The 144179-nt window shown below is 45.4% G+C and overlaps 3 protein-coding genes and 1 non-coding gene across 8 annotated transcripts; 1 reads left to right on the top strand and 3 right to left on the bottom strand.

Moving 5' to 3' along the window:
- The first annotated feature begins 882 nt into the window (after positions 1 to 882).
- On the top strand, positions 883 to 12587 carry LOC140723920 (NACHT, LRR and PYD domains-containing protein 3-like). Its single transcript, XM_073038461.1, has 8 exons — positions 883 to 982; positions 1170 to 1336; positions 2051 to 2222; positions 2322 to 2372; positions 8560 to 10297; positions 11311 to 11397; positions 11553 to 11720; positions 11885 to 12587. Exons 1-8 carry the CDS (start codon positions 883 to 885, stop codon positions 11970 to 11972), a joined length of 2571 nt encoding a protein of 856 aa, XP_072894562.1. The 3' UTR covers positions 11973 to 12587.
- A 38295-nt stretch (positions 12588 to 50882) lies between these two features.
- Positions 50883 to 61360, bottom strand: LOC140723925 (NLR family member X1-like). Its single transcript, XM_073038469.1, has 4 exons — positions 60987 to 61360; positions 52136 to 52222; positions 51813 to 51980; positions 50883 to 51648 (listed from the first exon to the last, which is right to left on the bottom strand). The coding sequence occupies exons 1-4, from the start codon at positions 61358 to 61360 to the stop codon at positions 51561 to 51563; spliced, it is 717 nt and encodes a 238-aa protein (XP_072894570.1). The 3' UTR covers positions 50883 to 51560.
- A 37-nt stretch (positions 61361 to 61397) lies between these two features.
- Positions 61398 to 99353, bottom strand: LOC140723924 (NACHT, LRR and PYD domains-containing protein 3-like). 5 transcript variants are annotated; one of them, XM_073038465.1, is made up of 8 exons: positions 89508 to 89620; positions 84824 to 84991; positions 75861 to 75939; positions 73459 to 73551; positions 69490 to 69656; positions 66167 to 66338; positions 66002 to 66067; positions 61398 to 62746 (listed from the first exon to the last, which is right to left on the bottom strand). In XM_073038465.1, exons 4-8 carry the CDS (start codon positions 73517 to 73519, stop codon positions 61398 to 61400), a joined length of 1815 nt encoding a protein of 604 aa, XP_072894566.1. In that variant the 5' UTR covers positions 73520 to 73551; positions 75861 to 75939; positions 84824 to 84991; positions 89508 to 89620. The 5 variants fall into 5 exon arrangements, with proteins under 5 accessions (XP_072894566.1, XP_072894568.1, XP_072894565.1 ...); XM_073038467.1 differs by lacking the exons at positions 75861 to 75939; positions 89508 to 89620 and adding an exon at positions 99240 to 99353; XM_073038464.1 differs by lacking the exon at positions 75861 to 75939.
- Positions 99354 to 100838: 1485 nt separating this feature from the next.
- Positions 100839 to 100930, bottom strand: trnar-ucg (transfer RNA arginine (anticodon UCG)). Its single transcript is given in 2 exon segments — positions 100839 to 100874; positions 100894 to 100930. It is a non-coding gene; the product is annotated as a tRNA-Arg (tRNA).
- Between the last annotated feature and the right edge of the window lie 43249 nt (positions 100931 to 144179).

Genomic DNA, 144179 nt, shown 5'->3' with positions numbered 1-144179 from the left:
GTCCAGTGTACAATCCATGGAGAGATCGGAAATGGACATTGTGTGACTGTGGGTGGATGGGCACAGGTGGTTCAGGCCATGTCAAGGCATCAGTGGATCGGCCCAAGATGTTTGGAAGTGTTTTCCTCCGTTTAAAAACAAAACAGTATTCTCCTTTAATTAATGACTGATCTTCCTGTTGTTGTTTTGTTTTGTTACAGAGCAGCAAAAACTGATCACACCTGTCCCCAAAATGCGTCAAGGTTCAAGCAGTGGAGGAGCTCCAGTGACGTCAACATCAGGAAAGGACACGGGTATGATGGCAAATTATTTTAATAAATACTCTGCTGATTCTGCGTCTGAGTTTAATGCAATATCGGCAATTCACAAAATATTTGTGAAAACTGAGCAGGGAGATGAGAGCGAGAGTTGACATCTCTGGGGAAACACAGTCACACGTGGAAGGAGTACATTTACCGTCTGCTCCTGCTCCTCTTACACATTGTGATGCACATTAAAGTAGCGAGTTACTCCAGAAGACAAGACATTCTGCAGATGATGACGGTTTTGGGAAACACAAAGACACACAAAATATTGGCAGAACTCAGCAGGTCAGGCAGCATCCATGGAGAGGAATAAACAGTCGACATTTCAGATCAGAACAACAAGGAATAGAAAGTAATGTGGAAATATATGGAATTTCTGTCCCCTCATTTCCAGTCCGATGAAGGGCCTTGGCTTGAAACGTTGATTGTTTATTCTCCTCCATAGATGCTGCCTGACCTGCTGAGTACCTCCAGCATTTTGTGAGATATTCCAGAGATTTGCTGAGGAAAGGGTTGACCAGGCAGGCAGACAGTAACCCAGAGCAAAGCGGTGGTGATGGGCAGCACCAGGAGAGCGATGGTGATGGGTTACTATATTCTCAGCAATAAGCAGAGTCCTTTCCAAACAGAGAGGTATATTCTCAGGGTCAAGAAAGAGCAGCCTTCAACAGATGGAGGTGTACCCCTACTACACCCCTGGTGCCCCCCAACCTCCAGTCCAAGCCCGTTCCTTCTCACTCAACCCCCCCCCCCCATATATATATATATTTCGGTCTGTGTTTGTTGATCATTAGGTTCCAGAGAGAAAGTTACTGCCCAATATGGGTCAGTAATTTATTTAATTTTCACTATTTTCCTTCACAGATCTGAGCTCAGCGATCACCGCGCTCTTGGCAAGCTGGGATGATTTCCAGCTGCTGCAGTTGACGGACTTCTACTGGGACAGGCTGGAGCAGGCGATGGAAGGAGGGGTGCACGGAGTGAGCCTGGCGTTAACGGCCGAGAATCAGTTCAGTGGAGAGGAACATCGGGTGAGCGTGAGGGAGAATGGATTTGAATTTTCACACTTCACCGAAATATGGTAGGAATTTTCATTTTGAAAAGACCGTGAAGTGTGATGGCAGGATGTCAGTGAGAGCCGGGGCATTATTACTGGATGCCACAGGAGCTCGAGTGTGTTCTGTTCTGGGTGGAGATGATTGCGTTACAATCTGTATTTGCAAAAAGTGTGGATCGGGGAATACTGCCGTGTTGTAATGTGTAATCACTGAATAAACCTCCACTGGAAAAGGCAAAGGAAAGGCATCAGGTGTCAGCCGGTAATCCGCTGTCATGTTGGACACTGGCGGACTGAGGAGATGAATCACATCATCTTTCTGCAACTTCTCCGAGACTGTTCACTCTGTTATAAAAACCCTCCTGACTTCTTTCTTCATCTGTGATCGTTATTTTTTGATTTTGTTTTACACGGTCAAATCCGGTGAGGAATTATTTATGGATTTGGAGCCACGTCAATGAAGCGGTCACAGACCAGCCAGGATCTCATTGACTGGTGGGCCAGGTTCACGGTGAATGTCCCTCTGTGTGTTCTGCACTCAGAATGTACAGTCCATGTCCAGACAGGATCAGCACCCGTCCGGGTGACTGCTCAGTGTGATCCCGTTACAGAGCACATCACATCATTTACTTATCATTCTCTGTGTGAATCTGTCAGTCCCCAATATGTTCACCGTTACTCTCCACAGAAAATCTCTGATCTCGCTGATAAGGGAGAGCGGGCGGACAGTTCTAAACTCCTCCTGAGCCTGGTGATGGAGAAAGGGTCCCGCGCCCGGAGGGTGATGTGGGAAACCTTTGTCAAAATGAGGATTGGTGTCCCAAAGTTTGACAAAATACTGAAAGAAATACAGGAACATGGTGAGATAGTATCAGAGATTAATTTAATTTTCGAATGAAACATTACGCACTTATAATTTGAGGAACTGAAACGTGTCAAATTATTTTAAATCTGAACAGGTTGTGTTCCGGTCTATCGACCAGTACTGGAGATTCCCAGGGGGCTGAAAGGTAAGTAAAGAAACCGCTGTTTCCACCAAAGGTTGATATTATGTAGGGCCATGTCGTTGTTGAGTCACGGGGATTTGGTCAGGTAAATGTTCCACCGTGACACACGCACAGTGAGACACACAGAAACATGTTTGCTGGAGGGAGAGTTTTCACAGGACATTATGAGGAAGCACGCAGAGAGTTGGTGAGTTTGCTGAAAGGGATCACTCCTCTTTGGCCAAAGATGTTAATTTTCAAAAGGTAACAAAAGGAATTTTTCAAACTGCTCATGTTTCTGCAACCTATGTTACTGCTTTTCCAGTCCACATTCAGACAATAAAACCCTTCCAATTCCCAGCACTAAGGATTTGGTAATTCTCGAAAATTTCCCTGCAAACTTGTTCTTCACTGTTCTTCATGCTGTTTGCCAAGGGAACAGTCACGGCAGTGACATTCCCACATTTATTTCTGAATACAGAACAGACTCTCTCCCTGATTATTGAGGAAAATTGTTTCTCCCACTGTCACATTTTCTAAAGTAAACATTTCAACAATCAATGTTTTCCTACGCTCCCCGTTTCACCCGAATACGTTGGCTGGAGAGCCCATACACTCCCTGACAGGTTCCTGACACATTGTGAGACCCCTCACAGCGCTGGCAGGTTCCTAACACACACTGAGACCCCACACACACCGGCAGGGTCCTGACACACTGAGACCCCAAACACTTCTGGCATGGTCCTGACACACTGTGAGACCCCACACACCATAGAACATAGAACCATACAACACTACAGCACAGTACAGGCCCTTCAGCCCTCCCTGTTGTGCTGACCCATATATCCTTAAAAAAAGTATTAAACCCACACTACCCTGTAACCTTCCATTAATCTTTCATCCATGTGCCTGTACAAGAGGCTCTTAAATACCCCTAATGTTTTAGCCTCCACCACTGACACTGACACACTATGAGGCCACACACACATCTGACTGACTCCTGACACACTGTGAAACCCCATACAACCCTGACAGGGTCGTGACAAACAGTGAGCCCGCACACACCACGCACCTATGACACGGTCCTGAAAAACTGTGAGATTTCACAAACATCTCAAAGGTTCCAGACACAGTGTCAGACACTACACAGCCCTGACAGGATCCTGACAATCTGTGAGATCCCACAGACTGACGGGTTACCGATGCACTGTGAGACCCCACACACCCCTGACAGGGTCCTGACACACTACGAGACTCTACACACCCCTGACATCGTCCTGACACACTGTGAGATCCCACACACGCCTGGCAGGGTCCTAAAAACACTGTGAGACCCTACACACCCCTGACAGGTTCCTGACACACTACGAGACTCTACACACCCCTGACATCGTCATGACACACAGTGAGACCCCACACAACCCTGACAGGGTCCTGACACACTGTGAGACCCCACACACACCTGACGGGTTCCTGATACACTGTCAGACATGACACTCCCCTGACAGGGTCCTGATAGACAATGACATCTGACACACACCTGATAGGGTCCTGATACACTGTGAGACCCCACATACCCCTGACAGGGTCCTGATACACTGTGAGACCCCACACACCCCTGACAGGGTCCTGATACACTGTCAGACGTGACACTCCCCTGACAGATTCCTGATACACAATGAGATGCCACACACACCTGATAGGGTCCTGATACACTGGAATTTAGATGAATGCGAGGGGATCTGATTGAAATATATAAGGTTTTTAAGGGATTGTACATGCTAGAGGCAGGAAATGTGGTCCTGATGTTGGAGGAGTCCAGAACAAGAGGCCACAGCTGACAATAAGGGGTAGGTCATTTAGAACGGAGTTCAGGAAAAACTTCATCACCCAGAGAGTTGTGGATCTATGGAATGCTCCGCTTCAGAAGGCAGTGGAGGCCAATTCTCTGGATGCTTTCAAGGAAGAGTTAGATAGAGCTCCTAAAGATTGCGGAGTCAACGGAAATGGGGAGAAGGCAGGAAAGGGGTACTCATTGAGGAATATGTGCTCAGAACCCACACACACCTGGCATGGTCCTGACAGGATGTGAGGCCCCACACTCCTAACTGGATACTGACACCTGCTGAGACCCCTCACACTCCTAAACAGGTTCCTGACACATTACGAGACTCCACACATTCCTAACAGGGTACTGACGTACTGTGATACCCAACACACCCCTGGCAGGGTCCTGATACACTGTGAGACCCAACACAGCTCCGTAGGGTCCTGACACACTGTGAGACCACACACACCGCTGACAGGGTCCTGACACACTGTGAGACCGCACACACCCCTGACAGGGTCCTGACACACTGTGAGACACCACACACGCCTGAGAGGGTCCTGACACACTGTGAGATCCCAAACACCCCTGACAGGGTCCAGACACACTGTGAGACACCACACAGCCCTGTAGGGTCCCGATATACTGTGAGACCCCACACATCCTTACGGGATCCTGACACACTATGAGACTCCACACACCCCTGACATCGTCCTGACACACTGTGAGATGCCACATAACCCTGACAGGTTCCTGATACACAATGACATCCGACACACACCTGATAGGTTCCTGATACACTGGAATTTAGAAGGATGCGAGGGGATCTGATTGGAATATATAAGATTTTTAAGGGATTGGACACGCTAGAGACAGGAAACGTTCCCGATGTTGAGGGAGTCCAGAACAAGAGGCCACAGCTAACAATAAGGGGTAGGTCATTTAGAACAGAGTTGAGGAAAAACTTCTTCATCCAGAGAGTTTGGATCTATGGAATGCTCTGCTTCAGAAGGCAGTGGAGACCAATTCTCTGGATGCTTTCAAGAAAGAGTTAGATAGAGCTCTTAAGGATAGCGGAGACGAGGGATATGGGGAGAAGGCAGGAACGGGGTACTGATTGTGGCTGATCAGCCATGATTACATTGAATGGCAGTGCTGGCTCAAAAGGCTGAATTGCCTACACCTGCACCTATTGTCTATTATCAATTGACAAACCCTGAGACCCCACACACGCCTGACATAGTTCCGACACACTTTGAGACCCCACACACCACTGCAAGGGTCCCGCCACACTGCGAGACACCAGATAACCCTGACCGGTTCTTGATACACCATGAGATCCCACACCCACCTGATAGGGTCCTGATACACTGTGAGACCCCACATACCCCTGACAGGGTCCTGATACACTGTGAGACCCCACACACCCCTGACAGGGTCCTGATACACTGTCAGACGTGACACTCCCCTGACAGATTCCTGATACACAATGAGATGCCACACACACCTGATAGGGTCCTGATACACTGGAATTTAGATGAATGCGAGGGGATCTGATTGAAATATATAAGGTTTTTAAGGGATTGTACATGCTAGAGGCAGGAAATGTGGTCCTGATGTTGGAGGAGTCCAGAACAAGAGGCCACAGCTGACAATAAGGGGTAGGTCATTTAGAACGGAGTTCAGGAAAAACTTCATCACCCAGAGAGTTGTGGATCTATGGAATGCTCCGCTTCAGAAGGCAGTGGAGGCCAATTCTCTGGATGCTTTCAAGGAAGAGTTAGATAGAGCTCCTAAAGATTGCGGAGTCAACGGAAATGGGGAGAAGGCAGGAAAGGGGTACTCATTGAGGAATATGTGCTCAGAACCCACACACACCTGGCATGGTCCTGACAGGATGTGAGGCCCCACACTCCTAACTGGATACTGACACCTGCTGAGACCCCTCACACTCCTAAACAGGTTCCTGACACATTACGAGACTCCACACATTCCTAACAGGGTACTGACGTACTGTGATACCCAACACACCCCTGGCAGGGTCCTGATACACTGTGAGACCCAACACAGCTCCGTAGGGTCCTGACACACTGTGAGACCACACACACCGCTGACAGGGTCCTGACACACTGTGAGACCGCACACACCCCTGACAGGGTCCTGACACACTGTGAGACACCACACACGCCTGAGAGGGTCCTGACACACTGTGAGATCCCAAACACCCCTGACAGGGTCCAGACACACTGTGAGACACCACACAGCCCTGTAGGGTCCCGATATACTGTGAGACCCCACACATCCTTACGGGATCCTGACACACTATGAGACTCCACACACCCCTGACATCGTCCTGACACACTGTGAGATGCCACATAACCCTGACAGGTTCCTGATACACAATGACATCCGACACACACCTGATAGGTTCCTGATACACTGGAATTTAGAAGGATGCGAGGGGATCTGATTGGAATATATAAGATTTTTAAGGGATTGGACACGCTAGAGACAGGAAACGTTCCCGATGTTGAGGGAGTCCAGAACAAGAGGCCACAGCTAACAATAAGGGGTAGGTCATTTAGAACAGAGTTGAGGAAAAACTTCTTCATCCAGAGAGTTTGGATCTATGGAATGCTCTGCTTCAGAAGGCAGTGGAGACCAATTCTCTGGATGCTTTCAAGAAAGAGTTAGATAGAGCTCTTAAGGATAGCGGAGACGAGGGATATGGGGAGAAGGCAGGAACGGGGTACTGATTGTGGCTGATCAGCCATGATTACATTGAATGGCAGTGCTGGCTCAAAAGGCTGAATTGCCTACACCTGCACCTATTGTCTATTATCAATTGACAAACCCTGAGACCCCACACACGCCTGACATAGTTCCGACACACTTTGAGACCCCACACACCACTGCAAGGGTCCCGCCACACTGCGAGACACCAGATAACCCTGACCGGTTCTTGATACACCATGAGATCCCACACCCACCTGATAGGGTCCTGATACACTGGAATTTAGAAGAATGTGAGGTGATCTGATTGAAACATGTAAGATTTTTAAGGGATTAGACACACTAGATACAGGAAACATGTTCCCGAGTCCAGAACCTGAGGCCACAGTTTAACAGTAAGGGGTAGGTCATTTAGAACGGAGTTCAGGAAAAGCATTTTCACCCAGAGAGTTTGGATCTATGGAATGCTCTGCTTCAGAAGGCAGTGGAGACCAATTCTCTGGATGCTTTCAAGAAAGAGTTAGATAGAGCTCTTAAAGATTGCGGAGTCAAGGGATATGGGGAGAAGGCAGGAACGGGGTACTGATTGTGGATGATCAGCCATGATCACATTGAATGGCGGTGCTGGCTGAAAAGGCTGAATTGCCTACACCTGCACCTATTGTCTATTATCAATTGACAAACCATGAGACCCCATACAAGCCTGGCAGGATCCTGACAAACTGTGAGACACCACAGACAGCTGGCATGGTCCTGAAACACTGAGACCCCACACACACTTGGAACGGTCCTGACACACTGTGGGACCCCATATGCCCCTGACAGGATACCGACACACTGTTAGACCCCACACAAACCTGGCAGGGTCATGACACACTGTGAGACCCCACACACACCTGACAGGGTCCTGACACACTGTGAGACCCCACACACCTCACATGTTCCTGACACACTGTGAGACCTCACACACACAGGGTCCTGACACACTGTGAGACCCCACACACACCTGACAGGGTCCTGACACACTGTGAGACCCCACACACCTGACATGTTCCTGACACACTGTGTCCTCCCCATACATCCCTGGAAGAGGCTGGACACAGTGCATAACCCCACACGCCCCTGACAGGTTTCGAACACACTTTGAGATCCCACGCACCCCACCCACCCACCCACAGTGCATGTTCTGATCAGCAAAGCTGCTTCCTTGTATTTTGATTCAGTGATGGTGAGAGGGGAGGGGGAGCTGTGATTCCCCGACCTGTTCCTTAGACAGAATGCCCACCACCCTCTTCTCTATCTGCATACGCCACATCAACACTAGGGATTAAAAGATTCTTCCTCAGGAGCAATGATATCTGTGGCAGTAGTGAGATGTTGTCCAGTACGGGACAGTCGGGGGTCAGTAAACTACCAGGGAAATACTCACCTTCACAGCATAGTTAATGTGGAAATGTGATGATCTGGTGTTTACCTGGACCAGGCCTCTCTGTCCAGTCAGCGGTCTGTTAATTGAATTTACTTTACTGTACAAACGTCCATTGATAAATCCAATTAATGCAACAGCTTTGAGCTAACTCCTGTGTACTTAAATACTGAGTTCTGAGTTGAGGCATCTAACAGTTTGTCCACTGTCTGTTCCCATGGAAGATGTTCAACAGAAACACAAGGAGACTCTGCGGGCACAAACTGAAACACTGAGAGTGAACACGATCCTGATGAGGGAGAAGGTGAAGATTTTCCAGCTGGTTGATCGATACGCTGAGCTCACGGTCATTTCTACTGTTCGAGATCGGAGACTGGTGGAACATGAGCTGCTGGCAAGAGGCAGAGACCACGAGGAGTGGAGAGAGAAACATCTCCACAGAAAGCTGGAAAAAATCCGGACTGATCAGTTATTCCAGAGCAGCTTTTCCCGGAGTAAATCCAAATCTGGGAGTTCGGCAACAGTGGCTGGAGTCCCGGGGATCGGAAAAACAACAATGGTACAAAAGATTGTTTACGACTGGGCCACGGGGAAAATATACCAACAGTTCCAGTTTGTCTTCAGTTTCAAATTCCGGGATTTAAACTCCATGAACTGCCGAATAAACCTGAGGGAACTCATTCTAGATCAGTATCCTTACTTTGGGAATATCCTGACAGAGGTCTGGAAGAACCCAGAGGGATTGCTGCTTATATTCGATGGGTTGGATGAATTCAAACACAGAATCGATTTTGCTGACAGTCGGAGAGATACAGAACCCAAGCACCAGTGCCCAGATCCCGAGTTGAGGTGTGAAGTGTCGGACATTGTGTACAGTTTAATCCAGGGCAAGCTGCTCCCAGGGTGTTCAGTGCTGGTGACCACCCGCCCCACTGCGTTACGTTTATTGGAAAAAGCAGAGATCAGTGTCTGGGCTGAAATCCTCGGATTTGGCGGAGAGGAACGGAAGGAATATTTCATCAGGTATTTTGAAGATCAGACGGTGGCGGAAGCTGTTTTCAAACACGTGAAGGAGAATGAGATCCTGTACACCATGAGCTACAACCCCTCCTACTGCTGGATCCTTGCTCTGGTACTGGGCCCCTTCTTCACACAAAGAGTCAGGGACACGCAGCGAGTTCCCAAGACCATCACCCAACTGTACTCCTACTATATTTACAACATCCTGAAAAACCACGGCCGTGAGATTGAGAACCCCCGTGATGTGTTACTCAGGGTTGGTCAGATGGCCTTCAGAGGAGTGTCCGATAAGAAGATTGTGTTTTCAGATGGAGATTTGATCAACTACAATCTGCAGCCTTCCCAGTTCCTGTCCGGGTTCCTGATGGAGCTTTTGGAGAGAGACGATTCTGCCAGGTGTGTGGTGTACACATTTCCACACCTCACCATCCAAGAGTTTGTAGCTGCAATCGCACAATTCCTGACTATACATCCCGGGCATATACTGAAATTCCTCACTGAAGCCCACAACACGATAGATGGGCGATTTGAGATATTTCTCCGTTTTGTTGCTGGTCTCTCCTCCCCAATGACAGCTCGGGGCCTGGAGGAGTTTCTGGGTCCATTTCCTCATGAAACAACCTGCCGGGTGATTGACTGGGTGAAGGAGGAGGTTAAACGTCAGAGTGGAAACACAGAGAGTGAAGATGGTAAAAGGAGCCTCCTGAACACATTGCACTACCTGTTTGAATCTCAGAATCGTGGACTGGCTCAGGCCGCACTGGGATCTGTGGAAACACTTTCATTCCGTGGAATGACACTGACCCCAATTGACTGCGCGGTCCTGGCTCATGTGATCGGACTCTGTGATACAATAAACCACCTCGACCTGGAGAACTGCCACATTCAGTGTGAAGGAATCCAGCGGCTGGGACCCGGGCTGCACAAGTGCCAGGAGTTGGGGTAACTTGATTTATCGCTCACTCTGAACTGTGAAACTGTTCCATTGTGTTGCTTCAATGTAAAGGAATTTGGGTAAAACTGTAGTAAATGAGATTGTGAAGAATTGTGACAAATGCCCAGGGGATCGGTCAGTAATTCCCCAAGGACGGGAGTGTTCTGTGGTTCCTTGTGAAGTGATGTTGGAGACTTCATCAGATCAGTGAACAACGACCATTGGTTTAATGGTAGTAAATCACAGGAATGGCCGTGTTTCTCGCTGCCTGTGACACGTCCATTGACAATGTTCCTTCTCACTGTTACTGACACCCAGATCGACACTGACTGCAGTAGGTGGGTCAGATATTCACACCCCCTTCCCGGTGAGGAACAAGAGACCGTCAGCAGACTGTCCCAGTGAGAAGGAAAGAAATACCATTGTGAGTTTGTCCTCCCCTGCCCTTCCCCGTGTGTGACTGTCACCATCAGTCCACCTGTGTGACTTTGCTCACTACCAGATACCCAGAACCCATGGGCGCATCTCCTCTCCCCATTCTGCTTCATCCTGTGGGATCTCTCTTCCCAATCCCCTTCTTCCTGTGGGATCTCTGTTCCCCATCACCTTTCCTCTTGTGGGATCTCTCTTCTCCATCCTCCTTCCGTTTCTGTCTTTCCATTCTTTTCCCCAGGTGGTGTCATTTCCATTCGACATTTCCCCATTCACAAATCCTCCTCAATGTGAAACATTCTCCCCTTCAACACTGCCCCTCCCGAAACTCCCACATCAGGAACATTTCTCTCGCCATCGGGGATTGATCCAGAATATGTGCAGTTTACAGGGTCACACCGACAGACTAAATTACCGACATTCGGTGAATACCCTGGAGCTGGTCAGTGAGGGACATTGACAGTGATGGGAACTCCGATCAGTGATTTACTGAAGGGTTTAATGTTTGCTGAAATATCCGAGTGAGAGAAATCCCCTCAGACCCACGGTTTGACTCACTTTGGTCATCAATCTCTCTGTTTGCGTTTAGCCTTGGGTGGAATGAACTGGGAGATTCAGGAGTGAAACTGGTGTCTGCGGCTCTGAGGAACCCGGAGTGTAAAACACAGAAACTAGTGTAAGTACCAGACTGTGGGAGATTGTGTTTCCAGTCACTGGGTGTCTGACACTGAACATTAATGTGATCAGTAATTGTGTTACTGATAAACACAGGGGATTTGTACTGTCTCCTGTCTTTCTGTGTCCTTCACCCTCACTCTCTCTCATCTCCAGACTCAGGAAGGTTGGTCTCACAGATTCTGGTGCCGAGGATCTCGCCTCCGCTCTCAGTACAACCCCATCACTGGCGGATCTGAACATGGCAGTAAACTCGCTGACAGACCGATCTGTCCCCGCTCTCCGCCGCCTCATACTTGCCCTCCCAGATCTGGAGCTGATCCGGTGAGTGCTTGTGTTAATGTTCAATGTGATAAAATATCAGCGGATCCGCGGGTTTTCTGGTGATATTTGTCTGTGAGTGTTGTTGAAACATTAACCCCGGTACCCTGTTACTGACACTGTTGTGTGATCTGTTTATTTCATCTTTATTCTCCCATCTGTTTCAGGCTGGGGGAGAATCAGTTCAGTGAGACCGGGGAGAAGGAACTGAGATCTCTGCAGGAACCCAGACCCGGACTGAGAGTGTGGATCTGAACATCTGAATGTGGGAACATCCCTGCAGGCAGGATGGCGACATTTTGGTCGATTCCCCCGCCCCTCTCGCCTTTAACTCCCGCCCTTACCTTTAATGGCCGCGCGCCGGTGTAATTCCCAATGGTTTTAACGGAACTGGTTCCAGTCTCGCGCTCTGTGACATCGGAAGCAGTCCTGTAGTGACGTATTTCCAGCTGTTGTCCAGTTGATCAGCTTCCGCCGGATGTGCGTGTCCGAGACACCCACCCCCACGTGAGATCCCGGGGAATTACACAGATAGGAAGAGACAGGGATGAGATCCTTTTGCTCCCTTTGCTGAGGACGGAGCATTCTCCAGTCTGGCTGATATAATGATGTTAAATGGACAAATCCCTCGGCAGTGACCCTGGATCTGTAGCGATCCCAGACACGGCCCTGAAGTGTGATTTTATAATCATCGGTTCCCCGATGCAGAGTGACGGTGAGAAACGGGACTGATTATTCAACCGGTCACTCGTTGTCGCCGGTCAGTTAATTGTGTGTGACTGTGAGAGAGTCGGGACCAGCTTATTTATTCCCGCACGTCAGCAGCTCACACATTGTTTGATTTACAGTTGTCATGATGAAATCAATAAACCGTTGTAACTTCCTGTCCTGGTGTCGGACTCGAGTTTTATTTGAGGTTTCTGCTGCCCCCCGCACCCTGTGCACTGCAACAGTGGGTCGGAGCTCCTCACACTGACACAGTAGCGTCTCAGCTCCAGGCTGAGGGAGGTCGGACTGGCAGAGTCTGGATGCCCAGTATCTCGTCTCCACCCAACCCCCTTCCTGGCTAACTGACCCCCTCCTACCCTGCAGACAGTTAAAATCGTCGTGAGTCCACTGAGGTCCTCAGTGCGAGAGGGATGGGGATAGAAAACCGGCGTTAGCACGCAGGAAAGCTGCCTACACCGTCCCATTACACACTCCCGGGGTCAGACACAGAGTGAAGCTCCCTCCATACCGACACATCACACACTTCCGGTTGAGAATCATATTTGACTTCTACCGTTAAGAAGTAGCCCAGGATGAGATTGAAGATGAGGATAATGTTGCAAAACCGAGACCGCACCCCTTGCCGGTCTCTCTCACCGTCCGCACTCCTAACAGGATGTCGTACCTTCCCATCCACTCGCACAGGCCTCGCTCTCAAAGGCCACCTTTTCTCATTCATTCCCTCCATCCGCATTCCCAACGGGACATGCCACTACCCATTCACTCCCATCGTCTAATCACTGTCTGCGCTCCCAATAGACCCCACCCCTTCCCATTCACTGCACCCATCTGCATTCGTAACGGGACACACCCCCATCCATTCGCTCTCATCGCCTGACATCCCAATGGACCTCACCCCTTCCCATACTCCCAATGGGACCCAGCCCTTCCCATTCACTCCCAATGGACTCCAAACATTCCCATTCACTCCCAATGGACCCCAAAATTTACCATTCATTCCCAATGGACCCATCCCTTCCCAATCACTCCCAATGGACCCAGCCCTTCCCATTTACTCCCAATGGGACCCACCCTTTCCCATTCACTCTGAAAGGGACCCAGTCCTTTCCGATCACTCCCAATAGGACCCACCCTTTCCCATTCACTCTGAAAGGGACCCAGTCCTTTCTGATCACTCCCAATGCGATTCACCCCTTCCCATTCACTCCCAATGGACTCCAACCATTCCCATTCATTCCCAATGGACCCAGCCCTTCCCATTCACTCCGAATGGGACCCATCCCTTCCCAATTACTCCCAATGGGACCCACCCTTTCCCATTCACTCTGAAAGGGACCCAGTCCTTTCCGATCACTCCCAATGCGATTCACCCTTCCCATTCACCCCCAATGGGACCCATACCTTCATGTTCACTTCCAATAGGACTCAACCGTTCCCATTCATTTCCAATCGACCCACCCCTTTCCATTCTCACCCAATGGGCCCCACCCCTTCCCATTCACTATGTCCATCTGCCTCCCAATGGGACGCCTTCCAGTTCATTTCCTATCGGTCTGTTAACCTGGAAATTGCCGGGACGCCTGAATTCCGAGCTTGACAGAACTCAGGGCTGGGTTTAGGAAATTTGACGAGAACGCCGATGGTTTATTAGTTACAAGGAAAGTCGAGGGTCGTGAGGATGTTGACGAGTTTGTAAAACTGATGAGGTTCTAACTTTTGGTGGAGACGGTGGATACGATCGGACGGAAGGACCTTCGACACGCCTTCCTGAAGATGGCGGGGCTGGGAGTGCGTGTGAGAGAGGTTTATAGTTTCCGTGTCCCCACGCCGGGAGATTCATTGAGCGTTATCACTCCGAGTGTCGTAGAGAGAGGAGGATTCAGAAACCAGGAAACGTGTGCGGTAATATTCCCGGTGTCGATGCAGAGACCCGACACCGTGCGCGGTAAAACTCTCGGTGTGGAGACAAAGATCGGGAACCGTGGCTGGGAAAATTCGCAATTTGGGATTTGGAGACCGAGAACCGTGCCCTCGGTCTCCAAATCTCCGGAGATGAGGATGTCGGATCGGTCTCTATTGTTTGTGATAAACAGTCTACGCAATCAAGTGGAGGGTGGTCGAGAGAGTGTCCTGCGAGGGGCTCCTGATTGAAAATGGTGAATAGGGAGGGAACGACAGAAGGATTTAGAATGGTCACTGGGGAGGGAGTGAAAGGTTGACTGAAAATGGTCTCCAGGGAGAAAGTGATGGGCTGAGTCGAAATGGACGCCAGGGAGGGGGCGATGGGCGGAATTAAGATGGCCGTGGTCACCTTGTTTCTCATGGCCGGCAGGGAGGGAGTGATACACTGACAAGAGAGTGGGAGTGACAGGCGGAGTTAAAATGACCAACAGGGTAGTAGTGATTGTGTACTTACTGAAAATTTCCACGGGTGGGGGGGGTGATGGGAGTTATGTGCTGATTAATTTTGTTGAGAAAAAGGGGAAGATGTGGTGACGGAAGGAGACCCCGTTCGGCCGGGTTGAACCGGGACCAAGGAGCGAGCGACGCCTCGGTTAAAGTGAGCGGCAGAGAAGGAGTGAAGGACACGTTGACTTCAAATGGCCGACGCTTCACTTGAAATGGCCGCTGGGGAGGGAGTGACGGCTTTGGTAGAAGTGAGCACAAGAGAGGGAGGGACGCGCTGATTTAAAATGGGCGAATCCTTGGTTAATGTGGCCGCCAGGGATGGAGTGAGACACTGGCTTACAATGGCCACTGTCGCACTCAGAATCTACGGCGAAGGAACATGCGGTGCCCATGGATGTAATCCCGGGATCGAGTACGTTATTGACTATTTTAATATGTGTTTTACATAGCCTTGCGTACTATATATAGTTTTAATTTTAATAATGTTGAATAAACTAATATATATATCTTAGATATCCACACATACGCATATACATGTGGGTTTTTGGTTGCAGGGGAGGGGTATGGGAAGAAGAGGAGTGATGGGACGAGGAGTGGACTGATGAGACGGTGTACGTGGCGAAGTCACTGACTCAGTAGTGGACGGAAAGGGGAGGGGCGGAACTTCCTGTCACCAACTGGTGCCCGACATAGAGAAGATAAAGACGGGGTGAGGAGGTGTGAAACGACAGGAAGGGAGCGAGAATAATGGGACGGGAAGGGAGGAGTGATGGGACGGGGAGGGAGCGGGAATGATGGGACGGGAAGGAATGGTCTGATTGGACAGGGTGAGGAGGAACAGGATGGGGAGGTTGGGGGGAGTGACTTTTTCTACAGTGGAGGAAGGATGGGTGCTGACAATTCCTTCACAAATAAAACAAGCTGCAAGAAAGAGAGGTGTGTTCGGGGTAAAGGGGAACAAGTGTTCGGGACGTGGTCAGAGCTGATGGGAGGGAGAGTAGAGTGTCACACCGGAGAGAAAGGGGAGCGACTCACTCAACGACGGAGGGACGGGAAGGGATTGGGTGGAGGAGCGAAATTTCCCATCAGAAAATGTTCACCACGCAGGATGCGGTGGATGACAGTAGAACGGACAAGGGGACAGAGAGGGGATAGATGTGTCAGGAGTGACCGGGTGAGTAGGCGAGTGATGCTGGGAGAGCGGTTGTCAATGGTAAACATCACAAAATGGCCGCCAGCCAGGGTGAGATGGGCGGTGATAGAGGGGAGAGCGAGGGAACAGAGAGCGGAGTGTTTCAGGAGCGACAGGATGCCAGGGCTGGGACAAGAAGACTCGTAACAAGGGAGCTGGAACAGTGAGGGGTACCCATGGGGAGGAATGTAGTTCCGGTTAGAGCTTGGCGCCGTTACCACCCCCTCCCATCTCCAAAATACCACCTTGATTTTTCTCCCTCCCCTCCTCAGGTCGCTCGGCCCGAATCCGTCAAAGGCAGGAGTGGCGCGTGCTTGCTGGAGAAGATGAAGGCGATCTGTCGGTGCGGGCTGGTTAGCAGGGGGCGGTGTGAGAGGGAGGGATCAGGTTGAGGAGGGGAGGGGAGAAAGAAAAGGTGAGGAGACGAGACGAGTAAAACCATCATCGCCTCTGCGTCGTCCATTACCCACTCCCTCAGCCTCTCTCTCTCTCTTCCCCTTCTGTCCCATTTGCCCTCTCCATCTATTCCCCCACCTCTCTCTCCCCCATCCTGTCCTCCAGCCCCTCTCACCACCCTTTATTTCCTTTCTCCCCCTGTCCCCATCTCTCTCTCTCTACCCCTCACGCGCTCTTGCTCCTTCCCTCTTTTACACTCTCGGCACCCAGTCTCATGTACCCTTCTCCCCGTCTCTATGTCCCCGGTCTCATCCCAAATCTCCCCCTCATCCCGGCTGCTCTCTCATCTACGATTTCTCTCCCTCTCCACCTTGTCTATTTTCAGGCTTGGTCTCTCCCTCTCTCTCACTGGCCTTTCACCCCGTCTCACACTCCTGGCTCCCCATTCGCTCTCTCTCCACCCTTCCAGATTCTCTCTCTCCGACAGTCTCTTTCATAGGTAAAAGCAAATTTATTATGAAAGTACATCTCTGTCACCGTATACAGCTCTGAAATTCAGTTTAGAAACAGAAAACCTAGCACAATACAGGCCCTTCGGACGACAAAGTTGGGCCGAACATGACATTTTCTTGCAGACATACACAAGAAACAACATAAAATAATAACCACAATACAATCAATGAAATATAAAAGCTGGTGGTAATTAAGCAGTGTTTCCTTCCTCCAGGGTCCTTCTCCAAACTCTCCTCACCCCTGTATATCTACCTCAGACTCGCAGTCCCTCTCCAGACTCACTATCCCGGAGCTCTTTCTCTCCCGTCTCTCTCTCTGACGTCTCCCTCTCTTCCCCCATCACCTCAACGGAGACGTTGAGTGTGAGAAGTGTGGTGGAAGTAAATGTCTCTCTCTTTCACTCTCTCTTTCCCCCGCCCCCTTTCTCCCTAATGCCACAGTCCCTTTCTCTCAATCCCAAACCACAGATTCTCACACGGGAGGAAGTGCGCGAAGAGTGAGAAGGATTGTTATAGAGAAAGATTTAGAAGCAGTGAGAATTTTAAAAAAAAACACGAGAGGAACAGTTAGACAGACAGACAAATACAGGAAAGAGACAGAAAGAAAACAGAAAGCAAACCCAAGGGGGTGAGTGAGTAAGTCCCAGAGAGAAATGAGTAAAACCGAGAGAGTGAGAGTGAGAGTGAGAGAGAGAGAGAGAGAGAGAGAGAGAGAGAGAGAGAGAGAGAGAGAGAGAGAGAGAGAGAGAGAGAGAGAGAGAGAGAGAGAGAGAGAGAGAGAGAGAGAATGAGAGTTAAAAATGTGTGATAGTTAATGAGAGAGCGGGGGAGAGAGACAGCGAATGGAGGGAGAGATACAGAGAGAGACAGTGAGTGTCAGGATGAGTGTCAATCGGAGACGAGATGTAGACGGAACAGCGACGCGTGAAAGGCTCCATTCAGAGCAGCAGAAACTCGCACCGCAGCTCGGGAACAGGAGGAACTGGCGAACGGAGCGAGAATGGGAAACCTCAGACCCTCCCCTTGTGCTGCCTTGGTTACTGTGTTTGGGTCAGAGAGAATGGAACTTCCCAATCCCCTGTCTGAGTGTGTGTAGCTCCCTCACCATCTTCTCTCCCCTGTCCACACGGCTCACCTCCTCCATCCCCCCATCCTCCTCACCCGTCACCACCCTCACACAGCAGTATGTCAGTAAATCTCCAGAAAAGCTCAATACTGACCACCATTAGAATAGTCGGAAAGTTCTGAGCAATTGAGAAATGAGTGTGTCCGGACCTCTGGTTTTATCAGCTTGAGCCTAGAAAAGCAATATAATACATATTGACATGTATAGCAGATATATCGCATAATATCCCGGTCTGAACCAGATCTGAAAAAAGACTTACAAAGGAAAATGTGGACTGAAATGAGGAATTTTAGAAATTTCCATGTACACTCGAACCCATTTACATTAACTCCACCTGGGAAAGAAGAATGAACAGAATAAGACATAAATACTTTACACAACTGTCAGATAAAACTTCTCAGGATATATTTTCATCAACGGAAACATGATTAACCACTCCAACGAACATATACTATTATGTTAAGAAGTACACGGAACTGAAATTAAATGAAAGCACAAGGATGAAAAATGAAGGAAGTATCAAGACAGTAGACACTGTTAACCAAGGGAAGAGCATAAAACATAGAACATAGAATAGTACAGCACATTACAGGCCCTTCGGCCCAGAATGTTGTGCCGACCCTCAAACCCTGCCTCCCTTATAACCCCCCACCTTAAATTCCTCCATATACCTGTCTAGTAGTCTCTTAAACTTCACTAGTGTATCTGCCTTCTCTACTGACGCAGACAGTGCATTCCACGCACCAACCACTCTCTAAGTGAAAAACCTTCCTCTAATATCCCCCTTGAACTTCCCTCCCGTTACCTTAAGCTCGAACTCGAGAAACCATGAACTCGAGACCCGGCAATATCATTGTAAATTTCCTCAAAAATGCATCATACAGCGTTACATCCCATCTCCTGTACTTAACTTTTTGAGACATGAAGACCAATGTACCCAAAGCTTTCTTTATAACCCTATCTACCTGTGACGCCACTTTCAACAGATTATGGACCTGTATTCCCAGCTCCCATTGTTCTACCGCACTCCTCATTGCCTGGTTACTTCTGCCGAAGAGCAACACCTCTTTGTATGCATGAAATTCCATCAGCCATTTACAGCTCATTTTCCCAGCTGGTGCGGATCCCGCTGTAAGTCATTACTGCCTTCCTCGCTGTCCACTACACCTCCAATCAGGTTGTCATCCGCAGATTTCCAGTAAACCACAATATCATTCAGATGGTTGATAGAGATGAGAAACAAAAACGTACCCGGCACTGCTCCCTGCGGCACTGTAGGAGTCACAGGCCTCCAGTCAGAGATGCAACAATCACCCTCCACTCTCTGGCTTCCACTACAAAGCCGAAGTCTGATCCAATTTACTACCTCATCGTGAATACCGAGCGACTGAACCTTCGTGACCAGCCTCCCGTGCGGGAGCTTATCATCTGGTTACTGACACAGACACAATCACGGGGCAAATAATCATATCATATAATCATATAACAATCACAGCACGGAAACAGGCCATTCCGGCCCTCCTAGTCCGTGCCGAAACTCTTAATCTCACCTAGTCCCACCTACCCGCACTCAGCCCATAACCCTCTACTCCTTTCCTATCCATATACCTATCCAATTTTACCTTAAATGACACAACTGATCTGGCCTCTACTACTTCTACAGGAAGCTCATTCCACACAGCTATCACTCTCTGAGTAAAGAAATACCCCCTCGTGTTTCCCTTAAACTTTTGCCCCCTAACTCTCAAATCATGTCCTCTCGTTTGAATCTCCCCTACTCTCAATGGAAACAGCCTATTCACGTCAACTCTATCTATCCCTCTCAACATTTTAAATACCTCGATCAAATCCCCCCTCAACCTTCTACGCTCCAATGAATAGAGACCTAACTTGTTCAACCTTTCTCTGTAACTTAAGTGCTGAAACCCTGGTAACATCCTAGTAAATCGTCTCTGCACTCTCTCTAATTTATTGATATCTTTCCTATAATTCGGTGACCAGAACTGTACACAATATTCCAAATTTGGCCTTACCAATGCCTTGTACAATTTTAACATTACATCCCAACTTCTGTACTCAATGCTCTGATTTATAAAGGCCAGCGTTCCAAAAGCCTTCTTCACCACCCTATCTACATGAGACTCCACCTTCAGGGAACTATGCACTGTTATTCCTAGATCTCTCTGTTCCACTGCATTCCTCAATGCCCAAAATGTTCACCAAAATGTTGCTTTAAACGGCAAACTCATAAAAGGTGCCATACATTACTATAAATACAATCCGCGTCCTGTTTTAGAGTCAGAGGTCTACAATAACATGACGAGCGATCCATTATTACGGGTAGAGTAGAGGTGAGAATACGTGTGGAATTCAGAGATAGGTAGGCGAGTAAAAAAAAAATAATACCCGATGAATTCCTCCCAAATATTGCCCAGAACTGCCGAAGTGCCACCGATGAAGATTGGGTCAAATGTGCTTTGTGCCTTCGGCGCCGCTTTGAGAGATGAAATGAAGTTTATACTGAAAGACAGACTGTTGCACTCGATCACTTGTGAGGGAACGAGACGGGTCAAGCGGCTTCTGTGTCAGTGGAGAACTCGTTTGGGACGAATGACCATCATCCTACTCGTTTCCAGGTTGTTAGAGAGAAAACAGACGCTTCAATCAATAACCTATGAGGGGTGATTGATAAGTACGTGGCCTAAGGTAAAAGGAGTCAATTTTAGAAAACCTAGCACATTTAATTTTCAACATTGTCCCCTCCTACATTTACACACTTAGTCCAGTGGTCGTGGAGCATACAGATCCCTTCTTTGTATAAGTCAGCGTCTTGGACCTCCAGAAGTGGTCCACAGCATGGGGTGATTGATAAGTTCGTGGCCTACGGTTGAAGGAGATGAGTTGTTAACTTCCAACTTTCTGCATTTTTACTCAAAGAGTTGGCCTGCACGTGCATGTAACGAGAGCTGTATATCTCCTTCTAGCTTAGGCCACGAACTTAATAATCACTGCTGTGGCCCACCTGCAGGTCCAAGACGCTCTGTTACATGCACGTGCAGTTCAACTCTTTGGGTGAAAATGCAGAGAGTTTGAAGGGAATAACTCATCCCCTTCTTCCGTAGGCCACGAACTTATCAATCACCCCTGCTGTGGACCACTTATACAACGAAGGGATCCGTATGCTCCACCACGCTGGACTATGTGCGTACGTGTAGGAGGGAACTATGTTGAAAAATAAATATGCTAGGTTTTCTAAAATTGACTCCCTCTACCTTAGGTAACGATCCTATCAATCACCATCGTAAATGGTGTGAACCGTGCTTTCTGTGGCACAAGGAAGGAATAATGGGATCATCATGCACGAAACAGCGCCCCCTAACGCCTTCACCAGTGGTTTGGGAATTGTCAACCAGGCCAGTCTGAAAAAATCACTAAGCAATTACCATCAACATATCACTTGCAGTACCAGAGGAAACAACACACTGGACCATTGCTACACCACCGCCAAGAATGCGAACTGTCCTATTCCACGCCCTCACTTCGGGAAGTCTGATCACCTGGCTGTACTTCTACCCCCAAGTATAGGCAGAGACCGAAGACTACAGCAAGAGAAGTGAGGACCAAGAAGGTTTGGACAAGGGAAGCACAGGAGCGACTACAGAACTGCCTTGAATCGGTGGACTGGACTGTATTCAGGGATTCATCTTCGAATCTGGATGAGTATGATGTAGTTGTTACGGAATTCAATAAAACGGTGTGGATGAGAGTGTGCCTACAAAGAATTACTGTACAATCCCAAACCAAAGGCCACGGCTGAACCAGTTGGTACGTTGTCTGCTGAAGTCTAGATCTGTGGCATTTACATTTGGCGACCAGTGTCTGTACCAGAAAAACAGGTATGATTTGGGGAGGGTGAAGTGACAATTTCCAACGAGGTTGGAGGCGACATCGGATGTACGACAACTCTGGCAGGGTTTGCAAGGCATTACGTCCTACAAAGCGAAACCCAATGGCATGAATGGCAGCGATGCGCCAATATAACTACAGCTGTGAAGATCCCTGCTGGACGCGGTGACTCTGTGATCTTCGTCTCAGAGGCCGATGTTAGGCTGTCTTTAAAGTGAGTGAACCCTCACAAGGTGAAAGGTTTGATGGAATTCCTGGTAAGGCTCTGAAAACCTGTCACCTAAATGGTGGGAGTATTCAAGGACATTTTCAACCTCTCACTGCTCCGGGCAGAATTTCCCACTGCTTCAAATAAAGCTACAATTGTACCAGTGCCTAAAAAGATTAATGTGAGCTGCCTTAATGACTATCGCCCGGTAGCACTCACATCCACAGTGATGAAATGCTTTGAGAGGGTGTTCATAACTGGAGTGAAGTCCTGCCTCAGCAAACATCTAGACCCACTGCAATTTGCCTATCGCCACAACAGGTCAACGTCAGAAGCATTCGTAATGGCTCTTCATACGGCTTTAGCCACCTGGACAATACAAACACCTGTGCAGGATGCTGTTTGGTGACAATAGCTCAGCATTCACACCATCATTCCGGAATCGTGATTAAGAAGTTACAGAACCTGGCCTTCTGTGCCTCCGTCTGCAATTGGATCCTCGACTTCCTAACTGGAAAACGAAAATCTATGCGGATTCGGGAAAATATCTCCTCCACGCTGACGATCAACTTTGGTGCACCTCAGGGCTGTGTGCTTAGCCCACTGCTCTACTCTCTGTACACCCATGACTGTGTGGTTAGACATGGCTCAGAGACCTTCTATAAATTTACTGATGATACAACCATTGTTGGAGGAATATGAGATGGAGATGAGAGGGCGCACAGGAACGAGATATACCAACTAGTGGAGTGGTGTCTCAGCAACAACCTGGCACTCAACGTCAGTAAGACGAAAGAGCTGATTGTGGACTTCAGGAACGGCAAGACAAAGGATCAGATACCGATCCACACAGAGGGATCAGAGGTGGAGAGAGGAGTAGTTTCAAGTTCCTGGGTGTCTGTTTATCTGAGGACCTAACCTGGTCCCAACACATCGATGCAGCTACAAAGACGGCAAGTGAGCGACTATACTTCATTTTTTAGTTTGAAGAGAGGTATGTGAACAAAATAAACTCAAAAACTTCTATAGACGGGAGAGCATTCTGACAGGCTGGGTCACTGTCTGGGATGGAGGGTTGTTGGGGGGGGGGGGGGGTAGGTGCGGTGCTACTGCACAGGACCGAAAGAAGCTGTAGAGGGTCGTAAATTTAGGCAGCTCCATCTTGGATACTAGCCTGTAAAGTTCCCAGGGCGTCATCTTGGAGCGGTGTCAGCGTCCATTATTCAGGACCCCGATCACCCAGGGCATACGCTTTTCTCATTGCTACCATCAGGGGGGGAGGCACAGGAGCCTGAAGGCACACACTCAGCGATTCAGGAATAGGTTCTTCCCCTCTGCCATCCGATTCCTAAATGGACATTGAACCCGCGCTTACTATCTCACATTTTTATCATATATTATTTCTGTTTTGCACGATTTTTAAAATTCACTATACACCCGATGTATTTACTTTACTTATTTATCTACTTTTTCTATGTTAAGTATTGCATTGACCTGCTGCTGCTCAGTTAACAAATATCACGGCACATGCCGGTGATATTAAACGTGATTTTGATCATGAGAATATCTGTTTGCATTCGGTACTGCAACGCTCCGGGGAGAGCGAAGGGCATGTCAAGGCACAGATGAACTCACGGTTCTTCACTGGAACCAAGGAAGAGGTCAGTTTGTGCCACTAGACGCGGACTCCTGAGGTCAAAAGAGTGGAACTGTCCCAATGCAAAAGGTTCTGTAATTCAGAAACTCTCCCCCACATGTTTCATGGACAATTCTACTGTATCATGATGTGAAAATTGGCCATGAAACACGTAAAAAGGAACAGAAAGACAGAGGGCAAAGAATAATAATGCTCTCCTCTCTCTCTCTATCTGTCTGTCTGTCTCTCTCTGTGACTGTCTCTCTCTCACTCTCCCCTCTCTCCCCTCCCTCTCTCTGTCAGTCTCTCTCTATCTCTGACAGTCTCTCTCTCTCACTCTCCCCTCTCTCCTTCTCTCCCTCCCTCTGTCAGTCTCTCTCTCTGTCTCTGACTTCTCTCTCTCACTCTCCCCCTCTCCTTCTCTCCCTCCTTCCTTCAGTCTCTCTCTGTCTCTCTCAGTCTCTCCCCTCTCTCCCTCTCTCTGTCAGTCTCTCTCTCTCTCTCTCTCTCTCCTCTCCCGTCTCTCTCGCTTCTCTCCCTCTCTCGCTCTCACTCTCTCTCTCCTTAAGCCAAATACTCATGCCACCCTGCTTTTCAATCACAATATTCAAAAGTAAGCTTTTGAAACATATACCGCTTTTCTTTAAAAGAGCTTAATGATAGAATCTGCACGTTTTATTCTAACATCTTCGAATTTTACTCAGTTTTTTGCGAAATCTACTGAATATTTTATCAATAAATTATGAACATATAGAACTTCATACATCGATATTATTTGACACCTCCCCACACCTGCTCCTCAGCTGCTACGCAAAAAGGGTTAACTGCACGTGTCATTTCATTAACTGCCGATATCGTCATTTCCACGGAGGGTTTCAGCGTCACAAGGGAGTTTCCCTCTCCTATTCATAAGCATCTGAATCACTGAGCTCTCACTGAACAGCCGCTCCGGCACTCACAGTGAATCGCCGATCCACACAGCGGGACAGAGAGAGCACGCTGCAGAAGGAAGGTTTGCTGGTTCTGTAATGGATCAGAGTCCGGGAACAGCAGCGTGGAGTGTGACAGAAATTCCGAAGAATGTCTTCTGGGCTGCTCAGTTTGTCTTTGCTAATTATGAATGGATGACCTTAGATCTTCGAATTACGCATGCGTTAATAACAATTCAAATGATTTTCTTTCCCGTCCTCGCTATCATTGCTCTTCCTGGTAAGTCTCTCTCCAAAGCTCAACCATGCAACAATATTTAACTGTTTTCTAATGTTTATCGTCCATTTGAAATCATTGCTGCTGTCGCACACTCCGTATAAGACATTTTGAAAGCTTCAAATTCTGCAGCGATGCTGTTCCCTGTGACTCCTGGCACTGCGCAGGTCGGTGATGTAACCGGTAAACTCTGTCCAGCCGTTGCACACATCATGACATGACCGGGGCTTTGATATTTTGCCCCTGGAAACGTTGCTTCCTTTCTGTCGCTTCATCTCCCCTCGAGAACATCAGCTGCCGAATAAAGTTGCTTCCAGACCTTGTGTTTACAATGCAAATTAATTTTCCAAATCCAAATATTTGGAAATATAATCCAAATCCGCAATATTCTCGCAGACAACTGCCCTGTCGACTAAGCGACAGCCACAAATCTACACACTAGCCACAAATCAGACAAATTCTTAACAGATAACCCTTCCTGATGTGTGTCACTTGAATATTTTTTTTCTCCTCCTCGCAGTGAACCTGGTGACGATTTTAATCCTGTCCAGAGGAAACTGCGGCCTCTCCAGAGTTGTCACTCGCTACCTGGTTGCCATGGCAGCGGCGGATCTTATGGTCGTTGTCCTGGACCTGATATTGAAAAAGATTCCGTACACTTACGTGCCAATGGAACTTCTCATCTGGGCTTGGGATACACCAGTGTGTAAAATCCACGCCGTCCTGCTTTACGCCGCCACCGATTGTTCGGTATGGTTCACCGTCACTTTCACCTTTGACCGGTTTGTGGCCATTTGTTGCCAGAAGCTGAAAACAAAATACTGCACCGGGAAAACTGCGGCTGTGATTCTGGGAACAATGACATTGATCAGCTGCTTAAGGAACATTTACTGGTATTTTCTGCTCTCAGGGCATTATACAGGGATAATTGCTCCTTTTATTTGTATAGAAACCGTGTATTATTTCTCCTTTTCTGTCGCAATGCCAATGGATTTATTTCATTACCTTCTCACCCCTGTAATCCCATTCCTGCTGCTTCTCCTGACAAATGCATTAACCGTCCGGCATGTTTTACTCACCAGCAGAGGGCGCAGGAGACTCCGGTGTGCTGACAAGGGACAGGGTGCCGGGGACCCGGAGATGGAGAGCTGCCGGAAATCCCTCGTTTTACTGCTGATCATTTCTGGTAATTTCGTCCTGCTGTGGGCACCGTTCACTGTGTATTCTGCGTGGAACCGGCTGTCTGCTTCCTCTGCGGTGACGCTTCCTCCTGATTCTCTGCGAGAACTGGGCTCGATGCTGCAGCTTCTGAGCTGCTGCACAAACATGGCTCTTTACGCCGTCACCCAGACCAAGTTCAGGGAGGAACTGAAGGACGCGATAAAACATCCCCTGGCTCTCATTGCTGCGAGGATGTCATGAATTAGTGATGTTTCCCTGCCTGGCTCAACTAATTCACCACTCATTGCAGGCAAACTCTGCACCAGTGGAGCCCGGCGTTCTCCCTGTTCGTCTCATTCCTCGCCAGCTTTACCATCGCGCATGATTCCTCACTCCGGCTCACTGACGATCATTTTAATCGTTTTTTCCTGCATTCACCGGTTTCTATCCCCTCTCTTCCCTAGTTCGCAGGTCATACTGGAAATTAGCTCTTGACCGAGGTATCGATTTGATACATTCAAGGACTCCAAAAACATCTTGCAAAAAAATCGATGTCAGTGTTGAGGAAATGCGAGTGCCAATCCGCAACGTGAGGTGTAGTTTCTCTCCGTTTTATTAACGGCCGTCGAGGACAGACATGTCGTGGGATTTGCATGGGATTTGCAGTCTCGCCCGACAGGGCTATTGCAAGGCCTGGAGATGGGTAAAGGAACAGGTGCTGTACCCCATTTCCAGAAAAGTTGGGATATTTTCCAAAATGCAATAAAAACAAAAATCTGTGATATGTTAATTCACGTGAACCTTTATTTAAATGACAAAGTACAAAGAAAAGATTTTCAATAGTTTTACTGACCAACTTGATTGTATTTTGTAAATATGCACAAATTTAGAATTTGATGGCTGCAACACACTCAACAAAAGTTGGGACAGAGTTGAAATAAGATTAAAAAGTGCACAGAATATTCAAGTAACACCGGTTTGGAAGACTCCACATTAAGCAGGCTAATTGGTAGCAGATGAGGTATCATGACTGGGTATAAAAGTAGCGTCCATCAAAGGCTCAGACTTTGCAAGCAAGGATGGGTCGTGGCTCACCCCTTTGTGCCAAAATTCGTGAGAGAATTGTTAGTCAGTTCAAAAAGAACATTTCCCAACGCAGGTTTGCAGAGAAATTAGGTCTTTCAACATCTACAGTATATAATGTTGTGAAAAGATTCAGAGAATTCAGAGACATCTCAGTGCGTAAAGGGCAAGGTCTGAAACCACTGTTGAATGCGCGTGATCTTCGAGCCCTCAGGCGGCACTGCCTGAGAAACCGTCATGCTACTGTGACAATTATAGCCACCTGGGCTCCCGAGTACTTCGGAAAACCATTGTCACTTAACAAAGTCCGTCGCTGCATCCAGAAATGCAACTTGAAACTGTATTACGCGAGGAGGAAGCCATACATCAACTCTATGCAGAAACGCCGGCGCGTTCTCTGGGCCCAAGCTCATCTCAGATGGACCGAAAGACTGTGGAACCGTGTGCTGTGGTCAGATGAGTCCACATTTCAGCTAGTTTTCCATGCCAAAGATGAAAACGACCACCCTGATTGTTATCAGCGAAAGGTGCAAAAGCCAGCATCACTGCCCACGGCATGGGTGAGTTGCATATATGTGAAGCTACCATTGACTCTGAGGCGTAAATTAGGATTTTAGAAAGACATATGTTGCCATCAAGGCGACGTCTCTTCCCGGGATGTCCATGCTTATTTCAGCAGGACAATGCCAGACCATATTCTGCATGGGCTACAACAGCGTGGCTTTGCAGACACAGAGTGCGTGTGCTTGCCTGGCCTGCTGCCAGTCCAGATCTATCTCCTATTGAAAATGTATGGCGCATCATGAAGAGGAGAATCAGACAACGGAGACCACGGACTGTTGAGCAGCTGAAGTCTTATATCAAGCAAGAGTGGACAAAACTTCCAATTGTAAATCTACTACAATTAATATCCTCAGTTACAAAATGATTAAAAAGTGTTATTAAAAGGAAAGGTGATGTAACACAATGGTAAACATGCCTCTGTCCCAACTTTTGTTGAGTGTGTTGCAGCCATCAAATTCTAAATTTGTTTATATTTACAACATACAATCAAGTTGGTCAGTAAAACTATTGAAAATCTTTTCTTTGTACTTTTGGCAGTTAAATAAAAGTTCACGTGAATTAACATATCACAGATTTTTGTTTTTATTGCATTTTGGAAAATATCCCAACTTTTCTGGAAATGGGGTTTGTAGAAGATCATCAGCACACAATTAAAAACGCATTATGTCCACGTTTAGTTACTCTGATCCGATCAACAACCAACTCACCAAATGGAGACTGCAAGCACGGTCTCTAAATTGATGCCTCCATTCCTGGGACCACATGATAGGAACAAGGGTTGTATCTTTCTTTATGTCCACTGCCCTTGCCGGTTAGAGTTCCTGTGGGCAACGTGTGTTAATGTCTATTCGTCAGTCTGTCTGCCTGTCTTCCTGTCTGTCTGCCTGTCTCCCACCTGCTGCTCTGTTATACATTGCGACCTTGATTCAACAGATTCCAGAATGCGATGGAACTCCTTTGTTCTCAATCTTGATTAAACGGTGGAGAAGAGTCGATGGGCAAATGGCCTAATTCTGCTCCAATGTCTCATGGTCTTCTGTCCTAAGATGTATGTGCTCTAAGATGAGTACAAAGTGAGTTTACCAATCATAGGATATTTCTAGGGGATTTGCAAAGGCCGACTGGATTTTATGATCCATTACCCGACGAATCAGCAGACTGCAATCTCTTACCTGCTCTCCCAATTTTTGTCTGCTTTGATGATATATTGCTAGGCAGACATGGACTAGAAAACATAAGTGAAGGCTGACGAGAACTAGCTGAGTATAGAGAGAAGAAAATCAACTCAGATCAAATTCTCAGCCCGAAAATGGTGTCGCTGACATGCAACGAAATGATGTAAAAAACGTATGATTCTAGACGGGATAAAGATTAACATCAAGTGCACTGCACTGCACAACGAGGGAAGCGCTCCACAAGATCATAAGGCTTCTATATCACATGACTACAAGATCCCAGTAACGTTCGTCCTACCATTGAGATAATATTTACTCTCGCTCGCGCGCGCGCGCGCACACACACACACACACACGGAAGTTGAAGTGGAATCCATTTCTGTTTTAATTCTTGAAATTGATATTTTTGCATATTTAATAACAATTTTACTTGTCAATTCTTTGTTTCGTTAACAGAATCCAGACATAATGCAGAAGTATTTCACTTACAACGGATATGGTCTGCAAATTCAGTTTGCTATCCCGATATATCTCTATCTACAATAAGAAAGGTCCCATCGACAGTAAAACTTCACCTATCGTAAAGAAAATTAGATGTTATTATCTCGCACTGACAGACTATCTCCTTTCCTAAACATGATTGTTTTCTTACTGACCTTCAGCGTGTTCAGTAAAACTATTGCAATTACTTTTCTTCATCGCTGTGACAGTTCGACCAATGCACAGTGAATCCTGTGAAATGTGCAGGTGGTTGCGAAAGGAAACCACATAACACTTGCTTATGGAAATACTGTTGATGAATGGGTACTATTAGCATCTCTGCCTTTCGGGCTAACAGTGGTCTGATAAAGATGAAATTAGGTGCGGAAGAGATTTGTACGATTGACCATGGAGAACATCACTGTAATTCATAGGGAGGATATCGCCTTGTAGGGAACGACCAATTGGGATTTCGGATCAATTTAAACCGAAATGATCACATTCAAAGTTCTGAGTAAATTTATTATCGAAGTAGCTATATGTCACCTTATAGGCAAAACACTGCGATTGACGTTCCTGCGCGTATAACCAATAACTCCAATCCATAATCATTGACTAGATGTCGACACGGAAGCCTGGCTTGCAGTTGTAGACCTCTTCCAAAAACAGAGCGGTTCCTTGTTGCAATATCGGAACAGGTGTTTAAAGTTAAATATTAATAACTTACATAAAGAAAGATTAACAAATTCAAGGATATGCCACAAGAAACCGAAGGCAATTCAACACATTATATGATCCTTCATCAGTCTAACTCAATGTGATTACTTATCCAGGCACGATGAAGATACAAACAGCATTCACCAAAGCATTCGTTAAACTATAAAATCATAGAAAAGCTATTCCTTACTACAAATATAATGCTGCTCCAGTATTAGTGCCAGCGTGTCCTGGAAATTACATTACGAACGATCAATCATTATAGATGTATTCATACATAATAATCCCCCGGATATAATATTACATAATTAACAAGCTGAAACAATATGTGTAACAGATATAGCCTTCCCAAACCCATCTCATTCTTGAAGCTGGAGCTTCGGGGTGGGGGTGGGGGGGGGGGGGGTTGTGGTTAATGGCGCCTATCGGCGACTCCTGTGCATGCACCTTCGGAAACAGCTCTATTTACATCTTTATTATCTCTATTTTTTCCCATTCAGGGTTCTTCTGAATACCCTGACCTGGTGTTACACGTTGACTGCGGTTCTTTGCGGGTATGGGACCCGCTCTTGGTGTTCGGCTCGCTTTTGGAGGCTTCCGATCTCGGGGCTCTGGAAAAGGGCAGGTCGAAGGTCGGTGTCACGGCAGGAGATCCGCGTGTCGTCGGGGGAGTCAGAAGATCTACGGTTGTGTGCCCGGAGAACAGAGAGTTTTGGGATATTCTGGCAGAGAGCTCGAATAAAGTGACGTAACGGACTTCTAACATCGAAAACCAGCGAGATGTTTGTTACGTCTTTCCCCTCGCTGTGAAACGGAGGCGCCTCTTTCTCCCGTATTAGGAACAGAGAGATCCTGTGGTATGCCGAATACCAGGTGAACTAGTAGTCTTTGGATTACTGCGTCTGTGTCTTTGCTCACGCTTGAGTATTCGGTGGGTGATGCCGATGTTTTTTTTTGGCCACTGGGGCGAGGGGGAATTGTTGCTTTTGCTGCCGCTTACGCGCGAGAGAGATCGGTGTTGGGGGGGGGGGTGTAGGGACTTCTGGATTCTAACATTCAACTGTCGTTCATTTGTTGGGGCACTTCTCTGTTTTCGTGGATGGCTGCGAAGGGAAGGCACCTCAGTACGTATATTGTATACATTTCTCTGGCAGTAAATGTACCTTTGAAACTTTTGAAACCTTTGATATAACATGCAGAATTCAATAGGTGAAAAATACCGGAGACATGATAAAGTAAAAGAAGGAACTGAAAGACAATGGAACAGTAACAAGGCATACAATGTCCCAATAGTAATATCCACAACTGATATCATCCCAACTGCACTACAGAGTAGCATTAAACAATTAGGGCTACACATCAATATCTACGCAAATCTACACTAAACACCACTAGAATAATGCGAAAGTTCCAGCAACTGAGAAGCGATTGCGCTTGACTATGGCCGTGTACCTCGGGTGTATGAAAAATATAATGATAAATGAGTGATAAATATCAAGGGCATGAGACCACAGAGTCCTTGAAAGTGAATGCAGTGTCTCCGGGAATAGTGCAGAGGTGGGGAGAGGGAAGTTGACTGAAGTTATCCCCACCAGTTCAAAGGCCTAATCTTTGTGTAATGCCTGCTCCGGGGCCTGTTGGTGTGGGCCCTGAGGATCCTCTACTTTCTTCCCGATGGAGACACCAAGAGCAGAGAATGACATTGATGGTGTGGGCCTTTGATGATGGAAGCTGCTTTCCTGCGACAACTCTCTCTGTAGCTGTAACTAGTGGTTGGGGAGGCTTTACCTGTTCTGGGTAAGACCTATTCCTCAATTTTATGTAGCATTTTACGTTCAAGGTAATTTTCTACCATTCAGCAACCCTCTATTGAACTTTGTAAATGTTTTATGTGTAACGCGATTCTTCGCCAGCTTCTAAGGCAGTAGACCAGGTGCCATGCTGAACCAAGGACAGAGCCTCTGAAATGGTAATAGCAGTGGTATACAGTGATAGGTTGTTATTGTGGCACTGCTCAGACAAACTTTCAGTCTCCCTCCTATTTGTTGATTTGTCAATGCATTATATTCGGCAACCGACAGGGATGTTGGCAAGAAAATGAAATATGGAATTTGAGCCGTACTTAAGGACTCTCAGTGAGTCTCAGTGTACTCTTCTCTGTAGGCTTCCTCATTATTATTTGAGATCAGGCCAATCAGTGTAGCGTACTCTGCAAATTTAATTAGCAGATTAGATCTGTCAGTGGCGACACAGTCGAGGGCATTCAGAGAGTAAAGGGGGGGCTTAGTACAAAGCCCGGAGGGGCTCCTGTGTTAAGGATCAAATGGACAGAGGTGAGGGAGCCCATTCACTTGCCGGCGATCTGACAGGAAGTCTAGGATCCAGCTGCACAAGGCAGGGTCTAGGCCGAGGTGTTTTAGCTTCTTGTCTAGCCTGGTGGGAATTATGGTGTTGAATGCTGAACTGTAATCCAAGAACAGTGTTCTCATATAAGCATCCCTCTTCTCCGTATTTTAAGGATGGTGTGCAGAGCAGAGGCTATTGCGTCATCTGTCGATCGGTTGTGTCGGTAGGCGAATTGTAGAGGATCCAGTCTGGGTAGCAGCAAGCTGCAGATATAGTCCTTGACTGGCCTCTTAAAGCATTTGCTTATTGTTACATCTAATATGAAGGGAGTAGGTTCAGTAGGTGTGCTTTTGCTAATTTAGCGTGAGTTGTTTACATTCCTCGTCTCATTCTGATGAAAGGAAATGGCATAACGGCTTCGATGCATTTGTGCCGACCTTGGCTACTGTACTGTCAGTGTTCACAATGATGTGCCCACTACATAAAGAAAAAACAGATGTGCGTGTTTTCACTGTTCCCTGCTTCATCGCACTATAATGCTTAACCCACTGAAATTCTAAGTTCTTTTTTCTGTCTGCAGCCTCCGCCACTGCCATCGTGAGGCTGCACTTAAATTTGAGGACCGGCATCTCATCTTCCAGCTCGACACCTTACAAGGATCGGGAATGCGCTGCAATTTGTTGTTCTTCCACCGGTTAAACTGACCTCTCGCTCTTTCCATGCTAATGCCAAGGTCCCTTTATCGCTCCGATACGATACGATAAAACCCTAAACAACCGCCAATATTTCACGCTCTATGTTCTAATTTATCTTTCACGGCCCCACAATCTTCCTGTTGTAACTTGGCACAATTACTCTTGACCCAGTCCCGAGGGTGAGTGTTGAGTAGTTTTGCTGACTACAGTGTATTTTTCAGTAGTTGGGGTTTATCAGTCATTGTTTCTCTTTCAGAGCTTGGAACAGCATCCGTCTCGAGATTCACGCTGGAAAAAACAAAGAATGGGTCATAACTGATATATCTTCAACCTGCCGCTCCGGCAGTGTGTGATGCTCAATTGCTTCAAGCAAGCTTGAATCATAGGTGCCAAAGTAGAAGACGGTAAACTGTCAAAATATTATCGCCCAGTCGCACTTACATCCACAGTGATGAAGAGTTTTGAGAGGCTGGTGTTGAAGCATATCAGTTCTTGTTATTTGAGTGGCGACGTATCCGCTCCAATTCGCCTGCCGTAGCAACAGGTCTACAGCAGTTGCCAGCTCGTCGTCTCCTCATACAACCCTGGAACATCTGGACACCAAGGAGCCATACATCATGATGCTCCTTGTCGAATACAGCTCGGAATTTAACACCATTATCTCCTCAAGACTGATCAGCAACTGAAGGATCTGGGTCTCAATACTCGCTTGGGCAAATGGATCATGGATTTCCTCATTTATAGAACATAGTTAGTCCGGATTTGCAAAAGGATTACCGCCACGATCTCCATCAGGAGACGAGAACCGCCCCGATGTGTAATTATCCCCCTTCCCTACTCGCTTTACAATTATGACTGTGGCTAAGCACAGCTCCTACAGCATATTCAAGTTTGCCGATGACTCCACTGTCGTGGTCCGTATCATAGGGAGTGATGAATCAGCACACAGGAAGGAAATTGAAATCTTAGCTGAGTGGTATGATAGCAACATCTCTCATTGAAAGTCAGTAAGAGCAAGGAACTGATTCTAGACCAGCCGTTTGCGCAGTTTGATTGCAGTTTACAGTTCTTGAGATTTATAGTTTACAGATCCTGTTTACGGTTACTGATCTATAGAGTTTCTGAGTATGCCCGCAGAAGGAGAATCTCCTTGTTGTATGTGGTGACATGTATGTACTCTGATAATAAATTGTACTTTGAATTCTGTACTTTGAACTTTAAGACCCATTCAGCTAATTATTGTCTGCCGCATTCATTCATGGAAAGTATGTACTTAAAGGGGTTGTGCTGAGAAATCAGTGCTTAATCGTAAGAGATCAATATCTAGTATCACAATTTGTGATTTAGCCTTTCGATTGGGTTTTGTCATCTTGTTTAAATGGAGCCTGGGTCTGAGTTCATTCTCGAACTTACCCCGCACTTGGCGTCACCACCATCCACTGTTCTCTCGATACATTCACAACAGCATCAGGGTCCAACAATATTTCTCCGAATCACGAGATCCTTGTGTCGTTTATCCTGAAACCGACACAATATTTGTCTAGGAAGTGGAGGACTTTTGAATGGAGCTCGACCAGCAATCTGATTCGTGGACGGGAACGAACCAACCTTGACTGACCCACCGCAAGTCTTTTGAACTTTGAAGAAAAGTGGAACGTAAGTGGGTAACAGAGAATGTGGCACGTCGAACATGCTACACGGGAAAGATCGCGCTTAAATTCTAATATGATCGCTGAAACAATGTGGTCGTATTTTTACACGCTGAGACACCCCGTCACCATTGGCAATCACCTTGACGGCTCTTGTTAACTCACACACACACACACACACACAAACACACACACACACACACACACACACACACACACACACACACACACACACACACACACACACACACACATTCAGTAGATGAAATTGAATCGATTTCTGCTTGAATAGTTGAATCTGAATGTAGTTGCTTATTTAGCTACAATTCGTGGATCAAATACATGCTTACAGAGCCCAAAGGTAATACACTGGGAATTCACTTCCAGTCAGGTACCTCTATCGATTCCGTTTTCTACTCCAATGCAGTTCAACGGAGAGTGAAAAAAGCATTTCCCGCGTCTAACGTGATTGAAAAATGTATTTATTATAATCTTGTTTCAATTACAAAGTCAATTTTTACTGAGAACGTGCTTTTTGTAGAGTGTATTGTTAAGCAAAGTTATGTTGTCCAATTGTCTTTCCGAAACATTTTTGAACTTACTGAACTTCAGCGGGTTTAGTTTAAAACTGCGAACATTATTTTCTTCATCCCTGAGAGAGTTTGACCAACAAATTATTTTAAATATGCATGTGGTAACGAATGCTAACGATTATGGAAACTTGGTTATGGACATGTGGCCGATGGATGGGTCGATTGACATCTCCAGCTTCCTGGCTATGAATGCACTGAAAATGAGGACATTAGGTGAGAGAAAGGTCTGTACCATTGAGTATGGATAACATTACCGTAGTTCATAGGGAGGATATCGACTTGGAGAGAACAACGAACTGGCATTCTCGAAGAGATGTAAACCGGAATGATCACATTCTGAGTAAATTTATTATCCAAGTAACTGTATGGCACCTTATACGTACAAAAGTGGGATTCCTTTTCTTAAGTTTATGAACAATAAATTCAGTAAAGCTAATCAACGTCTAGACTTCAGCATGGAAGCGTCGAAATTCTAGTTCCGAAATGTAAATGCAGATATGAAATATTATTAGAAAAACATACTAAAGGCCAACAGATTAAAGATGGTAAATGCCGAAAATCCCAAAGGAAACCAGAAACAATTCACTGCATTCCATCCTCCTGGAGCAGTCTAATTCAATTTGATTACTTACAGACAAAATGAACTTACAAACATCACTCATTCGTTCCGAACGACTTCTCCACTACCACATAAGCCAGCTGTACAGTATTCTTCTCTCAAACGAAATTGATTGCAACCATTTGATTTTCAGTATCATTATTATTCCTGGAGGTACTTCACATATTCTACCCATCTAAATAGATGGGTATTAGGCAGTTCCAAGCGTTATTTTGGAGGGGAAATTCACCCTTTTACACCCTATTATTGCTTGCACACGTATTTCTGAATTCGCCACATATTTCAATCTCTAACTCTTGCAAACGGTCCTGTTCTGTTATCCTATCATTATGATCATATCTTTTGTATTTCTAAGTTTCTCCAGAGAACGTCGCTGGTTGTTCCTTCCTTTGTGACATGCGTACTTCCTACGAACTACACTGATTTTCTCCCCAGACAATACTACTTCTTTCCTCTATTCCATCTCTATAAAAGCAGCAATGCCCCATAGGGCTGGTCTGCTATTCCTACTATCGATTAGCCATGTTCAGCCATTTTCAGCATAATCTCTCAGCTGGTCCAGATCCCGCTGCATTTTCCGATAACCTCCCTCGCTATTCACTGCGATCCCGCACAAATGCAGAAGTTACTGCCGGAAAACAATGCAAGTTGTAGAGGGAGATTGGGAAGAGAACAGTGAAAGGAGGAAGGGAAAAGGAGGTGAATGTGAAGCACTAAAGACATTCTGTATCGATCAATAAGCTAATTCTTTGTAACCAAATGTCTTCTCCTAAAGTCACAGGGCTCGTTGGACTGACACCTGCGCTACCCCTCTCCCTCGCCCATGGCCGCCCTTTCCTGCCCTCTGCCCTCCAGTGGTGCTCTCGATATTCTTTGTCCCCGACAGATTTACAAAGACACAACATACTGTAGCTGTCCTCGAGCTATGTACACCGTGTGCTGGAGGAGCTCAGCATTTCAGGCAACATCTATGGATGTGAATAAACAGTCGATGCTTCGGGTCTAGACCCTTCATCAGGACTGGAAATGCAGAGGGAATTACTGAAAATAAAGATTTCCAAACTCTCTCCTCTCCACCTTGACAAATGGACTGTGCAAATGTCTCAGGCAGTGTACCTGTACTTCAGGGAGCGCGAAGCGCAGAGACAAATATTGTTTGGTGACAATAAAGTATAAAGTCTACTTGCAGTTCCTATAAAAAGTATCCATCCCCCTCCCGGAGAAGTTTGCATGTTTTATCGGTTTACAATAAATCACCATGGATTTAATTCGGCTTTATTGACACTGATCAATAGAAAAAGACTATTTCGTGTCAAAGTGAAAACAAATCTCCACAAAATGATCTAATATTATAATAAAAATAAAACACAAAATAATTGATTGAATAGTATTCACCCCCTTTAATATGACACACCAAATCATCACTGGTGCAGCCAAATGGTTTCAGAAGTCACGTTATTAGTTAAATGGCGATCACCTGTGCTGACAAGGTGTTTCAATTGATTGTAGTAAAAGGTCCGACTGCTGGTTGGGCAGTATCCAGTGTGTTTATGGCCTTATCCCACACGATTTGACCGTCTACATTAACCATTAGACATTAGCCCAAAGCCGTCTAAAGTGCCTTTCGCCGACTCCTACCATGTTGCATTCATTAAACTTCTTTGTTACGTCCTAAAGCATGCACACAGGGAAATGTGGAAGAAAGGCTCCTTCGCAACGCATTCATGAAGCTACCCTTAGAAATGGACTTTTTCACACGGTAATTGGACCTTCAACCGATATTCACCGTATAGCAGAAGGCATCACAAATTTCATACCAAGTCACTGGATGCAGATACAGTCAGAGTTGACGTTAGGATCGCGGTGAACGGGAAGTTGTCTGCTCACACCGTGTTAAAGGACGTGGCGGCATTACATGCAATCATGAAATCACTTTGCGGCGCTGAGTGGGACCAACCCCGATCTGCTCTCCCGGCGCTTCGTGCGAATTTCGCCTCTTTACATGTAACGGCAATATTATCGCTTGATGTACCGATTCCTCTCCGTTATGGAGAAGCAACGATTTTATAGGTCACTTGACTGATGAGCATTTACGGTGGGGTGCGTGATTCATTATGGAAATGCCCGTGTCCGTGACGAAGGCGGAGATATGGTGCAAACAATGTAAAAAGTCAAAGGAAAGTTGACTGTAGTAATTGGTAGGAGTTGGCGGTCACGTACTCTATCCCTCTCAAGTTCGAAACCAATTATATTCTCACCGCTGCCACGTGCTCCGATGACCGCCATTCTTAGCGTTATGATAGGATAAACTGTGACCACCTCTGAAAAGAGCTTAAATATTTTGTTCATTCATCAGTTGAATAATTAACCTGAACGGATATTTCGCTGCGCTGATGAACTGCTCTCTGAACTTAGACTGAGTTACCCCATAAATAAACGTATTCGTGCAGCAACTTAATATCATCACCATGTATCCGGAGTGTTCAAGTATGTATTCCGAATCATTGTAATTATTTTGGTCCACTCCGGCAATTGTGTAGTAAAGGAATTCGGCAACATTAACTGACCACAGGATGATGAAGCTTCCGGAGATGGTGAGAAGTAAGATCACAGACCTCCTCCTGCTCTCCATCTCCGGGTCACTGCGGTTCTCCGCCTTGCTCTGACCCCTCAGCCCCTTACGGACGCGACTTGTTACTAAAATGTGTCTGACTGTCAGAGCGTTGAATAGTAGTATTAACACGAACGGGAGTAATCGCGTAAAAACGGTAGAAAGCACGTCATACCCCACCCACCCGGGATCCGTATAGTGGTCTGCCTTGGAAATACAGTCCCAGGGTATATTGTCAATTACTTTCGCAGGACGAAATCGAAAGCAGTAGGGCACGTTTTTAAAACATATCAGAACGGCAGTTGTTGTCAGAACCACAGCCGCAGTTTTCCCTGTGCAATATTTTGTTTTCAGCTTCTGACAGCAGATGGCGACAAACCGATCAAACGTAAAAGTGACGGTGAACCAGACAGAACAGTCTGTGGCTGCAACACCCAGTGCAGAGATCACACTGCATACGGGGGTGATGTCCAGGAAAGTCCCTGGGAAGTAATAATAACTGACCCGCCAGAGTAAGACATCAAAGATAATGGTCAGCAGATCGGCCGTTGCCATGGCCACCAGGTAGCGAGTGGTGCAGGTGGAGAGGCCGCACTTTCCCCGGGACAGGATCACAATCGCCACTAAATTCACTGGAGAAAAGCAAAAAGAATGAATGTATTTCTGCGTCGCCGCTCCGTGGGTCCTAGTGTAGAGATAAGCTGGAAATAGAGAAGAATCAAACTTTACATACAACTAATTTCTCGAGGTTTAAAAGGTGTAAAGCGGGTTCTTAGATATTTCTACGCTGGGCGAACGGTAACGGTACTCTGTACTGGGAGGGGAACGGGGATTGTAATGAGGCACTTCGATCTGATCGCCGAGGGCCATTTGGTTTTCAACTGATGTGTAAACCCTGGGTACAGCGGCAACTTTCTCAGGGATGGTAATCGCCGCGTTCCCGTCACCTATGTTCTGTCACTTTTCGCATACAATTCGTGAATCCCCGGTTCTCACGCCTTTGTCCACTTAAAAAGTTAAAACCGAATTCCTTTCTCCGGTTCGCATGTCTCGGCCGCCTCCTCGATTCGCGTTTCTCACCCGCCCACCGGGTTAGTTCGCTTCTTTTAAAGACTACATCTACTCCTCCCGGGGCTCCGTCACACTATGTTAAGGTATCCGATCAGAAATCTCCAATTTTCGCTTTTAAAAGTTTCGCCTGACCCGCTGAACATTTCAGATATTTGGCATGTTAGTGCTTAAACCATAGGATATGGTTCCTATCCATAGGAAAGAATATAGATACTTCAAAACAGCTGCCTCTGTTAGAGGTTGCTCTAATATGTTCTGAATGCTCTGATGCTCATTCTTCCAGAGCAGAATATCGCCTCTACTTTACCCCGTATGCCCTCTCACGGACGCGTGGCTCTTAACTGCCTCTTCACTTCACGGATAATCGGGCATGGAAACATTTCTCGGTACACTAAAACGTACACCGATATTTGCTTGATTTTTCCAAACTCCCAAAGGTTCGGAGTCTAACTTAAACGTGATGTCTACCTTTCTCTCTTGAATCTCACTGGGGATCTTCTTCCTGCGATTCCACCAAACTTGCAGCAATTTATAAAAACACGGCGCCCTACTTTTAAATATGAATTTGAAGCACGTTGCGCGATTGATCCAGAAGGAAAGCACCAAGTACCCGTAAAGGTGCAGAGCGCACTGTTTTATCGGAGTTTAGTTTGACAGTGAGTTTGCGTTGGTAAATCCAAGCTGCCTGCCGTGGATCAACAAAATGAATCCATCTCCCCGATCCTCCACTCTACAGCTGTTCCAACTGCCGGTTTATCTTCAGCCGAGGCCACGGGTTAAACTGCAAGGGAAGTTCTGAACGAACACAGAGTTTGTCACAATGTCTGCACCGCACTCACTGATACACCGGCATCACAACGCTGTCGGTAACAGAACGAGTCCAAAGACCGCGCACACAGAACAAGTGTGAGTTCGCCTGTATTCTTACCATGGACACCTATGATGAAAATTATCATGTAATATATCTTTCTCACACGGTAAAGTGTTTCAATCATGCTGTGTGAGATTCAGCCTGTCTTCCAGCTGCCCGCGATCTCGCTGAAGAAACTCTGAGCTGATGAATCTCCACGGTCATTCATTTATACTCGCTCCAGCATACTGAATATTCAATACTACGCAAGGCTGACGTGTCTTCCAACAGCTGGGGTAAAAATAAACATGATATCATTCAAGTAAATTCCCAATTGTGATGAGCTGTGGATAGCTTGACAAGGAATTGCAAAATCTCAGTAATGAAGAAGTGACGATTCGAGAAGTCAGTGAATGTCATTGCGAAACAGTCACATCAGTCGGTTTCGTGAGTGCTCTTATTAATTTTGCCCATTGTAGATTTTATAGGCTTTCATAGCACAGATCAATAGTATGATGTTACAGAACTGAGCTGTTTCACTCCTGGAATTGTCTCGGTTACAGATCTTGCCATAGGAATATGCTGTCTGTACGTTTCTGTAATATAAATTAATACAGAACACAGCAAACCATTAATCAATTTAATTGCAGCACACACAGAATGCTACAAGAATTCAGCAGGTCAGGCAGCGACTGTGCGAATATATAAAAGGATGATCTTTCTGTCGGAGACCTTCTGACTTTCTCCAGCTCTTTGTCTTAACCTCTTATCACTTTCTAGTCGTTTATTTCATCCCCTGCAGGCACCCACCCGCAATTCTGCGTCAGACCTTGTGACAATTAATTTCACACGACGCACGCCGGGAAACATAACTGGACATAAATTGGCAAATGTCAATAGGCAACGCAGGCGCATCTGTGGAAGAGATGAAAGTGGAGGCATTAGTTGACGTGGTGTAGCGCCAAAGGAGACACATCAAAATATGCGAAAGTTCGAGAATGAAAGGAACATGGTCGAAAGCAGCCGTGCTATAAATGTAGAGTAAATTTCTATGTGCACACACGGTAAGTTGCCCGTATCCTCCACTAACGGTCAAAAGACAGGAATATTACACCCGGGAGAAGGAGCCCTCGCTGGCCAGGCGTTCGACTTGATTGTCTTCTATTTTCCAACACAGTTCATCCCCCTCTGGGACGGTTGGTCTCAACTGTCTGTAATTAGGAAATACTTTATTTGCGTTATTTTCCTCATCGAATCAATTTAAGTTTTTGTCACGACCTCCGATCAAAAGAACTCTGTGCTTTTGCTGCTGAGTTTTTTTTTATTCGCCGCGTTTTTCTGGCCGAGTTATCACGAGTTATCCAAGAACTGTTTTGTTTTGTTAATCAGATTCCTAATTTTGCTTAACCCTTCTCATTCTCTGCGTGATTCTGATGCTGGGCCTGAGAATGAAGTGTGAAAGTACACCGAGCTAACTTTGGATCGATTCGGGGCACGGCTGTGACGGTCCCGAAGATACCTTTTAATGCCAGGACGTCTGAGATACATGGGACCTCGTTATTGGTCTGGAGCGATGAGGAACTAGCCTGCCTGCCACCTGTGGACTCAGGCTTCGTCCGTAATTATTTAGGTCTGTGGGAGGCAGCAGAAAGGAAACTATAGACCTGTTAGCCTGATATCAGTGGTTGGGAAATTGTTGAAATCGATTGTTAGGTATAAGATTACGGAGATAGGCAAAAAAACAAAAAAACAGCATCGTTTCCTGAAAGGAACATCAGGCCTGACTAACCCACTGTAATTATCTGAGAAATTACAAGCAGGACAGACAAAGAGGATGTATTAGATGTGGTGTACTTAGATTTTTAGAAGGCCTTTGATAAGGTGAGGCCGCTTAGCAAGATAAGAGCCCATGGAATTAGAGGGAAGTTACTGGCATGTGTGGAGCATTGGCTGAGCGGCAAAGAACAGGCAGTGGGAATAAAGGGATCCTATTAAACTGGCTTCCGGTTACCAGTGGAGTTCCACAGGGGTTGGTGATGGGACCCCGGATTATTACGATGTATGTCAATGATTTGGACTATGGGATGAATGGATTTGTGGCTAGATTTGCTGGTGACAGAAAGATGGATGGAAGACTGGGTGGTATTGAGGAAACAGAGAGTCTGCAGAGAGACTTAGTTTAGGAGAATGGGCAAAGAAGTGGCAAATGAAATGCAAAGTTGGAAAGTTTATGGTCATGCACTTTGGTGGAAAGAAATAAACGGGCAGTCTATTATTTTGAATGGGAGATAATTTAACATGCAGAGATGAATAGCGACTTGGGAGTCGTTGTGCAGGATACTCTAAATTTTAACCTCCATGTTCAGTCGGTTGGAATGTTGGCATTCGTTTCTGGAGGTACAGCGTAAAAGAGCGCAGGGATGTGGTGTTGAGGCTCTATAATGCGCTCGTGAGGCCACACGGATTATTGTGTGCAGTTCTGTGCTCTTTATCTTCGAAATGATATACTGACATTGGAGAGGGTTCAAGAAAATTCACGAGAATGATTCCAGGAATGGAAGGGTTACTGTATGTGGAACATCTGGCAGCTCTTGGGCTGTATTCCCTGGAGTTCAGGAGAATTGGGGGGGGGGGGGTTCTCATAGAAACATTCCAAATGTTAAAAAGGCCTGATCAGATTAGATATGGCAAAGTTATTTCACATTGTAGGGGATTCTAGGACAAGAGGACATGAATTCCGGTTCGAATGACATCCATTAAGAACAGAGATGAGCAGGAATTGCTTTAGTCAGAAGGTGGTAAATTTGTGGAATTTGTTGCTCCGAGCGGCCTTAGGGGGTCATGTCATTGGATGTATTTAAGGCAGAGCTAGATACGTTCTTGATTAGCCAGGGCATCAAAAGGCATGGGAAGAAGGCAGGGGAGTGGGAATGACTGCAAGTATTGGATCAGCACAGGATGGAATGGCGGAGTCAGGGCCACCATCACCAGACATTATAGACATTAGTGAATCGCTGTAGTTTGTAACCTTGCTTGGTAATAATTGAAAATTGTGGGCGCAGAGTCACTGTATCTGGGGACTGAAGAGAAAGTGGGACCTTCCCATTGTCACTGAGAGGACGGGGTCTCCGACAGAGGGCAGTGTTCGGGGAGGGTCACTGTTTCCGGTGATTGCAGGATGATGTCATTCACCCCACTCATTGACCTGGGGAATGAGAATTCCGTCACCGATGGGAGATGGATATTCAGCGTCACGTTCCCAGACGTGCGATCGAAGGAGAGTAACAACGCTTACTGTATGGACATCGCAGCTTAACGGTCCGTCGATATTCAGCCAGCTGCGCCACCTGGGGGAAGACAGGGTAGAAGTCGGGAAAAGCGGGGCTGACTGTGAGCAGGTTTGTGCTTCGTTAGGGGGTTGCTCTGTTAATGAACCGGAGTACTGAAATGAACGGATATTTCACCGCGCTTTTCACCTGCTCTCGGAATCTGGACTGAGTGGCGGCGTAAATGAATGTGTTCGTGGAGCAGCTGAAATTCCTTAGCAAATATCCGGCATAGGCGTGAATAATTTCCGAGTCATTCCCCTGTGTCCCTATCCCGGTGATGCGATAGTAGATAAATTCTGCAACATTCGTCATCCACAGGAGGATGAAGCTGCCGGAGAGGGTGAAGAGTAAATCCACAGACCTCTTCCGGCTCTCCATCTCTGTGTCACTGCTGTTTCCCCCCTTGCTCTGACCCCTCAGCCCCCTACGGACCCGACTGGCCACTAAAATGTGTCTGACTGTCAGAGCATTGTGCCGCAGAATTACACCAAATGGGAGGAACGGAGTCAAAACGATGTCGAACCAGTCATAAGCCACCCACGCCGGTTTAGTGAAATAATTTGGCTTCGGATAACAGAACCATGGTACATTGTTAATGATCTCTCTGTCAGTGAAGCAGAGTTGGCCGTTTTTCAGACAGAACAGACCGCTAGATGGCGCTAGAACCACGGCCGCCGTTCTCTCCGTGCAGTAATTTGTTTTCAGTTTCTGACAGCAAATGGCAACAAACCGATCGAAGGTGAAAGTGACGGTTAACCAGACGGAACAGTTCACGGCAATGCGGGACAGGACACGGGGAACAGTGCACACAGAGGTGACGTTCAGGAAACAAAAGGTAAAATAACGATAATTGAGTTGATACAATACGTCCTCAGTGATAATGACCAGTAGATCCGCCGCTGCCATGCCAACCAGGTACCGCGTGGTGCAGAAGGAGAGGCCGCACTTTCCCCGGGACAGGATGACTGTCGCCACTAAATTCACTGGAGAAAGAGAACGGAACGGCATAAAATATATGATTCGCAATACACCAACTGCGGGCTCTGTCGTGGGCAAAGTACTGGAGAGTTTAACATCGGTAGCTGAGCGAAGGGCGCTGAGTAGGCTACGGTCAATTATGGAAAACTCTGAACATCCTCTACACAGCACCATCCAGAGACAGAGAAGCAGTTTCAGTGACAGGTTGCTATCGATGCAATGCTCCTCAGACAGGATGAAGAGGTCAATACTCCCCAATGCCATTAGGCTTTACAATTCAACCGCCAGGACTTAAGAACTTTTCAAAAGCTATTATTAATGCTTTTTGAGAAAATGATTTAGATGCATATCATATTTTTTACTGAGTTAAGTATTGTATGTAATTAGTTTTGCTACAACAAGTGTATGGGACATTGGAAAAAAGTTGAATTTCCCCATGGGGATGAATAAAGTATCTATCTATCTATCTATCTATCTATCTATCTATCTATCTACCTAACTTAATCGCCCTCCACTATCCATCAAGCGTAAGGTTGAGTTACGGTTAACCTCAGTTTCACTGCTATCGGATTCCATTGATTCCCCAGTCACGAGCGTTAAAGAATTTCATCTGATATCCGTCGTGAGCAGTGCATTCATTCTTCTGAAATTTTGCCTCCTCGGCCTCGACTGCACAGTACAGGAGACATATTCCCTGCGCCCAGACTGTCAAATCATAGAATCATAGAAATCAGCGCATTACAGGCCCTTCGGCCCACAATGTTGTGCCGACCATGTGAATTCAGATGGAGATTATCTGCAACATTTGCAAATCATTCATCTTGCTCAGTGTGAATGAATGCACAGGTCATTGTTTGAATGAAGCAGCTTCGTGACAGAGCGTCCAGTCCACGTAATCCAATCCCCATCACAGTACAGCCACGTCAGAAGCCAAGACGGTGAACATTCTTCTATTGCGAGTCAGTATTTCTTAAGCAAGGAGCACAGGCTGCACGCGATACAACAATTTTTGCCTCATAATGTCCAGACAAAGTTGGAGTAGGAAACAATGACTCTGACAGTGGGATAAAAGTTACTTACTGAGAATATCAACTGACCATCTCTGAATCTGACTGGTTGCCCTATTTACACGTGAATAGTGAACAGTGTTCCAGGTGACCTGAGAATTGGCATGCGACAAGTTTTCAATATGTTATGCAAATCGCTATTTTGGTAGCACTTCGCTTTACATTTATCCACTTTATTTATTTAATTACCATGAATTTTCGCACACATCGAGATTCACTAAATGCCACTGGATCATCCCGGCATCCTCATAATTCTCCACATCGCCCAATTTCACATCGCCAGGAATGCCAGAAAGTATATTTTTGTATTCTGTTCTCATAATTCCCCACATCGCCAGGAACGCCAGTAAAAATAAAACCCGCCCTCATAATTCTTCACATCACCTAATTTCATCTCGCCGGGAACAACAGAAAAAATACATCCCCCGTCCCGACTTAATCGACATGAACGATACAGTCTATATCATGACAGATGGGGTTCCATTCTGTACGGTACCGCACATGAGATTGCCTGCTACCCTAAAAAAGGAATAATTTATTGCCAACATCTGTATTTTTCGTCTGACAATGATGTTCAAGTGCAAACTCGCACATCACTGCCTTTTCCTCGGGGGAATTTATCGGAGATAATACTTATAATTTCATACTTTATAGGGAATTAGAGAATCGTTCCTGTTATTGCTGATGGACTAGACAGCTCAGAGAGATGGGGCAGAAAAAGAAAAAACAGGTGAGGAGAGAGGGGTGGGGGAAGAGATGGAGAGAGAAGAGGGGACATGGAGGGAGAGAAGCGACTGAGGGAGAGAGAGAGAGACTGAGTGTGGGCATGGGAATCATCTTCTCACCTCTTTCTCCCACCCCCCTCCTCAATATGACCCCTCCCTCTCCCCAAACCTGCAGAAAGTGGTGGTGATCCACGCCAACCAGCCCGCACCGCCAGACCTCGCCTCCATCTTCTCCGGCAAGCCGGCGCCCACTCCTGCCTTTGACGGGCCCCAGTGACACGTCCCCCTACTCCACGGGACAGCCTGAAGGATTCGGGCCGAACGACCTGAGGCTCGGCCCGAAAGAAAAAATCAAGGCGGAATTTTGGAGACGGAAGGGGGAAGGATGGTAACGGTGCCAGTCACATTCCTCCCCGTGGGAAGCCCCTAGTTCCAGCTCCCACGTTACGAGTCACCCTTTTCCATCCTCGGCTCCCGTCACTCCTGAAAGACTCCGAGCTCTGCCCCCTTGCTCTCCCCTCTATCATGGCCCATCTTATCCTGGCTGGCGGCCATTTTCCGATGGTTACCATTGACAACCGCTCTCCCCGCATCACAGAATGGGGCAAACTCTTTTCCTCACGTTCCACTCATTTCCCTCCCTGTTTATTCAATCTCAACTCTTCATCTCACCTCTCCTTCTCCTTGGTGCCCGCTCTCCCAACTCTCCATTTAACCTTCTGCCGACAGCCATTTTGTGACAGTGTGAGACCCTGCCTCCCACTTCCCCCCACCACAAAGTGTCACTCCCGCACACTCATCACATTGTCACACTCCTTCCCATCCAATCACTCGCAAGCCCCTACCCGCCTTCCCCTCGCTCTCCTCTCCCCACCACTTCGATGCTCTTCATCGTATGCTGGTTGGCTGCCATTCTGTGATGCCAATTTTTGCATCTTCTCATCGCCTTCTCTCTCTCTCTGTTACCCAGTGTCACTCCCCTACTAACCCCGTCAGCCCTGACACCCTCCCATCTCTGACCGCTTGCCCTTCCTCCCGCCATCCACCACATCCTGGAAGGTGAACATTTCCTAATGGAAAATTTCGCTCCCCTATCCCATCCCTTCCCTCCGTCTTTGAATGAGTCGCTCCCCTTTCCCTCCGTTGCGACACTCAACTCTCCGGCCCGTCGGTCCTGACCGCGTCCCGCCCCCTTGCTCCCATTTCTTCCGTTCACGCCCCACTTTCTTGCAACTCGTCTTACTTGCGAAAGAAATGTCACCACCCATCCTTCCTACACTATTGAATAAGTCACTCCCCTCACTCCTCATCCTGTTCCTCCCCATCCTGTCCAATCAGACCACTCCCTCCCGTCCCAAGACATCCGCACCCTTCCCATCCCATCACTTCCCCTCCCTCCCCATCCCATCACGCCCCTCCCTCCCCATCCCATCACACCCGCTCCCTTCCTGTCTTTTCACTCCTCCTCAACCATGTCGGCCACCAGTTTGTGACAGGAGCTTTCACCCCTCCCTTTTCCGGCCCCTATTGAGTCAGTGACTTCGCCACACTCACCGACTCATCAATCCATTCCTCGTCCCGTCACTCCTCTTCCTCCCAAACCCCTCACCCTTCCTCCCCAAAACCCACATGTATATGTGTATGTGTGAATATCTGAGATATATGCATTAGTTTATTCAATAACATTATTAGAATTAGAACATATATACAATACGCAAGACTCTATAAAACACAAATTAAAATACTGTTATTACAATTAATAACACACTCGATCCCGGGATTGTATCCATGGACACCGCATGATCCTTCGCCATAGATTCTGTGTGTGACAGTGGCCATTGTAAGTCAGTGTCTCACTCCACCCCTGGCGGCCACATTAACCAAGGATTCGCCCATTTTAAATCAGCGCGTCCCTCCCTCTCTTGTGCTCACTTCTACCAAAGCCGCCACTCCCTCCCCAGCGGCCATTCCCAGTGAAGCGTCGGACATCCCACCACTCCCGGAAGTTCCAGGAGTCTCCAGCATATTGATAGCGGCTCCCTGACGCCCGCAAATTATAACAATATCCCGAGGCAGGGGGGAGGAGAGAGAGAGAGAGAGAGAGAGAGAGAGAGAGAGAGAGAGAGAGAGAGAGAGAGAGAGAGAGAGAGAGAGAGAGAGAGAGAGAGAGAGAGAGGAGAGAGAGAGAGAGAGAGAGAGAGAGAGAGAGAGAGAGAGAGAGAGAGAGAGAGAGAGAGAGAGGAGAGAGAGAGAGAGAGAGGAGAGAGAGAGAGAGAGAGAGAGAGAGAGAGAGAGAGAGAGAGAGAGAGAGAGAGAGAGAGAGAGAGAGAGAGAGAGAGAGAAGAGGAGAAAGAGAGAGAGAGAGGGAGAGAGTGCCATGGCAGAGTATTCCAAAAAAATAAAATATAAAACGTACTTCACCCCAGACTACACTAAAGTCTACCCCTGCCTAATAGGGGTCAGGAATAATGACAATGTTGCTCGCTGCACTGTCTGCAACATTGTGTTTTCTATTGCCCATGGGGGGGGGGGGGAGTTAAATCATTGTTGAGGTGAGTTTAACGGGTGTCATTCGTTCATTAGCATAGCTAACGCTATTTAAACTAGCTGGCTGGCCGCTAAGGAGCTACTCTATTGCAGACATCCCACCTCTCCCGGGAGTTCCGGGAGTCTCCCGCAAATTGATGGTGCCTGCTTCCCTGAAATGAGATTTTGCAGGGTGGGATTAATTGAGTGATGGAATGGTGCAGACGGAGCTTCACTGTGTGTTTGGCATTGCAAGTGTGTGATGGGACCGTATGGAGGGAAATTCACTCTGTGTCTGACCCCGGGAGTGGGTGATGGGACGGTGTGGAGGAAGCTTCTCTCTGTGTCTGCCCCAGGGAGTGTGTGATGGGACCGTGTGGAGGGAGATTCACTCTGTGTCTGACCCCGGGAGTGGGTGATGGGACGGTGTGGAGGAAGCTTCTCTCTGTGTCTGACCCCGGGAGTGTATAATGGCATACGGTGGAGGGAGCTTCACTCGGTGCGTAACGTCGGTATTCCATCCCCCATCCGTCTCGTGTGTTTGTCATTGCAAGTGTGTGATGGGTCGGTGTGGAGGGATATTCACTCTGTGTCTGACCACGGGAGTGTGTGATGGGACGGTGTGGAGGGTGATTCACTTTGTGTCTGACCCCGGGATTGTGTGATGGGACAGCGTGGAGGGAAATCCATTGTGTCTGACCCCGGGAGTGTGTGATGGGGCCGTGTGGAGGGAAATTCACTCTGTGTCTGACGCCGGGAGTGGGTGATGGGACGGTGTGGAGGAAGCTTCTCTCTGTGTCTGACCCCGGGAGTGTATAATGGCATACGGTGGAGGGAGCTTCACTCTGTGTTTGGTCCCGGCAGTGTGTGATGGGACGGTGTGGAGGGAGATTCACTCTGTTTCTGAACCCGGTAGTGTATGATGTGACAGTGTGGCGGGAGATTCACTCTGTGTCTGACCCGGGGAGTGTGTGATTGGACGGTGTGGAGGGAGATACACTCTGTGTCTGACCCCGGGAATGTGTGATGGGACGGTGTAGAGGGAAATTCACTCTGTGTCTGACCCCGGGAGTGTTTGATGGGAACGTGTGGAGGGAGATTCACTCTGTGTCTGACGCCGGGAGTGTGTGATGGGGCGGTGTAGAGGGAAATTCACTCTGTGTCTGGTCCCGGCAGTGTGTGATGGGACGGTGTGGAGGGAGATTCACTCTGTGTCTGACTCCGGGAGTGTGCGATGTGACAGTGCGGAGGGTGATTCACTCTGTGTCTGACCCTGGGAGTGTATAATGTGGAGTATACGGTGGAGGGAGCTTCACTCCGTGTGTAACGTCGGTATTCCATCCCCCATCCGTCTCGTACTCGGGACCACAGTGGTCTCACGTGTGATATTATCGTCAATTTTATCTGTCAGCGGGGATCAGTTAACCAGAAAAGGGTTGGGTGGAGATGAGATCCTGGGCATCCAGACTCTGCCAGTCCGACCTCCCTCAGCCTGGAGCTGAGACGCTACTGTGTCAGTGTGAGGAGCTCCGACCCACTGTTGCAGGGCACAGGGTGCGGGGGGCAGCAGAAACCTCAAATAAAACTCGAGTCCGGCACCAAGACAGGAAGTTACAGCGGTTTATTGATTTCATCATGACAAATGTAAATTAAACAATGTGTGAGCTGCTGACGTGCGGGAATAAATAAGCTGCTCCCGACTCACTCACAGTCACACACAATTAACTGACCGGCGACAACGAGTGACCGGTTGAATAATCAGTCCCGTTTCTCACCGTCACTCTGCATCAGGGAACCGATGATCATAAAATCACACTTCAGGGCCGGGTCCGGAATCGATGCAGATCCAGGGGCACTGCCGAGGGATTTGTCAATTTAACATCATTATACCGGCCAGGCTGCCAAATGCACCGTCCTCAGCAAAGGGAGCAAAAGGATTCTCTCCCGGGATAATCCCACCCCGGGATACCGGTGTCCCAGACTGAGCCCCGGCCCCCGAGCTCTTCTTGTCTGGGTAATTCTCCGGGGTGCCACGTGGGTGTCTCGAAAACGCACATCCGCCGGAACCTGCCCCGCCGGACAACAGGCGGAAACACGTCACTGCGGGACCGTTCCAAGCTCCGAGCGACAGACAGCGCGAGACCTGAGCTGGTACCGTTTAAACCGTTGGGAATCACCCCCGGCGCGCAGCCATTAAAGATAAGGGCGGGAGTTAAAGGGGAGGGCGGGGAATCGGCCAAGATGCCCCAATCCCGTAGGCGGGGATGTTCACACATTCAGATGTTCACACGGTCACTGTCAGTCCGGGTCTGGGTTCCTGCAGAGATCTCAGTTCCTTCTCCCCGGTCCGACTGAACAGATTCCCCACCAGCCTGAAACAGATGGGAGAATAAAGATGAAATAAACAGATTACACAACAGTGTCAGTAACAGGGGACTGGGGTTAATGTTTCAACAACACTCACAGACAAACATCACCAGAAAACCCGCGGATCCGCTGATATTTTATCACATTGAACATTAACACAAACGCTCACCCGATCCACTCCAGACTCGGGAGGGTCAGTATGAGGCGGCGGAGAGCGGGGCCAGATCGGTCTGTCAGCGAGTTTGATCTCAGGTCCAGCCCCGTCAGTGATGTGTTTGTACTGAGAGCGGAGACGAGATCCTTCGCACCAGAATCTGTGAGACCGACTTTCCACAGCCTGCAGATGAGAGCGAGTGAGGGTGAAGGACACAGAGAGACAGGAGACGGAACAAATCCCTGGTGTTTATCGGTAACACAATAACTCATCACATTAATGTTCAGTGTCAGACACCCAGTGACTGTAAACACAATCTCCTACAATCTGGTACTTACCCCAGTTTCTCTATTTTACACTCCGGGTTCTTCAGAGCCGCAGACACCGGTTTCACTCCTGAATCTCCCAGGTCATTCCACCCAAGTCTAAACACAAACAGACAGATTGATGAACAAAGTGATTCAAACCGTGGGTTTGGAGGAATTTCTCTCACTCGGATATTTCAGGTGTTACGTATTCAGGCAACAATAAATATAGATGAGCTAGGCAAGGGTTTAACAACAAATAACATGTTTATTAAACACTGAAACAAACCCCCTCAAAAGTAAACAAACCCAAACGTAATCGGAACTCAGCTGCTGGGCAGCTGCTCAAACAGTTCTTAATAGCTTTGCAGTCCCAAACAGTCTTTAAAGCGGTATTGAAAAAAAAAAACAGTTCTTTAAAACGGTATGCCGAAAGTTCAAAAGCTCACAGTCCTTTTAAAAGGAGAGACTTTTTAACGCGATTTAAATTCTCTTCCACGTCGTTGTCCTTCGATTCCCCGGCGTCGAAATTTCCCACGAAGAATTTTATAAAATATAACGGCTTAAAGGTACTGACCTTTCTTCCCACACTATTCTCAATCCTTTCTGGTCAACCCAGGGATTAACAGCGAGAATAGTCAACGAAATCCTTCCGAATGAGGATCAAACAAGGTCGAACTTTTCCACCTTCGAAAATCGGTTCTCCTCGATTTCTACCTTCCAAACTTTTCTTCACTCTCCACGGCAAAGAAACCGTTAGCAATGACCTTTTAAACTTTAGGCATTATATAGAACTTCATTTTTAACTAAACTGCGTCATCACATTAAATCACGCAGGGACATGAAGTCATCTTGGCAAGAACTGCCCCACCTGACAGGGTGGGTCTTCCTTTTATACCCTGTAAAAAAAACCTGTCACATGACCTCTACTGGCGGGAAAATGACATCACTCCACCATCACAAAACCATTACCTCATGTCCAGTATAACTTCAACCCCAGTCACGTGACAAGGGTACCACTGTCACGTGTCACGGGTACGTAACACCTCCCTCCAAAAAAAACATTTTTGGTCTGACAAGAACAAAAATTTTAACAATCACTTACAAGAAAAACAAATGTATAAATTATATAACATACACAATATACAATACAGTAGGAGTGTTACAACAAAAAAACCCACTCCAAATAAAAAAATATTACATTGTACATTCAACATCGAGATAGACAATCAGCAACCACATTATCTTTACCTTTAATATGAGTTATCACAATATTGTACTCTTGTAACATCAAACTCCAATTTAACAATCTTCTGTTTTTGTTTTTCATCTTACTCAGAAAAACTAACGGATTATGATCAGTGTAAACAATAAGTGGTTTTTGAGTTGTACCAACATATACCTCAAAATATTCCAAAGCCAAAACAAGAGATAACAATTCTTTCTCTATTGTTGAATAGTTTCTTTGTTGCTTATTAAATTTCTTAGAAAAGTAAGCTACTGGATGATCAACCTCATCACCCTCATTCCTTTGCATCAATACTGCTCCCGAGGCTTCATCACTAGCATCTACAGCTAATGAAAAAGGTTTTTCAATTTCAGGTGCCTTAAGCACAGGTTGTTGACATATCATTGTTTTCAATTTTTCAAATGCTTCCTGACAAAACACTGTCCACACAAACTTCACATTCTTCTGCAGAAGATTAGTTAATGGAAGGGCAGCATTAGCAAAATTCTAACAAAATTTTCGATAATATCCTACCATTCCCAAAAATCTTCTGAGAGTTTTTTTCCCCCCGTCGGAGTGGGAATCTCTAAAATTGCCTGAACTTTTGCCTGAACAGGAGCTACCTTACCTTGACCTACAACATAACCAAGGTAAGTCACAGTGGCATGTCCAAATTCACTCTTGGCTAAATTAATAGTCAAGTTAGCTTTTGAAAGCTTTTCAAACAATTTCTCCACCGCAATTATGTGTGCTTCCCAAGTATCATTTCCTGTCACTAAATCATCAATATAAGCATCAGTATCTTTCAATCCCTGAATCACAGAATTAATCATCCTCTGGAAAGTACCTGGGGCATTCTTCATCCCAAATGGAAGAACATTATACTCATATAACCCAGATGGAGTTACAAATGCAGAAATCTCTCTACCTCTGTCCGTTAATGGAACACACCAATACCCTTTCAATAAATCAATCTTTGTAAGGAACTTTGCTTTCCCAACTTTATCTACACAATCATCTACTCTAGGAATTGGATATGCATCTGTTTTCGTTACAGCATTCACCTTCCTATAGTCCGTACAAAACCGAATACTACCATCAGGTTTTGGCAGCAAAACACATGGCGAACTCCAATTCGAGTTAGAATGTCTAATAATATCATTCTCTAACATGTATTCAATTTCTTTCTCAGCAAGTTCACATTTTTCCATGTTCATCCTATATGGATGTTGTTTAATAGGTTTGGCATCTCCAACATCTACATCATGTGAAGCTATAGTAGTCCTTCTCGGAACATCTGGAAACAAATCCTTATACTTAAAAATCAATTCCTTCATCTGTTGTTTCTGCTCTAGCTGTAAATGTGCTAATTTCTCATCCATATTTTCCAAAATGGTCGAATTCGGTAACCTAACAGAAACAATGTTAGATTTAGAATGAAAGTCAGATGAATCATCTATCATGTTCCCAGTTAAATCAAACTCATTCTCACTAACCACAACAGTCACAGTATCAAATTGTTTCTCAAAATATGGTTTAATCATATTTATGTGGCAAAGTTGTGTTGACCTTCTACGATCTGGAGTTTTTATTACGTAATCCACATCATTGATTCTAGACTCAATTTCATAAGGTCCATGAAATCTAGCTTGTAAAGGATTTGTCTGCACTGGGAAAAGAACCAACACCTTATCTCCAGGCTCAAACATCCTCATCCTAGCTTCCTTATCATACCAAGTTTTCATTTTCTCCTGAGCCAACTTTAAATTTTCCTTGGCTAAACTACAAGCTTTATGTAACCTGTCCTTAAATTTCAAAACATAGTCCAACAAATTAGTATGCACTTCCTTACTAATCCACTGTTCCTTCAATAAAACTAAAGGTCCTCTAACTCTATGCCCAAACACAAGTTCAAATGGACTAAAACCCTAAAGATTCCTGTACCGATTCCCTTACTGCAAATAAAAGTAAGTTTATACTCTCATCCCAGTCACTTTCATTTTCCACACAATATGTCCTAATCATATTCTTGAGAGTAGAATGAAACCTCTCCAAGGCACCTTGCGATTCTGGATGGTATGCAGACGAAGTGATTTGCTTAGCTCCCAATTTATAAACTATCTGTTGAAACAATCCAGACATAAAATTACTACCTTGATCAGTTTGTATTTCCTTAGGCAATCCAAAATAAGTAAAGAATTTTATAAGAGCCTTCGTCACAGTTTTAGCTTTTATATTCCTAAGTGGTACTGCCTCTGGAAACCTAGACGAAGTACACATGATAGTCAACAAATACTGATAACCAGTTTTTGTCTTTGGTAATGGACCAACACAATCTATAATAACTTTAGAAAACGGTTCACCGAATGCTGGAATAGGTTGTAATGGAGCTACTGGTGTAACCTGATTTGGTTTACCCACAATTTGACAAGTATGGCACGTCTTACAAAACATCGCCACATCTTTTCTTAAACCAGGCCAGTAAAAATGTTTTAAAATCTTGTCCACAGTTTTCCTTACCCCTTGATGTCCACCTAAAGGCACACTATGAGCTAAAGTCAAAATCTCATTCCGATAAACTTTAGGAACAACTACCTGATAAACAACATTCCATTCCTCATTTGCAGGAATTGTAGGCGACCTCCACTTCCTCATCAACACTCCTTTTTCCAAGTAATATCCTACTGACACCTTCTCAATTTCACTACCTAGTAAAGCTTGTTCCCTTAATTTTATAATCTCAGGATCTCTATTCTGCTCTGTTATCATCTCCTTCCGAGACAAAGATAAATCTTCATAGTCAGACTTACTCCCAGAACCTTGTTCAAACAACGAAGGTAAGAAAGTTTCTGACACATCCTCAAAACTCAAATCCTGAGTTGAACAGTCATGAGTAACAACCTCATTCTGCACATCAATTTTTTTAGCCATAGCTCTAGTCACAACACAGGAAGAATCTGTGTTAGAATTCACCTCTGGTTCCTCTGATTCCATTGTCAAATGCACTTCAGGAAAAACTTGTCCACCTGCCAAGTCATTACCTAACAATAAAGAAATACCCTTCACAGGTAAGCTATGCTGTAGTCCTACTTTAACAAATCCTGTAACTAACCCTGACTTTAAATTTACTTCATGTAAATGTACAGGCATAAAATCACTTCCAACACCTCTTATGTAATTTACCTCACCAGTATCACTCTCTTCATTAAACTTCAACACACTATCTAACATCAGTGATTGAGAAGCTCCAGTATCCCTAAGAATTTTTATTGGCACCAGAGTAGATCCTTCTTTCAAGGATACAAACCCTTCAGTTATAAAATGATCATATCCCTTTCTAACTTTGTCAGACTCTAACAAATCCTCATTTGTGTTTACCAAACCCTGTAACTTTACAGGTGCTTCAGTATGTTGCACACAAGCATCTGGAACTGCTTCCTTCTCTTTCTTTTTCAATTTGAAACAGTTAGCTATTACATGGCCAGGCTTCTTACAATAGTTACAAATAAAACCAAACTGTCTTTCCTTCACAGGTTTTCCTTCCTCCTTACCTCTCTCATTAACCTCTGATTTAATTTCTAATTTACCTGGAGTCTCCATATTATTTTTCCTCTTGAAAATTCTACCCTGAGGAAATTTATTCTTATGGATTAAAACATACTCATCAGCTAATCTAGCACAGTCCTGCAATTTATCAGTATCCCTTTCATTTAAGTAGGTCCTTACTTCAACATGAATGCTTCTTTTAAATTCCTCCATTAAAATCAGCTCTCTCAATGTATCATAGTCCCCATTTACATTTTTAGAAGAAACCCATCTCTCAAAACACATAGCTTTATCATAGGCAAATTCCACATAAGTCTTTTCCACAGACTTTTTCAAACTCCTGAATCTTTCCCTATACGCTTCTGGGACCAATTCGTATGCTTTGAGATATTTGTTTTCACAATATCATAATCTAATGCTTGCGCAGCAGTTAAAGCTGTATAAACTTGTTGTGCCTTGCCTTTAATCACACTCTGTAACAACACTGACCATTTATCTTTCGGCCACTCTGACATCCGAGCAATAGTTTCAAAATGTTGAAAATATCTTTCCACTTCTGTTTCACTAAATGGCGGGACCAATTTAATTTCTTGGCTAGCAACAAACGGTTTTCTAGAATCAGAAGACTGATTCTCAGACCTTAAATTCTCCATTGCAGATTCAAACTCTCTTTTTTTCTGGTCAGATTCCAATTTATAACGCTCCAACTCTGCTTTACTTTGTTCCAAACTCATTTGTTCAATTTGCAACTGCATCTCCAGATTACTTATTGGAAACGATTCTAAAGTCGATTCATCAAAATCACCCGAAGCCACAAAATGTGATGCGATCTTTCTCTGTATTACAGCTTTTGATGTAGTCGCCAAAATACCTTTAAGTTGCAATCTCTTAGCAATCTCAGATACTTCAGTTTTTTTCGCCTTCGCTAACAAATCCGCGTCAGGCGAATCCAGAAACTCATCAATATTCATCGTTGCCGAATACCACTCACAAGCCAATCAAACAAAAAAAAACCGAGCAATCCCCCCGTTACCAAAACACCGATTCAAAATTCAAAAAACATTTTAAACTCAAACGATTCAATTCCGGACGCAGCCCCCATAATTAATGTTACGTATTCACGCAACAATAAATATAGATGAGCTAGGCAAGGGTTTAACAACAAATAACATGTTTATTAAACACTGAAACAAACCCCCTCAAAAGTAAACAAACCCAAAAGTAATCGGAACTCAGCTGCTGGGCAGCTGCTCAAACAGTTCTTAATAGCTTTGCAGTCCCAAACAGTCTTTAAAGCGGTATTGAAAAAAAAAAACAGTTCTTTAAAACGGTATGCCGAAAGTTCAAAAGCTCACAGTCCTTTTAAAAGGAGAGACTTTTTAAGGCGATTTAAATTCTCTTCCACGTCGTTGTCCTTCGATTCCCCGGCGTCGAACTTTCCCACGAAGAATTTTATAAAATATAACGGCTTAAAGGTACTGACCTTTCTTCCCACACTATTCTCAATCCTTTCTGGTCAACCCAGGGATTAACAGCGAGAATAGTCAACGAAATCCTTCCGAATGAGGATCAAACAAGGTCGAACATTTCCACCTTCGAAAATCGGTTCTCCTCGATTTCTACCTTCCAAACTTTTCTTCACTCTCCACGGCAAAGAAACCGTTAGCAATGACCTTTTAAACTTTAGGCATTATATAGAACTTCATTTTTAACTAAACTGCGTCATCACATTAAATCACGCAGGGACATGAAGTCATCTTGGCAAATTCCGCCACGAACTGCCCCACCTGACAGGGTGGGTCTTCCTTTTATACCCTGTAAAAAAAACCTGTCACATGACCTCTACTGGCGGGAAAATGACATCACTCCACCATCACAAAACCATTACCTCATGTCCAGTATAACTTCAACCCCAGTCACGTGACAAGGGTACCACTGTCACGTGTCACGGGTACGTAACACAGGAAATATTAAACTCTTCAGTAAATCACTGATCGGAGTTCCCATCACTGTCAATGTCCCTCACTGCCCAGCTCCAGAGTATTCTCCGAATGTCAGTAATTTCGTCTGTCAGTGTGACCCTGTAAACGCCACATATTCTGTCTCAATCCCCGATGGAGAGAAAAGTGTTCCTGACTGAAATGCAGAAATGTCAAAGGAACACAGTGAAAAAGACCCACCCGAGCTAAAGGGATGGGGAAGAGAGATACCACAGGAGGAAGGGGGATAGGGAAGAGAGATCCCACAGGAGGAAGGGGGAAGGGGAAGGGAAATCCACCAGGAAGAAAGGGGGTCTGGAAGATAAATCCCACAGGTGGAAGGAGCATGGGGAAGAGAGATCCGACAGGAAGAGGAGGGATGGGGAAGTGAGATCATACAGGAGGATGGGGGATGAATAGGAGAAATACCTCAGGAGGACTGGAGATGGGAAAGAGCGATCCCACACGAAGAGGGGGCATGGGAACAGAGGGCCCACAGGAGGCAGGGGGATGGGGAAGACAGATCCCACAGGCGGAAGTCGGATGGACGAGTGATCCCAAGGGAGGAAGGGGGTTGGGGAAGAGAGATCCCACAGGAGGAAGGGGGATCGGGGAGAGAGATCTCACAGGAGGAAGGGGGATGGGGGAGAGAGATCCCACAGGAGGAAGGGGGATGGGGGAGAGAGACCCCACAGGAGGAAAGAGCATGGGGAAGAGAGATCCGACAGGAAGAGGGGCATGGGAAAAGAAGATCCACAGGAGGAAGGGGGATGGGGAAGACAGCGCCAACATGAGGAGGTCGGATACACGAGCGATCCCAGAGGAAGAAGTTGAATGGGCAAGAGATATCCCGCGGAGGAAGGGGGATAGATAAGAGTGATTCCACATGAGGAAGGGGGATGAGGAAGAGTGATCAAACAGCAGGAAGTTGATGGGGAGAAGAGAGCCCACAGCAGGAAGGGGATGGGGAATAGAAATTCCACAGAAGGAAGGGGGATGGGGAAGAGAAATCTCACAGGTGGAAGCGGGTTGAGGAAGAGAAAGTCCACAGGACAATGGGGGGTGGGGAAGAGAGAACCCACAGGACGAAGGGATCCCACAGGAAGAAGGGGATGGGAAAGGGAGATCCCACAGCAGGAAGGGGGAAGGTGTTGAGAGATCGGCCAGGAGGAGGAGGGATGGGGAAGAGAGATCCCACAGGAGGATGTGGGATTGGGAAGAAAAATCTCACAGGAGAAAGTCGGTTGGGGAAGAGAAATTCCACAGGACAATGGGGCATGCCAAAGAGAGATCCGACAGGAAGAAGTCGATGGGGGAGAGAGATCTCACAGGAGGAAGGGGGATGGGGAAGAGCGATCTCACAGGAAGGGGGGTGGGGAAGAGATCCCACAGGAGGAAGGGAGATGGGGAAGAGAGATCTCACAGGAAGGGGGGGTTATGTGGAAAAGACATCCCACAGGATGATGAGGAAAGAGTAATAGAGAGCCCACATGAGGAATGGGGATGTCGGCGAGATTCCAAAGAATGGAAGGGGGATTGGGATGAGAGGTCCCACAGGAGGTTTCCAAGGGTAAACGATAATCCTACAAGACGAGAGGATGCAGAAATTTTTTGTACGTGTGTGTTGGGTCTGAACAGAGGCCCAGAGGAGATGCGCCCTCGCTCTTTGCGTATCTGGAAGTGAGCAAAGTCACACACGGGGAGGGCAATCTCACAATGGTATTTCTTTCCTTCTCACTGGGACAGTCTGCTGACGGTCTCTTGTCCCTCACCGGGAAGGAGGTGTGAATCTCTGACCCACCTGCTGCAGTCAGTGTCGGTCTGGGTGTCAGTAACAGTGAGAAGGAACATTGTCAATGGACGTGTCACAGGCAGCGAGAAACACGGCCATTTCTGTGATTTACTACCATTAAACCAATGGAGGTTGTTCACTGATCTGATGAAGTCTCCAACATCCCTTCACAAGGAACCACAGAACCCTCCCATCCTTGGGGAATTACTGACTGACCCTGTGGGTATTTGTCACAATTCTTCACAATCAGATTCACTACAAATTTATCGGAATTCTTTTACATTGAAACAACACAATGAGACAGTTTCACAGTTCAGAGTGAGAGATAAATCAAGTTACCTCAGCTCCCGGCACTTGTGCAGCCCGGGTCCCAGCCGCTGGATTCCTTCATACTGAATGTGGCAGCCCTGCAGGTCGAGGTGTTTTATTGTATCACAGAGTCCGATGACATTAGACAGGACCGCAAAGTCAATTGGGGTCAGTGTCATTCCACTGAATGTAAGTCTTTCCACAGATTCCAGTGCGGCCTGAGCCAGCCCACGATTCTGAGACTCAAACAGGTAGTGCAATGTGTTCAGGAGGCTCCTTTTACCAGCTTCACTCTCTGTGTTTCCACTCCGACGTTTAACCTCCTCCTTCACCCAGTCAATCACTCGGCAGGTTATTTCATGAGGAAATGTACCCAGAAACTTCTCCAGGCCCGGAGCTGTCATTGGGGAGGAGAGACCAGCAACAAAACGGAGAAATACCTCAAATCGCCCATCTGTCGTGCTGTGGGGCTTTTGTGAGGAATTTCAGGATATCCCCGGGATGTGGATTCAGGAATTGTGCGACTGCAGCTACAAACTCTTGGATGGTGAGGTGTGGGAATGTGTACACCACGCTCCGGGCAGAATCCTCTCTTTCCAAAAGCTCCATTAGGAACCCGGACAGGAACTGGGAAGGATGCAGATTGTAGTTGATCAAATCTCCATCTGTAAACACAATCTTCCTCTCGGACACTCCTCTGAAGGCCATCTGTCCAACCCTGAGTAACACATCACGGGGGTTCTCAATCTCACGGCCGTGGTTTTTCAGGATGTTGTAAATATAGTAGGAGTACAGTTGGGTGATGGTCTTGGGAATTCGCTGCGGGTCCCTGACTCTTTGTGTGAAGAAGGGACCCATTGCCAGAGCGAGGATCCAGCAGTAGGAGGGGTTGTAGCTCATGGTGTACAGGATCTCGTTCTCCTTCACGAGTTTGAAAACAGCTGCTGCCACCGTCTGATCTTCAAAATGCCTATTGAAATATTCCTTCCGTTCATCACCAACAAATCCCAGGATTTCAGCCCAGACACTGATCTCTGCCTTTTCCAATAAATGTAATGCAGTGGGGCGGGTGGTCACCAGCACTGAACACCCTGGGACCAGCTTGCCCTGGAATAAACTGTACACAATGTCAGACACCTTGCACTTGAATTCAGGATCTGTGCATGTGGACTCGGGATCTGGGCACTGGTGCTTGGGTTCTGTGTCTCTCCGACTGTCAGAAAAATCAATTTTGTCACTGAATTCATCCAAACCATCAAATATAAACAACAATCCCTCTGGGTTCTTCCAGACCTCTCTCAGGAAATTCCCAAAGTAAGGATACTGATCCAGAATCAGTTCCCTCAGGTTTATTCTGCAGTTAATGGAGTTTAAATCCCGGAATTTAAAACTGAAGACAAACTGGAATTGTTGGTATATTTTCCCCGTGGCCCAGTCATAGACAATCTTTTGTACCATTGTTGTTTTCCCGATCCCCGGGACTCCGGCCACTGCTGCCGAACTCCCAGATTTGGATTTACTTCGGGAAAAGCTGCTCTGGAACAAATGATCCGTCCGGAGTTTTTCCAGGTGTCCACGGAGATGTTTCTGTCTCCACTCCTCGTGGTCTCTGCCTCTTGCCAGCAGCTCATGTTCCACCAGTGTCCGATCTCGAACAGTAGAAATGACCGTGAGCTCAGCGTATCGATCAACCAGCTGGAAAACCTTCACCTTCTCCCTCATCAGTATCGTGTTCACTCTCAGTGTTTCAGTTTGTGCCCGCAGAGTCTCCTTGTGTTTCTGTTGAACATCTTCCAAGGGAACAGACAGTGGACAAACTGTTAGATGCCTCAACGTTGAATTCAGTATTTAAGTACACAAGAGTTAGGTCAAATCTATTGCATTGATTGGATTCATCAATGGATGTTCGTACAGTAAAGTAAATTCAATTAACAGACCGCTGACTGGACAGAGAGGCCTGGTCCAGATAAACACCAGATCATCACATTCCCACATTAATTGTCCTGTGAAGGTCAGTATTTCCCTGGTAGTTTACTGACCCCCGACTGTCCTGTACAGGACAATCTCCCACTACTGTCACAACTGTCATTTTTTCATCTGGAAGAAACTTTTCATCCCCAGTGTTGATGTGGCGTATGGAGATAGAGAAGCGGGTAGTGGGAATTCTGTCAAAGGAACAGGTAGGGGATTCACAGCTCCCCTTCCCACCCACCATCACTGATTTAAAATACAAACAAGTAACTTTGTGTATCAGCACGTGCACTGTGGGTGGCTGGTTGGTGTGTGAGGCATCTCAAAGTGTCTTTGAATCCTGTCTGGGGTGTGTGGGGCCTCACAGTGTGTCAGGACCCGAATAGGTGTCTGTGGGGTCTCACAGTGTGTCAGGACCATGCTGGGGTATTTGGGGTTTGACAGTGTGTCGGGACCCTGCCGGGTGTGTGTGGGGCTCACTGTGTGAGAGGACCGTGCAGGGTTGTCTGGCCTCTCACAATGTGTCAGGACACTGTCAGGAGCATATGGGATCTCATAGTCGGTTACGAACCTGCCAGGGGTCTGCGGGGTCTCAGAGTGGGTCCGGACACTACGAGAGGTGGGTGGGGTCTCACTGTGTGTCAAGGCCTTGCCAAGGGAGTGTTAGGTTCCATAGTCTATCAGGGCCCTTTCAAGAGTGAGTGTGGTCTTACAGTGTGTCAGCAGCCTAACAGGGGTATGTCGGGACTCACTGTGTGTCAGGACACTGTCAGAGGATGTGTGGGGTCTTAATTTTTGACAGGACCCTTTTAGAAGTGTGTGTGGTCTCTCAGTGTGCCAGGTCCCTGTCATGTGTGTGTGGAGTCTCACAATGTGTCAACACCCTGTCAGGGGTGTGTGGGGTCTCTGAGTGTCTGGAACATGACAGGTATGTTTAGGGTTTCAGTGTGTCAGGACACTGCCATGGTTCTGTGGGGACTCTCATCCTGTGAGGACCCATTCAGGGTTGGGTGGGGCTCGTGGTGTTAGTGGTGTGTGGTGTCACACAGTGTGTCAGGAACCTGTCAGGGGTGTGTGTGCACTCACAGTGTGTCAGGACACTGCCAGGAGTGTGTGGGGTCCCTCATCCTGTGAGGACCCTGGTAAGTATTTCTGCGGTCCCACAGTGTGTCAGGACGCTGTCAGGGGTCTGTGCGGTCTTACAGTGTGTCAGGAACCTGTCAGGGGCGTGTGGGGTCTCACAGAGTGTCAGGAATCTGCCAGGGGTGTGTTAGATCTCATAGTCCATCAGGACCCTGTCAAGGGTGTGTCGGGTCTCACAGTGTGTCAGGACCATGCTGGGGAGTGTGGGATGTGATAGTGTGTCGGGACCATGTCCGGGGTGTGTGGGGTCTCACAAATTGTCAGGACCCTGTCAGGGGTGTGTGGGGTCTCACTGTGTATTAGGACGCTATCAGGGTGCCATTGGGTCTCACAGTGTGTCAGGACGCTGTCAGGGTGGCATGGGGTCTCACAGTCTATCAGGACCCTGCAGGGGTGCATGGGATCTGAAAGTGTGCCGGGACACTGCCAGGGGTGTGTGACGTCTCACTGTGTGTCAGGACCCTGTCATGTGTGTATGGCATCTCAAAGTCTGTCGGGAGCCTGCCAGGGGTCTGCGGGGTCTCAGAGTGTGTCCGGACACTGCCAGGTGTGTACGTGGTCTCACAGTGTGTCAGTAATCTGTCAGGGGTGTGTGGGGTCTCACAGTGTGTCAGGACCTGTCAGGGGTGTATGGGGTCTCACAGTGTGTCAGGATGCTGTCAGGGCTGTGTGGGACCTCACAGCGTGTCAGGACCCTGTCAGGGGTGTCTGGGGTGTCACAGTGTGTCAGAAAACTACCGGAGGACTGTCTGGTCTCACAGTGTGTCAGGACCCTGTCAGGGGTGTGTGTGGTCTCACAGTGTGTCCGGCACCTGTCAGGGGCGTGAGGTGTCTCACTGTCTGTCAGGATCTTCTCAGTGAGTTGGAGATCTCACAGTGTGTTTGGAGCCGGTCAGGGGTGTGTGGTGTCTCACACTTCACTGGATGCCCAAGCTAAGAAAAGATCATCTGCAGGAATTGGGGTAGTTGAGAAAATAGTTGAGGCTGTTCAGGAGGGGGCAGTGGCTAGCAAGAGAAGGTTTTGACTCTTTGGTGTGAAGAAATAATAAGTTCTTTTCCATTCTGCAGATCGCCCCTTCTCTACTGACTCCGGTGGGGATCTGTAGTTGCAGGCCCCAGAGCGGTGTGACCACTTTCCTCAAACTCGCCAGCTCTCTGACTCTTTCCTCAAAATGTCCTTTGTAAACTCTCCCTCTAGCAAACACGTTTCCCTGTGTCTCACTGTGTTCTCTGTCTCAGTTCCAATATTTACCTGGTCAGATCCTGGTGGCTCAACAACTGAACCGCCCGACGCAAATTACAACCGTTGGTAGAAACAGAGGTCAAGTTTCAACTTGATGAACTCTGCTTCAGCCTCATCTGTGCCATTGCGTACCGTTCCGATCGCCCCACTACCGGAGGGATGTTGAGGCTTTAGAGAGGGAGCAGAAGAGGTTTACCAGGATGCTGCCTGGTTCAGAGGGCATGTCCTATCATGAGAGGCTGGATAAATTTGGATTGTTCTCTCTCGATCATCAGAGATTGAGGGAGCTCTGACAACTATCCAAAATTATGAGACTTCGATAGAGTGGGCAGAGAGAATCAATCTCCTGGGTTTGAAATATCTGTTACTAGAGGGCGTGCAGTGAAGGTGAGCGGGGTTTAGATTAAGGGGGATGTGAGTGGTAGTTTTTCTTTACATCGGAGAGTCGTGGCTGCCTGGAACGCACTGCCTGGTAAGGTGGTCGAGGCAAATTATTAGAAGCTTTTAAGGGACTTTTGGACAGGCACATGGATGTAAGGAAGATGGAGGCATGTGGACATGGTGAAGGAAGGAGAGACTGCAATTCAGGTTTGTTTGATTTATTTCATTGCTGTTTCGGCACAATATTATTTCCCTAATGGCTTATTCCTCTGTTATACTCTGCAATGTTCAATGAATGTTCACTTACCTTTCAGCTCACTGAGAATCTTTAGTAAAAGTTGATCGGGAATTGGACGATGGGAAGAATCACAACCTGTTTGAATTTAAACAAATTGAGGAAATCATTTTTGTAAAATTTTAAAGTGTGCTGTGTTGCGATAAAAATTTAAATTAATCTCTGATATTATCTCACCATATATCTGTAATTCCTTCAGTATTTTGTCCAACATTGGAGCATCATTCCGCATTTTCAAAAAGGTTTCCCACATCACCCTCCGGGCGCGGGAGCCTTTCTCCATCACCAGGCTCAGGAGGAGTTTAGAACTGTCCGCCCACTCTCCCTTATCAGCGAGATCAGAGATTTTCTGTGAAGAGTAACAGTGAACATATTGGGGACTGACAGATTCCACAGAGAATGAGAAGTAAATGATGTGCTCTGTAACGGGATCACACTGAGCAGTCATCCGGACGGATGCTGATCCTGTCTGGAGATGGACTGTACATTCTGAGTGCAGAGCACACAGAGGGACATTCACCGTGAACCTGGTCCACCAGTCAATGAGATCCTGGCTGGTCTGTGACCGCTTCATTGACATGGCTCCAAATCCATAAATAATTCCTCACCGGATTTGACGATGTAAAACCGTCAGGTCAGAAAATATTGATCACAGATGAAGAAAGAAGTCAGAAAGGTTTTTATTACAGCGTGAACAGTCTCAGAGAAGTTGCAGAAACTACTGAACGGAAGGTTAGTTAGGAAGGATCAATCTTTAGGTATTAATATTAAAGTAGTAAAATGGATTCAACAGTGGCTGGATGGGTGATGCCAGAGAGTAGTGGTGGATAACTGTTTGTCAGGTTGGAGTCCAGTGACTAGTGGTGTGCCGCAGGGATCTATACTGGGTCCAATGTTGTTTGTCATATACATTACTGATTTGGATGATGGGGTGGTAAATTGGATTAGTAAGTATGCAGATGATACTAAGGTAGTTGGCGTTGTGGATAATGAAGTAGGTTTGCAAAGCTTGCAGAGAAATTTAGGCCAGTTAGAAGAGTGGGCTGAACGATGGCAGATGGAGTTTAATGCTTATAAGTGTGAGGCGGTACATTTTGGTAGGAATTATCCAAATTGGACATACATGTTAAATGGTAGGGCATTGAAGAATGCAGTGGAACAAAGTGATCTAGGAATAATGGTGCATAGTTCCTTGAAGATGGAATCTCATGGGGATAGGGTGGTGAAGAAAGCTTTTGGTATGCTGGCCTTTATAAATTAGAGCATTGAGTATAGGAGTTGGGATGTAATGTTAAAATTGTACAAGGCATTGGTAAGGCCGAATTTGGAGTATTGTGTACAGTTCTGGTCACTGAATTATAGGAAAGATGTTTAAAAAATAGAGAGAGTACAGAAAAGATTTACTGGAATATTACGTGGGTTTCAGCACATAAGTTACAGGGAAAGGTTGAACAAGTTAGGTCTTTATTCTTTGGAGCGTAGAAGGTTGAGGGGGGACTTGATAGAGGTATTTAAAATTATGAGGGGGATAGATCGAGTTGATGTGGATGGACTTTTTCCATTGAGAGTAGGGGAGATTCAAACAAGAGGACATGATTTGAGAGTTAAGGGGAAAAAGTTTAAGGGTTACACGAGGGGGAATGTCTTTACTCTGAGAGTGGTAGCTGTGTGGAATGATCTTCCAGTAGAAGTGGTGGAGGCAGGTTCGATATTGTCATTTAAAGTAAAATTGGATAGATATATGGACAGGAAAGGAATGGAGGGTTATGGGATGAGTGCGGGCCACTGAGACTAGGTGAGAGTAAGCGTTCGGCACGGACTAGAAGGACCGAGATGGTCTGTTTCCGTGCTGTAATTGTTATAGGTTATATGGAAAAGATGATGTGATTCATCTTCTCAGTCCGCCAGTGTCCAACATGACAGTGGACATCTGATGCCTTTCCTTTGCCTTTTCCAGAGGAGATTTATTCAATGATTACACATTACAACATGGCAGTATTTCCCTATTCACACTTCTTGCATTGAAACATGGAAAACCTACAGCACAATACACGCCCTTCGTCCCACAAAGTTGTGCCAAACATGTCCCTAACTATAGCCCTCTATATTACTGAGCTGCATGTACCTATCTAAAAGTCTCTTAAAAGACCCTATCGTATCCGCCTCCACTACCGTTGCTGGCAGCCCATTCCACGCACTCACCACTCTCCGAGTAAGAAACACTCCTGACATCTCTTCTATACTTACCCCTCAGCTCATTAAACCTGTGTCCTTTTGTGGCAACCATTTCAGCCCTGGGAAAAAAGCCTCTGACTATCCACACGATCAATGCCTCTCATCATCTTATACAGCTCTATCAGGCCATTTCTCATCCTCTGTCTCTCTAAGGAGAAAAAACCGAGTTCTCTCAACCTATTCTCATAAGGCATGCTCCACAATCCAGGCAACATCCTTGTAAATCTCCTCTGCACCCTTTCTATGGTTTCCACATCTTTCCTGTAGTGAGTCGACCAGAAATGAGCACAGTTCTCAAAGTGGGGTCTGACAATGGTCCTATATAGTTGCGACATTACCTGTCAGCTCCTAAATTCAATTATTCAATTATTGAAGGACAATGCACCATACGCCTTCTTAACCACAGGATCAGCCTGCGCAGCTGCTTTGAGCGTCCAGTGGTCTCGGACCCAAAGATCCCGCCGATCCTCTACACTGTCATGTGTCTTACCATTAATACTATATTCTGGCATCATATTTGACCTACCAGACAGAACCTCTTCACACTTATCTGGGTTGAACTCAATCTGCAACTTCTCAGCCCAGTTTTGCAATCTTTCAATGTCCCGCTGTAACCTCTGACAGCCCTCCACATTATCCACAACACCCCCAACCTTTGTGTCATCAGCAAACGTTCTAACCCATCCCTCCACCTCCTCAGCAAGGTCATTTATAAAAATCACGAACAGTAAGGGTCCCAGAACATATCCCTGAGGCACTCCACTGGTGACAGACCTCCATGCAGAATATGATGACCCGTCTATACCACTCTTTGCCTTCTGTGGGCAAGCTAGTTCTGGATCCACAAATCAACGTCCCCTTGTATCCCATTCATCCGTTCTTTCTCAATAAGCCTTGCAAATACAGATTCTAACAATATCATCTTCACCCAGAACAGAACACACTAAAGCTCCTGTGGCGTCCATTAATAATGCCCCAGTTCTCACTGACATCCTGCCGTCACACTCTACAGGCTTCGTGAAATAAAAATTCCGGCTGTATTTCCATTTAACCTCTTTGATTGCAACATCATAGAACTGTTGCCTACTCCCCTCGCTCTGAACATTAAACTCTTTCAATCATTGCTTGAGATTCACATTTTTATGAATTATATATACTTTTTTTGTGATTTGCTTTTATGCTTTGATATCCCGATGAATCAGAGTTTCGACACCCATCAGTCCTGTGATGTGTGAAAATTCAAACCCATTCTCCCTCACACTCACCCGATGTTCCTCTCCGCTGAACTGATTCTCGGCCGTTAACGTCAGGCTCACTCCGTGCACCCCTCCTTCCATCGCCTGCTCCAGCCTGTCCCGGTAGAAGTCCGTCAATTGCAGCAGCTGGAAATCATTCCGGCTTGCCAGGAGCTCTGTGATCACTGAGCTCGGACCTGTGAAGGAACATGGGGAAAATTTAAGACATTATCGAACACCTATTGGACTGAAAATATCTCTCTGGAGCCTAAAGACGGGGATTCTGTGCAGCAGGTGACCGAACAAAATCCGAAATAGACACACTAATGTGTTACAATTTGGAAGGGCAGATCAGAGAAGGAATTTCACAGCGAAGGACAGAGCAGTGAGTAGTGCTCTGAGGAACCTGGATACGACCCCAAGGATTTTAATTGATTCAAAGTCGTGTCACGTAGAGTTAAGGGTGTAAAGAAATATTTGATACGTTGAATTTTATAAATCCAACCATGAGTAGAGACATACATAAGCTGCTGTAAGATTTCAACAGTTCAGGCAGCAACTATGGAAATGTGTAATACAGTCTAGGTTACGGGCCGAGATCCTTCAAAAAATGTTGATCCTTTACTCCCAAAGCTGATATCTGGCCCGCTGAGTTGCTCAAGCATTTTGTGTTTGATGCTTAGAATTCCCGATTCTACAGATTTTTTCGGCTCACAGTGTATCACGACCCTCTCAGGGGTGTGTGTGGTCTCACAGTGTGTCAGGACCCTGTCAGGGGTGTGTGGGGCCTCACAGTGTGTCTGGACCCTGTCAGGGGTGTGTGGGGTCTCACAGTATGTCAGGACCCTGTCAGGGGGGTGTGGGGCCTCACAGTGTGTCAGGACCCTGTCAGGGGGGTGTGGGGTCTCACAGTATGTCAGGACCCTGTCAGGGGTGTGTGGGGCCTCACAGTGTATCACGACCCTGTCAGGGGTGTGTGTGGTCTCACAGTGTGTCAGGACCCTGTCAGGGGTGTGTGGGGTTTCACAGTGTGTCAGGACCCTGTCTGGGGTGTGTGGAATCTCACAGGTTATCAGGACCCTGTCAAGTACACGTGTGGGATCTCCATTCAATGTATTCGGTTGTGATAGGGAGCGTAGGAAAACACTGATTGTGGACATATTAACTTTAGAGAATGTAATGGTGGTAGAAATGATGCTCTTCAATAATCAGGGAGTATTTCTGTTTCATATTCAGAAATGGGTGTGAGAATTTCACTGTTGTGGCTGTTCCCTCGGCAAACAACATGAGGAATAGTGACGAACAAGCCTGCAGCGGATTTACCAAACCCTTGGTGCAGGGAAACTAAAGGGTTTCATTGATAGGATGTGGAGAGGAACAACATTAACAGAGGTGACAGAGACGTGTGTAGTTTGTAAACTTCCTGATTGGTCTATCTCTGGTACCAAATTTAAATCATTATCTTTGGGATTTGCTCTTGTAAATGAGAGACTCTGAACCAAGGTTTTGGCCGAGATTTCTTATACTTCTGTTAAGAGCTTTGAATAATCAGATAAAACATGGGTTGATGGAATATTATTAGGTTGTGTGATATTTGTCTTTCCTACGCTCGCTCCTGTGTTAAATGTGCAGTTGAGTGATCCAACTCAGACTGCGATGATGAAGCCTTACAATCTCTTGAGCCCATGTACTGCCCCGGGCTCCATTTTCACAGACATGATGGGCTTATGGATGTAGTGAGCTTCCCATCCAGACGGTCACAGTTTAACTAATTGCAATATTATTTATTGATATTTTCAGTCCTTTCCACCTTCCTTGCCGCGATCCCACAGCCCTCGGTTTCCCTGTCCTAAATCCCATCTCTCACCCTTCCATAGTGTCCATCACACAACACCGGCAGACAGGAATTTCAGCTTCTGTGGACTGAGCTGAGGAATATGTCCCCCAGTCTCACCCTCTCTAACACTGTTGCTGTGCTTGCACTAGGGAGTGTAGATGTGAACACAGTGGGGTTCATCTGCTGCTCTGTGGTTGAACAGACCAGTTGGGATTTTACCTGCTTTTCTAATTAAAGTGATGCTATTATTACTATTCTGTGACTGGAACTTCAGTGGATGCCCAACTCTAAGAAAAGATAATCTGCAGGAACTGCGGGACTTTAGAAGGATGAGGGTGTTCAGGAGGGGGCAGTGGCTGGCAAGAGAAGGTTTTGACTTTTTTTGTGTGAAGAAATATGTTTTTTTTTCTATTCTCCAGATCGCCCCCTTCTCCACTCAGACTCCGGTGGGGATCCGCAAACTCAGCAGCTCTCTTCCACTTTCTCAAAATTTCTTTCACTTCCACTTTCTTCCACTTTCTTTGAAAGCTCTTCCTCTAGTAAACACGTTTCCCTGTGTCTCACTGTGATCTCTGTCACAGTGCCAGTATTTACCTGGTCAGATCCTGGTGGCTCAACAACTGAACCGCCCGACGCAAATTACAACCGTTGGTGGAAACAGAGGTCAAGTTTCAACTTGATGAACTCTGCTTCAGCCTCATCTGGGCCATTGCGTACCGTTCCGATCGCCCCACTACCGGAGAGATGTTGAGGCTTTAGAGAGGGAGCAGAAGAGGTTTACCAGGATGCTGCCTGGTTTAGTGGGCAGAGAGAATCAGTCTTCTATGATTGAAATATCTATTCCTAGAGGGCGTGAACTGAAGGAGAGAGGGTGTTGGATTAAGAGGATGTGAGGGGTATTTTTTTTTTCAAATCAGAGAGTTGTAGATGCCTGTTAAGGTGGTAGAGGCAAATTGTTAGCGACTTCTAAGAGACGTTTTGACAGGCACATGGATGTAAGGAAGATGGAGGCATGTGGACTTGTTGTAGGAAGGAGTGATTAGTGTTTGGTTTTGTTTGATTTATTTCTTAGCTGTTTCGGCACAATATTATATGCTTAATTGCTTATTCCTGTGTTATACCCCGGGCGCGGGATCCTTTCTTCATCAACAGGCTCAGGAGGAGGTCAGAACTGTTCGCCCGCTCTCCCTTATCAGCGAGATCAGAGATTTTCTGTGAAGAGTAACGGTGAACATATTGGGGTGATAGCCAATCCCTGTTTCCCAGGGCACGAATAGCAAACACCAGAGGGCATATGTACAAAGTTAAGGGAGGGAAGTTTAGGGAAGACATCAGAGGTAAGTTTTTTACACAGAGGGTTGTGAGTGCCTGGAATGACTTACCAGGGATGGTGGTGGAGGCTAAAACATTAGGGGTATTTAAGAGCCTCTTGGACAGGCACATGGATGAAACAAAAATAAAGGGTTACGGGGTAGTGTGGGTTTAGTAATTTTTTAAGGATTATATGGGTCGACACAACATCGAGGGCCGAAGGGCCTGTACTGTGCTGCAGTGTACTATGGTTCTATGGTTCTCTCTGTCTGGAAAGTACTCTGCTTATTCCTGAAAATACAGTATCGTAACCCATCACCATCACTCTCCTGGTACTGCCCATCACCACCGTTTTGTTCTGGGTTACTGTCTGCCTGCCTGGTCAACCCCTTCCTCAGCAAATCTCTGGGATATCGCACAAAATTCTGGACGTGCTCAGCAGGTCAGGTGGCATCTATGGAGGAGAATAAACGATCGACGTTTCAGGCCAAGGCCCATCATCGGACTGGAAAGGGAGTGGACAGAAATTCTATATATTGTCACATTATTTTCTATTCCTTGTGGTCCTGATCCGAAAGGTTAATTGTTTATTCCTCTCCATGAATGCTAGCTGACCTGCTGAGTTCTGCCACTATTCTGTGTGTCATTTGCAGAAAGTCTTGTGTTCTGGAGCAACTCGCTATTTTAATGTACATCACAATCTGTTAGAGGAGACAAAAATTTTACTCCTTACACATGTGACTGTTTCCCCGAGAGATATTCACAATATTTTTGTGAATTGCCAGTACTGAGTAAAATCCAGACACGCAGTCAGCACAATATTTATTAATTAAAATAATTCACCAACATACCCGTGACTTTTCCTGATGTTGTCGTCACTGTAACTCCTCCGCTGCCCACCCGCTGAGCCATCTTGAGTGCTGTTATGTTCAGATTTTGCTGCTCTGAAACAAACAAAATTGACAGCAGGGTTAGACATTAATTGATGTGTAAAGAAGAGCACTGTTTTGTTTATTTAAACTGAGGCAAACACTTCTGACCACCTTGAGCCTGTCCACTGAAGTCTTGACAAGGCCGGATTCAGCTGCACCCATCCACCCAAAGTCACGCAATACCCTTTCCGCGCTCTCCCTGGATTGTACACTGAGCCAGGATTCTTCAGGGCATCTGCTCGCTATATTGCGGGCAATTCCGTTTGAGGAACCTATCAATGGAATGGTTAGGCAGGTTGAGCGGACAGTGCCGTTTGCTTTGGTCCTCCTAACATTGGTGACGCTATGGCGAGTAATGGACAACTATTACAGCAGTGTGGGTTGAAAGATTTCTGCTGACCAATGGGACATCTCCTCCTCTCGTCACCGAGTTACGCATATTTCTCAGTCATTCCTGATTCTCACCGTCTCCTTTCAGTTTAACATCCCTTGGCATTGACACATTTAGCAATATATTGTTTGAGTCTATAGAAACACTCTGACATCCCGAAAAATGTAATGTCACCCAAAAGATCGTGACATCGTGTCCTGAACCACTATGGTTTCTCCGGCAGTACTTTAAGACAGTCATTATCACCTAAACTCCGGTCAAGATTTCTTTGAGCTTATCACCTGGCTGTTATCAGACACTTACATTGCCCCCTGTTAAACACAATGTAGACCCCCCCATACATCCAAAACAGCAAATTGACAAAAGTCTTTGATATAAATAAAACAACCTACTGGAATTATTCAACAAGACAGTCAATATGTTAATATTTCATGTGGAAGACCCTGCATCAGAGATAAGCCTTTGTGTTTGAGCCATGTAGCTGTTCTCCATCTGCATTGTATTTTGCGATGCGTATTTATGATGTTTTTATGGTACCTAGTCGCATCAGTGAGGGCGTGGTAAACGCAAAGGGAACCAGTTAGACATTTGTGCTTTGTTCCATGCGGTACACAGCTGTGGACAGGCGGATGTCAGATCTTTTATTATTATCCATTCAAATACATTGAACTAACACTTGGCTACACTTCAGTTTCATTGCTTCACGATTGTATGCTTGTTAATTGCTAATAAAGAATGGAATGCACATCACTGACTTTTGTAACAATCAGCATCGGAGATGAGGGAACGCCATGCAAGCATAACAAATCGTTGGGGGTCGCCAGAAATGGCAACTTGGTTTTGCTAAAATTCACGCTACATTCTCAAAAAAATATTTCTCAATCTGTCGAGCATTTTAAATATTCTGAGATAATTGAATGTATCTTCATTAAGAAAGAGGATGTGCTGGAGCTTTTGAAAGGTATTAAGTTGTATAAGTCGCCAGGACTGTAGGAGATATTTCCCAGGCTACATTGGGAAGCGAGGGAGGAGATTGCTGAACATCTGACGATGATCTTTGCATAATCAATAGGGTGGGGCGAAGTACTAGAGAATTCCAGGGTTTCAGATCGTATTCCCTTACTCAAGAAAGGGATTAGAGATAACCCAGTAAATGATATAGCAGTGAATCTTACTTCAGTGATGGACAAGTTGTTAGAGAAGATTCTAAGAGCCTGGATTCATGAGCATTTGGAGACACATAATCTTATTAGGGATAGTCAACATCGCTTTGTCAAGGGCAGGTCATGCCTTACGGACCTGATTAAATTCTCAGAGGATGCAACAAAAGACATTGAAGGTAGAACAGCGGATGTGGTGTATATTGATTTCAGGAGGCATTTGATAAGGTACAAAAGGCAAGGTTCATTCAGAAAGTTGTTTTGTGGATACAGAATTGGCTTGCTCACAGAAAGCAAAAGATAGTTATAGATGTTTGAATTCCGCATTCAGGACGGTGACCAGTTGTATCAAATTTGAAGACAAAATATTATCTTAATGGTCAGACTCTTGGCAGTGTGGAGGATCAGTGAGATCTTGGAGTTCTGTGTCCAAAAGACACTCAAAGCTGCTGCGCAAGTTGACAGTGTTGTTAAGGAAGCGTATGACGTGATAGCCTCCATCAACTGTAGGATTGAGTTCAGGTCCTGTGAGACATAGAAACATAGAAACACAGCAACACAGAAACACAGAAACACAGAAAGCCTACAGCACAATACATGTCCTTCGGAACAGAATGTTGAGCCGAACATGTATTTACTTTAGAATTTACCGAGGTTTACCCATAGCCCTCTATTTTTCTAAGCTCCATGTTCCTAACAAGGAGTCTCATAAAAGAACCTATCGTATCCGCCTCCACCAACGTCGCTGGCAGCCCATTCCTTGCACTCACCAATCTGCGTAAATAAAAATGTATCTCTGACATCTTTTCTGTAACGACATCCAAACACCTTAAAAGTGTAGAGGATGACCTGAAATCAAAAAGGCATAAAGTTAAAGATGTCACATTTCTTTAATATTTTAAAGAAGATTACTTTTTTATTTCCACCTTTTACTGTTTCAGAATAACAATCAAAAGGAAAAGGGCCGGAAGCAAAGGTTCGGGCGCCTCGCATGGTCAGTACTTAGCAACACTCCCTCTGGCAAGTATCACAACTTGTAAAACCGTTCTGTAGTCAACTAAGAGTCTTTCAATTCTTGTTTCGGGGATTTTCGCCCATTCTTCCTTGCAAAAGACTTCTAGTTCTGTGAGATTCTTGGGCCGTCTTGCATGCACTGTTCATTTGAGGTCTATCCACAGATTTTCGATGATGTTTAGGTCGGTGGACAATGAGGGCCATGGTAAAATGTTCAGCTTGCGCTTCCTGAGGTAGTCCATTGTGGACTTTGAGGTGTTTTTAGGATCATTGTCCTGTTGTAGAAGCCATCCTCTTTTCATCTTCAGCTTTTTTACAGACGGTGTGATGTTTGCTTCCAGAATTTGCTGATATTTAATTGAATTCATTCTTCCCTCTACCAGTGAAATGTTCCCTGTGCCACTGGCTACAACACATGATCGATCCACCCCCGTGCTTAACAGTTGGAGAGGTGTTCTTTTCATGAAATTCTGCACCCTTTTTTCTCCAAACATATCTTTGCTCATTGCGGCCAAGAGGTTGTATTTTAACTTCATCAGTCCACAGGACTTGTTTCCAAAATGCATCAGGCTTGTTTGAATGCGCCTTTGCAAACCTCTGACGCTGAATTTTGTGGTGAGGACGTAGGAAAAGATTTCCTCAGATGGCTGTTACATGAAGGTCATACTTGTGCATGTGTACCGTCCCGTTGCACGCACTTCCATCATCATGCAGTGTTTCGAGATGCTCGTCATGAGGCAAATGAAGACCTTGCTGCCCCCTCACTGGAACTCCTGCAGTTTGCGTACCGTCCCAACCGCTGAACAGATGACGCCATTGCCACCACCCTCCACCTGGTCCTAACCCACCTGGACAAAAAAGACACAAACGTTCGGATTCTGTTCATAGACTTCTGTTCAGCATTCAACACAATCATCCCTCAGAAACTGACTGGAAAGCTGAGCCTACTGGGTCTGAACAACACCCTCTGCAACTGGATCCTAGACTTCCTGACTGGGAGATCTTAGTCAGTCCGGATCGGGAGCAGCATCTCCAACACAATTACACTGAGCACCGGGGCTCCCCAGGGCTGCGTTCTCAATCCACTGCTGTTCACTCTGTTGACCCACGACTGTGCTGCAACACACAGCTCGAACCACATCATCAAATTCACCGATGACACGACCGTGGTGGGTCTCATCAGCAAAAATAGCGAGTCAGCTTACAGAGAGGGGGTGCAGCGGCTAACGGACTGGTGCAGAGCCAACAACCTGTCTCTTAAAGTGAATAAAACAAAAGAGATGGTTGTTGACTTCCAGGAGGGCACGGAGCGACCATTCCCCGCTGAACATCGACGGCTCCTCGGTAGAGATCGTTAAGAGCACCAAATTTCTTGGGGTTCACCTGGCGGAGAATCTCACCTGGACCCTCAACACCAGTTTCATAGCAAAGAAAGCCCAGCAGTGTCTCTACTTTCTGCGAACGTTGAGGAATGTCCATCTCCCACCCGCCATTCTCATCACATTCTACAGGCGTTGTATTGAGAGCATCCTGAGAAGCTGCATCACTGCCTGGTTTGGAAATTGCACCATCTCCGATAGCAAGACCCTGCAGTGGATAGTGAGGTCCGCTGAGAAGATCATCGGGGTCTCTCTTCCTGCCATTAAGGACATTTACAATACACGCTGCATCCGCAAAGGAAACAGCATTATGAAGCACCCCACGCACCCATCATACAATCTCTTCGCCTCCTGCCGTCTGGGAAAAGGCTCCGAAGCATTCAGGATCTCACGACCAGACTATGTAACTGTTTCTTCCCCCAAGCTATCAGACTCCTCAATATCCAAACCCTGGACTGACACCTTGCCCTATTGTCCCGTTTATTATTCATTCTAATGTCAGCACTGTTTTTGTTTTTGTCCTGTGTAAGCCTGTTGTTTTTTGTTTTTTTTTGTACGTAGTTCAGTCTAGTTTTTGTACTGTGTCATGTAACACCATGGTCCTGAAAAAAACGTTGTCTCATTTTTACTATGTACTGTACCAGCAGTTATGGTCGAAATGACAATAAAAGTGACTTGACTTGACTTGTGTTGCCACCATTCAGAATCTGCTAAATCTTCCTGAAGTTCTTTTGCAGTCAAACGGGGGTTTGGTTTGCCTTTCTAGCAATACAACGAGCAGTTCTGTCGGAAAGTTTTCTTGGTCTTCCAAATCTTAACTTGACCTCCACCGTTCCTGTTAACTGCCATTTCTCAATTACATTACGAACTGAGGAAACGGCTACCTAAAAACGCTTTGCTATCTTCCTATAGCCCTCTCCTGTTTTGTGGGGATCATTTATATTATTTCTCAGAGTGCCGGGCAGTTGCTTAGAGGAGCCCATGTCTGCTGATTGTTGGGACATGGTTTGTGAAGTCAGGGTATTTATACAACTTTGAAATTTGCATCACCTAGCCTTTCCTAACGATGACTGTGAACAAGCCATGGCCCTAACATGCTAATTAAGGTCTGACGCCTTGGTAGAAGTTATTGAGAGCTCAGAACTCTTGGGGCGCCCAAACCTTTGCATGGTAGTCCTTTTTTCACTCTAAAATTGTACAAAACTAAAGTAATACACTAATCTTGCTTAAAATGTTGAAAAGAATGTTTCGTCTTTAAATTTATGAATTTTGGAGATCAGTTCATCTTCTACTCACTTAACTATTCACGGTAACAGAAACCTTGACCAGGGGTGCCCAGGCATTTGCATGCCACTGTATATGGAGCTCAGAAAAATGGAGGGTTATGCTGTAGAGCAATACTTTGTATTTTCTAGACTGGGTTACATGGTCAGCAAAACATTGTGGGTGCAAGGACCTGTAATGATCCGTAGATTTCTATGTCCTCTCTTTCCATGTTATATTGTTTCATACCGTTCAATCACATTTGATGTAATGTGTCTTTTTTGACACCAATCAACATAAAAATACTTAACTCAAAGTGAAAACATCTATTTAAAGTGATCTAAAACAATTCCAATTATAAAATTCAAAATAATTGATTGTATAAGTATTAGGCCACTTTAAATATGACACCAAATCACCACTGCTGCAGACAATTGGTTTTAGAAGTCACATGTTTAGTTAAATGGAGATCTGCTTTTGGACACCTGTGTGCAGTCAAGGTGTTTCAATTGTTTGCAGTAAAATACACCTGTATCTGTAAGGTCCAGCTGTTGAAGAGTCCTGGCAAAAATCCTGGCAAGAATCCTGGCAAAACCTACACCCTGAAAACAAAAGAACACTGCAAACAACTCTGTGAAATGGTTATTGAAAAGCACAAGTCAGGATATTGTTACAGGATAATTCCCATGTCACTGAATATCCTTGGAGTACAGTTAGGTCAATGATCTATAAATGGAAATAATATAGCACAGCTGTAAATCTGCCTTGAGGAGCTGTCCTCAAAAACTGAGAGACCGTTCAAGACGACGACTGGCGAGGGAGGCCACCAAGAGACCTATGACAGCTCTTGAGGATTTACAAGCTTCAGTGGCTGAAATTGTAGAGTCTGTGCGGACAACAACTGTTGCCCGAGTGCTTCGCCAGTCACTGATTTATGGGAGAGTGGCAAAGAGAAAGCCACTGTTGAAAAGTATACTCACATGGAATCTCGGCCAAAGTTTGCCAGAAGGCATTTGGGAGACCCTGAAGTTCGAAGGTATGATTAAATCAAAATTGTGCTTTGTGGCCATCACACTGAATTATATATTTGGTGTAAGCCTAACACTGCACATCATCAAAATCGCACGATTCCTACGATGAAGATTCATGCTGTGGGGATGTTTCACTGCAGCAGGCCCTGGAAGGCTTGTGAAGGTACAGGGTAAAATGAATGTAGCAAAAGCAGGGAATCTGATGTAATCTGCAGGAAAACTGCATCTTGGTAATAGATTTTTCCAGCAAGACAATAACCCCAAGCATAAAATCAAAGTTATTCAGGAGGAGCTTAAAAACAACAAAGTTAATGCCCTGGAATGGCTAAGTCAGAGTCCAGACATCAATCCAATTGATAATTTTTATCTGGACTTGAAAAGTGTAATTCACTAACGATTCCCATGCAATTTGACAGAGCCTGAGCAGTTTTGTAAAGAATGGGGAAAAGATGCCGTGTCCAGATGTGCAAAGCCGAGAGAGACCTACCCACATAACTCAAGCCTGCAATTACTGCCGAAGTGTAATGTACTAAATATGGACTAGAAGGGGGTGTGTATATTACTTATATATAGCATAAAATTATATATAAATAAATGTCAATAAGTCTCGCAACATACATCTTTGATATTCAACCTGGTTCTGATTCTGAGAAGTTTTATCTAACTGTTCTGTAGTTCTATTTTATGTCCGTTAATGCTCTTCATCATACTGTTAATCTAAGTGCACTCGATTGTTATTTCAGTTCCTTTTTTAAAAAAAGTTTTCCAGATCGGTTGCAGACTGAGATATCATGCCAAAGGAAGACGTTATCAGGCAGAGTGAACGCGTTTATTGCCTTTGTTATATTGTTAAAATTCAGCTCAGTTTGGCAGATTTTCTTAAGCCCTGAAGTAAATTCTGATGAAGCATTTATCTTTATCAGAAAATGATCTATTTTCTTTGTTTGCTGATATACTTAATATGCTTTTGTTTCATATCCATCAATCTGTTGTATTGAATCCTGATTCTCTGTCATACATTACAAGTTCTACTGCACATTTAGTAATGTTTAATGATTTGTACTTTTCTAGTACAAAGCTCATGTTTGTACCTTTTAAAATTAGTTAGATTATTTGAATTAATTTTTTTAGCTATACTAATACAAGAGCGAATAATTCTAAATCATTCTGTACAGCAGGTGTGTCAAGGTATAATTCATTAGTGTTTTTTCCTGCTTTGATACCCGATTTCTGTCCAATTCAGTAAATTAGAGAGCGTCTTTAAAGCTAGACAAAACCATAGTGGGCTTAGCATTTCGTTCTGGAAAATGCCTTCATTTATTTTGATAACAGAAGCTGTTCCTTTGCGGTTGTTAATAGAGCGATTACTGTCCGTCAATGCTTCAGATATTGTAAGTGTCAGGTTTATGTACCAGGAAGTTTTATTAACCACGAGTGAGGGATGGAATCCAACGGCTTTTGATAGACAATATAACATTGAAAGAGTTCTGCTTTCCCCGGGGCTTGATATAGAATTGCATAATCTATTATCAGTTGTTCTTTATATCCGTCCATACCTTAACAGTATTCTTTCTGCTCTTCTGTAAGTATATTGTGGTTGTCTAAGTGAGTGGTTATTCGTACGACATGTACAATGTTGCAAGTTTAAATATAAAATTGTCTCATTATTATTAAGAGCCAATAATAACATAGTAGGTGACCATTCAGTAGTCTTATAAATGCAGGTTGTACGGACATTCAGCCTTTTATGTCTTCTGCCCCATGGGAGTATGAAAGAGAGAATGTTTGTGGTGGGTTAGGGATCAGCAGTAAGGCTTTGGACGGCGGAAATAGCATCTTGTTAACTTGATTGAGTTCTTCCAGGAGTTGACAAATGATAAAGTTACACATGGATATTTTCTACTTGGATGTTAGCCGTGTGTTTGACAAGGTCCCACATGGGAGGGTCATACAGAAACTTAACGTGTTTGGGAACTGTAGTGAATTGCCTTTTGGATTCATAGTTATCTTCCCCGTGGTATACAGGTTGTAATGAGGTTTAACCTGGCTGACGATCTTTGACAAGTGATGTTCCACCGGGAACCACACTGCCATCGGCCATTATACACAAATGTCCCTTTCCCCAGGAATGGCCTCAAAACCTACCCAACAATGCTCTGGAAATTACTTTGCCAGAAAGCAACCCCTTCCATCCCACCGACTCACCTATTCCAATTTAGGATGGGAATAAATATTGGGACTGTCAATACAAGACACTTTCCAGAGATGCTCTCTCCATCCTGGCGAATATATTTCCCTTAATTAATATCCCGGAAATACTCTCTTATCTGGACAGCTGCAATTCCTAAAATACACGTCCTGGAAATAATTAGAGCAGGTAGTACATTTCCTGTAGTTGGGTAATAGGTGCCCCACTACTTTACTTTTTAATTGCTTTATCCAATTTGATCCCCTATAAGCTACGATAATCTTCATCATGAACACCATCTATTAATTTTGTGTCATTAGTGAACTTACTGGTCAAGCCTTGTGCATTTGTACTCAAATCATTGCTATCAAATAACGAATATCAAATGTCCCAACTTGTAGCCTTGCGGTCCCTCTTCAAGGAAAAATCTTCAACCATCCCTCTTTGCTTACTACCTTCAAGGCAATCTTGAATCTATCTAACTTTCTCTCCCTGGACAGGATGTGAACTTATCTTCCAGACCGAGCTTTCTTTTGGCACCTTGTCAAAGGCTTTACTGTAGTTCAATGTACAACATCCATTCCCGCACCCTCATTGACACTTATCTTCAAAAAACTTACGAAGTCTTGTTAAACACAATTTTACATACACAATGCCATGGTGTCTCCTGATCAGACTCTGTCGATCCAAATGTCGGTGCATGACTGTCATCTATTGTGGAAAGTTATTTCTGGCACCTCCCCTACCCTTTTCGCCACTCACCATCAAAACGCCGAAGTGGCAACCCGTAGTAAGATAATATTTCTCCAAATGCTCAAAGTTCCTCCTCCCAAGTATCCATTCCAAGAGTTTGCCCAGCACCGATGTGACGCTCACTGGTCTATAATCCCCAGGATTATATATATTACGTTTATAGAATTACAGAACAAGATATGCCATCCTCTAATGATTTTTACGCCTGTGGCCAGAGAGGACACAAAGATCATTGCCAATGTCCTTGTAAACTCCTCCCTCACGTCCTGTGGTAAAGTGGTATATATTGGATGCTTCAACAACACCTCTTTCTGAACACTGCCATGCTACTATGCTACGTCACAATCACTGTCCATCTCATTGGTAACTCTGAAACAAAGCATTCATTAAGTACCTCACTTATCACCGCATCCTTCAGGCACGTGAGGTCAGATGGGCCAAATGGCCTAACTCTGGTCCAGTATTTTATGCCTTTATCTGGGGGCGCCAGAGTGACGTCACGTGTGGGTGAGAGCTTGTATTCAAAAGCTGGTTAGTGGAGGTTTTAATGATTTCAGGGGAAGAACGAAGGAAACTTAACGGATTTCATCACTGAATCCGATGCTGTGTGAGGTAAAGTCCCTTGCCAGGTGCCCTGCTCTGCCATGTTGTCCGTAGAGTGGGTGGTGTGGTATTTGACCCGAGTTGGGTCACAAAGCCCAGAATGTTTCTGGGGAAGAGTTTCCAGGGTGATCTGATTTGAGATGGCCCCCGTGCAGTGTCTCGTTGTTTAGTATTTTCATAAACAACAGTTTTACTGCTGTAAACAGGAATTGCTAGCAGAGGAAGCACAGATTCATTTCAGTTAACAGAAAACCTCTCGTCCATGCTGTCCTTGCCTTCCGGCAATCTAAACACCACGACAGTGAGTGAATCAGTCAGACAGCTGATCGATGACAGGAATTATATCTCTTGGTCGTTACAGTTCGCCCAGAGTCGGTTGGACGGGGTTGATGTGAAGTTTGGAGGGTGTCACAGTGAATGAACCCACACCCGAACGGTCTGTGTTGTCCCTCCGACATCCTGCCACAGGTGGCGCTGCGGGGACCTCCTGCAGATCAGAGCACAGTGCCGAACCCAACGGAAACCGGCGGTTCTCCTGATCGGGCGGCGGTGAGGAAGGGGCTGATCTCGGGTTTGTGTAAATCGAAGGTCGGTTGCAGTGCGTAAGGGCCGGAACTGAACCAGTCATCTAGGGTGTCCGAGGTCGCCAGTGCTGCAGGCCTGGTTTCAGTTTTCCGCCCGAGCCGGGAATGTATGATCAGTTAGTTATGATACCCAAGTTGAGAGTGTGGATGTGGGTGAAGGGATTCTGTCCACGGGTTCGATTGTGGGGTGAACGATGGGGAGGATGTGGGGCTATTGGCGGGGTGGGGGGAGGTTGGGGGCTTACAAATTATCGGATGCAGCGTACCGGGAAGGATGGGTCCCGAGGCAAATGAAGTTGTAAACAACGGAAGATCTTTCTCTTTGGATCAGACATGATACACGTCCTTTCAGGAAGCAGCAAGTTCCTCTTTATATTAGTTACTGTCTAATCTTGCTGTTAACATTGAGTTGTTACAGGGCCTCAGAGTTTTTACAGAGTCTGCAAACAGATGATTGTTAGGAAGCAGAAGCCGACGGTGAGAAGCTGCTTCTTGGATTTGAGTTCCGTGCTAGTGATGTTCCCGGGGTTACATCCATTCCTACTTGTCGTGTATATCGATAATTTGGTTCAGAAGGTACAGGATATGGTTAGTAAGTCGGCACAAATTAAATTCAAGCAATTATATTTCTGAAAGGCAGTAAGTATAAACAAACCCCCCTCATTCCGCCTCCCCACTCAGAACTGACCAAAAGCAATTTCAAAACACGCAAAAGCTTGAAATGAGCAAACACTGAGGGAATGTGAGTGGCTTTAAAGAGCTGGGCTGCTGACAACACATTACCAGACTTGGAGTGTTTGCAGCTGGGTCTGACAGAGGCATACCTGGCACATTCAGTTTCATTCCAACTGTTTCCTACCTTCCTTTGTATAGATATGTAATGTCTAAAGGACCAGTGTTTGAGTAAATGAGACTCACCAGACTTTCTCCTGACTGAATCAATGGAAACCCTGAGTCAGAAAGGTTCTCTCCAGTCGGTGCTCTCAGTCTTCGGGCTGGTTCACTTGTTGCTGTTCCCTCGTCTTCAGTCGTGGTTTGCTTCCATTTGGGGTTTTTCTTCCAATAAATCTCTCACCACAGGTCTCACTTTAACAAGAGAGATAATAAAGCACATTAACAATACAAATGAGAAAACAAATATTTCCGTTTATCGAAGTTTAAATGTTGAAGACAAATATAACGATCTCAAAGAACAAATCTGAAATTTCCCCTCGTACTTCCCAATGCCTGATATGGGATACGAAGGAGTCATCGTTCAGTTATGGTCAAACACAAGATGTAGGAGAAGAATTAGATGATTCAGTCCATCGAGTCTGTTCCACCACTCAAACATGATTTTTATTCCAACACCATATTCCTGCCTTCATTCTGCAACCCTGAAGCTACTGAGCAATCACGAACATATTTAAACCTGCCATAAATATACGCAAAGGGCAGCCTCCACCCCTATCTGCGGCAACAGGTTCCACACAGCAGCCGTCCTTTAACTGAAGAGATTTTTCTCAAGCAAGGCTGCAGGCCCGGATGGTGTCAGCCCCAGGGTGCTCAAAGCCTGTGCCCCCCAGCTATGTGGAGTACTTCACCATGTATTCAACCTGAGCCTGAGTCTCCAGAGGGTTCCTGTGATGTGGAAGACGTCCTGCCTCGTCACTGTGCCGAGGACGCCGCGCCCCCGTGGCTCCAATGACTACAGACCAGTGGTATTGACCTCTCACATCATGAAGACCCTGAAGAGACTTGTTCTAGAGCAGCTCCAGCCTACGGTTAGGCCACACTTAGACCCCCTCCAGTTCGCCTATCAGCCCCAACTAGGAGTTCAGGATCCCATTGTCTACCTGCTGAACCGTGTCTACGCCCACCTGGACAAGCCGGAGAGTACTGTGAGGGTCATGTTTTTTGACTTCTCCAGTGCGTTCAACACCATCCGCCCTGCCCTGTTGGGTGAGAAGCTGACAGTGATGCAGGTGGATGTTTCCCTGGTGTCATGGATTATTGATTACCTGACTGGCAGACCACAGTACGTGCACTTGCAACACTGTGTGTCAGACAGAGTGGTCAGCAGCACTGAGGCTCCACAGGGAACTGTCCTGTCTCCCTTTCTCTTCACCATCTACACCTCGGACTTCAACTACAACACAGAGTCTTGCCATCTTCAGAAGTTTTCTGATGACTCTGCCATAGTTGGATGCATCAGCAAGGGAGATGAGGCTGAGTACACAGCTACGGTGGGAAACTTTGTCACATGGTGCGAACAGAATCATCTGTAGCTTAATCTGAAAAAGACTAAGGAGCTGGTGGTGGAACTGAGGAGGGCTAAGGCACCGGTGACCCCTGTTTCCATCCAAAGGGTCAGTGTGGACATGGTGGAGGATTACAAGTACCTGGGGATACGAATTGACAATAACTGGACTGGTCAAAGAACACTGAGGCTGTCTAGAAGAAGGGTCAGAGCCGTCTCTATTTCCTGAGGATACTGAGGTCCTTTAACATCTGCCGGACGATGCTGGGGATGTTCTCCGAGGCTGTGGTTACCAGTACTATCATGTTTGCTGTTGTGTGCTGGGGCAGCAGGCTGAGGGTAGCAGACACCAACGGAATTAACAAACTCATTCGTAAGGCCAGTGATGTTGTGGGGCTTTCTGACGGTGGTGTCTCAAAAGAGAATGCTGTCCAAGTTGCATGCCATCTTGGGCAATGTCTCCTATCCACTCCATAATGTACTGGTTAGGTACAGGAGTACATTCCGCCAGAGACTCGTTCCACCGAGATGTAACACTGAGCGTCATAGGAAGTCATTCCTGCCTGTGGCTATCAAACTTTGCAACTCCTCCCTCGGAGAGTTAGACACTCTGAGCCAATAGGCTGGTCCTGGACTTATTTCCCCTGGCATAAGTTACTTATTATTAATTAATTATTTCTAGTTTTATTTTGCTGTATTTCTACTCTATTCTTGGTTAGTGCGGCTGTAACGAAATCCAGTTTCCCTCTGGATCAATAAAGTATGTCTGTCTGCCTGTCTGTCATCATAATTTTAAAAGCAGGTGTCTTTATTCTAAGACGGTGCTCTCAGATCACAGACTCCCTGTCTAATGGAAACATCCTCTCCATGTCCACTGTATCCAGGCTTTTCAGCATTCGGTAGGTTTACTTAAACATACATCCCCCCACCACCCCCACTGCCCCTCTGAACTCCATTGAGCACAGGTCCAGAACCATCAAATGCTCCTCATACATAAAGCCGATCATTCTTGAGATTATTCATGTGGACCTTGTTAGCAACAACTGCACTGAACAGATTCCCAGGAACAACAGGCAAATTGATACCAGAACAATTTAGTGCGAAAAGTTGTGGTTTGTTTAAACGGTTTGAACAATGATCCCACAGACCAGAAATACTCGCTCAACACATCATAAACCTGGGCAAGTTGACCCCCGGGTCCATTTTACTTGATCTAAAACTATGATATCCCATGACCCAGCCTCACAGGGTCACACAGCTGAACCTGTCCCTTACCGACGCCAGAAGCCTCGCACATCGTCCACACATCTCACAGCAAGTGGTGTATTCAGGGATATACCCACAACCAATGTCCAGATGCCCGAGACTTCTGATTCATTTGGAAGGAGGAACATCGTGTCCTATCTGTATAAGTACTAAGGATTACAGCCAAAACCGCAACTCTAGGACTCCTTGCTACCGATAAAATGATGCAGTGTTTCGGCCAATCAGAGTTCAGAAACTAACACTCAATCAACCTATGGCAGAACGGGAAGCTGATGATCATCTGACTGGACCAATGATCGGGCTGGAAAACCTGGGCGTGAGTCACCAGATACAAGCGATACGTTTCACATTGTCTCCTGCAGCTAAACTGAACACAATTTATCGTTATCTTATTGTTAAGTGAGGTCTTGTCCAGCACAATTGTGTAGGCTAACAGGAATAAAATGCTTGTGATACAAAATTGAAATAGTTTTGCTGGAAACTTGTTTCATCAGATAGGACGTGTGGAAAGAGAAACTGTGGAAGAGCCAGTATCTGAATTGGGATTGTCCAAGTTACTTCCCGATCTGCTGAACGGTCTCAGCATTTTCTCCTTTTACTTTAAATGATGCACAACTATTGACTGATTACAAGATCTTTGCGACGGCCTGAACAAAGTTGCACAAATGTAATGCCCACATTCATTAGTTTTGTCTTCATTCCAACACAGGGATAAATCCGTCGATAAAGTCAATGCTCATAACATCCTCCCCACCCCACTATCAGTCTGTTACATCTGCTCCCGAGGCCCATGTCTCTCATTGAGGGACCGTGACCAGAGAGCGATAAAAATGAGCACCACACCCTGCAAGTCACATGGGCTGTTACCGTGGCAACAGAGAAAGTGGCTCTCCAAAAATGACAAAAATTAAATGAAATAACAGACTCACTTTAAATGTTGTCAAGATTAACACTTTGCCATTTTGTAATGTTGAAAATAAAATTGTAATTATTGATGCGATACAGACTGTCATTGAGGTGGTGGGTTACAGAATGGACAGGGGCTGAACAAGATGGTTGATATATATCGCTGAGGTGGTGGGATACAGAATGGACAGAGGTTGAACAAGATGGTTGATATATATCACTGAGGTGGTGGGATACAGAATGGACAGAGGTTGAACAAGATGGTTTATATATATCATTGAGGTGGTGGGATACAGACTGGACAGAGGTTGAACAAGATGGTTGATATATATCATTGTGGTGATGGGTTACAGGTCTGAGAGAGGTTAAACAAGATGCGCGGGGAATGAGCAGATGGAACCAGATGGGAAAAGGGATCATCATTAGTTTTCTCTTCATTCCAACACAGGAATTATTCAGTACACACAGTCAATGCTCACAGCATCATCCCCACCCCTTTGTCAGTCTGTTACATCTGCTCCTGACGTTACTAACTCTCACTGAGCAACGGTGACGAGAGCGCGATAAAAATGTTTACCACTCCGTACCGGTCACATGGGCTGTTATCCTGGCAATGCAGAAAGCGGCTCTCCAAAAGTGAAAAAAATGTAAACAACAGAGTCAATTTAAAACGCTGTGAGTCTCGTTATGACAATATTAACATCATTCAATATTGCATGTACTTGTTCAAAATAAGTCTGTGAACCTTGGCTTTCATTAATTGGTGTGACACCGCGCCCCCAATCCCGCGTACAGCAATAACTTCAACCAAATGCTTCCGTTAACTGCTGATCTTCCTGCACATCGGCCTGGAAGAATTTTATGTCATTCCGCCTTACAAAACTGCTTCGACGGAACTGCTGCTTCGAGGTAGGATTCCTCGACGGAACTGCTGCTTCAGCCCATTCCGCAACTTTCCTATGGGATTAACGTTAGGACTTTGACTCGGCCATTCTAATTTTCTTTTGTAATTATTCTATTATTTACTCTTGTCTTCTGGATCATTGTCTTGTTGCGTTATCCAACTTCAATTAAACTTCAGTTGACAGAGTGCTACCCTGACATTCTCCCGTAAAATGACTTGATATAAAATTAACACACAGCTATTTTATAACGTTGAAACTAAAATTGTAATGTTTGCCTTTACCTTACCTCAGGCTGCATTTAATAAATCCTCTGCTATTTCTAGTTAATAAACACCGATAGTGAGGCAAAATAATTCACAATGAGGAGACAGTAGTAGTTTCAATGATTACAGTCCAAACAGCAACTCTCCAAGGACTCCTTGCTACCGGTAATATGATGCAGTGTTTCGGCCAATCAGATTTCAAAAACTAACACTGCGTCAACTTATGGCAGAATGGGAACCTGATGGTCATCTGACTGGACCAATGATCAGGCTGGAAAACCTGGGCGTGAGTCACCAGATACCGGGGATACGTTTCACATTGTCCCCTGCAACTAAACCGGATTCAATTTATCACGATCTTTTTGTTAAATCAGGTCTTGCCCAGCACAACTGGTCATCACATTTCCTGTAGGCTAACAGGAATAAAATGCTTTTACTATAAAATTGAAATAATAGTGCTGGAAACTCGTTGCATCAGATTAGATTTGTGGAAAGAGTAACTGTGGAAGACCCAGTATCTGAACTGGGACTGTCCAAGTTGCTGCCCGATCTGCTGAACGTTTCCAGCTTTTTCTCCTTTTACTTTAAATTATGCACAATTATTGACTGATTACAGGATGTTTGTGACGGTCTGAACAACGTTGCAGAAATGTAATGCCCACATTCATTAGTTTCGTCTTCATTCCAACACAGAGTTAATAGTCGTTACATTCACTGCTCACAAAATCCTCCCCACCCCACTATCAGTCTGTTACATCTGCTCCCGAGGCCGCTGTCTCTCACTGAGGGACCGTGACCAGAGAGCGATACAAACGTGCACCACTCCCTGCAAGTCACATGGGCTGTTACCCTGGCAACAGAGAAAGTGGCTCTCCAAAAATGACAAAAATTAAATGCAATAACAGACTCACTTTAAATGCTGTCAAGATTAAAACTTCGCCATTTTGTAACGTTGAACCTAAAATTGTAATTATTGATGCGATAAAAACTGATCAGAAATTGCCAAGAAGTTTGATATATATATATCACTGAAATGAGGGCATACAGACTGGACAGAGGTTGACAAGATGGTTGATACATATTGAGGTGGTTGGATACAGGTTGGACATGGGTTGAACAAGATGGTTGATATATATCATTGAGCTGGTGGGATACAGACTGGACAGAGGTTGAACAAGATGGTTGATATATATCATTGAGATGGTGGGACACAGACTGGACAGAGGTTAAACAAGATGGTTGATGTATATCATTGGGATGGTGGGTTACAGGCTGGACAGAGTTTAACGAAGATGTGTGGGGAATGAGCAGATGGAACCAGAATGGAAAAGGGATCATCATTAGTTTTCTCTTCATTCAGTACACACAGTCAACGCTCTTCAACTCTGGGATGTTGGTGGAATTCCTTGCCTGAACTGCTGCTTCAGGCCATTCCACAACATTCCTATGGGATTAACGTTAGGGCTTTGGCTTGGCCATTCCAAAACTCGAAATTTTCTTTTGAAATTATTGTCTTATCTATTTACTCTTGTCTTACGGACCATTGTCTTGTTGCGTTATCCAACTTCAATTAAACTTCAGGTGACAGACAGCTACCCTGACATTGCCCTGTAAAGTCTCTTTATATAAAATTAGCACAGCTGCCATTTCATACCGTTGAAACTAAAATTTGAAATGGCTGCCCTTACCCTACCTCATGCTGTATTCAATAAATCCTCTTCTAGTTCTAGGTAACAAACACTGAGCGCGGAAATAACTCAGTAAGGCAGAATACTTCACAATGAGGTGAGAGTAGGAGAAAGATTGCTGATATATAATTATTGATAACTTACAGGTATAATATGAGCACAGAATGAGCAGATAGAACTTGGTGGAAGAACACATCAAGGACAATCACTGATGGTCCTACAGAAATAGACTGAATTTACAGTACATACTATGATATAAATGATCCTAAAGTGAAAAAGCTAGAACGAACCAATGTAAACTTTTGCATATGCCCTTTGAAATTATGCATGCCTTGTAATCCAGGAAATTTCCTGGTAAAGCTCGCCTGCACTCGCTCCAAAGCCTCGACATTCTTCCCAGATTGAGGCTACAAGAACTGTGTGAAATACTCCAGATGTGGCTTAATTCGAGCTTTAACATAACTTCCTGACATTTGAAATCAACGCCTTGATTATAAAGGTAAGCATACCATTTGCATTCTTAACCACTCTGTCGATCTGAGTAGTCTCTTTCAGGGAGCGGTGACCTTGGACTCCAAGATACTTCTGCTGATCAACAATGTTCAGGTTCTTGTACTTAACAGTGTACTGTCTCTACATCTGACCCACTGAGATGACAAGATGATAATCAAATCTCACTGAGTTTTGTGGGGTCCTGTTGAATTCATTACCAAGTGCACAAGTACGGGAAGGCCCAGGTTCAGAGAAACACTGACTTGCAACAGCATCGCAGGCAAGTACATTCAGATAACACACGGAACACAAATTATACGATTCTCTGTCAGTAACAGTCTATAAATATGTTTTATGTCATTAACGATATTTAAAATACGTTGTGTCATGATCAATATTAAAATGTACATTAACAATATCGAAATGTGTTTTATGTCATTAAATACAGGTTGTATGAAATGATATAATCTATATATTATGTATCAATAATATATAATATATATAATGTATCAATAACTAACAGAAATCCCATCAACAATGTAGAGATATAAGTTTTATGTCCTTAAAAATATCTTAATATACGTTTGTGTCATTATCAGTATATAACTATACTTTCGTGTCTACAGCAGACTTAGAAATCTTCGATTTGGTCTCTCGGTCAGATTGCTGATAGAGTTTGTGAAAAACTGGGCTCCAACCACCGGTCCTTACAACACACACTGAAACATCTTGCAGACCCAGGAAAGATTTGGTTATTCCATCTCCTTAAACACAGAGACAACAGGAACAGGAGCAAGCCAGTCGGCACTTACAGCCTGTACTGTCATTCAATAAGATCCCGGGCCAGTCCATCATTGCCCCCTAACACCACTCCTATCCCGACTTTTCCCAGACCATTGGCCCGACTTGGAGGTCAACAGTCTTTGGTGTCTATCCTCCAGCTCACCACCACCATGGTCTCAGACATTTCCATAACTGAACCCCTCCTATCCCCACCGGGACAAATATCGTGTTTGCTCCTTCTCACACTATCGGTATCCTTTCAATAAAATCCCCCTCCCCTCCGTCTTCTGCCGGGATCCCTAAATCCCCCGGGAGCTTATTCAAGCCGATGGGCCGAGCGGTTTCCTCCAAACTCTCAGCGATACATCAAAATCCGGCCGCAGGAGACACTTCACAAGCGCCGAAAATTCCCTCGGAGGGAAATGGAAATAAATCAAAAAGAGGGACATTTCCTTTGGGGTTGGCTCCGCTTTGACGAGGTGCTCGCCGAGGGAGCGGGGTTATCGCCCTCTTGGATGCTTTCCATCCGCTATTGGCTGTAAGCAGTGATTGACATCACTTCGCACCAATGGGATTGCTCAGCTCCAGAATCCTCTGTTGACGGCAGTGTGTGGGTGACGCCACTTGTGGGAGAGAGCTCGTATTTAAAAACACCTGAATGGACGATTCTTATGATTTTCGTGGGACAACGACATTAATCACAGATTTCATCACTGAATCCAGTGTTGTGGGATGTAAAGTCCCCTGTTATGTGTCCGGTTGTGCCGTGTTGTTGGTGGAGTGGGCAGCGTGGTGTTTGTCTCGATTCGGGTCACAACACCAGAATTGGCAGCGGGGTCCACACACAGTGTATTAGTCAACAGAAAACCTCTCGTCCCTGCAGTCTTTGTCTCCTGATAAACTCAGCACCCTGACAGTGTGGACCATAGATACCCCTTCCTCTCAGAGTCAGTGAATCTTTTGAACAGCTGAGCGCAGAAAGGAATTAAGTTTATTGGTCATAAAACCTCGCCCAGACTTGGTTGGATGGATTTAGTTTTGAGTTCGGGATGTCACAGTGAAAGAGCCGGACGGCTGAAATCTCTCCATTGTCCAAACATCCTTCCAGATGAGGCAACAATTCAGTTGCGAATCCCCCTGTGGTCTCCTAATTCGATGCAGCCTCCTCTACACTGGTGACACCAACTCCACATTTGTGCGGCGTTAGGTTTTATTTTGGGGGAGAGGGGGTGTTGATGTTCTTGTTGCGTTTTGTGTGGGGAGAGGAGTTTTTTGAGGTTGACGAACGGCTTGCCATTCTATTCATGTGTGTGTGTGTGTGTGTGGGGGGGATTTTATGTTTCTCTCTGAACGGCGTTCATGTTCTTTCTTTTTTTCATGGCTGTCTGGTGGAGAAAAAAATCAGAGTTGTATATGGATACATGCTTTGATAATAAATTAACCTTTGAAATATCTGCTATGAGTGGGATTTCTAGACACTAGACACTCGAATACTGCAGCACAGTACAAGCCCTTCAGCCCTCGATGTTGTGGCGACCCATATATTCCTTTAAAAATGTACTAAACACACACTACCCCGTAACCTTCTATATTTCTTTCATTCATGTGCCTGTCCAAGGGGCTCTTAAATACCCCTAATGTTTTAGCCTCCGCCAACATCCCTGGCAAATCATTCCAGGCACTCACAAACCTCTGTGTAATAAACTTACCCCTGATGTCTCCCCTAAGCTTCCCTCCCTTAACCTTGTACCTATGACCTCTGGTGTTTGCTATTCGTGCCCTGGGGAACAGGAACTGACTATCCATCTGATCTATACCTCTCATAGTCTTGTAGACCTCTAGCAAGTCCCCTCTCATTCTTCTACGCACCAAAGTGAAAAGTCCCAGCTCTGCTAACCTTGTCTCATAAGACTTGATTTCAAATCCAGACAACATCCTGGTAAATCTTCTCTGTACTGTCTCCATAGCTTCCACATCATTCCTATAATGAGGTGACCAGAGCTGAACACAATACTGTAAGTGTGCTCTCGCCAGAGGTTTGTAGATTTGCAACATGTCCTCACTACCCTTGAACTCAATCCCCCTATTATCCCATAGGCCTTCTTATCTATCCTATCAACCTGTGCAGCGACATTGAGGAATATATGGATTTCAACCCCAAAGTCCCTCTGTTCATCCACACTTTTAAGTAACCGACCAATAACCCTGCACTCAGCCTTCTGGTTTGTCCTTCCAAAATACATCACCTCACACTTCCCCGGATTGATCTCCATCTGCCACTTTTCAACCAATTCTGCATCCTGTAACCTTCGATAACCTACAGCTCCACCCACAACTCCTCCAATCTTCGTGTTATTTGCAAACTTCCTTCCACCTCTTCATCCAGGCCATTTATAATAATCACAAACAGCAGTCATCCTAGGACAGATCCTTGCGGCACTCCACTAGTCACCGACCTCCAGGCAGAATACTTTCCTTCCACTACCACCCTCTGCTTTCTTCCTGCAGAGTATGAAAAGAATTTGCCCACGGCTATATAGTTTAAAGGTATCCCATAATGTTCCACCGGAAATTTCTTCCGTTGAGTTAGTTGAAAAGAAAAATACAATCGGTTCTTTAATGAAATTAACAAAATTTAAATCCTGAAGCAAAACAGAGTTGAACCGCCATTGTCGATTGGACCTCTTGCGCGTACTAGGCGCTGTCTCCGCGCCGGCTTTCGAGTCTCCGTATTTTTCTTCCTGGGTGGGTTCGGTTCCTGCCTCCAACGCTAGAAATTGCCCAGAGTGTTCCGTTACTAACATGACTCTGTATGAGAGTTTCATGATACCACACTGCGCTTTCGTTACAACAGCAGTGATTTGTGGTCACAGAGACGGGGACGGAGGATGAATATCGCGAAGACCGGTTGAAGAAAGTGAGATCGCGGATGCGGTGTGGGAAGGACTCGGGTCAAACAGGCGGAGTGGGAGAGGTCAGAGAGATGGCACGGGTTGCTTGTTTCAGAGGGACTATAGAATGTAAGCTCTCTAATCCCAGAATGCCTCGCAGGTAGGAAAGTCCTCTAATCTCTCAGTGTATTTATGGACCGTATTCTCTGACTCACACTTCCCTACCTCATCCCAGTCTCTCTCCGCCTCGTTGACTGGTTTATGCTTGGTGTTTAGTTCAGAGTTCTTTTACACCTGTGCGAGAACACTACATAATGAATAAATGTGATAAATATTGCCACGAATCTACTGCACAGCACTTTGCAGATCTCTTGTTCACCCAGTGCTTCAGGTTAAGGAACACTCTGGACTCTGAATGAATCAGTGGGAAACACTCGTTCTCCAGTGTCTTTATAAAGATTGTGACATTCAGATTCTCTTCTGAGTCCTGGGTCATTTTTGTTTCTGTCTATCGCCTCGAAGCAATTCAGAAGTCGGCCCTCTGATTCCCACGACTTTGTTGCCGATACATCTGGTGTCTTGTTCCTCACCCTCCGCCTGGATGGAGGTAGGAGAAAGAAAATCAGACGTTCAGAATGCCCGAAATATGGTCAGGGGGTGGAATGGTAGGCTTTCCTGATCGTGCTCCAACAGTGGTCGAGAGTGCGGGAGCCCCTGGTACTGTGGATGACGTGCTGATGACAAATAAGCCGACAATTCCTTAAATAAGCCTGATAGAAACCCCCGCAATGATTTGAAAGTCATCAGGTTAGGCAGTTCCTTGCTTGCTGGTCGCGGCATTCAGTACATGGTATGCTTGCTTAACATCTGCTCTGGCGGTATGTGAAGTGCCGTCCGGATCAATGAGGAGAACCTCTCGGTAAGCAGCACCGACAGAACTCAATCATTGGATGTTGTGATTGGGAGAACAAGGGTGCGGCAAGACCACTATATACGGACAGCATGAAGAATTTATCATGAAACAACACCGCTGTTCAACATCCACCATCCCCCCCACCCCCTGCACCACAATACCGTCTTATCTTCTCCGAACGGTGGATCGAGAAGCCTTCCGGCTGTTACACAGAACTGAGCCATGTCTCCATGAAACAGAGAAGACAGCAGCCCCTCATTTCCCTCCGAGACTGCAATGTTGTGCTTACATAATGCACCTTGTTTTCAATTCATTGGCCTTTGGCTAAGAAGATGCCGGGTAGAGGATGCTTCATAGCCCGGCGATTTAGTCTGGCTTGGAGTCTGCCGAACCAACCTCTGTTCCGGCAACGGTAATGGCTGAACTTCGCTGATCGCTAAAAGGTGCTGCACCTGCATTCCCGAGAGTCAAGTCCACCTGGTCCTTCAGCAGCTCGTTAAACTGCCGATTAATTTAGACAGCTCAACAGTACGTTTCTTAAAGGGAAATTAGGGGCTTCACATTGCAGCGACAGTGTTTCAAAAGAAATACATCCAGACATTTTGCGAGCTGTCGGCAATACGTCGCGTGTATCGCAAGTGCCATCGTGGATCTTTGGATTTATAAACAAATCTCAAAATCGCTAAATCTCAAAATCGCTAAAACCTTATCAATAATGTAGACATCCCTCTCTTACTTTTGCCTACAAAATGTATCACCTCGCACATCATGGTTAAATACGATCTGTCTTTGATCTGTACAGCAAATGGAACAACGATGTATAAAATGCAGGCCATTGAGTCTAACAGCGTTGGTGGAAGAGTGACAGGAGGGGAAGCGGGTGTTGGGATCTGTCAGCATTTAAACAGGCAGAGGCTAATTTGAGGTAATCAGGTGGTTCCTAAATTTGTAAATGACATCAGTGTCGGTGGTGTCTTGGACAATGAAGTGGATAGACCAACTTAGAAAGTGGTCAAGGATTGGCAGGTGGAATTTAATTTGACAAAATGTAGCACTTTGTAAAGTTAAGGCAGGGCAGTTCTTGCACAGTAAATGGCAGGACACTGGGAATTTTGCAGAATTGGATCATCTAAGCCGAAGGATGCATATTCGCAGAAACCGGTTATACACGTAGAAAAGGCACAGGAAGAATGCCATGAGACTGGAAACATACCGGGAAAGTTTCATGAGAATATTTCTTTGAACACTCGTTTATTATATTAAGATAGTTTGTGTAAGCTGAGAGATTTCTCCTTGCTGCATAGGACGCCGAGCGGTGACATTCACGACGGTCACAGATAGGCGTCAATATGGTTGTTGTAATGCGTCCAGTGTGATAGTATAGTGGGTAGTGTTTGGGGCTCTCACTTTCGGCGAGGAGAAAAGGAGAGCTGAACGTGTAATTCTCTCCCTGCCAGCGCCCAGCCTCTCCGACAGAAAGCCTCATGTAGTGTCTACTCGCTGGCGACACAGGCAAACTGAATTACTTTTGGACGCAGGCTGAACTACAAAGGGCAGGGAGGACGTCTGGCTCCTGCACACGTAGCTCGCAGGACCACCGGTGCGTGGACGCGCCCTGGTGGTCGTGTACAGATCCCTATGGGCAGCCTCGGGAGAGACGAACGCTGTGGGAGTAGCACGGACAGCAGATCCGGAATGGAGCTCCTTACCGGCTGAACGTCACAGAGCGCCCTTCCGGCAACATCCCCTCACGCTTATCTGGGTTGAACTCCATTTGCCACTTCTCAGCCCAGTTTTGCATCCTATCAATGTCCCATTGTACCCTCTGACAGCCCCCCACACTATCCACAGCACACCCAACCTTTGTGTCATCATCAAATTTACTAACCCATCCCTCCACTTCCTCATCCAGGTCATTTAAAAAAATCACAAAGACTTGGGGTCCCAGAACAGATCCCTGAGGCACTCCACTGGTCACCGGCCTCCATGCAGAATATGACCCATCTACAACCACTCTTTGTCTTCAGTGGGCAAGCCAGTTCTGGATCCACAAATAATGTCCCCTTGGATCCCATGCCTCCTTACTTTCTCAATAAGCCGTGCACGGTGTACCTTATCAAATGCCTTGCTGAAATCCATATACTCTACATCTACTGCTCTACCTTCATCAATGTGTTTAGTCACATCCTCAAAAAAATCAATCAGGCTTGTAAAGCATGACCTGCCTTTCACAAAGCCATGCTGACTATTCCTAGTCATATTATGCCTTTCCAAATGTTAATAAATACTGCCTCTCAGGATCTTTTCCATCAGCTTACCAACGACTGAAGTAAGCCTCACTGGTCTACAATTTCCTGGGCTATTTCTACTCCCTTTCCTGAATAAGGGAAGAACATCTGGCAACCCTCCAATCCTCCGGAACCTCTCCTGTCCCCATTGATGATGCAATGGGGACGGTGTGATCCCGAAATTAAAGGGATTACGTGTGAGAAGCGTTTGATTAAATGTGGGTGCATATTATTGACAACTATAGAATATTGAAAGACTGCGAGAGTATGGATGTGGTGGGAATAATTCACATAGTGGAGGGAGTTTAGGACCAGACGGCACTGCCTCAGAATACAAGGGCGCCCCTTTAGAAGAAAGATGAGGATAAAATTCTGCCATCTCGGGAACTCATTGCTATGGACGGCTGTAAAGGCGGAACAATTGGGTTTTTTATATAGCAAAAGTTTCTGATCAGTCAGGGCGTCAAAGGTCACAGGCAGAAGGCGGGAAAATGGGGGTTGAGGGGAATAATAAAGCTGCACAAGCAACAACAAAGGTATCAATAGCCCCCCCCCCCCCAACGTTTCAGCAAAAATCATCAGCGCCCACCACCCACCATGTAAGCAATGGCAAAGTCCCTAAAGATAGATGTGCTCAATGGTGAGATAACTTTACCAGACATGTACTGGGCCGAACCCACCACATTCTGTATGAACTTACGTTCATTGACATTGATGTTCCCATACCGAGCCACGAGGCAGCCAGTCGATACCCTCGGTATCACATTTACAGAAATGTGTCAAGGTTCCAGATGTCCTGCCGATCTCCGCAAACTCCGACGAAACCAGAGGCGCCGCCGAGCTTCCTTCGCATTTGCACTTGTGATGGGTCCAGGGCGGATCCTGTGAAATAGGAATACCCGGGGATTTAAAGTTGCTCACCCGCACTGATCCTCCGATGAGGACTGGCTCGTGGACCTCTGGTTTCTTCTCCCTTTGCTTTGCTTGCATTGAGTGGGACGTTCAAGGGCGGGGTGTAAGCTGGAGGCGAAGTGGGTGACATTGTCGAGCTCAATGTGAGTGCAGGAAGCGGCAGCAATACATTGGTCGACGTAGCGCTGGGAGAGCTGGGGTGAGTTACCGGGGAAGGTGTGGTACATTGGTTTGGTAGATTGATTTACTTAGGCAACGAAAAGGGAGACATATATGGGACACATGCGGGTGTCCATGGCTACCCATTGAACTTGGAGTAAGTGGGAGGAGCCGAAGGAGGAACTGTTGAGGTGAGGACCGGTTCTGCCAGACGGAGGGTGGTGATGATAGAGGGAAGCTGGTTGGTTGTTTCCTTTAGAAATCTGGAGAGTTTTAAGGCCCTCTTGATGAGGGACTGGAAATCCATGGAGAAAATGCGACGGTCGGGGCCAGGGAATCGAAAGTTTGTGAGTTGATCGAGAGCACAGGAAGCATCGTGAATATAGGTGGGAAGGGGCTGAATTATGGAGCATAGTTTGGACTGGAGCTGTAAGAACACAGGATAGTGGGGCAGGAACTGGCAGAGACAATGGGCCTAACCGGACATTTAGGCTTATGAATGAGTAGGAGGTAGAAGCGGACAGTTCAGGGCAATGGAAACACGAGTTATCCACAGTGAATGGAGGTTCTCTGGAGTTGATGATGTCAGTGATAAAGCCGGATGCAGTTCTCTGATGATCCGGAGTCGGGATTCTTCGAGGTGTAGGCATCATGATGTGTGTGAAAGTTACCGCCTAGTCTCAGCCAGGTAGAGGTCGGTCCGTCACTCTACAACAGCAGCACTTTGTCAGCAGGTTGGATGGTAACTTTGGGACCGGTGCTGAGAGATTAGAGGGCAGTAAATTCAGTGGGGGTAAGGGTCGAGAAGCGGTGAAGATTCCTGATGTTGAGGCGGTTGATGTCTGCTCGGGAATTAATGATGAAGACATCCCACAGCAGGCAGATAACCAGCGTGCTGTGTCGGAGAGGAGGAGGGTTGGAACCGGAAGAAATCACCCTCAGTGCTGGGTGGTGAATTCTTGCCGATAAGATCTGCTCGGAGACGGAGCTGAATGTGAAATAAACTTCACCTTCCCAGCAGCAGCTCCTCCTGAAGGTCTGAGAAGCTCCAGCAAATTGTTTATGAAAGTGTCTGCAGAAATACTACACAGACTAGACACATAATATTATATGTTGCGTACAACGAAGACGAGGCATTACGTTTTCCCCGGGGGTGGAGTACTCCGATTAATCCCCACGCGGACAATCATGCTGCAGGGAGTGAACAGAATCCGCCAGTTTGTCAAAACGACCGGGGCAGGACTCGAACCTGCAATCTTCTGATGACTTCCACCATTCAAGCACCGAAGTCAGACGCCTTATCCATTAGGCCACACGGCCGTATTCTGTGAGAAAGGCCAAGGGGGGAAATGGGGAACAGGCCGACTGCTGCAAGGCGTTTCCACCTGTAAAATTATTTCCTGACAGGGCTAAAAGTACTCGCCTGCAGTGATTTCATCCCTAGGTGAACAGTCGACCATTTGTCGTGTCAATATCTCTCCATGCATTCCTGCTTTGGGCTGTTGAATATTCTGTTTCTGTCACACAGAAAGGAATTGTCAAAGGCACATGTCACTGTCTTTTGCAGCGGCGTTATATTCTGGGATTGGAATCAGTGACAATGGTACACCACATTCAATACATTGTTGATCGAGTGAACTCGATTTCTTTTTAGGAATTTCAGCCGTTGGTTTGTTATTCCAGAGCCGTGTAGCCATGGATTTGTGTCGGGAAAGCGTTGGGATGTTTGGATCAGCACAGCCGGACGTGCGTTTCACCGTGTCTGTAATGCGGTAGCTGTCAGGTTATTGCATTTGTGTCGGGAAAGCGTTGGGATGTTTGGATCAGCACAGCCGGACGGGCCCTTCAGCGTGTCTGTAATGTGGTAGCTGTCAGGTTATTGCATTTGTGTCGGGAAAGCGTTGGGATGTTTGGATCAGCACAGCCGGACGAGCCCTTCAGCGTGTCTGTAATGTGGTAGCTGTCAGGTTATTGCATTTGTGTCGGGAAAGCGTTGGGATGTTTGGATCAGCACAGCCGGACGAGCCCTTCAGCGTGTCTGTAATGTGGTAGCTGTCAGGTTATTGCATTTGTGTCGGGAAAGCGTTGGGATGTTTGGATCAGCACAGCCGGACGGGCCCTTCAGCGTGTCTGTAATGTGGTAGCTGTCAGGTTATTGGATTTGTGTCGGGAAAGCGTTGGGATGTTTGGATCAGCACAGCCGGACGTGCGTTTCAGCGTGTCTGTAATGTGGTAGCTGTCAGGTTATTGCATTTGTGTCGGGAAAGCGTTGGGATGTTTGGATCAGCACAGCCGGACGGGCCCTTCAGCGTGTCTGTAATGTGGTAGCTGTCAGGTTATTGCATTTGTGTGGGGAAAGCGTTGGGATGTTTGGATCAGCATAGCCGGACGTGCGTTTCAGCGTGTCTGTAATGTGGTAGCTGTCAGGTTATTGCATTTGTGTCGGGAAAGCTTTGGGATGTTTGGATCAGCACAGCCGGACGTGCGTTTCAGCGTGTCTGTAATGTGGTAGCTGTCAGGTTATTGGATTTGTGTCGGGAAAGCGTTGGGATGTTTGGATCAGCACAGCCGGACGGGCCCTTCAGCGTGTCTGTAATGTGGTAGCTGTCAGGTTATTGGATTTGTGTCGGGAAAGCGTTGGGATGTTTGGATCAGCACAACCGGACGGGCCCTTCAGCGTGTCTGTAATGTGGTAGCTGTCAGGTTATTGCATCTGTGTGGGGAAAGCGTTGGGATGTTTGGATCAGCACAGCCGGACGTGCGTTTCAGCGTGTCTGTAATGTAGTAGCTGTCAGGTTATTGGATTTGTGTCGGGAAAGCGTTGGGATGTTTGGATCAGCACAGCCGGACGGGCCCTTCAGCGTGTCTGTAATGTGGTAGCTGTCAGGTTATTGGATTTGTGTCGGGAAAGCGTTGGGATGTTTGGATCAGCACAACCGGACGGGCCCTTCAGCGTGTCTGTAATGTGGTAGCTGTCAGGTTATTGCATCTGTGTGGGGAAAGCGTTGGGATGTTTGGATCAGCACAGCCGGATGTGCGTTTCAGCGTGTCTGTAATGTGGTAGCTGTCAGGTTATTGGATTTGTGTCGGGAAAGCGTTGGGATGTTTGGATCAGCACAGCCGGACGGGCCCTTCAGCGTCTCTGTAATGTGGTAACTGTCAGGTTATTGGATTTGTGTCGGGAAAGCGTTGAGATGTTTGGATCAGCACAGCCGGACGTGCGTTTCAGCGTGTCTGTAATGTGGTAGCTGTCAGGTTATTGCATTTGTGTCGGGAGAGCGTTGGGATGTTTGGATCAGCACAGCCGGACGTGCGTTTCAGCGTGTCTGTAATGTGGTAGCTGTCAGGTTATTGCATTTGCCCAGTACACAGAAAGACGTCATTCTCTAACCTGATGCCAAATTCCTCTAATATCTGTTCACATGAAATCGAGCGATATAATGACAAAGCTACGGAAATTTTATTTAATTCATCATAATTTATCTTATATTACAACTCAAAGCACTCACAGGTTCTTCAAGTTACGGAGCACGGAATCGATCCTTTTGCGTTTGCACGTCCACGGCGTCTGTGTCTGCATTAGCTATTTCCCTGTTTTATGTGGTTGGCACAAATTTCTCTAAACTGTCCAAGTCCTTAGGTTTAGCAGATCATTACCTGAACCTTCCACCACAGTTAGTTGCTCTGATTAGATTATCCTAGTTCGTTGATATCTAACATGACAAGAGGCGTTCTCAATACTGACCCCAGCAACATACCGTTAGTTACCGGCTGCAAAGAGTGTAGGCTCGCATTGTACTGACTCTTTGCTCTTGCCAGTAATCCAACCATCGATCCATGCCAGTATCATTCCTGTAATACCATGACCTGTGATGTTGTTAAGCAGCCTCATGTGCGAAACCTTGCTAAAGGTCATCTGAAAATTCATGCAAACAGCATCCACTGCCTTTCATTTCTCTATCTTGCTTACTAATTATTTAAAGAATTCCAACAGATTTCTCAGGAATGATTTCCCCAAAGGAAAACGCATGCGCCTCTAAAGAAAAATCCTACTGAAAGGAATCCAAAGTCTTCCCAACCACTGAAGTCAGACCATCTGTTCTATCATGTCCTTTCTTCTTCCTCCCTCCTTTTAAAAGAGTGGAGTGACATTTGCAACTTTCTAGACCCCAGAAACATTCCAAAATCGAAAAACTCTTGAAAGATCATTACTCCTTCTGTAATTGAAACATGAGGCGTAATTACATGTTCTGTAATTGAACATTCTTCACTCAGAGGCGGTGAGAATGTGGAATGGGCTGACAGAGCAAGTGGCAGTATCGATTTCAACATTTCAGTGAATTTGGATGGAGACATGGAAGCGACGGAGGGATATGGTCCCGCTGGAGATTGCTGGAACTAGTCAGATTACGGGGTTGGCACAGACTAAATTGGCCGAATGGCATTTTTGTGTTTTAGTGTGATATGGCTCTAATCCCTTCACAATCTCTTCAACTACATTTTTCTGAACACTAGTTCAGGAGTCTTATCTATCTTCAGGCCTTTCAGCTTCCAAAGCACATTTTCTCCTTAGTAATCGCATCTATGCTCACTTCTGCCCCCTCTGCGCTTTCATTATTGGTATTGGTGGGGAAATAGATGGTAAGTCAGAGTAAGAGGTGTACGGCGCAGGGAAGGAAGTACAAGGTAGTTTATTGATGAAACAAGGAGGGAGGTGGTGAAGTAAAATATCTCCTCAGGATATATTTTCTATAACGAAACCAGGATTCGCACTCCATGACGGATGTGTAAAAATAATAAGAAGTACAGACAGATAAACTTAAGTGAAAGCACAATCCAGGGAAATGAAGAAATGGTCACTATAGAAGATTAAGTTAACCTCTAATGTCCCTCCATTGAAAACATCCCCGCGAGATGAGCAGACAAGTTCCTAGCAAACTGAGAAATGAGTCCGTTTCGCGCTGCCCGGACTCCCAGTTTTACCAGCTTGAGCTGAGAAACAATATAAATATAATAATTGTTTGTTATAGGTCGACAAATCCTCTATAGGCGGACGATCGCTGCTTCATCATCAAAGGCAGAGCAATTAATTTAATTAGTAGAATTCATATCTAAAGATATAAACACGAACATTGGAAAAGATAAGTGCAGAGCAAAGTAAAGCATGAAAGTTGTAATAGAGCTGGTAGAATCAGCAAGATACAATACCACCAAGAGATGAGCATGAAACATGAGACCATAAGACGCAGGAGCAATTATTGGCTCATCGAGTCTGCTCCACCATTTCATCATGGCTGATCTAACTTTCCACGCAGCCCCAATCTCTTGCTTTCTCCTTATATCCCTTCATCTCCTGACCAATGGAGAATCTATCAAACACTGTCTGAAATAAACGTAGTGAACTGGCCTCCACAACTGCCATTGGCAACGAATTCCACAGATTCACCACTCTCTGGCTAATCTCATCTTCGTTCCAAAAGGACGCACCTCTATTCAGAAACTCTGTCCTCTGGTTCTAGACTCTCCCACCATCGAACATTCTCTCCACATCCAATCCATCGAGACATTAGATAGGTTTCAATTATAACAGCCATCAGATTCTCTTCTTATGACAAGATATTCAATCCTGGAATCATTTTCGTAAACCTCCGTTAAACTCACTTCATGTTAGCCCATCCTTTCTAAGATCAGGGGCCCAAAACTGCTTACAGTATTCCAATTGAAACCTCGCCAGTACTTTATTAAGCCTCAATATTAAGTCCTTGCTTTTATCTTCAAGTCCTCTTGAAATGAATGCTAAAATTTGATTTTATTTTTTCACCAACAGAGCTAAGCAACCTTTTCTGCGTCCCTGTGCGTCCTTTCTAGAAACTTACAAGTATATCGGACACATGAGCGGCGCTGGATACTGCAGATGCTGGGAAACCAGAGCAGTACACACAACGTGCTGGAGGGGCTCACCAGGTCAGGCCGCATTTATGAACGGGATCAAAGGTTTGGGCTAAGACGTTGCATCAGAGCTCTTGATACGCGGGTTTCTGGAATGCCAACAGGCAAGTGAAATATAAAGTAGAGTGATAAAGTGAAAACATGACAAAATTTACTGCAAGGCTTAAGAACATTTGCCAAGCAGATCTCCATTGTATAGCAAATACATCAAAGGCAATAAACGCTTCTGCTACACCAATATTTAAGTATTATTTCGGCAAAATCTACTTCGTCCCATTCCAACCTGGAAACTTTACAAATGAAAAATAAGAACTGAAACGACAAATTAAAAAAAAACACTGTTTACACTGAAACCCCCTCAGATTAACACTACCGAGGACAGAAGGAGGAAAAGCTATACAGACTTTAAAAAAAAATCACCCAACAGTCTGATAACACTTCTAAAGTATGTACTTGCATATAAAAAAATAAACAGGATTCAGCACTCCATGAGAGTATATGGAAGTCTGCTAAGAAATACAGACCAGAAAACTTAAATGAGAGGCCAGTTCAGAGAAATGAATCATCACTATGGAAGAAAACGTTAACCAGTGGAATTTAATTAAACAAATTAAATTCCGGAGTGATGGGGCTGAGGAAGGGGAAAACTGAAATAAATCAGAGATAGTGCGCGACACAGATGACAGAAAGGACAGGCAGGAGATGAGGCATAATCACAGCCAGTGGGATGAGTTACAGGGCAGTAGAATCTTGGTGCAGTTACAATAGAAACAACACCTACTGGACTGAAAGTGTGATATTTGAATGCACGCAGAATAAGAAATAAAATGGCCGGTCGTGAAATTCAGCTGCAGGTTGGCAAGTATGACTTTGTGGCCATCTCTTAAACTTGGCTAAACAATGGCCATTCTTTGGCAGCTGAACTTCCAAAGGTATACGGTGTATCGGAAAGATAGGTTAGTAGGCAGAAGAGGTGAGTGGTCCTGCGTATAAGAAATAATATTAAAGCATTAGAAAAGATGACATATGACTGGAAGTTGCAGAGTCTCTATGGGTTGATGAAACAACTGGCAAGAGTAAATGTACCGTAGTGGCAGCTGTATACAGGCCTCCGAACAGCAGCCGGGATAGCGATTACAAATTTCAGGAGATTGAAAAGGTGTGTCAGAAGGTCAATGTCATGATAATCATTGGGGATTTTAACATGAAATTTGTTGAATGCCTAAGGGACGGCTTTTTAGAACATCTTGTTGTCGAGCCCCTAAGGGATAGGCTGTGCTGGAGTGGGTGTTGCGCAATGATCCGGAGGTGATGAGAGAACTTACGTTTAAGGAACCCTAAGGGAACAGTGATCACAATATGATCGAGTTCACTTTAAAATCTGAGGAGGAGGAGCTAAATTCCAACGTGTCGTTATTTCGGTGGAATAAAGGAAATGGCAATAGTATGAGAGGGGAAATCGCCAAGGCAGAACGAAAAGGGACACTTGCAGGAATGACTCCAGAGCAGCTTTGGCTGGAGTTTCTGCGAAAATGTTGGAAGGGAAAGACAGAACTATTTCAAATAAGAAGATATTTTCGAATGGAAGAAGAGCACACCCGTAGTTGACAAATGAAATCAAAGCCAAAGCCAAAACAAAAGTGACAGCATTCAAGGAAGCCAAAGTTAGTGGGAAGATAGAGCATTGGGAAGCTTTTAAAAACTTGCAGAACGAAACTAAGAAGGTCATTAAGAAGGAAATGATAAATTGTGAAAGGAAGCTGGCGTGTAATATCAAAGGAGATAGGAACGTTTTTTGTGTAAGTATATAAAGGGTAAAAGTTATAGATATAGATAAGATATAAAGGGTGGCTATAGGACCAATGGAAAATAATGCTGGAGTTATTGTAATGAGAGCCGAAGAGATGGCAGAGGAACTGAATGCGTATCTTGCATCAGTCTTCACAGTGGAAGACTGGTCTGGGGGTTGATAAATCTCCTGGACCTGATGGAATGCATCCCAGGGTTCTGAAGGAAGTAGCTGGAGAGATTGCGGAGGCATTAACAATGATCTTCCAGGAATCGATAGACTCTGGCATTGTACTGAATGACTGGAGAATTGCAAATGCTACTCCGCTACTTAAGAAGGTGGGAGGCAGCAGAACTGAAACTATAGACATGCTAGCCTGACATCAGTGGTTGGGAAGTTGTTGGAATCGATTGTTAGGGATGAGATTACGGAGTACCTGGAGGCACCTGACAAGATAGGCCAATGTCAGCATGGTGTCCTAAAATTACTACATTCTTTGAGGAAATTACAAACAGGGTAGGCAAAGGAGATGCAGTGGATGTGGTGTGCTTGTATTTTCAGAAGTCCTTTGATACACGAGGCTGCTTAAGAACACAAGAGCCCATGGAATTACAGGGGAGTTTCTAGCATCAGTGGGTCTTTGGTTGCTCGGCAGTAAGCAGGGAGTGGAAATAAAGGGATCCCATTCTGCCTGGCTGTCGGTTACCGATGGAGTTCCACAGGGATCTGCGTTGGGACCGCTCCTTTTTAAGATATATGTCTATGATGTGAATTATGGGATTAATGGAATTGTAGCTAAATTTGCCGATGATACAAAGATAGATGAAGGTCTCAATTAAGCGGCATAGCGTCCTCAATAAATGAAGGGAATTTCCGGGCATTTTAACCACTTCGTTTATATTCTTCAAGAGTTGTCCCAAATAAGTTGCTACCCAAATTAACTGATGCCTTAATTAACTGAAAATATAAAAATACAAAAATAAATAAATAAGTAGTACCAAACCAAAAATATTTCCTGTTCGTCCAGTAAGCTGATGCTGGAGGGGAAAATGCTGGTCGTAAAAGTTGAGTGTGTGTCTTCATGTGTCTTACCTCCTCTCTAATGGCATTAATGAGAAGAGGGCGTATCATGTGTGGTTGTGTGTCCTTAATGTTTCCTTTTGAAGGGATCCTCGATGATAGGCAAGCTAGAGTTCATGATGGGATTTTTTCAAGATTCAAGATTCAAGATTCAAATACTTTATTGTCATTCTAACCGTACATGAGCTCTGCAGGGCCGAATGAGACAGCGTTTCCCAGGGGCAGTGCAATCGTAACATAATAAACGCAACACTAAATAATAAATATAACAATAAATTGTAAAACACAACAGCCACATGTCAGTTAAAATCAAGTTAAAAGTGTCCAAAGCAGAGTGAGGTAGATCAGCTATTTAGCAGTCTGAGTGCCTGTGGGAGGAAGCTGTTTAGTTACCTTGTGGTTTTTGTTTTGATGCTCCTGTAAAGTTTGCCTGATGGCAGAAGAACAAACAGTTCATGGAGAGGGTGCGAGGGGACTTTAATGACGTACTGTGTGTTCTGGAGGCATCGACTCGGAAAGAGGTCTTGGACGGAAGGTAGTGAGACACCAATAACCTTTTCTGCTCCCTTAACCACCCTCTGAAAGGATTTTTTGTCGGCAGCACTGCAGCTGGAGTACCAGGCTGTGAAGCAAAAGGTCAGCACACTCTCAACCACGCCTCTGTAGAATGTGGTTAAGATGTTAGTGGGGAGTGATGCTAGTTTAAGCTTCCTCAGAAAGTGCAATCTCTGCTGGGCCCGTTTCACAATCCCAGTGGTGTTCCCAGACCAGGTGAGATTGTCCGAGATCTGCACCCCAAGGAACTTGATGTTTTCCACTCTGTCCACTGTGAAGCCGCTGATTCTGAGGGGTGTGTGCTCAGGCTGAGACCGTCTGAAATCGACGATCATCTCCTTGGTTTTGGTGACATTAAGCATCAAGTTGTTGTCACTGCACCAGCTCTCTAGGTGTTTGACCTCCTCCCTGTACATTGTTTCATCATTTTTGCTGATGAGTCCCACCACTGTGGTATCATCAGCAAATTTAATGATCAGGTTCTCCTTGGATGTGGCTGCATAGTCATGTGTTAGCAGTGTAAACAGCAATGGGCTAAGCACACAGCCTTGTTGGGATCCAGTGTTCAGTGTGATGGAGTCAGAGATGTTTCTGTCAACACGGACTGGCTGTGGTCTCTCTGTCAAGAAATCCAGAATCCAACGACACATGGCAGTGTTAAGGCCAAGCAGTGACGGTTTCTCCACTAGTCTCTGCGGGATGATGGTATTGAACGCTGAACTGAAATCAATGTACAGGATTCTGGCATAAGTGTCTTTGTTGTCCAAGTGCGAGAGAACTGTGTGCAGTGTGGTGGATATTGCGTCCTCCGTAGAGCGATTTGGACGATGAGCAAACTGTAGAGGATCCAGCGATGAGGGGAGGCTGGCTGTGATATGAGGCTTGACAAGCCATTAAAAACATTTCATCACTATGGGGGTCAGGGCGACGGGACGGTAATCATTCAGACAGGCTACAACTGATTTCTTTGCTACAGGGATGATTGTGGAGGTTTTGAAGCATCTGGGGACAATGGCCTGACTAAGGGAGATGTTGAAAATGTCTGACAGGACATCTGCTAATACATCAGCACATTCCTAAAGCACACTTCCAGGGATGTTGTCGGGATCTCCAGTTTTTCGTGGGTTGACTATGGCAGGGGTCCTCCGTGTGTGCTCTGAATCAATGATTGGAGCCGGCTGGTCAGATGGTAAGAAGGGACTGGCTCTCCCCCTTGCTGTAGTGTTCGATGCTTCGAAGCGTGCAAAGAATTTGTTAAGCTTGTTTGGAAAAGAGGCGACGTTGACATCGGTTTTCTGCCTGATCTTGTGGACTGTCAGAGCTTTAATTCCCTGCCACATCCGTCTGGTGTCACCTGTGTCACAGAAGTGTCCATGTATTTTTCGCTTTCCTGATCCCTAGAGAAAGCGCAGACCTGGCTGAGCGAAGCATACTCCTGTCCCCCGATCACGGCTGATCACGGGCCTTCAGTAGTGAACGCACCTCTGTTGTCATCCATGGCTTTTTATAACCACGTGCGGTGAAGATTTTCATCACAGTGACATTCTCCGTGCATTTGGCTATGTAGCTGATTACTGCCTCCGCATACTCCTCAATGTCTATATGGTCATCATAGGAGGCTGCTGTTTTGAATATGTCCCAGTCTGTGTGCAAAAGACAGTCTTGTAGTGCTGAGGCTGCTCCTTTTGGCCAGACCTTTATCCGCCTTTTCTCTGCTCTCACATGTTTAAGCTGTGGTTTATATGGAGGTGTTAACATGACAGATATGTGGTCAGAGTGGCCAAGATGGGGGCGGGGGGCTGGTTTGTATGCCTGTGGTGTGTTAGTATAAACCAAGTCCAGTGTGTTGTCTGCCCTGGTTTTGAAATCCACATATTGCAGGAATTTGGGGAACACAGTCTGTAAGCTGGTGTGGTTAAAGTCCGCAGCAATGGCCACAAAGCTGTCCGGATTTCGGGATGCGGACGGATTTAGGGTGTTTTCTCTAATATGGGGCAACATACTGAATTTTGGATTGCACAGATTTAGGTGTATGCTTCAAATATGGGAGCGCGGAAGCATTCGCTGGGTACACGGATTTGGGGATGCTCGCAGTCTTAGAGGTGTGATCTGGAAAATGGGGGGTGCACGCGGATCTGGAGCTGAAAAGCAATGTTATGTTATGAGCGGATTTTTAATGTTGAGGCAGTCATTTTTTTTCTCAACTGTTTGAAATGATTCCTACTCTGAGATTTATTGATATGTCCTTCAATATGGAGGTGCACACTAATTTGGGGATGTTCATTGAGTTAACCGTCAGTCAGCCTCTCTGGAGTTGCAAACGAGTTTCGGGGATGTGCGGAGATTTGCGTCTGTCGGGGTGTGTGGATTTGTAGGGTTCAGGTGTAGTTGGTGGTGCACATGGATTTGGGCCTGCACACTGATTTGATGTTGCATGTGGATTTGGGGCTGTGCCCAGATTTAGGGGTGTGTTCGTGAAAAACGGTTGCAAAAGTGTGTATGTCGGTTGATTTGGAGATATGACAATCTCGAGGCTGTTTCATTTGTAGACGCCTAAACAATAAATGCACTTTCAACGTTGAACATTGTTCTTGGTGTATTAATAATGTGGATACAGTTATTTTCTGAACTTTTTGAAAGGTTTCTTGCTCTAGGATAAACAAAGGTGCATGTGGGGTGTCAACAGGTTTGGCGATGTGACGGATTTGGGGTTCATATCGATTTAGGGATGTGCGCAGATTATGGGGTGTGTTGGGGAACATTGGCGCAGAGGAATTTAGGGTGCACTCAGATGTGGGAGTACGTGCACAGAATTAGGGATTTATTGGCGCATGTGGATGCACACGGATTTGTGGTTGCCAGTGGACCTGGGTCTCGAATTTACTTCATTTATAGATATTTTCATAATAGATGGGCTTAAACTGAAACTTGTTCTGTCTACGTCTCTAATATGGAGGCAGAAATTCCGTGAAATGTTTGAAATGACACGTTCTCTGAGATAATGAAATATTCAGATGGGGGTTCGAGCAGGTTTGTGGGTGTACGCGGTTTTAGGATGCACAAGCACTTCGGGATGTGCGCTGATTTATGGGCGTGTCGTCAAATATGTGGCTGCGCACGAATTTGCAGAGTGTCGGTGCATTTGGACACGTGGCGTGTCTCAGGAATGTTTCATTTCCAGATACTTTATTAATAAATGTATAAATGCACTTTAAACTGATCTTTAAACAGTTTCTTTAACGAGGAGACAACTATTTTGTGAACTATTTGAGATTATTACGATTTTTCACTCGGATAGCGATGTGTGCATGTGGGGATATCAGCGAGTTTGCGGGTGTACAGGGATTTGGCAATGTATGCATTTCGGGATGTGTCGTCAAATACAGGTACGATCACAGATATCGGGGTGTCGTTGGAGTTGAGGTCGTGGCGAATCTCAGAATTGATTCGGAAACCCCCTTTCTTCCCGGACGTCTCAGTAAACGGCTCCTTCGCCCTCGCCGGCAGTCTCCAACTCAGCGCCGAGAAACCCGCAATTCTCCAACCTGGTACGTCTGGGGTTTACACGCTCGGTCCCGCCAGTCCGTGAGATCGGGATGTCCCGCCCACCCACGCCTGAGCATTTGTCTGAATGCTGTGTGTTTTGCTGCCCTGTTACAGCTCATCGCAGGAGATAACAAATTCACACGGTATGCAAATAAAAGAAGTTTATTTAGAGCTGAAACATTACTGAATGTGCATAAGCTGGAGCACAAAACTTCCAAAACCCGTACTCATCGATCCGCAGCAGACTCCCCACGTTGTCTCCACCGAATCACGGTCCCCACCAGATCGGATCCTACGGCCTGTCCTCTCCGGAGTTTTCGCCGGGAAGTAACGGCTTTGTTGGCCTGTTAACCGATGAACATTTACGTTCGCGTACTGGATTCAATATCGAAAGCGGTATGCCGGTTGACAAGACCGGGACTATGGTTGAAACAAATAAATGAAAACAAAGGGAAGGGCGAGTATAATAATTGGTAGGAAGTGGTTATCGTGGGCTGGGTGACGACAGTTCCGAAGCTATGTCTCCCTCAGGTTCTGGACCATAGAAACACAGAACATTACAACTCAGAAACAGGACTTTTAGCCCTTCTTGGCTGTGCCGAACCATATTCTCCCTAGTCTTACTGACTTGCAAATACACCATATTCCTCCAAACCCCTCTCATCCATGTACATGTACACGTTTTTCTTAAATGTTAAAAATGAGACCGCATTTACCACTTATTTTGCCAGCTCATTCCACACTCCCACCACTCTCTGTGTGAAGAAGGTCCCCCTAATGTTCCCTTTAAACTTTGCCCCCTTCACCCTTAACCCATGTCCTCTGTTTTTTTTTCTCCCCTAGCCTCAGTGGAAAATACCTGCTTGCATTCACTCTATCTATACCCATCATAATTTTATATACCTCTATCAATTCTCCCCTCATTTTTCTACGCTCCAGGGAATAAAGTCCTAACCTATTCAACCTTTCTCTGTAACTCAGTTTCTTAAATCCAGGCAACATCCTTGTAAACCTTCTCTGCACTCTTTCAACCTTATTAATATCTGTCCTGTAATTAGGTGACCAAAACTGGACACAATACTCCAAATTCGGCCTCTCCAATTCCTTATACAACCTCACCATTACATTCCAACTCTGATATTAAGTAGCTTGATTTATAAAGGCCAATGTACCAAAAGCTCTGTTTACGACCCTAGCTACCTGTGTCCCCACTTTTTGGGAACTTTTTATCTGTATTCCCAGATCCCTCTATTGTACTGAACTCCTCAGTGTCCTACCATTTACTTTGTATGTTCTACCTTGGTTTGTCCTTCCAAAGTGCAATACGTCACACATGCCTGCATTAAACTCCATCTGTCATTTTCAGCCCAAGTTTCCAGCTGGTCCAAATCCCTCTGCAAGCTTTGATAACCTTCCTCACTGGCCACTACCCCTCCAGTCTTTGCAACATCAGCAACTTTGCTGATCCAATTTACCACATTATCTTCTAGATCAGTGATATAAATGACAAATAACAATGCACCCAGCGCTGATCCCAGTGGCACATCACTAGTCACAGGCTTCCACTCAGAGTAGTAATCCTCTGCTACCACTCTCTGGCTTCTTCCATTGAGCCAATGTCTAATCCATTTTACTACCTCTCGATGTACACCTAGCGACTGAATCTTCCTAACTAACTTCTCATGCGGACCTTGTCAAATGCCTTACTGAAGTCCATGTGGACAACATCCATTGCCTTCCCTTCATCCACTTTCCTGGTAACCTCCTCGAAAAACTCTAATAGAATGGTTATAAATGACCTACCACGCACGAAGCCGTGTTGTCTCTCCCTAATAAGTCCCTGTCTAACCAAATATTTGTAGATCCTATCTTTTAGTACTCCTTCCAATAATTTACCTAGTAATGGCGTCAAATTTACGCCTATAAATTTCCGGATTACATTTAGAGCGTTTTTTAAGTAACGGAACAACATGAGCTGTCCTCTAACCCGTGAGTACCTCCCCCGCAGATACCGACATTTTATCTGCCAGGGCGTCTGCAATTTCAACACAAGTCCTCTTCAAGGTCCGAGGGAATACCCTGTCAGGTCTTGGGGATTTATCTACACTGAATTGTCTTAAGATACCAAGCACCTCCTCCTCTATTTCCTATCATCCAATTTACTACCTCCATGACTTGTTGGCCTTATTTCCATACATTCCAGGCCAGTTTCCTTAGTAACTACAGATGCAAAAAAAAAAAAACCATTTAAGATCTCCCTATTTTTTTTTTGTTCCATACATAGCCGACCACTCCGTTCATCAGGAGGACCATTTGCATCCCTTACTCTCCTTTTGCTCTTAGTATACTTGTAGAAGCTCTTTGGATTATCCTTCACCTTGACTGCCAAATCACCCTCATGTCTTCTTTTAGCCTTCCTGATTTCTTTCTTCAGTATATTTTTTTTGCAATTTTATACTGCTCAAGCACCTGATTTGCTTCCTGTTGCCTATAGATGACATACACCTCTCTCTTCTTCTTTAGAAGAGTTCCAATATCCATCGAGAACCAAAGTTCCTTATTTTTATGCACTTTGCCCTTAATCCTAACAGGAATATAGAAACTCAGCACTCTCAAACTTTATCCTTTGAAGGCCTCCCACTTACCAATCACATCCTTGCCAGAGAACAACCTGTCCCAATCCACGCTCTTTAGATCCTTTCTCATTTCTACAAATTTGTTCTTTTTCCTGTTTAGAACCTCAACCCGAGGACCAGATTTATCTTTAACCATGATCATGTTGAAACGAATGTTGCTGTGATCACTGGAACTAAAGTGTTCCCCTGCACACACTTCCGTCACCTGTCCTAACTCGTTTCCTAATAGGAGATCTAATATTGCATCCTCTCTATTTGGTACCTCTATATATTGGTTTAGAAATCTTTCTTAAACATATTTTACAAACTCTAAACCGTCTAGAGCTTTAACTGTATGGGAATCCCAATAAATATGTGGAAAATTATAATCCCCTACTATCAAAATTTTATGTTCCTGCAGTTGTCCACCATCTCTCTGCAGATTTGCTCCTCCAATTCTCGCCTAATATTGGGTGGTCTATAACACAACCCCATTAATGTGGTCATACCTTTCCTGTTTCTCAGCTCCACACATATGTCCTCAGTAGACAAGCCCTCTAATCTGTCCTGCCTGAGCACTGCTGTGACATTTTCCCTAACTAGCAATGCCCCCCTACCCGTCTTTCCTCTGCTTCTAACACGTCTGAAACATCCGAACCCTGGAGCATTGAGCTGCCAGTCCTGCCCCTCCTGTTCCCCCAGTTTTATTCCCCCCGCTGGCACGTTGTCCGGTGACAGTCAGTTCTGCAGTGTCAAGATGGAAAACAGTGCGACCGCCTGTAAAAACAACTCAATATATATTATTTATTAATCAGTTGAATAATTGACAAGAGCGGAAATTTTGCTGCGCTGATGAACTGCTCTCTGAACTTGGACTGAGTTACCCCATAAATAAACGTGTTTGTGCAGCAACTTAACACCAGCAACATATCTCCCGTGTGTCCAAATATATATTCCGAATCATTGTAATTATTCTGATCCAATCCGGAAATCGTGCAATAAAGAAATTCGCCAACAGTCACCGACCACAGGATAATGAAGCTTCCGGAGATGGTGAGAAGTAAGATCACAGACCTCTTCCTGCTCTCCATCTCCGGGTCACTGCCGTTCTCCGTCTTGCTCTGACCCCTCAGCCCCTTACGGACGCGACTAGTCACTAAAATGTGTCTGACTGTCAGAGCGTTGAACAGCAGTATTAACACGAACGGGAGTAGCGGCGTTAGGACGGTAGAAAGCGAGTCAAATCCCACCCACCCGGGATTTGTATAGTAGCCCGGTATTTCAGTACAGTCCCAGGGTATATTGTCAATCACTGTCACAGGTTGGTATATAAAGAAGTTGGGTACATTTTTAAAGCAGAACAAAACGCCGGTTGTTGTCAGAACCACAGCCGCAGTTTTCCCGGTGCAGTACTTTTCTTTCCGCTTCTGGAAACAAATGGCAACAAACCGATCAAATGTAAAAGTGACGGTGAACCAGACTGAACAGTCAGTGGCTGCCTGTCCTAGGGCAAAGATCACACTGCACACGGGGGTGATGTCCAGGAAAGTTCCTGGGAAGTAATAATAACTGATCCGCCACAATATAACCTGAGATATAATGGTTAGTAGATCCGCGGTTGCCATGGCCACCAGGTAGCGAGTGGTGCAGGTGGAGAGGCCGCACTTTCCCCGGGACAGAATCACAATCGCCACTAAATTCACTGCGGGAACAGCAAAAAACAAAAAACAAAATGTGAATTACTGTCTCACCGTTCCGTGGGTCTGAAGACATAGTTAAGCTGGAAATTGAGCACATTACAACTTCGCAAACAACTCATTTCTGGAAGTTTACAAATGTTCGGTACTCGAAGAGGAGCAGTGTTTGGAAAGAAGGCATTGTCAATTGATTGCCGAGAGGGCTTTGGAGAAATTCATGTAAATCTCCAGCAATCAGGTTTTCTAGTGATACGTGGAGCCTGGCTACCAGGGCAAATTTCTCAGCGATGATGGTTGCCGCGTTACTGTCACCATTATGGTCTGTCACTCTCCCGATACAGCGGTCCCGCTCCCTCCGCCTCTGTCCACTTGCACAGTCCAAAGCAAATTTACAGCCACCCGTCGCATGTCCTCGTCCCCTCTTTGATTTCCGTTCGTCACCCGCCTGCAGGGGCCCCGCTTGCCTCGCTTCTTTTAAATTCTGCAGCTACTCCTTCCCGGGGTCCTTCACACCATGTCAAAGTGTCCGACCAGAAAGTTCCTATTCGCCCTTATAATAATTTTGCCTGGTCCACTGAATGCCTGATGTATCTTGCACGTTAGTGCTTTGAACATCCAATACATAAAGAAAAAAAAAAGAATAACATCGGCACTTCATAAACATTGTCCTCCTTTAGGCTGATGTGTAAAGTCTGGATACTCTTGTGCATTTCTCACTGCCGCGATCCCGTCACCGATGTACTGACACTCTCCTCATACAGCGAAGCACCGCCTATCCGCCTCTGTCCATTAGAAAAGCAGATTTCCCCCGTTCGTATGTCTTGTCATGACTTGCTCCAAACTGCTACAGCATTGTTCCAAATACTTCAATGCTCATTGTTCCTGAGCGGAGAATCGCAGGGACCTTACCCCAGCTAAGCTTCATCAGACTTCGCGATCTTGTCCCTTCACTCCCTCTTCACTTCACGGATAACAGGGCATAAAACAAATCCTGCTACACTGGACCTACACAGAACTTTTTCTTTAATCTTTCGAAACTCCGGATGTTTGAGACTGACAAGTGCTGTCTGCGTTTCTTCCCGAAATCTCAGCGGCGATTCTCTTCTCGCATTCCCTTCAAACTTGTAGCGATTTCTAAAAGCACAGCGCAGTACCTTTAAATTTGAATTTAAAGTATGTTACAGTGTTGATACGGAATTACACCAATAGTCCGTAAAGATGCCCAGCGGTCCAGATTATCGGAACTTACTTTAGCAGATGCTTTGCATTGATAAATCAAAACTGCCCGCCATGAACCCACAAAATGAATTCGTCTCCGCGATCTTCCTCTCTACATCTGTTTCAGCTGCCGATCTATTTTCGGCCGAGTCTACGGAACAAACTGCAAAGAAACTTCACAACGAACACGGAGTGCTGTCACAATGTCTCCACCGCACTTATAACCGCATAACAACCGAACTAGTCTAAAGAACGCGCAGTCACAGCCGCAAATGTTACTTCGCCCATGTTCTTACCAGGAACACCGATAACGGCAATGATCATGTACCATATCTTCCTCACACGGTAAAACGTTTCAAGCATGTTGTGTGAGATTCAGCCTGTCTTCCAGCTGCCCGCGATCTCTCTGAAGAAACTCTGAGCTGATGAATCTCCACGGTCATTCATTTATACTCTCTCCAGCACGCTGAATATTCAATACTACACAAGGCTGACGTGTCTTCCAACAGCTGGGGTTAAAATAAACATGATGTCATTCAAGTAAAATCCCAATTGTGATGAGGTATGGCACTAAATTGTAGAATCTTAATGTACAAATCTAAATTGTAAACTGGTACTGACGCAGGGAAACTGTTAATCATATTAATTAACACTTTCTCGAGCACCTCAGCTTTATCCACAAAAATGCGGGAATTCACAGTGCCAGACACTTTCAATACATTTACCCACTCCGTTTCCGACATGTTTGTCCATGGCCTCATCTTGTACCATTATGAGGCCACTTTTAGTTTGGATAAGTAACACCTCATATTCCGTCTAGGTATCCTCTAATCTAATGGCATCACCATCGATTCATCTAACTTCTGATATGTTTCCCTACTTCCTTCCTTATTCCTCATTTCTCCACCTTGGTATCTTACCTCTTCTCCTCACCTGCAAGCCTTCATATTCTGGCAACTTCTACTTTCGTTTCAAGCTCTGATGAATGACCATGGGCGAAAACGTAGACTGTTTATTTATTGTCGTAGATGTTGCTTGACCTACTGACGATCATTATTGAGTCTCCCATTCCATCGCACACCAGTTCACTGCGCGAATTATCATCATCCATTCAACCATTAATATCTCCACTCAAATACCAATCTTCTCTCCCTCTGCACAAAGATTCCCACACCATTATTTCATACCCATTCTTATCTAGCTCCACACTCCGAGTAATATCTCCCGTCACCGAACACCCCCGACACAACGATTTCTACAATCGTATTACAAACTCATTCTAACATCCTTCCAGAATCCGGTTAGCATCTCCCGTCCGCTAACGTCCTCTCCCTATACAGAAAGATTACTACTCTAGTGCTTCAAACCCATTCTAAACTTCCTTCAATCAATATCTCCCATCCCTTAACAGCCTTTCCCTCTATACACCCATTAACCCACCAATGAGTATCGTTACACCTAGATCTCCCTTCGGAAAAAAATAATTTCGCCGTCTATTCCAACCCTTTTCTCTCCCTTATACCTCACCCTGCACCATGTCACCTCCTCAGACCAGACAGAATTCCAAATTCCACTTTATCCACTTAACCTCGCATACTTCACCTAGTGTAATTCCGTAATGTCCTTCCCACATACCCCATAATGCTGTACCCAATATAATCCCTTTCGCCTCTCTCTCAACCCACCCACTGATATTCCACCGTCTCATCAAACTCTGCAATTCATCCACACGCCCATTAAAACAATCATTAATATAGTCCCTTTTTCCTTTGCGGTAACGATGAACGTAATATTTCACATCATTCTGCACCGTGAATGACACCAGCAGTATGAAAGAAGGTTGCGACTGTTATTGATGGAAGTGAGTGTAGTTGCTATTGCTGAGGAGAAGATGTTTGAGAGGCTGAAATACGGGAAGTTAGAAGCACTAATCAGCTGGACCAGCTGGAGGAGACCAGGATGCTCTGTCTGGTTCACATACGCATTGATGTCTGATCAGTTTGTCGCCATCTGTTGCCAGATGCAAAGTATTTGCACCGGGGAATCTGGGGCTGTGGATCTGACAACAGCCTGCGTTTTCTGAAAGACGTGGCTGAGGACGGCATTAGCGGTGAACTTTGAATAATGATTGGATTTTGGAAAAATCCGGAAGAGTAAGAAGTAACAAAAGTCAATCCACTCCACTCTGAGAAGAGAGGTGGGCAAACGACAGGAAACTATAGGCTGGATAGCCTGACCCCACTGGTTGGAAAGATGCAGGACCCCATTAATAATGATGAGATTTCTCGTATATGGCGACTAATGATAATATAGGGCGGATTTTACCGTAGATTCCTAAAGGGGAAATGTAGCTTTATAAATCTGTTGGAATGATTTGAGGAAATCGAAAGGCAGATTCCACACAGGAGAGTCAGTGGATGTTTACTTGGATTTTCAGAAGGCCTTTCACATTGTTCCGCGCTTGAGGCTTCAAACAGGATAAAACGTCTTTAATACAGAAATATACTGTGATGAATGGAAGATTGTGCGAATGGCAAAATGTTAGGAGTGGGACTGAACGGAGCTGATTCGTGGTGTTCGGTAGGGGTCCGCTCTGGTGCCGCTTTCGTTCGCTTTGAGTGAAGGGAAGCTTTTTATTGTCACCAAATAAAATCTCCCATGGATCAGGCGGTCAGACTGTGTTTTACTCAGCTATGGATTTCGTCATGGTGTTTTCCAAAGAAACTTTTACCTGTATTTGCACGTAGATGCTTAGTCATTCTTCGGGCCAGATATTCATTTCTCCTTCCTACCCTGCTTCCAGAATGAGTGTTTGTCTCTCTGAAAGATGAGGCAGTCATTATTCAGAAAAGTCTTTATTCTCATCCGTCATTCCTGATATTCAAAGCCGCATGTTGACTCTGCAGGGCCCCGCTATATGTCAGTACACGGTGGGGAAATGCTGACGCTGTGAGTTTGAACCTCATCTGGAGCATGCGTTGTTTAGATGGATGTCGCAGCTGTCAGGACGACTCTCCAGCTGCGAATGTTCTATATTGTTTTGTGCTCGCCCCTCACCCTGCAGAAGTATTTAACTTCTAAACGGTGCATCTTTGTTTTTGCTCTGAGGGATATAATTTGAGTTTGCACGCGGTAGATCCTCCTTTATTCACAAAAGGAAACATGTTCCCACAGGGTTTCGTCAAGACCTTGCAGAGATCATCCCACATCCAATGCAAACGCACTCACTGTCCCGCATTTTAAAGCCGGGGACACACTTTGCAGCTGGAATATCGCGGCTTCTGGCCGTTCCACCCCTTCTCTGATATTTGGATTTGTTCACAAAAGCCGCAAATATTCTCCGTTTGGTTCTTGTGTTCAAGCCGCTTCGCCTCGCTGCTCATTGTTGAACATGTCCGAACAGGTGGGTTGTTTGCCTGATCCAGACATGACTATTCCCCTCAGCTCCCCGTCTTCTCCCAACTATAATTAACCAAAAGCTGAAGCCACGGATCCGAGCGTTCCTAAAACCATGCACCAGAAATAGCTGGCGCACTGGAATTGCGCATCACCTTCACCGTTGTCCTGTTGATTAAATTCACACAGTTGAGCAATGAGGCCAGACACCAAAATAACCCTCCTTTGATCCCTTTCAGTGTGACGAAATGCAAATGTTGCCTGAGTCGGAAATTCGCTTAAGGCACAAACTAATCTCAAACTCAATTAATCTCAACACGTATAAACGCTGGATGAACTCAGCAGGTCAGCCAGCATCCGTTGAAATAAGCAGTCAACGATTCGGGCCGAGACGCTTCGTCAGGACTGAAGAAAGAGGGGGCAGGGTCCCTATAAAGAAGGTGGGGGGAGGGTGGAAGGTGCCAGGTGAAAAACTAATCAGAGGAAAGATCAAGGTGGGGGGGGGGGGAAGCAGGGAGGGGATAGGCAGGAGAGGTGAAGAAGGAATGTAAGGGGAAAGCACTATGGGTAGTAGAAGAAGGCAGGATCATGAGAGAGGTGATAGGCAGCGAGAAGAGGAGACATAGTGAAGGTGGGATGGGGAAAGGGAGAGGGAGAGAATTACCGGAAGTTAGAGAATTCGATGTCCCGTACCAAGGGGCTGGAGACTACCCAGATGGTGTCTGAGCTGTTGCTCCCCCAACCTGAGTTTGGCCTCATCATGGCATGCTCCTCTCTTACCACCATTCAGGGTCCCAGGCAGTCCTTCCATGAGCATTAATTAGGCGTTAATTAGAAGTTAATTCATAACTTCAATAGCATGCTACTTGAAGATTTCTGATATTTGATTATGAGAAACTAAAATATATACCAGTCCAATGCTGCAAGCGTCCAGTTGTCCAGTGACACCGTGTGACACGGTACGGACCAGCTAAGGACGAGAGTGCAGTGTTTCCATCTTCCAGGACGCTGACATGGGGTTCATCTTGTGGACTTCGCCACCTGAGTGCAGCTGTCGTAGCCACCCAGAGTCATCGGAATGTACTCAAGATTGTCCAGAGCTGGGTAATTCCTTTGTTGTTTTTCACACTGAACCTGCAGCGCACACAATTCCACTTCTGGACAGAACTATGAAACAGTTCCGACGCGTCGCATGTGATCAGATTCTGACACTTCACTGAGCCTCTGTTGAAGTGGCGAGCACTTCACGACTACTACGGAGATGCTGAGCATCCGTTTGGGATTGTAAGTCCCTTCTCTATTCCACTATGACCTCTGATCAGACCGACGCAGTGCTGCTGAAAAATGCAACTATTTCTGCTCTTCTGTCATATTCTTCTCGCTTCCTTATGCGTGTTGTGAGTAATATCTTTTCACGATAGGTCGTTTAATAGGCCGCTGATATCTTGGTCTGGTTTAACCAACGAAGCAGATTGGAATATTGTGATTAAAATGGAAATAATGAAACATGAATGTGATGGTGAATTTGGTGACAGTGCACCTCGATGGGATGAATGGCAGTGGTTACGACATACAGCTGCCGTGATCTTTCGCGTCGCTATTGCTTTCACTGTTCCTGTTCACTATGAAGGTAACTGCCCTATGGTTCAGTCCCTTCCTTCAATAAGCATCTTACCTTAGCTGAGGAGAACGGAAGAGACTGACGGAGACTGGCGACGAGCTGACCTAGAGCGAGAATTCTCTAATACACCGGTGAATTATTCTGAAGAGGGGAGAGCCACCCACTGGTGACCGACGGACACGGCAATGGCCAAGATGTATCATGTCCTTGCTTTATATACGTCACATATTTCGTCACTACGGAATCAGAAACAGGTTTATTATCACAGGCATGCACGGTAAAATTTGTTACCTCAGCAGCAGTGTTTCAATGCAATACATAATATAGAAGAAAAATACATAAAAAAGCAAGGAAACAAGGATCAAATAAATACACACATACATAAATATAGGCATGCATAAATACATAATTGGGGAAATGCATTTACAAATAAATACAAGCATATGTATATTCAATAGATTAGAAATTGCGCAAAAATATGTTGAATATCCTGGCCTGACCATAACACCATAACAAATGCTTATTGTTGTTTCGTGTTCCAGAAACCGGGGCGAGGGGGCGATGGTGGGCAATTTTTTAAAAAAATATCTATTTCTTTTAAGAAGAATATGTTCTACTTAGGGGCAATGTGAGTGAAGGTGACCAGTGTTTGGGACAATGTTATAGACTATGATTGAGGATGAAGATTCGAGGTACTTCTAAGAACATGATAAAATTGTCCTAACCCACGTTTGGTTTCTGATAACCTCGAGGGTTGGGACCGCTTTTTTTTTGCGTTCTATGTCAATGACTTCGATGAAGCTGTTGATGGTTTTATGGCAGATTTAGGGGTGGTACAAAAACAGATGAGGGTCATATCCCATTGAGGTCATAGGGAGGCTACAGAAGGGCACACGGATTAGGGAATGGCAAAGAAATGGCAGATGGAATACAATGCCGGAGGTGCATATCAATGCACATTGGTAGAAAAAATAAACGAGTTGACTATTTTATTAATGGAGAGAAAATTAAAGAAAATCTGAGGTGCAAGGGGACTGGGAGAAGGTGCAGAGTTAGCTAAAAGTTAAATTTTCAGGACAAGTCGGTGTTGAGGAAGGCAAATAAGATCTTAGCATTCATTTGAAAAGGCCCAACATATCAAAAAAAAGTAATATTGAGGTTTTATATAGCACTGGTGGGGACTCATTTAGATTATTGTTTGCCATTTCGGGCCATTTCTATAAGGAAGGGTGTATTGAAAATGCACAGGGTTCAAAGGAGGTTCACGGTAGTGATTCCGGGACAACAAAGCTTGCCATATGGAGAACCTTTGATAGTTCTGGGCTTGTACGCAATGGAATTCAGAAGAATGAGTGGTGACCTCATTGAAACCTTCCTAATGTTGAAAGCCCTCGGTGGGATGGACGTGAAGATAATGTTTCCTGTGGTGGGGATGGGTAAGACCAGAGGACACAGTAGTGGGGCGACTTCTTAGAACAGAGATGAGATCGAATTTCTTCAGCCACAGCTGGGCGAGTGTATGGAATTAATTGTCACAAACCCCTCTGGAGGTCAAATCATCGGCTATATTTAAAGCAGAGTGTGATAGATTCTTGACTATTGAAGGCATCAGGGAATAAGGAGATAAGATCGGAGAGGGAAAATTGATCGACCTTAATGAAATGTCGGAGCAGACGCAAATTGCCAATTTGCTTTATTCTGTTCCTATATCTCATGGTCGTATGATCATACGGCAAAGATGTATGACATTTCGCACATGAGATCCTGTGATAAAGCTGCAGTTTATTTCACTCTTATTAAACAGTGTGTTCTACTGCTTTCAGGAAAAAAAAAATGTTTATTTATTCACACACATGAACCCATAGTTACAGTAAAAACATATAACCATATATCAATTACAGCACGGAAACAGGCCATCTCTGCCCTTCTAGTTCATGCCGAACGCTTACTCTGACCTATTCCCAACGACCTGCACTCAGTCCATAACCCTCCGTTCCTTTCCTGTCCATACAACTACCCAACTTTATTTTAAATTATAATATCGAACCTGCCTCTACAACTTCTACCGGAAGCTCGTTCCACACAGCTACGACTCTCGGAGTAAAGAAATTCCCCCTCCTGTTACCCCTAAACCTTTCCCCCTTAACTCTCAACCCATGCCCTCTTGATTGAATCTACCCTACTCAATGGAAAAGGCCTTTCCACGTCAACTCTATCTATTCCCCTCGTAATTTTAAATGCCTCTATCAAGACCTCCCCCCCTCAACATTCTACACTACAAATTATAAAGACCTAACTTGTTCAACAATCTAGTAAATCTTCTCTGTACTCTCTCCATTTTGTTGACATCTTTCCTATAATTAGGGGACCTGAACTGTTCACAATACTCCAAATTTGTCCTTGCCAATGCCTTGTACAATTTTAAACTTACATCCCAACTATACTAAATGCACCGATTTATGAAGGCCATCATACCAAAAGCTTTCTTCACCACCACATCCACATGAGATTCCACTTTCAGGGAACTATGCACCATTATTCCTAGATCATTCTGTTCTACTGCATTCTTCAATGCCCCACCATTTAGCATGTATGTTCTATTTTGAATATTCCTGCCAAAAAGTAGTTCCTCACACTGATCAGCATTAAACTCCATCTGCAATCTTTCAGCCCACTCTTCTAACTGGCCTAAACCTCTCTGCAAGCTTTGAAAACCTACTTCATTATCCACAACGCCACCTATCTTAGTATCATCTGCATACTTACTAATCCAAATTAACACTCCATCATCCAGATCATTACTGCATGTGACAAACAACATTGGACTCAGTACAGATCCCTGAGGCACAACAATAGTCACCGGCCTCCAACCTGATAAATAGTTATCCACCACTACTCTTCGGCATCTCCCATCCAGCCACTATTGAAACAATTTTACTACTTCAATATTAATACATAACGATTGAACCTTCCTAACTAACCTCACATGCGGAACCCTGTCAAGACCTTATTGAAGTCCATATAGACAACATCCACTGCTTTACCATCGTCAACTTTCCTAGTAACCGCTCCAAAAAATACAATAAGATTTGTTAAACATGACCTTCCACGCACAAATCCATGTTGACTGTTCCTAATCAGACTCTGTCTATTCAGATATTTATATATACAATCTCTAAGAATAATTTCCATTAATTTAACGACGACTGACGTCAAATTTACGGGCTTATAATTGCTAGGTTTACTCTTAGAACCCCTTTTAAACAATGGAATAACCAGAGCAATACGCCAATCCTCCGGCACCATTCCCGTTTAAAATGACATTTGAAATAATTCTGTCAGAGACCCTGCTACTTCTACACTGACTTCCCTCAAGCTCCTAGGGAATATCCTGTCAGGACCCGGAGACTTATACACTCTTATATTCCTTAATAGCGCCAATACTTAATCTTTTTTAATCATCATAGTTTCCATAACTTCCCTACGTGTTTCGCTTACCTTACAATATTCAATATTCTTCTCCTTAGTGAATACCGAAGAAAATAATCTTTTAAAAATCTCCCCCATCTCTTTTGGCTCCACACATAGCTGTCCACGCTAATTCTCTAAGGGACCAATTTTATCCCTCACTGTCCCTTTGCTATTAATATAACTGTTGAAATTCTTTGGATTTATTTATTTTCCCCTTTCTTGCCAAAGCAACCTCGTATCTGCTTTTAGCTTTACTGATGTTTTCCTTAAGTTTCTTTTTATATTCTTTATATTCCTCGAGTACGTTATTTACTCAATGCTGCCTATATTTATTGTAGATCTCTCTCTTTTATCCTCTGAAAGCCGTGGCTCTCTCAAACTTTTATCTTTTTCTTTCAAACTCACAGGAACGTAAAGATTCCGTACCCTCAAAATTTCACCTTTAAATGACGCCCATTTCTCTAATATATCCTCCCATAAAACAAATGGTACCAATCCACTCCTTCTAAATCCTTTCGCATCTCCTCGATGTCAGCCTTCCTCCAATCAAAAACCTCAACCTTCCGTCCAGTCCATCCTTCTCCATAATTATATTTAAACTAATGGCTTTGTGTTCACTGGACGCGAAGTGCTCCGCAACACATACCTCCGTAACCTGACCTATATCATTCCCTAACAGAAGATCCAACACTGTCCCTTCTCTAGTTTGTACCTCTATGTATTGCTGCAAAAAACTATCCTGCACACATTTTACAAACTCCAAACCATCCAGCCCTTTCATAGTATGGGTTTCCCTGTCTATGTGTGGTAAATTAAAATCTCACACAATCACAACCCTGTGCTTAATACAGATATCTGCTATCTCCTTACAAATTTGTTCCTCCAATTCTCGCTCCCCATTAGGTGGTCTATAATACTCCCCTCTAAGTGTTACTACACCTTTCCGATTCTTCAATACCACCCAAATAGCCTCCCTAGAGGAGCCCTCTAATTTATCCTGCCAGAGCACTACTGTAATATTTTCTCTGACATGCAATGCAACACCTCCCCCTCTTGTCCTTCCAATTCTATCACACCTGAAGCAAACAAATCCAGTCATATTTAGTTGCCAATCACACCCCTCCTGCAACCATGTTTCACTAACAGCTACAATATCATATTTCCAGGTATCAATCCATGCTTTAACCTCATCCACCTTTCTTAAAATGCTCCTCTCATTAAGATAAATGCATTTAAGAAATTCTCCACCTCTTACTCTCTGTTTATCACTAACGGTGCAAGCAACTTTACTATCTTCATTTTCTTCCTTCTCCCCTACATCTGTTCTTACACTCTGGTCCCCTCCCCGCTTGTATCTAGTATAAATCCACTGGAGCTTCTCTAGCAAACTTACTTGCAAGAATATTTGTCCCCCTCCAGTTCCGATGTAAACCGTCCCGCCGGAACAGGTCCCACCTTCCCTGGAAAACTTCCCAATTAACTAGAAAAGTGAAGCCCTCCCTCTTGCACCATATAACCATATAACCATTACAGCCCGGAACAGGCCATCTCGGCCCTTCTAGTCCGTGCTGACGCTTACACTCAACTCGTCCCACTGGTCCGCACTCAGACCATAACCCTCCAGTCCTTTCCTGTCCATATACCTATCCAATTTTACTTTAAATGACAATACCGAACCTGCCTCTACCACTTCTACTGGAAGCTCCTTCCACACAGCTACCACACTCTGAGTAAAGAAATTTCCCCTCGTGTTACCCTTAGACTGTTGCCCCTTAACTCTCAACTCATGTCCTCTTGTTTGAATCTCCCCTACTCTCAAAGGAAAAAGCCTGTCTCTACCACTTCTACTGGAAGCTCGCTCCACCATGTCTCAGCCACGTGTTGATCTGCGCTATCTTACTATTTCTAAACCGGCCAGCAGGTGGCACTGGTAGAAAACCTGAGATTGCTGCCCTGGAGGTCCTGTCCTTTAACGTCGCGCCGAAATCCCTAACTCACCTTTCAGGACCTCCTCACTCTTCCTACCCACGTCGTTGGTCCGGACATGGACCATGACATCCGGCTGCTCACCCACCCTCTTGAGAAGACTGAGAACTTGATCCGAGACATCGCGGACGCTCGCAGCAGGGAGGCAACAGACCAGCCGGGAATCTCGATCTCCTCAACAGAACCTCATTACTGTCCCATTAACTATCGAATCCCCAATCACTACTGCTCTCCTCTTTTCCCTACTTCCCTTCTGTGCTGAGAATCCAGTCTCTGTGCCAGAGACTCGACCACTGCAACTTGTCCCCGGTAGGTCATCCCCACTAACAGTATCCAAAACGGTATACGTTGATGGTATATGTTGATGGGGACGGCCACAGGAATGTTCTGCTCATTCTATCTATTCGCCTTCCCTCTCCTGACAGTCACCCAGCTACCTGCCTCCTGACTATTAGGGGTGACTATGTCCCTGTAACTCCTGTTTATTTCTGCTTCTGCTTCCCGAATGATCCGAAGTTCATCCGAAGACAATTGTGCTCGCCCTGACTTCCCACAGTTCTGCAAACGGAGCACTCAACTGCACTAAATGCTGCCTCCATTACCTACTTCTAAGGTAATTAAGTTAATTAAAGAAAGTCACCCGGCCTTACCTCAATAGGAGCAAGTTCGTCCTCAGCCACCACTCGCCGAAGCCTCTCGAGCCAAAACATTCCTACTCCGTCTCCCATTACTCCGTCGCCCATTCAGTTAATCTGCTCGCTTTTTAAATTTCCCGCTGCCTCACAGGCCGACTTTCACGCGCTTGCGCAGTCGTGCCCCTTTCAACTGCCGATGAAATGACCGACCCTTCACAATCTGCTCGCTTTATAAATCTCCCTCTGCCTCACAGTAGGCGGCTATACAGAATATTCCAAATGGGGAGATCGCGCCCTGCATGTTTCGGTGTTTGTCTCACAGTCTAACAACAAAGGAACGCTCCACGTTGTCCTCCCTTTCTGCAGCTGCGAATCTATCCCTGGTTTCCCATCGCACTCCCTTTAAACTCAGTTACCCGACCCTATTCATTTTGAAACATTTAAAACCCGAAAATTCCTGGAGGCATCCTTTCCATTGTGACAGTCTAGTGTCTGTGATAGTTCGGAACATACTTCAACCAGTGTAACAGTCACGCCAGCAGCATTGAAAGTTTGTAATGCTACCTACCTGAACTGTGTGCAGTCAGCAATCTTCCGCCAATTCAGCAATTTGCAGATAATCAGGCATATACGAAAAAATCTGCAGATGCTGCCCTCCCCGTTTCTTTCTCCCTAGGCCTCCCTTCCCATGATCCTCCCCCATCTCCATCTCTGTATCCCTTTTGCCAATCAGCTTTCCAGCTCTTAGCTTCATACCTCCCCCTCCTGTTCTCTCTTATCATTTCGGATCTCCCTCTCCCCCTCCCACATCAAATCTCTACTCACTCTTCTTTCAGTTAGTACTGACCAAGGGTCTCGGCCCGAAACCTCGACTGTACTTCTTCCTATTGATGCTGCCTGGCCAGCTGCGTTCCCCCAACATTTTGTGTGTGTTGCTTGATCAGGCATAAGATTATTTGAATTTATGACATATTTGCCAAACCTGTTCATTGTAAAACGGCTTTATTTGAAAACTCCGCTGAACTGCTATTAGACGCGGGCGTTATCTACACAGATGGCCATTTAATGTAAACACATACTTCATTCCATTTCTCAGCTCTTCTCTGAATTTCCTCTGTGTTAGTGTATAGATACAAGTATTGGTGCACACGCTGAGCATTTGCAACATGAACCCAAACTGCTGTAGGATATATACCCCGGAACTCAAATATCTGTCCTCGTAAAAATAGTTTTGCACTTGCCATTTCAGAGAATAAGCTGCAATGGGCATCCAAAATAATATAAAATTAGCTGATATAGAAAACAACAAAATAATCGATTTTCTGCGTTTTTCCACCTCGGCATCTTTCTGACTGTCGCCGCTGTGCCGAAGCCTTCTGCGGACTCTATTTGCCACAACGATATGCCTGACAGTTAACCCGTTAAACAACAGGATTAAGCCGATTGGTAACGATGGTGTTAAAATAATGGCCTGCAATTCGTATCCTCTCCACACGGGTGAAGTGGCGTATTCATATGTGGTAGTGCACCGCCACGGCGTGTTGTCAATGATGACGTAAGGTTCAATGGCAAAATAAAACGGGACACATCTCCCGCAGCTCACTATAACCACGATCACGATAACCACCGTTGCTGTTCTCTCGGTGCAGTATCGCTCCCGCAGCTTTCGGCAACATATTGCGATGAAGCGATCGAAGGTAAAACTGACCGTGAACCAAACAGAACAGTCCGTCGTTACAGTCCGAAATACAAGTGTCAGAGCGCATACAGGAGTGATGAGCAGGGATCTGGAATAAATGTAGATATTGTTGGTCTGTTCCACTAAAGCAACAACGATAACCACCATCAGATCCGCTGTTGCCATTCCAACCAGGTAACGGGTGATGCATTTGGAGAGTCCGCATTTTCCCCGAGAGAGGATCACAATCGCCGTTAAATTAACTGCAAGAAATTGGAAAGCAAAATAAAAATATGGTCAACAGCAACTCTCTGAATGCCTCCGTTCTACCGATGCTTTGGAGGGTTTGGTCTGTTTGGAAGTGGAAAGCGGAAATCCAGTGTGTGCGGTCTCCGTCGCTGCACCCCGGCTGGAGGACAATGACGGATGTGAGTGTCAGTGGATTGGCGACATTCCCACAGTTTAGATCGAGGTATCCGAGTTTCACGACTCGCGTACGGTAGAACAGTCGATCGCCACTGTAAAGGACACAATTTCCTTTATTAGAGACGAAAGAGCTGACGGGATTATTTGTAGCGGTGTCAAAGTGGCATGAAGGAGATATAAAGCACGAGTTCTCATTTACTGACTTACAGAAGAATAGACCTATGTGTCAAAAATAGACTGGACCGTCATTTAAATAAGCTGCCACGTTGTTATAAGTTCGAAGTATCTGCACTGATAGAGACTCGGACCTAGAAAAGCAGAGACCGGCATCACTTCAGAAAATCTAGCGAGGTAAAATAATGAAACAACGACAATATCGGCACTAACATAATTTACAAAAAAAAAGCACTACGATCGAAGAATGTAAAATGGAAATAAAACCATTAGATGCCTGAATCCTCCATTCCGGAAACACGTTTCAGCCGATGGTAGAATCTGTGCTCAGTAACAGTGCGGATACCGCAGCAGAGTAACGACGGCACCATACATAAAATAACCAGCTCCGGCATCTTACCGGGGACACCAACCGCTACAAGTGTGGGATAGAAAATGGCCGCGATGTAGTAAATCGCCGGATATCCCATATTCCGTCAGAAGCAGCGTTCAGTTGTACGGAACGTTTCAGCTGCTCAGATGGACTGGGGATCGGTTTAGCAGACTTTTATTGAGGAGAGAGCAATTCCACTGAGGCAATTAGCGTGGCTATCACGTCAGGGACATTAGTGACAACCAACTGCACAAACACTTACATTAAACTATTTTTACTCACTCTGTCACCGTGCCATGAATTTGACTCCTCAAGGGACATTGCAATCTACTTACTTTAAAACAAAGTATAATGTGAATTTGCCAATTTAAATTCCATGACAACTGACCTCAGCTATTTAAACAGGACATTTTTGCATCAGTGTTTATGGAGGCGTTCATAATGAAGTCGATTTATTTTGTAGCATTCAACGGAGCACATTTTCTTCTAAAATTGCCGGAAGGAGTTTGTTCTGGCGGGTGAAATGGAGAACACTTCTTTATTAAAGAGGAATATCCGTTCCTTCTTTTCTTTCGTTCGTTCCAGTCATTCCGGGCGGTTTGAGTGTTGGAAATCACAGTGAGAGCTGACACGTGTTACAATAAAATATACTGCAGATGTATTCCACGACACAATTTAGAAGATCCACAGCGATATTCCAGAGATCTGTGATCAAAAAGGGAACGTGTTTTCGGGAAATTAGCGAAGGTTGTGGACAGTTTGAAGAACAATCTTTTCCAGCGCACACATGGGTCGTTTGGTAGGAAACTGGCCTCTGCCAGTGAATGACTTGACCACCACATACCCGTGACCTGCGATGCAGTCTATTTAACTTTAAACATATTCTCAAACCTGCCACAATTCTACCACTATTTCTCCATCCATTCTCTCTTTGAACAAAAGTAGCAAGTGAAATCTGTGAATCCTCCGCAGGTTCCAAAGCTGTTCTATTATTTGCCACGAAGTTGTATTTTTTTTCTCCTGATTTACTGTCAGGTATATTGCCTTGCGAGCATCACTATGAGCATTTGCAGAACAGCGGATGTGTTCAAGCTCACCTGTCAATCTCACTTCCTTCTGCTCATACAGTGCACCGCTCCGTGCCGATTGTGGTTCTCATTCCGATATGCGGCCCTCGGCTTATTGGAGAAAGTCTCATCACTCTATTTCCATTGTGGAACTCGTACTAACGTGAGGCCCTCGGTTAACTCGAGAAAGTATCACCTCTCTGACTTCAAATTCATCCTTCCAAAGTGAATCATTTCGTACTTTTCTGTGTTGAGCACCATCTGTAACTTCTCAGCACTGCTCTGCGTTCTGTCACTGTCCTGTTGTAAATACTGATTATCTTCTATACTCTCCTTAATTCCTCCAACTTCCACATAATTGTAAATACAATAATTCACCGTTCCACTTCCTTTTTCACATCATTTTTAAAGCACAGAAATCCGGGGGGTCTCAGAACAGATCTGTGCAGGGCACCACAGGCACCAGCATCCAAAGGGAAAAGGTTCCATCAACAACTATTCTCTGCCTTCTTAGGCGTCAGTCCTGATTCCACAAGCCACCTTTACCAGGACACCAAGTCTTCTAACGTTCTGAAAGGTCCTACCATGTTTAACAGAAGGATGACCGCCTCATCCTCACAGAATTGAACCAGGCCCGTGAGAGATGATCTGCCCCTCACAAAGCCATACCGATTCTCCCAAATCAGGTAATGCTTCTCCAAATTATCCTAACTCCTGTGTCTAAGAATGTTCTCCAATAATTTGCCCGTCACTAAAGTAGGACCCACCGCTTCCAGCAGTCACCCAGGGCACACAAGAGGACTTACCTATCCTAATGTTTTTTTGTTCAAAAGTTCCAGCACATCCTCTCTCTTAACTTCGATATGTTGTCGCACATCACCCGTTTAACGCTCTCCTCACAAACGTCCCTGTGACTGGTGAATACTGTACTGAAGACTTCATTCAGGACCTGCCTTTCTTCCCCCGACCTCAGGGGCTTGTTTCATCTTCTATTCCCAACAGGTCCTACACTCACTCTAGTTATCCTTTTCTTCACATACATCAAGAATGGCTTGGGGTTTTCCTTAAATTTACTGCAGACTTTTTGTAGATGTTTCTAGTTATCATAATTCCATTCCTCGGTTTGTCCCCGGCTACTTTGTAAATCTACAGTCATGTCTGATCCTTGCTTTCAAATCCTGAGCTCAGCTTCCTAAAGCTTCTTTCTTCCTCTTGACCAGATGTTTCACATCTCTGGTCAACCATGGTTCCTTCACCCTACCGTCCTTTCCCTGTCTGAATGGGGCAAACCTGTCCAGAACCCCGTGTATGTACAGCCTAAAACGCACTGACATTTCCGTATGCATTTTCCAGGACATCTCCGTCCCCGACTGATACTTTGATGTTTCAGCCTAATATCATCATAATTCTACTTACAAGGTTAATTACTTTGGGAACTGACACAGGGTTGTGGGACAAGAGCGGGTGGTGTGATTAATTTGGACCCTGACACGGGGCAGTGGACAGAGAGTGGGACAATGGGATGGGTATGCAGAATGACACGAGGTTGTGGGGACACAGCGGGGCGTGGAGATTACTAGGTGACTGACGCGGGACTGTGTCAGTAGTGTATGAAACCCTTTTACGAAAGGAGGGCGCTGGACCACCTATGATATGCCAACCACGCCACCGACGCCTTACACATCTGGAGAAGAAGGATGCTTATGTGAAAATGCTATTGTTGGACCACAGTTCAGTATTCAACACCATAATTCCCCCCAGGCTCGACAGGAAGCTCAGAGATCTCGTCCTTGACCCTGCCTCTCAGATCGCCAGCAAGTTGTCAGAGTGGGCTCCCTCACCTCCACGCTTCTGACTTTCAACACAGAAGCCCCTCAGAGCCATGTACTGTCCCCACCCTTACTCCCTGTATACCCATTATATCGCAACCCTGTGTATCGCAATCCACAGCTCCAATCTGTTAATTACATTTGCCGACGATGCTATATTGATTGGACTAATCTCAAAAAAATAACCAAGTGGCCTACAGAGAAAAAGTTATCTCTCTGACACAGTGACGTCAAGTAAAAAAACCTCCCTCTATGTCGCAAAAACAAAGGAGCTGGTTGTTGAGTACAGAAGGAATGGAGACGGGCTAACCCCTATTGACATCAATGGATCTGAAGTTGAGAGAGTAAACAACTTTAAGCTCCTTGGCGTCCACATCACCGAGGACCTTACGTGGCTTGTACATACTGGCTGTGTGGTGAAAAAAGGGCACAACAGCTTACTTAGAGATTATAAACTGTTTTGGGCCCCATTTCTTAGAAAGGATGGGCTAACACTTGAGTGAGATTAACAGAGGTTTATGAAAATTATTCCAGGATTGAATACCTTGTCATATGTCGAGAATATGATAGGCGATACAATTTAAACCTATCGAATGTCCTCGATGGGCTGAATGTGGAGGGGATCGGTCCTATGGTGGGAGAGTCTAGGACCAGAGGAGACAATTTCTGAATAGAGGGTCGTCCATTTGCAACGTTGATGAGATTAGCCAGAGTGAGGTGAATCTGTGGAATTCGTTGCCACAGGCAGATGTAGAGGCCAAGACTTTGTGCTTATTTAAGACAGAGACTGATAGATTCTTGACTAGACAGGACATGAAGGGATACAGGGAGAAAGCCGGCGATTGGGTCTGAGAGGAAAATTGGTTCAGCCATGATGAAATGGCGGAGCAGACTCGATAACCTAACGCTGCTCCCACGTCTTTTGGTCTTATGTTTAAATATCCATCTCTCAGTTGTGTTGTATCTGGCTGATCTGGTTCACACACTACCAGCTCTATTGCAACTTTCATAATTTTGCTCTGCACTTATCCTGTCTAAAGTTCATGCTTATATCTTTAGAATACAGGTCTACTATTTAATTAATTCTTCTACCTTTGATGATGAAGGGATGATCGACTGTCTATAAAGGGTTTGTTATCCTATAATAATTATTATTATGTTTTACTTGTTTCTTAGCTCTAGCCGGTATAACTTGAGGCACAGCGGTGGCGAAACACCCTCATTTCTCAGTTGACACAGAAATTGTGTGCTCAGATCGCTGGGATGTCTTCTGTGGACGGACATGAGTTGTTCACTTGATCTTCCATAGTGACCATTTCTTCATGTTTCTGGATTGTGCTCTCATTTAAGTTTAGTGGTGTGTATTTTGTATTAGTTTTACACATGCCGGCATGCAGTGCTCAATTCTGGTTTCGATAAGAAAAACATCCTGAAGAGCTTTTTTTTAAAAAATTAACACCCCTCGCTATCTCCCAGTTTCACCGATGAAGAACCTCCTTGTTATTCTTCCTCTCCTGCCCCACTACACTTCTTACTCTGATTTATCATTTTCTTTTTTTAAAGAAAGCCAATAATTCAAGAGTATCGTGGACAGAAGTGAGTGTAAATGTCATTACTAATGAGAAAATGTGCTTTGGAATCTGGAACGCCTGGGGGTAGATAAGAATCCTGGACCTGATGATGTACACCCCAGGGTTCAGAAAGATGTAGTTGAAGAGTCTGTGAAGGCATTAGAGTCATGGAACATTACAACACAGGACAATGCCATTCGGCCAGTCTAGTCTGTGCCAAGCCTTTAATCTGCCTAGTTCCAGCAACTTCTAACGGGACAATAGTCATCCATTCCCTCTCATCCATACACTCATCAAAACTTCTCTGAAATATTGAAAATCGACCGTGCCACTTGCTCTGGCAGCACATTCCACATTGTCACCGCCTCTGAGAGAAGAAATTCTCCCTCATGTTTCTCTTAAAGAATGAGTAATGATCTTTCCAGATTGTCTCGATTTTGGAATGTTTCTGACGAGCTAGGAAGTTGCAAAGTCACCCCTCTCTTTAAGAAGGAAGGGAGGCAGAAGAAAGGAAATTACAGAACAGTTAGTCAGTTGTTGGATTCCATTAAGGATGATTTTTCAATGTAATTGGCGCATGCTAAAGTGGGCCACATTCAGCATGGTTTTCTTCAGAGTATATATTCCCTGACAAATCTCTTGAAATTCTTTGACAAAATAACAAGCAGAATAGACAAAGGAGAGGCCGTGGATGTTTTTCTCTTGGATTTTCAGATGGGTTTTAACGACTTGCTGCACATGATGCTGCCAAACAACATCACAACTCCTGGTATTATAGGAAAGATACTGACACAGATCGAAGGTTGGTTTACCGCCATGAGGCAAAGAGTTAGAACAATGCGAGCCTATTCTGTTTGCTACCGGTAACCAATGGCGTTCCTCTGGAGTCGGTAATGAGATTACGTCTGTTCATGTTAAAATGAACGATTTGGATGACAGAGTTGGTGGATTGGTGACCGACTTTGTAGTTGCTACGAAGGTAGGTGCCGGATAGGCAGCTTACAGCAAAGTGGGTGTCTGCAGAAGGACTCAGACCGGTTTGAAGAACAGACAATGAAGTGGCAGATGGAATACAGTGTAGGGACTGCGGTCTGCAGTTAGGTACTCAGGATCACTCAGTATAATGTTGCACGAAATTTTTTAGCAAAACACTCTGACACGATACGGGTTTTATTTTGTTACAGACAAAAATGCCAGTTTGGTACTACAAGTAAACTACATTTCCACATTGGTGGAGAGGTGTGCTGACACCCTCGCTATCTGTAAAAACTGTGACGAGGTCCTAAGGTGTATTCAATATGGACTGTGCCTTTAAAAAGAGGGAGTGCGTGTACTCCGATTCAGAGAGAGAGAGAGAGAGAGAGAGAGAGAGAGAGAGAGAGGAGAGAGAGGAGAGAGAGAGAGAGAGAGAGAGAGAGAGAGAGAGAGAGAGAGAGAGAGAGAGAGGAGAGAGAGAGAGAGAGAGAGAGAGAGAGAGAGAGAGAGAGAGAGAGAGAGAGAGAGAGAGACAGAACAGTTCGTGAGTCGCCATGGTTACAGAAGGACGGAGCTATATAATGGGCAGTTGGCGTTCAGCATACTTGGGATATATACAAGGTCAGCTGGCTTTTCAGACAGACACACAGACTCACGGAATGCACGGACAGAAATGCAGAGGAAATAGACACTGGATGAACTTTCATTGCCCAAGAAAGGGTGGGTTTTGCTCGCAATGTAGAAAAGGGGTGACCGGTGGAAGGCTATCGGTGTGTTTAACCCTTCCCTGGGTTGACAGCTTCACGGCGTGAAGACGGTAACCTTCTGTGTAGAAGCAGTCGGTAGCTTTAACAGGACTTCGGAGGACAACAGAAAGTTCGACGGCATCGAATTACTTGGAAAACGAATCACCTCTCGCTCACTCTCCACAATTCTATATATCTTAATATCACGAACTGAACTGACGCCATTCCAATACCATCTTAAGACTGTAGCATTTACCACCTAAGCGGGAAGAAGTTTGGGGTTTTAAATTTACAGACTTATATACGCATACACTCTGCTAATCTGTTTGATTTATCTAGTTTTATATTACTATAATACGTAGATACTAATAAATAGTGTTTTGTTTGTAGCAGATTCCAGAGAGACATTAGTCGGATGCAGAAATTGGCTGAGAAATGGCAGATGGATTTCAACCCGGAGAAGTCTGAAGTGGTACACATTGGGAAGGACAACCTACAAGGCAGAGTACAAGGTAAATGTCAGAAAACTTGGTAATGCGGGACAACAGAGGGATCTATGGGTACATGTCCACATATCCATGAAAGTTGCCTCACAGGTAGAAAGGGTAGATAAGAATGCTTATGGTGCTATCATTCCTAAGTCGAGGGATAGAGTTTAAGAGTCGCGAGGTATGATGCAGCTCTATAAAACTCGGGTTAGGCCACACTTAGAGTACTGTGTTCAGTCCTGGTCGTCTCACTATAGGAAGGATGTGGAAGCATTGGAAAGGGTACAGAGGACATGTACCAGGATGCTGCCTGGTTTAGAGAGGATGCTGCCTGGTTTAGAGCGTATGTATTATTATCAGAGACTAAGGGAGTTAGGCTTTTACTGTTTGGTGAGAAGGAGGATGAGAAGAAACATCATAGAGGTATCCCAGGTATTAAGAGGAATAGATAGAGTGGACAGGCAGCGCCTCTTCCCCAGGGCAAGAAGAGTTGGCTTTTAGGTAAGGGACGGGAAGTTCAATGGGGATATTAGAGGAAGGGTTTAGACTCAGAGAGTAGTTGTTGTGTGGAATGTGCTGCCTGAGTCAGTGGTGAAGGCAGATACACTTTTAAAATTTAAGAGACTGCTAGAAAGGCATTTAAGCTGGGAGGCAGGGTTTAAGGATCGCCACAACATTGTGGGCCGAAGAGATTGTACTGTGTTGCATTATACTATATTATAAAACCAGACTCGAATGTATTGCATTTCTGCTGGTTCTTTTAACCAGTTACGGGGTACGCCACAAGATTGGGGGCTCGTCCGGCAATTAAAGTTTTGGTGGGAGCCAGTCTAAATTTGTTGGGGGTTTAATTGAGTAATTAGTGGTTGATCTGAACTGGGCATACCGCTTTCTATTTTCTTGAGTGGAAATACAGCAGCAATGGAGGTGGGCAGGATTCGTGGAATTATCCTCTGAAGCATTGGATGATGCTAAGTGGGATATGGTGTTGGGAATTACTCAGAAGTTAAAACGTAAGGTGACTACTAGAATGGGGAAGTCGATAATACAGGCGTTAATAACGGAGCGTTATATATCCAAGGGAATGTTTGAAGAGGATGTGTGGAAAATGTGGTTGAAAGTATACCTACTGAGACTGAGGATCAGCTTTGGTTAAAAACAATAAAGAGGGAAGATGAGAAAGTGGCTGAGACCGTCAGGGTCTGCTAAGTCTGCAGACGAGTTTGCTTGTAACCATGAGGTTAAGTTTTTATCTTCCTGAATGAGAGCTTCCAAAAGAGTAGCTGGGATAATCAGGGTGAACCGGAATTTGAAATTGGTACTATTAATGAAAGCGTAGAAGCATGACCTTTGACCTTGCTGACAGAAACAGCTCTCTCAGATGCTGAGAGTGCACGTTGATTTGTTTAACTATATTTTGGAATTTAAAGATAAACAACTTTGTGATGTTGTTCAAGTTTGTGAATTGGAGAGTCAGGGTTCGGAGAGTTCTCAAAATAAAGGAAAGTGTTGTTCTGACCAAGCGAGGGCATCTGCAGGTTTGCTTATGGAAACATATACAACTAAAGATCTTGGAGATTGAACTAATGTCTTGTTTGGAACAAAGGATTTCTTTGGAAGTTCAGTGAATGAGCTTTGTTTAAAAAAACATGAGCGAGGAGTTAGCACCTATGCAAGATAAAGTTCAGGCCGTCCTTGAAAGCCCTGTTGCAGCTGATCACGTGATGGTTATTTGCTCTGTGGTGAAGTTGAAAAGAGGAAATGGGAGATCAAATGCCATTTTGAAGATAACAGGATTTGGTTTTGCAGGAATTTGGTTTTGTAACAAAGTATGTGAAACGTAAAGACAATAGCATGGTGGATTGATTGGATGTTAATATAAAGAATGATCTAGAAACTAGTATTTTTATACGCTTCTGTAGTCTGCTACATGTTAATCAGATATGTATTTCTGTAGTCTTCATATTCTGTATTCGACAGTTAGGCAAAAAGTTTGCTCCTTGATTAACATTTTTTCCCAACAGGAGGGGATGAGTGACGAGATCCTAAGCATTTTTCAAAATGGAATGTGGCTTTAAGAGAGAGAGAGAGAGAGAGAGAGAGAGAGAGAGAGAGAGAGAGAGAGAGAGAGAGAGAGAGAGAGAGAGAGAGAGAGAGAGAGAGAGAGAGAGAGAGGAGAGAGGAGAGAGAGAGAGAGAGAGAGAGTGAGCACCGAACACCTCGTGAGTCTCTATGGTTACGGAAGGGCGGAGCTATATAATGTGCAACTGGCGTTCAGCATGTTTGGGATATAGACAAGGTCTGCTGGCTTTTCTGACAGACACACAGGCACACGCAAGACACGGACAGAAATACAGAGGAAATAGACACTGAATGAGCTTTCAGTTCCCACGAAGGGTGGGTTTTACTCGGAGTGTGGTAAAAGGGAGACCGGTGGAATACTATCGGTGTGTTTAACCCTTGACTGGGTTGATAGCTTTACCGCGTGAAGACGGTACCCTTTAGTGTGGTCACAGTCGTTAACTTTAACAGGACTTCGGAGAACAACGGAAAGATCGACGGCATTGCTTACTTGGAAAACAAATCACCTCTCTCTCTCTCTCCTCATTTCGACATATCTTAATATCACGAACTGAACTGACGTCATTCCTATACCATCGTAAGACTGTATCATTTACCACATAAGCTTGAAGAAGTTTGGGGTTTTATATTTACACACTTATATATGCATAAACTCTGCTAACCTGTTTGACTTATCTGGTTTTATATTACTATATTACGTAAATACGAATAAATAGTTTTGTTTGTAGCAATACCAGACTCCATGTGTGTTCCATTTCTGCTGGTTCTTTTAACCCGTTACGGGGTACGTAACAAAACTGTTCCAACCCCTAAATCACACCGCATTTCTGTAAACCCCTTCGACCCCTACAGCACTCGGCATCTCTGCAAAACCTCCATCATCCACCCTGGTGCATTCAGACGACAGCAGACCCGAGAAAGATACCGTCGTGTCAGATTGAATGGCTCATAAAACACTGTTGGCCGGAAGAAATTACAGTCTGATCAAGGGCAGGGGAAGCAGACAAACCAGTTCTCTCTGTTTTGCCCCATTTTGTGGACTATGAACTGGTTCTTGCACTGGAACTATTTAATTAGAGGAATTGAATGTGGACACAGGAATCTTCCGGTAATGATCTGCTAAACCTGAGACGATTCTCAAATAAGTCGCCATTTGTTATGTGAAGGGCGTGGACTCTGAACTGATTCTTGACTCTGGGACAATTTAATCAGAGCAATAAACCTGAGACCATGTTCAGAGGAGCAGCTACTTGTTATGTAAAATGCCAGACATATCAAAGAAGCAATCTGTAGTCTCGTTAGACTCTGTCAGGGTTGCCTCATTTAACTGGTTCGGACCAATCAGGGTGTAAAGATACGAATACACAAGTCTGGGGTGGGCAGAGCCACGTAAAGTATGTTGGTTGTAGCTCTGTACAATGATCAGTAAATAGGTGACCCAGGTAGGTCAGGTGACCTTCAGCCAATGATTTGGAGCTCCAATGGTTCCATTGATGAAGAACAATATAAGATTCCGGAGCTTCATACATGCAGGGGCGATAACTGTCCAGCGGTCAGAGACCAACGATTGCCGAAAAGTAGGACCACACGGACACGTGGAGATCGGGAACATGAGGATCGGAAGATGATGAGAGGCATTGATCGTGTGGATATTCAGAGGCTTTTTCCCAGGGGTGAAATGGTTGCCACAAGAGGACACAGGTGGAAGGTGCTGGGCAGTCGGTACAGAGGAGATGTCAGGGGGTAGTTTCTTACTCAGAGAGTGGTGAGTGCGTGGAATAGTCTGCCGGCAACAGTGGTGGAGGAGGATACGACTGGGTCTTCGTAAGAGACCTTTGGATAGGTACATGGCACTTAATAAAATACAGGGCTATGGGGAAGCCTAGTCATTTCTAAGGTAGGGACATGTTCGGCACGACTTTGTGGGCCGAACGGCCTGTATTGTGCTGTAGATTTTCTATGTTTTCTGTGTTTCTATGGAATGTCTTGCCAGCGTAGACGCTTTTCCCGGGTAATACCTTTTCCCTTCATTGACTGTTCATGGGGTGTCAGGGTTTCCAGTAGGGTGCCCACAGGAAGATAGTGCTTTTAGTAGAAATAATAAAATAATATAAATAATGAAAGATACTTGTTGGTAAATACAGTTTCTCTGTATCTCATTGATCATTGTTACCAGGGATGAATCTTGTCACAGTGGCGCCCATCATTAACATTGCCCACTAACAGGACGTGCCCTCTACACAGTGTTACCATCGGGAAGGAGATACTGAAGCCTGAAAGCTCAGGCTCAGAGATTCAGGAACAGCTATTTTCCCGGCTGCCACCTGTATCTCAGTTTAGTTTTCTCTATATGTATTTATCCTGTATTTCATTGTACTGCTACCGTAAAGTTAACAATTACGCGACGTATGTCTGTGATATTAAATCTGGTTCTGATTCTTTAAATATACCTTTGATTCTGATTCAGAAGCAGGGTGGGGGGATGTGTTAGATCGCACCTCGTGTATCGTGCTGTAATATTTTATGTTCTGTGCTGGATTGAGCATACCGTTTCTTCCTATCGTCAAGTAAGTCGATTAATTATTTACAGCTTTGACGCCTTGCTTTTCCAGACTACTCTCAATGCGTCGGATAATAAAGTGCAGGAGAATTAACAAAAAACAATAGGGCATAAATGTCAGTACCGACCGCTGGATGATCTCGGTAGCTTTGCTCGGAAGGGACTTGCCAAGTATTATGTAATGAGGAATTGCCCTCGGTGTTCAGACTACGCCGGTCATGGGGTATGAAGGGAAGTAGCTGGACAAACAGGAACATTAGCGATAGTCAGTATGGGCCAGTGCGTAGTAGACCATGTCTAACCAATCTCACAGAGCTTTACGAGGTAGTTACTAGGAATGGTGTGGAAGGCAAGGCAGTGGATGCCGTCTAACAGGGACTTCAGCCAGGAATTTCTCAAGGTTCAGTATGGGAGGATGCTCGAGAAGGTTCAGTCGCTTGGCTTTCACGATGAACTATTAAACTGCAGTCCCCATTGGCAACGTTGGGGAAACTAGAGTGTGGTAAAAATGGTTGTCTCTCTAACTGGGGACCTGTGACGAGTGAAGTGCCGCACGGATCGTTGCTGTGTCGTTGTTTGTTGTTTGTCATCTATATCAATGATCTGGATAATGATGTCGTTAACTGGATCAGCAAACTGCCGATGACAGCAGCATTACCTGTGTAGTTGACAGCGGGGAAGAGTACCAGAGCATGGTCCCGGAAAAGGGATCTGGGCCAGCTGGAACAATGGGCTGAAAAAAGCGGATCTGGTTTAACGCAGACAAGTGTTAGATGTTGCACTCTGGAAGGACCAGCCAGGGTTGGTCTGACACAATGAGAATAGGGCACAGAGGAGTACGATAGAACAAACGAATCTGAGAATGCAGGTCCGTAATTCAATGAACGATGCGGCACAGTTGGACAGGGTCGTAAAGCTATTCGCACTTTCGCCTTCCAAGACCAAAGTATGGAGTACAGGAGCTGGGACGTTACGTTGCTGTGGTTTAAGGCTTTATTGAGGCCCGAATTGGAATATTGTCGTAAAGCTTTTCGCACATTGG

The sequence above is a fragment of the Hemitrygon akajei genome, unplaced genomic scaffold (assembly GCF_048418815.1).
Source record: "Hemitrygon akajei unplaced genomic scaffold, sHemAka1.3 Scf000147, whole genome shotgun sequence".
In the NCBI taxonomy this organism is placed as follows: Eukaryota; Metazoa; Chordata; class Chondrichthyes; order Myliobatiformes; family Dasyatidae; genus Hemitrygon; species Hemitrygon akajei.
Note: the sequence above shows the minus strand (reverse complement) of the source record. Positions and strands in the feature narration are given on the sequence as shown.

Coding starts and splice junctions, on each gene's coding strand:
- LOC140723920 (XM_073038461.1), top strand. CDS start 883: ATGGTGATGGGTTACTATATTCTCAGCAATAAGCAGAGTCCTTTCCAA. Junction 983..1,169: donor GCAGCCTTCAACAGATGGAG/GTGTACCCCTAC, acceptor TTTCCTTCACAG/ATCTGAGCTCAGCGATCACC. Junction 10,298..11,310: donor CACAAGTGCCAGGAGTTGGG/GTAACTTGATTT, acceptor GTTTGCGTTTAG/CCTTGGGTGGAATGAACTGG.
- LOC140723925 (XM_073038469.1), bottom strand. CDS start 61,360: ATGACAGCTCCGGGCCTGGAGAAGTTTCTGGGTACATTTCCTCATGAA. Junction 51,981..52,135: donor TGTAAAATAGAGAAACTGGG/GTAAGTACCAGA, acceptor TCTCATCTGCAG/GCTGTGGAAAGTCGGTCTCA. Junction 51,649..51,812: donor CCGAGTCTGGAGTGGATCGG/GTGAGCGTTTGT, acceptor CATCTGTTTCAG/GCTGGTGGGGAATCTGTTCA.
- LOC140723924 (XM_073038467.1), bottom strand. CDS start 73,519: ATGGCTCAGCGGGTGGGCAGCGGAGGAGTTACAGTGACGACAACATCA. Junction 69,657..73,458: donor AACATCAGGAAAAGTCACGG/GTATGTTGGTGA, acceptor GTTCCTTCACAG/GTCCGAGCTCAGTGATCACA. Junction 66,339..69,489: donor TCAGCGGAGAGGAACATCGG/GTGAGTGTGAGG, acceptor TACTCTTCACAG/AAAATCTCTGATCTCGCTGA.